The 144179-nt window shown below is 36.2% G+C and overlaps 10 protein-coding genes across 16 annotated transcripts; 6 read left to right on the forward strand and 4 right to left on the reverse strand.

The window, feature by feature from the left end:
* Nucleotides 1-13662: 13662 nt before the first annotated feature.
* On the forward strand, nt 13663-30231 carry LOC105220709 (mucin-2). 3 transcript variants are annotated; one of them, XM_011197165.3, is made up of 6 exons: nt 13663-13807; nt 14509-14817; nt 23356-23552; nt 27047-27272; nt 27432-27734; nt 27851-30231. In XM_011197165.3, the coding sequence occupies exons 2-6, from the start codon at nt 14778-14780 to the stop codon at nt 29908-29910; spliced, it is 2826 nt and encodes a 941-aa protein (XP_011195467.1). In that variant the 5' UTR covers nt 13663-13807; nt 14509-14777; the 3' UTR covers nt 29911-30231. The 3 variants fall into 3 exon arrangements, with proteins under 3 accessions (XP_011195467.1, XP_054090891.1, XP_011195469.1); XM_054234916.1 differs by having other exon boundaries at nt 27056-27272; XM_011197167.3 differs by having other exon boundaries at nt 13677-13807; nt 14652-14817.
* A 2197-nt stretch (nt 30232-32428) lies between these two features.
* On the reverse strand, nt 32429-35895 carry LOC105220708 (ATP-binding cassette sub-family G member 5). The gene is made up of 11 exons (XM_011197160.3): nt 35532-35895; nt 35224-35332; nt 34977-35167; nt 34750-34894; nt 33941-34238; nt 33706-33873; nt 33529-33646; nt 33372-33465; nt 33170-33308; nt 32724-33102; nt 32429-32650 (listed from the first exon to the last, which is right to left on the reverse strand). The coding sequence occupies exons 1-11, from the start codon at nt 35598-35600 to the stop codon at nt 32537-32539; spliced, it is 1824 nt and encodes a 607-aa protein (XP_011195462.1). The 5' UTR covers nt 35601-35895; the 3' UTR covers nt 32429-32536.
* A 617-nt stretch (nt 35896-36512) lies between these two features.
* Nucleotides 36513-78435, forward strand: LOC105220707 (ATP-binding cassette sub-family G member 8). Its single transcript, XM_011197159.3, has 11 exons — nt 36513-37400; nt 72476-72609; nt 74020-74151; nt 74219-74452; nt 74517-74641; nt 74741-75300; nt 75368-75755; nt 75817-76286; nt 76350-76470; nt 76538-76818; nt 76890-78435. The coding sequence occupies exons 2-11, from the start codon at nt 72479-72481 to the stop codon at nt 77121-77123; spliced, it is 2676 nt and encodes an 891-aa protein (XP_011195461.2). The 5' UTR covers nt 36513-37400; nt 72476-72478; the 3' UTR covers nt 77124-78435.
* On the reverse strand, nt 77575-80744 carry LOC105220706 (bifunctional purine biosynthesis protein ATIC). Its single transcript, XM_011197157.3, has 6 exons — nt 80687-80744; nt 79788-79870; nt 79216-79702; nt 78081-79100; nt 77886-78012; nt 77575-77817 (listed from the first exon to the last, which is right to left on the reverse strand). The coding sequence occupies exons 2-6, from the start codon at nt 79804-79806 to the stop codon at nt 77698-77700; spliced, it is 1773 nt and encodes a 590-aa protein (XP_011195459.1). The 5' UTR covers nt 79807-79870; nt 80687-80744; the 3' UTR covers nt 77575-77697.
* A 481-nt stretch (nt 80745-81225) lies between these two features.
* On the forward strand, nt 81226-83505 carry LOC105220705 (protein YIF1B-B). 2 transcript variants are annotated; one of them, XM_011197156.3, is made up of 4 exons: nt 81226-81368; nt 81728-82293; nt 82354-82740; nt 82816-83505. In XM_011197156.3, the coding sequence occupies exons 1-4, from the start codon at nt 81335-81337 to the stop codon at nt 83047-83049; spliced, it is 1221 nt and encodes a 406-aa protein (XP_011195458.1). In that variant the 5' UTR covers nt 81226-81334; the 3' UTR covers nt 83050-83505. The 2 variants fall into 2 exon arrangements, with proteins under 2 accessions (XP_011195458.1, XP_011195457.1); XM_011197155.3 differs by having other exon boundaries at nt 81241-81383.
* Nucleotides 83506-86788: 3283 nt separating this feature from the next.
* On the reverse strand, nt 86789-96047 carry LOC105220703 (WD repeat-containing protein 20). 2 transcript variants are annotated; one of them, XM_011197154.3, is made up of 5 exons: nt 94715-96047; nt 89345-89533; nt 88078-89278; nt 87353-88020; nt 86789-87282 (listed from the first exon to the last, which is right to left on the reverse strand). In XM_011197154.3, exons 1-5 carry the CDS (start codon nt 95246-95248, stop codon nt 87220-87222), a joined length of 2655 nt encoding a protein of 884 aa, XP_011195456.1. In that variant the 5' UTR covers nt 95249-96047; the 3' UTR covers nt 86789-87219. The 2 variants fall into 2 exon arrangements, with proteins under 2 accessions (XP_011195456.1, XP_011195455.1); XM_011197153.3 differs by having other exon boundaries at nt 87353-89278.
* Nucleotides 96048-97621: 1574 nt separating this feature from the next.
* Nucleotides 97622-98674, forward strand: LOC105220702 (uncharacterized). The gene is made up of 2 exons (XM_011197151.3): nt 97622-97772; nt 97829-98674. Exons 1-2 carry the CDS (start codon nt 97760-97762, stop codon nt 98566-98568), a joined length of 753 nt encoding a protein of 250 aa, XP_011195453.2. The 5' UTR covers nt 97622-97759; the 3' UTR covers nt 98569-98674.
* Nucleotides 98675-99970: 1296 nt separating this feature from the next.
* LOC105220701 (uncharacterized) lies at nt 99971-112413 on the forward strand. Of its 3 annotated transcripts, none has more exons than XM_054229929.1 (2): nt 99971-100089; nt 111956-112413. In XM_054229929.1, the coding sequence occupies exon 2, from the start codon at nt 111977-111979 to the stop codon at nt 112223-112225; it is 249 nt and encodes an 82-aa protein (XP_054085904.1). In that variant the 5' UTR covers nt 99971-100089; nt 111956-111976; the 3' UTR covers nt 112226-112413. The 3 variants fall into 3 exon arrangements, with proteins under 3 accessions (XP_054085904.1, XP_011195452.1, XP_054085911.1); XM_011197150.3 differs by lacking the exon at nt 99971-100089 and adding an exon at nt 103342-103530; XM_054229936.1 differs by lacking the exon at nt 99971-100089 and adding an exon at nt 103644-103662.
* Nucleotides 112414-122643: 10230 nt separating this feature from the next.
* On the reverse strand, nt 122644-124379 carry LOC105220700 (uncharacterized). The gene is made up of 2 exons (XM_011197149.3): nt 124219-124379; nt 122644-123165 (listed from the first exon to the last, which is right to left on the reverse strand). The coding sequence occupies exons 1-2, from the start codon at nt 124226-124228 to the stop codon at nt 122699-122701; spliced, it is 477 nt and encodes a 158-aa protein (XP_011195451.2). The 5' UTR covers nt 124229-124379; the 3' UTR covers nt 122644-122698.
* Nucleotides 124380-133490: 9111 nt separating this feature from the next.
* Nucleotides 133491-134132, forward strand: LOC114804792 (uncharacterized). Its single transcript, XM_029044603.2, has one exon. The coding sequence runs from the start codon at nt 133491-133493 to the stop codon at nt 134130-134132; it is 642 nt and encodes a 213-aa protein (XP_028900436.2).
* The last annotated feature ends 10047 nt before the right edge of the window (nt 134133-144179 follow it).

Consider the following 144179-nt stretch of genomic DNA (forward strand, 5'->3'; position numbering starts at 1 on the left):
ATAATAATAAAATAAGAAAAAAATTTGAAAATTGAATTTTTGGACAATTTGAATTTTGAAATTCCCGTTATTTTTTGAACACAAGTTTGTAGAACAATTGATGCTTTAGTGTACTTCTAAGAATAATAAAAGCGTTTAGAAGTCTTTGGAAGTACAAACAGTACCATCAATGCCAGCCACTTTGCTCGCTATAAATACCAAAAATTAATAAACACTTCGACTTCAATGCACCGAAAAATGCAACAGTTATGCGTAGAAATAGTCAAAGAAGTCTTAAAAAATTTAAAAAAATACGCGCTTAAACATTCAACAACTGCATTTGAAAGTACAAAAATTGAAGCTGTCAAAGCGCATGCGCAGCGCTATTAGCCGCTTGCAAAACTTGTCTAAGGTAAAATATGTTTTAATTTCCATATTTTGTTATTTTTTCTTTTCATTTTGCGCTGAGTAGGACATGTAAATTATTTATAACCACATAATATATGCACTTACCAACAATAATGTTGCACATTTGGCAAGCAGTATCAAGAAATATGTGAGCAAAAACGCGAATTTGCCTGCGATTGCCACATGGCAGAGGCGAAGCAGAAGCCACCGCCGCGACTACTAACATACACACACACAGAAATATATATATTTATTTCGGCACTGTGATTTTTTTTGGTTTTCTTTGGTACTCCACGTGGTATGAGTAACATTCAACGTAATCGTTGTTATCAGCGCGCATAAATCTGCAGGGATTTTCACCAACATTTACCATTTACTTCTATTGTAATTTATTATTTTTTCAACTCATTCGGCAGCGAGCTGCCTGCTTATTACATGGCACCGCATAACACAGAGCAGAAATGTGCCACTATGTCATGCGGTGACTGTGCCGCGTCACTGGATTGCGCAGGCAGGCAGCCGGTTGTGCGGTAGGCAGCGCCGAATGTAGCTAATTTTTCAAAATGTTGGCGGTGCATATTACAACGCGGCCTGCCAGCCTGTCTGCGTGGCTCACTGCTTGCTAGCGCGTCAGATTTGTTGCACATCTCCCAGCCGCCAGCCGTCGTCGTGCGGCACGTTGGCATTTTTCTTCACATTAATTTGGCAAATGCTCAGTGAGGCGGCGCGGCGGCTCAACGGCGAGCGAGTCTTCGCATTCTGGCGTTTTGCGTTGTGCAGTTTCCATGCACACATTTCAGAAATTGATTTTCCACTTGGTTGGTTGTTCGGCTGGTTGGCTTGGCTTGCCAGCTGCCTTCAACTGATGGCGTCACCTTTTGCTTTGTGACTTGTTGTGGTTTGTTGAGGCGCATCTTCAAATTCCTGGCATTTGTCGCGCGCTGCATTGAGGTGCCGAAAATAAAAGGAAAATTTATTGCGTTTCTTGTTTGTTTGCTTGTTCGTTTACGATCTGTGGATTATTGGCTGTGGCTTTGTGTCTTGTGTGGAGTGCGGTTGCGGTTGTTTGGCTGTCTAAATGACGTTTAACCCGTCTAGCATTGGGGCATTCGCTATCGCGGCGCACAATGACTATGCCTCCGCTAAATGAATGTGGCTTTTAATTTCCTTTATGCATTCGTTATGTAATTCTTGTTTTTGTCGCAATCGAAAGGCGATTTACAAATAACTATGTGGAAATATTGCGTGCCATCGGTGGCAAGCTGGTAAATATTATTATTTTTTCCTTCTGTAATTATGAGATAATTGGATAATACTTGTAGTGTTGAATAGCATTCTAATTCGAATTGGAAGAGGCAGCTGGTTGTATTTGAGATTTCTTAAGTACAGAACTTTCTTATCTCTATCCAGTATTCTAACTACCCATATAGTGATTGTGACCCCAGGATTGCGGCTATTAATTATTCTTATTTTTGAAAATTTAATTATTTATGGCATCGTTAGGGCAATATGATAACTTCCTTTATACCAAATTGGTACCAAGACCTTTCATTTCCCCGTTCGATGTTATTTTATAAAATGAAGGTTTCTGTAGGTATGAAGAATATTTTTGAGAAGCATTGTCATGACATTTATGTAGAGAAAATACATGTAACTGGACAGTAGTCATCGATAAGAGGCCTTCTTTCAAAAATTCAAAACATACAAAACATTCAAAACATTGGAGGGTTTAAGACCTTCGCAACTTCTACAGGCTCGGAAATTATAAGAATCGTTTATTTTTAGAGTTTCTTCTATATGTGACTGCGCTTAGAGAGAACACGAGAGAAAGAGATTTCTATTCGTCTTGACTAGCGTAGACACCGCTTACGCGGTTATAGCCGAGTCCACAACAGCGCGCCACGCATATCTCCTTTTGACAGTTTGGCGCCAATTGGTAATACCAAGTGAAGACAGGTCCTTCTCCACCTGGTACTTCCATCGGAGTGGAGGCCTCAGCTTCCACCAGCGGGTGGAAACATTTTCAGAGCTGGAGCACTTTCGTCCATTCGAACAACATGACCTAGCCAGCGTAGCCGCTGTCTTTTTCTGCTGCACTATGTCTATGTCGTCGAATAACACATAAAGCTCACCATTCCATTTTCGGTATTCGCCGTTGCCAATGTTTAAGGGAATATAAATCTTCCGCAAAACCTTTCTCTCGAAAACTCCTAGTGCAGTCTCATCGGATGTTGACACCGTCCACCGTCCGCTTCTGCACCATAAAGTAGGACGGGAATGATGAGGGACTTGTAGAGTTTAGTTTTTGTTCGTCGAGAAAGGACTTTACTTTTCAATTGCCTACTCAGTCCATAGTAGCACCTGTTGGCAAGACTGAATCCGAGGCTGTTACTTCCTGTTCATTGGTTATTCGTTTATATTTGGTGAGTTCCAAACCCTACGCACAACCGCATAAGCGGGATTCGCCTTCTCACTTTAGCTCTCTCCAAACGGATGTCTGCTGGCTACCCAGAGGATACTTGGTCTAAGACCGGAAGTTGTGAGTGGCTTGAGCCACATGCAAACGAAGCGTTCCTGACCAGTCACAAGTGAATCTCAGTCATAAACTTTCTTCACTTACGTGAACTTCTACAAATGACTCCATCCTCGGAAGATGTTTGTGTAGCCAAATTAACCCACAAAGACTTATGAAGATCTGAACTACTTTCAAGTAGAGTCTATGATATAAAATATCAGGTTCTTAAAAATTATCCTGCCTGCTTTATTTAGATTGGATTTAAAAGCGACCAAAGACGATTCGTGATGATGGAAACCAACTTCGTTTCATCAAACCACTGGACACCCACTAGCATTCTAACAATCCATTTCGAAGCCAGCATTGATGCTCCTATCAGCATGCACATATAATTCACTTATTTTAGAATTTAATAAAATCACCAAAATTATTGACAAACCCAAATGCTATAAATCACCTATGTGAACATTAATATTTCTGCTTGGGTGTATCGCTAATTTGACGTTAATAAGATGGGGGCACATCAACGCGCACAGGCGCGAGCTGGCAAGCATTTTTGTAAAACCAATAAAAACATAAAAAAAACATGTAAAAGATCGTGATAAGTTGGCGAAAATCATGCGCTGCTTGAGGGCTTGGAAACGAATAACAGCAATAAAAATGATGATAAAAACTACACGCCACATTTTTTGGCACTTTCAATTTCAACGGCTCCAAAGCATCGGGATGCTCCTCGAGATGTGCTGTGATACTAAGGGGACAAACGGGTCTGCAACCTAAATGATGGTTGTAAGTTTAGTGTGGGTAGGCCACAACATTAACAGCGCCACAAACGCTGTTGTAAGTAACAGAAAAACAACAACAGCAATAAACAGTAAACAATAACAACGGAAAAATTCACCAGCAATGTGGTAATTGTTAACTGATAAAGTGCACATTATTTATTTTCAAAATTTTATTTCTACCGCTTTGAGGCGATTATTTTTATTGTTCACTTTTGGATTTGTTTTTGTTTTCTTTTTGTTTGGCATTACAACGAATTCGTGCACACTCACTGCTTATATTTATTTATTGTGGCAACACTTCCATTTTCGGCTGCCGCATTCAATTAATCAATGTCTCTCGCCTTCCTATGACATGCGTACAAACTTACAGGCAATCATCGAGATCTTTAAAAAATATTGCACTCACGGGTACTTTTAATATGGTCGTGTTTATATTTTCTCACATAACCGAATGTGTATTTGTATATATCTACTTGCTATATCAATCCTCTGGCAGTTCCTTCATTAGATGTTATTGTTCGACGGCGTTAATTTGTGATCGCCTTAATTGAGTAATTGATCATATATTATTTATAGTAAAAAGCATTATATAATTGTCTCCCATAAAACAACCGAGGAGTGTATGAATAGACGAATAGATGGACAGACTGACTGATGAACGGATGGACATATAGTATATAGACTGATGGACAGAGAACGGAAGAACAGACGGACGGATGGACAGATGAACGGATGGAAAGACCAACGTGGACAGATGGACAGTTGAACAGATGCACATACGGAGTGATGTACAGAGGGACGGAAAGACAGACGAACGGATGGACAGATAAACGGAAGAACAGACGGACGGATATAAAGATGAACGGATGGACAAATGAACGGAAGAACAGACGGACGGATGGACAGTTGAACAGATGGACATACGAAGTGATGTACAGAGGGACGGATAGACAGACGAACGGATGGACAGATGAATGGAAGAACAGACGGACGGATAGACAGATGAACGAAAGAACAGACGGACGGATGGACAGAACAACGTGGACAGAACAACGTGGACAGATGACCAGATGGACAGACAGACGGAAAGACAGATAAACGGATGGACAAAAGAACGGAAAGACAGATGAACGGACGGACAAAAGAACGGATGGACAGACAGACAGGGATGGAGGAATGGACAGATATAGACTGATTGACAGACAAACGGATGGACAGACAATGGATGGACAGATAAACAGATGTACAGACCAACGGATGGAAAAATAAACGGACGGACAAATAAACGGATGAACAGACGAACGGATGAACAGACGAACGGATGGACATACGAACGGACGGACAGATAAATTGAGGGATAGGCGACTGAGGGATAGACAAACGGATGAACATACCAACAATTGGCTTCAGTAGAATGAAATGAAAAGTGAAAGTAGTTTGAATTTTTTAGTGCCACAACAAATTAAAAAAAAAAATAAAAATTTCAATCTCTTTGACATTCATAAAATCCGCTTAATTTTATGCGAATAATTTAATTGTCTCTACAAACAATAAGAGATGTATTAGGAAATCAAAGAGAAAGATCTCCCTTTTAGTTCATTAATAATTAGTAAAAGCGCAGTGATATTGCAAATTTTACGCTTAACCGGAAATCACGTTGAATTAACCGTACTAATTTGCATATTAAATAAGTGTATTAACATCAAGCAAATTATAAATCATCATTGCAAGAAAGCGCACACAATCATAATCCATTATAAGTGAAATGTTATTGTATTTAAATATGATGTTTGCTTTGAATAAGAAATGGGATTATCCAGAGCAACAAGTAAGATAATATTTTTTCTGCCGCGCAAACAGAGATTAATGACCGAGTTGTGGGGAAAATGCCAGAAAATACCCGCCGAGCGACAGAAATGAACCAAAGCGTGAGTTGCACTCTTCATCAAACCTCTTTGTATTCAACCAAAATCGATTGTTCGGCCAGCGGCAGTCAGTTGCACTTCTTCCCACGCAAGGTCTTCACAGCGCCACACATGTCTTCCGGTTGCTGCTGGAGACATCGCGCGCTACAACATTTACTACCATGTAATCGACACTCGGCGTTCGCGCATTCAAATGAGCGATTATTGCCAGTATTTTCATGACGCTAAAAGTGCCCACTACTGCCTGCCATCTTCAACAAAGTTGCATGTTCGGCGCGCTTGTAATGAAATTGAAAATGCGCGTCAAATATTTACAGCGCGTGGGACTGCAGGGTACGCCGGCCGAAGAAAATGCGCATGAGCCAATACGTGTGATTAAAAAGCCATATATCGAAGTTTGCTTCGAGATCCAGATATGTGATATTAGGGTGGAACTTTTTTTGTATTGAAAATTATTATATTTAATATAATATAAGAATTTTTATAAATCACATAAAATAAAGTAAGTTTTCTCAAATATGGTACTCTCTCAATAATGGATCTCATAAAAAAATTTTAGTTTGAACATCCCTAATGTATTTACCAACACTCCTATGCTGTTGTTTAAATGCATATGCAGAGGCATCATGCCCTCAGCCACTATTGGCAGTCTCAATTGGTCATGGCTATGCCATCATAACACTTGATTGTAATGAGAAAATCATCAAGCGGCGACTTTAGCAGTTTCTCCAGGAGTTGGAAGGCAGGAAAATTCGTATATTGAAAATCTTTAAAGCTTTAGGTAATGCTTGCCTCTTTTTGGTGGTTTGCAAACATCTTTCAGCGCACATAAGGAAGACATTTCTCATGCAAAAAATCACAATAACAATAACTATGTGGTAGACTAAGTTAGCAGAGAGAAGTGTAGAAGTGGAAAGGAGGGAGAAGAAAGCTGAATAGGCAAAGGTTCAAATGTGTGAAGTGCATGAATGCACACTATAGCCGGTAAAAAAATATATTCTAAATTTTTGTAAGTAAATATTATAAATTTTGTAATTAAGTGTTACAAACAGTTGGTAACCCTAGCCAACAATAGTTTTAAAATTAATAATCATTAAAATTTATGATTTTATTTATACAATTGTAATATTGTATTTATATATCAATTCAATTGCAAAAAAAAAAATTGTAAAAGGTGGCAACCCTTTCAAAAATATTTTCAATTGTAATCATTCTAAAAAGTATTAAGTTGCTTATCCATAATGACATAATTATTTCGTTTTTCAAATTAAAATAAATTCAATATTAAATTAGGTGGCAACCCTTCTAAAAATATTTTTCACAGTAAAACGTATTTTGTTTCATGTGTGCAATTTAATAATTCTTTAGCCTTTTAAATATTGTTTTATTCAAATTTTTAACATCTGGCAACCCCCTCAAAAAAAATTTCGGCAAAAAAAAATTTAACCTACTCTCTTCAGTTTAATAATGATAATTTGTTTTTTTTTTAACTTATGAATATTTTCATTTTAAATTATAAAACAGGTGGCAACCTTCTAGTCTTATTTTTTGAATAAAATAATTTATTTTGGAACGACTTTACCTCTATACTTAAAGCATCCTCATTACAAAAAAAAAATAAATTTCAAAGTCCTGTTTTCTAAAAATCAACCTCGACCAAGTGTAGAGTTCTATAGGTTCGTTGCATTTGCATTAATTGTTGTGCCCATATAAATGAAGCAACTAAAAAAGCAGCTGCAGCGCAGCAGGGATTGCCAAATCGTGTTTGACGCTGTGTTAAAACTAAATTTAAACTGATGCAACAGCCAAAGTAAGTTTTCCCCCACACACCAGCACACACACTCACCGATCGATCTTTGGCTCATTACGGCACGAAACACTAAACTGCTCATCTGCTGGTGCGATGTTGGCTCCTAGATATGATGGCAGCAGACTCTTTTAAAGCTGTCGATTATTTTGCATTTTGCACGCGACTGTCAAACCCGGCGACGGACTATTAAAAGTACTTTAAGGTGACGCTTGAAGACGCTACCTTCGACCACCTCGAACTTTAGCTTGACTGACATAATGCTCTCGCCCTCTCCCACTTGATGTGTTGCGACAAGCATAAATCATTTGAGGCTTCCCCATTTTCGTGGTTGCCTCAGCCCTCTGTCCACATGTTTTTGTTGTTGTTGGCTTTTCCGGCAACCTCAACTTTGAAATGCCAAAATCGCACTTACTTACCGCCTCAACATTTGCTTTGTGTCGCCTCTAAGAGTTGGCATGACGGACGGCCTTTAAGTTTTCTTCTTTAAGTTTTCAAAGATTTGCTGTCATTGTTATTGTTATTATTGCTTTTGTCATAATTCTTCACTGCGCTGTTTAGTCTTAGTTTTCGAGGTTTGGAACTTTTGTGTGCCGTTCGTTTGGCTGTCGAAGGTGCATGGACAAGCGATTGCAGCAATTTTCAACTTAACAGCCGTTTGAGCAATCAAAGTTGGAAACTTTATTAAAAAGTAGTCAAATGACGGAAGTAAATAATGGTTTATTAATATAATAATAATTGGAATTATGAATTTTTTTTCATACAATGTGTACATGTTTAAATTTGGAAAATTATACATCACCACATAGTGAGAGCTAATCCATAATTTGTATTTACTTTTAATATAGCTAATGTGGGAAAATTTTTGGATATAATTATGACAATAATTGTTTGGATTAGTTTGTGAAAACTTTTTTCATATAGAATTTGCTATATAATTACTAACAGAGTAAATGTATGAGAATTTTTGAAAAATATTTTTTTTTTTATATTTTCGAAGATCTCTCTATAGCATCTTACATATTAGCCTGACTGAAAAATGTTATACATGAATAACCCGAAAACATAAATGAAATACAAAATAAAAACACACAATTTCGAAATTCGAAGTGGATTGTTTTGATTGTGACTTACTTCGAAAAAAGAAGACATTTCACTTTTAATTATAGTTCAATTTGACGAAAAAATTGGTTTGACAGCAGTATATTTTTTCGAAGATTTGCCCTAAGGGATTTTTCAAATCAGTTCGATAAATATTATACTGAAATAAGAGACAAAATGGATGCTACCCATATTTTTACAGTTTTAGTAAATGAAATAAAAAAAGAAAAAGGGAAGAAATGAAGTTCTTAATAAAGAGTAAATTTCTCTAAAAATTTGGTTTGGAAAATATATATTTTTTAATTTTTCGAAAATTATCTCCATAGCTGAAAAAAGTTGTACACCCCTAATATAAGTGGAAAACTTAAATGAAAAAAAATTAAAAAACGCAGTTTCGAAATTCGAAATCGAATATTTCTATTGTGACTAACTTCGAAAAAGAGAAATTACTATTTTAACTATAGTTCAAGTCGAAAAAATTTGTAAATTTTTTTCGAAGATCCCCTTTAGGATTCGCCATATGTTGTTCATCCATACCCATATTTTTATTTTTTCCGTAAATAAAATTAAAAAAAAGCAATTTCGAAATTCGGAGTCGATAATTTTGATTATGACTAACTTTGAAAAAAGAAGAAATTATATTTTAATTTGTAGTTGGATTATTCGAAACAATTAGTTTGGACAACAAATTTTATTCAAAGATTTCTTCCATAGAATATATCAAATAAGATCGACCGAAAATAAAAAAAAAATCAATTTCGAAATTCGAAGTCAAATATTTCATCCCAATCGAAATATTTAACTATGAAAAAAAGAGGAAAATTATTAAAAATAAATTTGTTTTTTCCAATACCCAACCGAGTGCTGTACAATGTAATTACTCTACCCCTTTTCAACGGAAACTAGTAAATACGCCAAAAATATATACACAGTTCTGAAAAAAATATTTCATACCCGAAAATACGAAAAATGCTTTAAGAGCTTTAACAGTCATTATAATAAAACCCAAAATTTGCCTCGAAACGCAACTGTAAAAATTTCCTTCAACTAAATTGCTTCAAATATATTAAATCGAATTGAAACAATGACTTCATTACTCTAACTTATATTGCGCAGTGTCATTGAAGTAAGCAATTCGCCATTAACTCTTCGAATAATAAAAATTTGAGCAAATCCATTTGAAATCAAATTCATTCAAGCAACAACAACAACTGCAGCGAAAGCATTGAAATTGTCATTTGTATGCGACGAAATCTATGCTGTGTGTACAAACTGGCAAACTAACAATTGTTTAACTACTACAGCTCGCCAAACAGCGACAGAATGGAAGAGCAAATCCACGGATGAGCAACTAAAATAAATACAATTGTAATGATACCGCAACCGTCATAGCAATTCACATGGAATATTTGCCAAAAAATTTAAATAAATATTTGCCAAATGACACGAAAGCAACGCAAACACACACATGTTTGTATGAGTGTATGTTATATATGTATGCATGTTAATGTGTGTGAAGTTGTTGCAAGTTCCCACACTGCAGCAGACGTCAGCGGAGCCACCTCAAACGTTGACGCTGTCGTCTTTGGTGCAGCAAACGACAAATGTGGCAGCAGCGACAGCAATTGAGGTGAGGATGCTGCGGCGACGATGTTGCCACAACGGGCAAGTCGCTGCCACATGCCACAGCAAGCCATGTTTCGCTGTGGTGCGGCACAGTCACCTACATTTGTGTGACTATTGTATATATGTATGTATGTATTATAAGCAAGTTAGCAACAAATAAAATAGTTGTGACAGCATTTAAACAACTAAGCAAAACAGCGCGCTTGTTTCACTTGCTAGGTAAGCAGAGGGAGTAAGGCACGCATACTCAACTTGTTTGCATGCGGCGCGCAGTTGTTGTCAAGCGAAACGTATAATACTTTAGCAACAACAATGACATGCAACATGTGGCATTACATACATACATCTGTATATAACAATAAGTTGTGGCAACTTCCACCACCCCCTCCTCGAAGCTCTTGCTATTTGCATGTTTGCAACGACAAAGGCCTGCAACATAACAATTCTCGCTTGTTTGTCGCGCATTCGCATGCTACGCCAACAAGTCAAAGACATTTTCCATGGCCTCCAGCCGCAGTCACACAATCGACAGCACAGCCAGTCAGTCAGTGAGGCAAACAGACAAGCAAACAACAACAACATAAAATATACACGAGTGTGTATAGGCAATGTAGCAACAATCGCTGCCGTCGCATCTCCGCAATTCTCTCCATAGCATAACAATCACGCTAGAAAAAACTCCGAAAGTTGCAGGCGAAGCCACACAGTTGAGTCACACGCTCACTCCCCCAACGGCTTGGCGATTGGCGGTGCAGCCAAACCGCATTTGCAATTCGAACAGCAGCAGTCAACGAAAGAGCACACTTCCTCGGCGCATCTCCTATTCATAGTTCGTCGCTAACGCTGCCACAAGCAGCTACACACCTACAAGAACACACACAGCCATACATACACTCAAGCGCTTGTGTATATTTACATTTATGGATGATGTAAGCACCGAAAAGTGTGATGCATCACCCGCGCATTCGCCAGCCAGCCAACCAGCCATCCAATACAGTTGCGCTGTTGCATGCCTCAAAGACATTACCACTCTGCATAGAGTGCTTTGGTTGCAGTGCGAAGCTTCACACAGCGCCGCCACCACCGCTATTTGCCAAAGTTGCTGGCCAAGCGCTTTTGTGACTCTTCTTCTTCTTCTATTACTGCGATCACTTTAGTCTCATTGTACTAAGCTCAGCGCCTTTGTTATTGCTATTGTTGTTGTTGTCCGCTTAGTCGCCTTTGTCTGTTGTCTGTTGTCCGTTGTTTGTCTGCCTGCCTGCTGGCTGTCGTAAATGTTGTCCCATAGCCAGTGAGGCATCTTCACTAGATTAAAATCTCTGCGCCCATGCGCACAGTGGGTCGCAAGCGAATACTTGCGCTTATTATATAATTTCTATATTTATTGCGGAAAAGTGTGTTTTTGTAAAATTTCATGTATTTGGCGTAGTCGTCGTAAGCGCTTGGGGTGGGAAAATGATGCGTTAACCGTTGCTTAGGGCGTCATACAATTGAATGGTAGCCGCTGGTGTGGTGGTAATTAGTTGGGGCGTTAGATTGTTTGACAGCTGGGTTACTGTGTCAACGAATACTTACGGAAAGGTGTTTGTATAAATGGGTCACAAGTGAAAAGTGTTGGATGTTCACCGCATATTTTAAGGAAATCTCATTATAACTATTAAGGGTTCGAATGGAACTTTTTTTTGGATAAATTTACTTCTTCCATCCACTTAAAAGTTATTCTAGATCTTTGAGCGTAATAGGGAGACTCTACAGTTTTATATTGGGTTTTGACAAAAATAATGCTGTAGGTTTCTTCGGCTGTACCCTCTTAGCATCGACAGACTTATTACTACCGCTCTTTTTCAGGCCAGCTATCTATTTCATCACTTCAGATTTTACAATATTTTGAATAAGACAACAAGTTCGTCAGCGCAAAAGGTAAGATGATCCTTGGAACATTGTCAACTGCGGTATACGCGGACAATGGAACTATGAGCTGTATGAGTTATTCGACGATATTGACATAGTTTACCGAATAAAAAAACGGCGGCTACGCTGGTGAGCTCATGTTGTCCAAATGGACGAAAGCACCCCAGCTTTGAAAGAGTTCGAAGCAGTACCCGCTTTTGGAAACAGAAGAAGAGGAAGACCTCAACTCCAACTGGCGCCAAATTGCAAGAAAAGGAGACGAAAGGCGCGATTTAATGGGGAATGTTTATTATCATTCTTTGACATTTGACTCGTTCGAGCATTTCGAGTGGTAACTGTCACATGACACGCCTGATGCTTTGCTCCAAGGCATGAATCGAAGCGAGATTGTCCGCATAGACTTTAGACTTTAGATATCTCCACAGGAAAAAGCCTAACGGCGGCATATCACACGATCTTGGTGGCCAATCAACTGACCCAAAACGTGTGTCGAAGTGTTCTCTCCATAAATCATTGATTGAAGCGATGTGTGGGAAGTGGGGCCGTCTTGTTGAAACCAAATGTCGTCGAGATCACAAGTTTCAATTTCAGGCATCAAATAGTCGGTTATTATAGCGCGATAACGGTTGCTATAGACTGCTACGTTCCCACCGGGATTATTTTCGAATGATGATGATTCACCGGCCCACAAATCAAACCAAATTTCAATATTTTATTCGACTGCAGTTGAGACGAGTGGACCTCTCCCATTGTTGTTAACATGTTGATTCTAATTAGGACACTTTCGTGCAATCTTTCCATTACTTTGAATTGTTTTATCCGGGAACTCGACTATAGATCTAAGGAACAACTATAATTCCATAACTCGAACTCCACAAAATTCTAAAGCAGGCGACTTTAACTTCATGTTATGATTTCCGGAAAGTTATGTCTAGTATAGTAATACGACTACAGTCGACAATACTCGATTTTATTCCCATTTATGCATTGAGATCCGCGAATTCAAATCACTTCCTTGAGAATTTTTATATGCACCTCATTACACATTTGAGATCACGATGCATGATTCCATTTACAATTTACAATGCGCGTATAACTCAGCTTCCCTTTCACTTTTAGAACATTCTGCACAAAGTAAACCAATACTGGCGGCAGCAATTGTAATAAAATACAAGCGTTTACAGCCATTATGCACATACATCCATCCACACACACACACCTTCGCTGAAGCCACCGCAAGTTATTGAAAGTGAAGCTCCACCGACGACACACTCTGTGTGCTCGTGAGCCAACAACAAAAGCACCGCCAACAACAATAGTTAAACAACAAAACCATAAGCAGTCAGCAACAATTCAGAGTTGTGAAGAAGCAACAAGCTCACACAATGAGCACCGCACCGCACCGCGGCAGCAGAAGAAGCGTGTGTGGCAGCAAACGGTAAAGCTTCGAAGCCAAGCCAAGCCAACATTGTTGCCGCCACTGCGAGGCTTGCGCTGTCTACTGTTGTTTAAGCTGCGTCGCTGTCGACGTTGCTGTTGGCGGCGCTGAAGATGTTTCGTCGTAGCTCTTTGGCTTGCTTGGTCGCCGCGATTGCGCAGAGATGGGCCCAAAGTGGTTTTCCTTTCGTTTGCCACAGATCATTCCGCTTCGAATTCATAAACGATCAAGTCGTGCATCGCGCACCACCAACGAGTGGAGATTTTCTAGTATTTGTTTTGCCTTGTCTCAAAGGCACCGGTGAGACTTTTGGTACGCGCTGTAAAAAATCACAGTGGTTTTATTATTTTTTTTTTTGTGTTTCTTGTTGTTGTTCTTGTGTTAGTAAAGCTGTCAATTACAACAAGCGCTTTTGTGTATTTACATAGTTGGTTGGTTTGTTTTATTGTTGCAAAAACAAAAAATAAAATAGTTTTTGCTATACAAAACGCTTTTCTTCGCGTTTCGCTGCACATTTTAAACGCTCTGGAGCGCCAGACCCGCCAGTGGTCGCCTTCTAAAGCGCATAAACGCCTGACGCATGGACTTGAGACGAACATATGCGTATTTGCATTTGTTTTTCCGCTTGAGCGCCGTTGCGTCCAATCGCTAAAACCAACAAAAACGTTGCAAGCGAACGGCGAAGTAAAATAACCGTTAAACTCCCGCAACACCGATGACAATCAACAATTGCAGCAACAACAACAGCAAATCGTACTTGTGAAAATCTCAAAAATAAACCGTTTAAAACGCGTGTGTTTCATCTTTCTTTTTGTTGTTGTTGTTGTTTGTGAAACTACAACAATTAGAAAATCATTAACTGGAATTAAATTGCAACAGAGGTGACGAGCGGAAGCGCATTGTTGTTGTTGTTGTTGTCTGCTACGCGGTCGCGGTCTTTAGCGCTTGTGCAATTTGTGTTTTGTTAATAATTGTGTTATTATTATTATTGTTGTTGTTGTATGTAATTGAAGGTGCGGGCATCCTTGAAGTGCGCACAAGTGACAAGTGAAGTCAAGCGAATATAAATGTATACATATATATATATAAATCTTTGTACTTAAATACGCACATCCACCGGAAATTAACACAACAATTAAACGAATCGATTTTACAGTTTTAATTGCCTGTGAAAATCGTTTAAATCGTTTTGTGAAGTTTACTGCTGCCAACCAAAAATTTGGCAAGGACATCATTTAAAACTAATTATTTAGCATTTATTGGATATTACAACGGCAGCGCTATGTTGGGACTTAGGAGCTTAACTTGGATTTATATCGGTGGTGAGTTGGTGTTTATTTTGATTAATTTTGTCCAAATTGTTTGGATCTTAAAGATCTTAAATATTTTTTTTTAAATTTTGTATTGAAGTTTAGTAGTCCTTACAAGGATACCACCGAACATTTTATTTTCATAGTCTATAGACTATTGTTTAATAACCCAATGATAGTTTCAAGGTATGCATTTAAAATATGGCATCAAAAATTTTATGAACTGCTCACTAATTTAGAGAAAGAATAGTTCCTTTAATGAAACTAGCATGACTTAAAGGCTTTTATCCAGAAGTTAAGGATCAAATTCGGTTCTTAATAATATACAAAATTTGGAATAGCAAATCTTTTGATCACTTCAATGATTTTAATAAACCATTTATTCAATCTCAATAATATGTACCGTAGGTTTTGTAGAACAAGTTCAAAAAGCATTATTATTAATTCTTATAAAATATTATATACTATATAACTATATACTATATAACTTCCATAACTCAAACTTTCTTAAATCGAAATTGTCCATAAGTCGAACTCTTGAATTGGCAATAGAAGTCAAATTTCACACAAATTTCCTTCCAAAAAAAAAAAAACTTCTGTAAGATACATAAATCTGGAACTTTAAACTGGAATGCATTTAATAATCCAAACATATTTGTTAAAAAATTAGGAGACATTATTCTGTTCTATTGTTTCTGAATGCATCCATCAGACTTTTGAGCCGCCGCTGCCGCCTTAGGAAAACGTTGATTTTATATCACTGTCTATAGAGTTATGAGTTTAAGTTGATTGTTTTGTACTTGAAATAAAATCATAAATAAAAAACGAAAATCGCTCCAATTCATTAATCTTTCTAAAATCACCATTTATCTAGTCAGTTTTTTATCATTTATTTGGCGATCGCGACATATTTTTGAAATTTTTTACAGTTTTTATAAATAAGATCTCCCACAGTTTAAGGCAGATCTTATACGATAACTCGAAGTTTCCAGAAAAGGTATCGACGAGGAAATGGTAATGGCATGGTTTGGGATTCTTCTTTCATTCTTCTTTGGGTTCCTTCCCGTCTCAGCTCTTAAAAAAATATTGTACCAAATCGGTTGTCAACCGATAATATCCAACATGTCATAGAATATTCGTCGCTTCTAGAATCTATTAAAAATTTTTATGACATAATTTTCCATATAACAGTTTACTTGCTTCTTCATAATAAAAGCCACTACTGTCGGACATTTGCAATTCATATTTTTTAAATTTTGTTACTAAATTCAACGCAGAAATATTAAGATCATGTTTTTATCTAGAAATATATGAGTTTTGATGTTTAATTGTCAAGCCTCAAACGAATGTCCTGTATGTCCGAGTGGCTACCCCCAACTCGGTGGATTTTATTTGTGTTAATATTTGAATTTTTTTAGGGGCCATAGAAAATTTAAAATCGATTTTTTGGGCCAAATTTATAAGTTTATTCTTTCATAATTGTTCTGGAAAAGGCATATAAACATATGTAATTTTGTTTTTATTTATAAAGAAAAATTTGTTATTGCCCATTATCCGAAGATTATAAGAACATTATTTACTCGTCTAATAGTTAAAAATAAAAAGCCTTTAGTCTTTGTTTTGTATTAAATTCAATTATCAATCAATTCATTGAATTAATGAGTCTGGAAGTAGATTCAAACTAAACTCCTTTCAAGGTTATGCGCTTCAACGCTACTCCTACAAAGAATTGCAAATCCGATTTGACATTCGCTATGAAATTTTAATATCATTAGACTTTACTTGAACTGAAATGTCGGCACTGCTTTAAGCGACATCGCCCGAAAATGACACACCACAATGACCAGCACATTTTCCATCATTAAAAGAAGAAGTACTAATATCTAACGTTGATGTACTCGTACATAAGCCTGTATGTATGTATACATATATAAGTACCTCGATCTGGCATCAATTTGAGCAAAATTTCAAGGTTCATTCATTGATACTCTTCATTTAGATTTGGCACATTTGAAACCCCATTATGGCAATTTTATTGCGCAATGCATGATTCGCATAATTATCTCCCACAATTACGTATCAACTACACACTCATTCATACCTAAAGGCTACAAGCTTGACATTAGCGTTCAAAAATTTGATTTGATGAAGCGTCAAAAGCGTGAAAACTGTGAGACCAAAAATAAACAAGTACACAAAAGTCGAAGTAGTTGTAGTTTAAAAATAGTTTATTTGTTGAAATCGCAAACGAAATGTAAAATGAAAATAAAATGATGATAAATGCGTAAAAAATTGTTTCGTTCATTAGCATTTGTATTTGTTTTGGTGGTCAATCACAGTGGGCAACAGCGGCGTGCATTGCCATTGTTTGCATTTCGAATAACTTTGAACAAACAAATAAAAATATTTCTCGCCACAATTAATTACACATAGAAAATTGATTCTGAATGCATCCACCAGACTTTTGAGCCGCCGCTGCTGCCTTAAGAAAACGTTGACTGAAGGTCAGAAAACAGCTCAATCATTGTCTCATCATATTTAGACTGTTTTAATTTAAATGAAGTGAAGCATAATTAGATTAACGAGCATCAACAAAATTACAAAATTTATTTTATACGAGTATGTTTATTCTTGTATTTTGTGTCTCTTGTTTTTTTTGTTTCTTTTTAAGGTTAGTTTTTTTGTTTAAACAAGTGGTTATAATAATTAAAAAAAAAAATAATTTTTCCGTTTAATTTCAAATTACTTAAAGCTAAGCAATAATTACGTTTATTATTTGGTTTGTTAATGTTTAATTTTTCTTAATTATAATTTTTTAACTTCAATCGCAGACGATTTACCTCGTGCCTCGTGCAGCTGCCGACATAATTGCTAGTTGCATGCAATATCCGCGAAGCTGCGATACAAGCGTTATTAAAACAGTAGAATGAAGTAGAAGAAGATTAAACCAATTAGAAATATGAAATCTCAAATGAACTAAGAAAAGAAGAACTAAAATGTAGTGTTTGTATTTCCTAGTATTTGATGGAAGTTCGCTGTTGGAATTGGAATTCTGCAAATACAAATTGCGGAATGACTGCCTCGTGGACTTCCTCTTACAAGTTCTTTGTTGTTTTTTTCTTGTAGAGGTAAAAAAATTAGTTTTACTTTTGCGGCAAATTTTTCTCAAATTTCGAAAATAAGCGCTTCTTTATAATGAAACCAAATATCTATGAGTTTGGCTTTTCCAAAGTTCAGAATTTTTGTCCTTTTTTTGACTTGTGAGGATTTAATTGAATGAGATTCGCGAGTTATAGCCTTTTTTGGAAATTTTTGGCAAATTAATCAATTACAATTTTTGTAGAGAAACCCTTTTTTGCCTTTTGAACTGCCGGCTACTCGATAACCGATCAGCTGTTATTCATTTTTGTTTTTGCTTTTCATAAGAAGTTGTTAAGTTTCATCAGCTGATTGATATTTTTAGCAGTGACATCTACCGTAGCTTCTTTTTATCAAAAATTTCAGCCAATCGCAGAGCGCATTTGATTCTCAAGTCGATTACAAGTCAATAAAAATAAATGCAGTGTTTAATCGAAGACCAAGCAAATATCTTTATGATAAATATGGAGAAGAGATTCCTAAGGAATAACTTTTAGGCATCCTTCAGCATGTCAGAAGTCGATCCATAAGAATACTTAGAATCTCTGCTTTTGGATTAAAGCTGATAAAATAGTTGATTTCTTTCAACTCTCCAGGATAGTTTTAATTATCAAAGATGTATGACTCGCATAAGATAAATTAACGATTTTATAACCCACTCTAAATGCTTTTTTTGGTATTTTTTGAACACACCTAGTAAGCCCATATATTTAAGAAGCTTTGACCCGCATGTCAAATATGTTGTTCAAACAAAGAGAAAATTATAATGACTAATTACATAAAGCACACAGAGTAAATAGATCAGTTTAATGGGATTGTGATCACTAATTATTATTGACTGGCCTAGGTCGGATAGGATTTCATATATTACACTAAAATTATAGCTGGCTATAAAACCTAATAGACGATAGGGCAATTTATTTTTCTTGGTGTTATTAGGACGAGTATACTACAGGCGGACATATCTATTGCTAATTGACTAAATTAAACTGTTGTTCGAAAAAGTTATCGTAACCATTAAAGCAAAATGATCAAACATTATTAGATAATAATCAATATTGTTATAAAAACGTCTAATCTGGTAATAATTTCTATATTTTTCTCATTATTTCTACATACGAAAAAAGGGTTATGAAATCGGTATTATTTTCATTTCTTTAGCAATGATTAACTCATTACAAAACATAAACCGCTATTAATTCCCCAAAAATACTTGTATAACAGATTACATAAGCATGACATTGCGATAATAGCATGCCAATAATCTCAAAATTTCAAAATCATTAAAGTAAAACACTTCAGCGTCTCAAACCGTGAATAGTTTTGTGGACACATGTATTTGATGAATGCGATCGAATCGTCAATTTAATTGCCTTTATCGAATTGATCAGATCTTCGGACATACCCAAATCCATTAATGACGCGATATATTAAGAAATCACCGAAACAAAACAACAAAAATTTTAATTGATTTGGAGAGATGTGTGCTTGCAGCTTATACACCAAGCTTAGGCAGATGGAGCACATACTCAGCTTATAAGTACCGGCTTTGAAGGTGAGGCGTCACTAATCCGTTAAATAAACACATGCATCATAAGCCAAAAAAAAACTTATAGATATTCACACGCTTGTGAGTTATGGAAATGTTATGTGGCAACAACAATATGCCACATTACGCACTTGAAGCCAGCGCTGGGGTCAACAATTAAATAATGCATTAAAAGCAATTTTATTGTTGTTTATTGGTACACTCCAACACTTCAATGCGCTAATGCTGACAATTGGCGAATTCAAAATTTCCGAACAAACAATTCATCATTTTAAAATTTTAATTTCTTTTTCACGGGCGTGTTGGTGTGTGGCGTGGGTAATTGCGGCACATCAAGGTTGCGAAGAATTCGCAAACAAATTACATTCCCAGCACCTCAGCTTGATGGCGCTTAATATTTCCATACGAAATTCAAATTTTTATCAATTATGCAATAATATTACGTGTGTGTTCAATCAATTTCTTAATTATGTGAATCTTTTGCACATTTCCTTGATGTCTTCAGCGCTACTTGAGTTGGGCTTACGGATGGTCTCACACATACATATTTCTTTGAATTAATATTTGTTTTTAATTTTTTTTTTCAATTTTCTTTAATTTTTTGATTTTTATTTTTTTCCTGCCACTTAACTTAGCTAATGACCATCAAGGTACAGCGCCGCTGTTTCGGCATTAAGCTGTGTGGTAGATGTGAGTAAAACGGAAATTAACCAACTGACTGTTTGAGGCATTTTTGATGGTTTTTGTATCATCTTTATTTTTTTCAGTTTTTTTCTAATTCATTACTATTATGTATTAGTTAAACTTATTTGTTTTTTGTTTATTAGCTGAAAAGCTGTTAATATGGGAAGGTGGTCATTAATATTTTCGTGATTGAGTTATTTCCTCGAGTGTTTTTTCTTTCCTTTCAATTCATTATATACTTCTCAATGAAATTGTACGTCAAAGTCAGTATAATTTTTTTGTTGTTTTTCTTAATGAATAGTGATTAAGTCATTGTGTTTAAATCGGTTGAATGTTGTTGGGTGGTATTCTTCATGTGTTTGTGTATGTATTTTTAATATTTTTTACGCTAATATTTTAGACTCTATCGTGCCACACTTAAAGCATCAAGTAAATTATAAAAAATAATATTTTTTATTACAAAATAAAATTATAAGTTCATACAATAAGTGCCTTGGTAATTTAATAAAATATGCCACTTACATAACGCTGTGTTTCTTTGGGTTTATAATTAATTATAATTTAATTATGTTTATTATTAATTTAAAATATAATAATCTTTGTAGACTTAGTACTTAAATGTCCCGAAAAGTAAGATTACACATGAAATCGAATTAAGGATAGACCTTATCTTTCGGAACCCATGAAATACTTTTCTGAAACATTTTAACTCTTCATCCGTTTCTGAACTAATCAAATTATGAATGAACAATGATGGATTGTAATAATCTATTAAAATATTTTTCGTAATATCACCCTTTCGAGTTCGATGTGGAACTGCACTCATGCAATTTTTTGGCGGTTACAACCTTTTCCTAGCAAGATATGGTCATGGTTAAATAATCATAGACATGACTAATGGGGTGTGATAAAAACCATGCATGGAGAGACGTGAGATCATAGAAAAATTGCCTTGTACAGGACCCTTAATTACTCTAGGTACTACTATCTAAAAAGCAATGTAGGTTCACTATATTTATTATTAACCGCCATTAACTTCATAGTTTTCGTATGGATTGCTTCAATTCTAGACATATAAAGCCGTTTAAAAAGAACGGACCCATAAATAAACATTGGATAAGGTGGTTATCCATAATATGTAAAACCTTTGATTATCTGTTGTTTTAAAAATTACCATATTCTCTCCGAGGAAATTTGTCGAAGTTAGACCACCACTACAAAGACCTAAGCAATGGCGTATAATGGTTCAAAGAAACCCAGTATTCACCAAAGCAAATAGGCTGATTTGGACAAATCTTATCGTACAGTATTGCTCTAAGTCCAAAAGTATTGGGATATGAATTTTATTATACTCTCGCAACAAAAGTTGCTAAAGAGAGTATTATAGTTTTGTTCACATAACGGTTGTTTGTAATACCCAAAACTAAACGAGTTAGATATAGGGTTATATATACTAAAGTGATCAGGGTGAAGAGTGGAGTTCAAATCCGAATGTCTGTCTGTGCGTCCGCCCGTCTGTGCAAGCTGTAACTTGAGTAAAAATTAAGATATCTTAATGAAACTTGGCACACTTATTTCTTGGCACCATATGAAGGTTGCTTTCCAAAAATGAGCAAAATCGGACCACTGTCACGCCCACAAAATGGCGAAAACCGAAAACACATAAAGTGCCATAACTAAGCCATAAATAAAGCTATGGAAATAAAATTTGGTATGAAAGATCGCACTAGGAAGGGGCATAGTTGGATGTAATTTTTTTAGGGAGGTGGGCGTGGCACCGCCCCCTACTCAGTTTTTTGTACATATCTCGCAAACCAATAGAGCTATATAAACCAAACTTTCTGCAGTCGTTTTTTTAGCCACTTCCTAATGCAGTCCAAAAATGAAAGAAATCGGATCACAACCACGCCCACCTCCCATACAAAAGTTAGGTTGAAAATTACTAAAAGTGCGTTAACTCACTAACAAGAAACGTCAGAAACACCAAATTTTACATAAGAAATGGCAGATGAAAGCTGCACTCAGATTTTTTTACAAAATTGAAAATGGGCGTGGCGTCGCCCACTTATGGGTCAAAAACCATATCTCAGGAACTACTTGACCGATTTCAATGAAACTTCACAACCACGCCTACTTCCTATATACCAGAACTTTGAAGACAATCTGAATCGTTTACTTTACAATATATAAAGTAAGCACTAGTGAAGATATCGGTGCAGAACTTTGCACAAATACTTCGTTTATAGTGTGGCAGCCCCATTCTAAAAATCGCCGAAATCGGACCATAGGTTTTTAAGGCCCCATATACCGAACACGAGTACCTCGGTGCTTCTAACCTAATATTATGGTATCCAGCTTTCAATGGACTTTATACAATATATATGACGAATATGTGGGTCAAATTGTGTATTATAAAATAAAAATAAAGTTAAATAAATAAATTGCGAGAGTATAAAATGTTCGGTTACACCCGAACTTAGTACTTCCTTACTTGTTTTCTATAAGTATTTTTAGTAAGAGTAGTGGGAAAATGCAATTGGTTTGTATCCTCAAATATTTTAAATGATTAATGTAAAATTTCTTTAGTGAAATATAATATATATATATATCGATGTCTTCGATTTTTATGCATTGAAAAAGGCGCTAATTAAAACTACTGAAAATTTTAACACAATTACTGCCAACACTAATTTCGAAAACATAATTATATTATTTAAATAAATAATTAACTCTATACACAGCACTTTACAAATAATATTTTCACAACACATAATTAGCATGCTAAACAATAGGAGGATAACAGTAATTATATACAATTTTACACCTCAGCTCACCGCGAATTCTTAACACCAATCGCTTAGTAAATATTTTGACTCAGAAATTGTCTACATTAAATGGTCCAAATATGTTTGTATGTGCAGTCATAAATTACAGCATATAAAGGCATTAAACCAGTTTAATTGAGCAAAAACCAATTCTGCGCCAAGGCCATGCGCCGCGATGAGCGCCACAGCCGGCCACTGAAGCAAGCAAGCTTGGTCACTTTCAAAGCGCATTTTCCCAAAAGCTCACCACAAACTACTAACATACGCTATCACGAAAAATATGAAGCGAACATTAAATACAACAATAATAACAGCAAATAACAATATATTTTTTTTGTCATTTTGCCATTGCAGCAATACTCTTGGCGACGGCGGCCTGCATTCTGGGACAAGCGCAGCTGGACTATCGCAAGCCATGGCCAACGTACAGCCTGCAAAATATGCCGCAGACGCGTTTCACATGCCACGACAAGATACTCGGCGGCTACTATGCAGATGCGGAGACTCAATGTCAGATGTTCCATGTCTGCGTCAAAGTGTCCGGAGTGGGGGTAAGTACGAATCAATATACGTACTACTCTGTGTGTTAGTGTGTGTGTGAAGATCGTCAGCAGTTAAGTCAAGTGGCAATTGCGGCTTTTAACGGTAACAACGGTCACTATGCAACGCACGAACTGCTTAAGAGAATAAAAAATGTGAAATAATATTGCAAAAATGCAATCAAAGTGTTAGATGCAGGCCAATGCGAGTGCCTATAAAATCGAAATCACAATCGAAATGCCAATATATACGAATGTGATACACTTACGATTCGTTTGATATACAGCGGTGCCAGCTGCAAGTGCTGCGCAATGAAGGCATCAAATATGCGCATGCTCAATAAGTGCTCGTTGACGATATGGCGTTACTCACTTGGCGACGCAGTTGCCACTGAATATTGCTGATGTCGTGCATCTCCAGTTGCAAGTTAAACGAGATTCAGAGACGAAGTAGTAGCTACTTGCTTATAGTGTTTGTTTGAAAGGAGGAGGTTAATAATTCCAGTCAGATTATGTTAGCTGGCGAATGTGACTCAAACTTGAAAAAGTCAGACGTCATTTGCAACGAGCAGTTATATTAGGGTTCCCGTTCAGTTCAAAAATCTATCTTCACGGAGACCTCTACAGCACTTGAGTAAAATTTCCGCCAGCTCAGCCAGTCTGAGATTTTTGCTGAAATATATATGACTATTGCATTAAAATAAGAGGAGATAATGGCCAATTAAGATTCTCAGATTAACATTAAATACGTAATATATCCAATAACAGTAAATTTTTCGAATATAGTATCAGCATAATCTAAATAGTTATTAATGCCAGGGCTGATATTAACAGCTTAAAAGACCTAGGATATGACACTATCCCGAAACTCCCATCACCAACGACAAAAATGTCCATATTTTCGGAACTTAACATATCCAAAGAGATCTGTATGCTCAAGCTTAAAGCAAGAACAATACTTGAAGAAATCATGAATGCAGAAACTTACTTCAAGCATAACCATCTCTTAGAAGGACATACACAAACGGTACTCACCATTACACGTGAGATGCAACAGAGGCCTTAACCTGGAAACAAACTCAAATTCTTTAACCGAAAGAGAGAAGTCACTAACACCTTTATATTAATTGTTTTTAAACTTTTGCAGAGCTCGAGTTCCTTCGTACACCCGAGAATGTTTCACTTTTGGTTAAACTGTTTCTTACCTTTCCTCGATGTTGCTGAATCTTTAGATCACACGATGCTTTCAGTTAAAATTCACAAAAATTTTGATGCGATTAATTTCAAAATGACCTTCAAAGACCTTCTAGCTTAAATTTTTCTATTTCTACCTCCAATTAAAGCTCTACAGCCCAAGTACTCAAGAAAGATACGTCTCTATTTTTCTCACAAAAACAAAAATTTCAACCCATGCATCCCAGTCGTGACTACTGTATAGCAACTCAAGATTTGTCGTGCCATTTTACACGCAAGCAATAAAAAACAGTCACAGTCGAATCACATTTTCGAACGCTCCTACTGTTAGGCCAAATGAATTTAACAAGCGATATGTTTGCGAATGACCTTTGTAGTTAAATTAAATTTTATTTCTTCATAGTACTCGCATCTAACAGTTATCTTCGATTTTCGTTCAATTTTACGCCGTTAAATAAATAAGCAGGAAGAAGCAGCATGTGGGTTGCAAGACCGCGCTGCAAGCGTTCTTCTGCAGTTGGCAGTTGCCTTCATTGACAGTTTCACATTTCTGCTTTACGGTTTAGTTGCAGACTTGGCGGTTTTGGTTTTCCTACTCTTTTTGTCAACACAATTCGTATTTTCGGTCTCTATTGTATTGTAAATTAATTTAATGTGCACTCCGTTAGTGCTTGAGCCGGTTCAAAGCAAATCAGCGCAGCTGGTAATTCAAGTCGGTCGCATTTAGAGTGCTGAATTGTCACAAAAAAAATTCTGAATTTTATTGGCTTCCACAGCTAACGGTAGCTAACAGTAGACTTCTAAGCTTCTAAGTTTCTAAGCGGCTGACTGCTGAAGTTTGAATGTTTGTTTGTGCGAGTGTTCTTGCCATTCGTTTTCCATGTGTGTCACAACAACATTTATGGTATTGTATGGAAGAGTGTGTGTTTTCGCTCCCACAGCGCTTGCCGTTTCTCGAAATGGCAGAGTTCAACTTCAGCGATAATTATGTATTGCAGAATATGATTTTCCAGCGGTTTTTGCTGTTCGCGCTGATTATAAAATTTATGATGCGCTCCACTGCAATACAACGGCGATTTTTACGTGCATACATATAGATAACTATGTACTCGTATATGTATATACTGGATTAACTGTTTTCATACTTATTTTGTGTTTGGCCTAAGGGGTATGAGTAATCGTGTATTTATTTTTAAGTAGTCCACTGAGAATTCTCATAAAACTGCCAATTGAATAAATGTACGTTATTTTATGCATCTGTAAGCAATCTGTACACATTTAAAGTCATGCTTCATTAACTTTTTGCCAAAAAGGAAATATAGAATATTTCATGGTATTCTTGAAAAGAAGAGGTATCGATATTGCTGAGTATTTTTCGGAAATATTAGAAAAAGAATTTAATTTAATCCTTCAAACATAAATACATACAATGTAAAGGGTGTTTTTCAAGAGGTCGGGCAGCTAGCTCTAATAAATTCCAACCGAATTCCAGACCAATTATCGATCACTTTTTGCAGTAATTGCGGCTATATCTCAGCAATAAAATTTGTTGCTGAGTAAGTCTGTTTATTATGAAATGAGTATAGATCAAGTAACATCTGTCAGAACGACCAAGTCCGAAAAAACCTCTAAAAAACACCCTTTATAAAGGAAAATGTGGATACTTTGGCCTGATTTTTGTCTCTGATGTCATCTTTATGCATATCTCTCAAAATGTCGTATACATCAGAAAATACTTAAAAATCTCTAAGGAACACAACTATGGTACTAACGAGCTCTATTAAATAGCTTGGGTTTATACTAGATAGACAACTAAGCTAGAAGAAGGGGGTAATGAACTGAAATGGTATATTGGACCTCATCAACAGCATATCGAGCCTAATTATGGCCAAAGTGCGAGCATTTGGGGTCAGAAATACTTTCGAACTCTTCTTCGGAACAACTAACCTATAATAAATTTTCGAAATTCTCTTAAGTTCTATATTAGTATGTGTTTAAGGGTTAGGATAGTTTATAACCGTCAAACTTCGATAATTTATTTCGCAAGGAACGATAATGCAATCCGATTCCTCTCTCTCAGACTTCATTAAAGACATATTTAAGTATCATACACATTTCATATATATGGAGACATTTTGATACAAAATGGCGACTACTAATCCATTTTGTTACCAAAAAAAATATCGAATACTCGTATATGTACATAGATTTCATTTCAAATGCAAAATTTATGAACATCGCATACCGAACCGTATTTCCTGTAAATGATTGACACACATTTAATAACATTTAATTTACAATTAAACAAATAGCTTTTACAGGTGCAGGACTTCCGTTTCTTGTGTCCCAATGGCACCGCCTTCGATCAGGAAGCGCAAATTTGTGCCGATTGGGGAGATGTCGACTGTGAGTCATCCGTGCTCTACTATGGCAGTGATAACTTTGATCTATATCGTTTGGGTTCCGGATTTGAGAGTAAGCGTGCACCGTTAGCCGAAGAAGAGGAAGCAACGTTCCATTTGCAACGCGCTGAGAGTGGTGAGTGCAAAAATATAGAGGAAACTAAAGTTTAATCATCTTGAAGCACCCTGCACAATTCTTTATAATGCTAAGTCATGCACAAATTACTAATTAAACGTAATTATACAACAACTGTGATAAACATCTCATTATTTCGTGTCTTTCTTTGTCAAATAGGCGATATCCGACGCTCTAAAGAGACGCGTGTTGATCAAAAGTCACGCCCTGATCAACCGCCAAACTATTCGAAGCACTTTGGCGCAACACCGCAACGCAACACTTTTCATAATTACGCAAATTCAAATACGCAAAACAACAATAACAATGACAACGATGATTATGAGGCACCGCAAGCACGAAAAATCGAGACGACACCAGCGCGCCGGCCCATTGTTAATTATTATACACCAACAACATCAACTACCACCTCCACAACAACAACTACGACGACCACTGAGCGCAATTTTGATGAGTCGAAACGTAAGTTGTGCCGCATGAATTATTGAGTGACCCATTTCCTTGTTTTGTTTTGTTTTGTTTTTGTATTTTTATAAATTTTTTAACACACTTTTCTCACATTGTTAAACACATTGCAGAGGAGTACGATGACATCTTCAAGGGGTCACATAGTTCGCACTTCTTTGCGAATCGCAATGGTGGACGCGAGGACGATTTCATTGATCACCCGGTGAAGGCGAAATTCAACGACTTCAATGACTACAACAAGAAAACTACAGAGGGCGTCACAACCGGCAAAACGCGTGTACAACCAACACGTCCGAAGCGTATACAACAAACTAGCACAACGAAAACAACAACAACAACTGCAACTTCCACTTCTCTCGCAACAAATGCGCCGAAGATCGTAAAGAAGGTGACATTGCAGACCTACTATAACGCCAGCGCCTATGACTTTACGCCGCCGAAGCCTACTGCGACGTCGACCACCACAACAGCTGCTCCGTCTACTACACGCTCAAGTTATAGCGCCGCAAATCGTTTCAGCTTCAATTCGAATGACTATCAGACACAAGAGAAAATCGACCCCACCACTTACAACCCGACCAGCAGCGTTTATCGCATCAAAAGCACAACGCCGAAGTATACCGAGCTGACACGCGAGAATACCGTTGGAGCGCGAGGAAGAAGCACGAGCGGCAATTCGTATCTACCCAAGGAAACGACGCAAAGTCAAAGCAAACCGACCGCTTCGGCGCGAAAGGCGCAAAAACTGGAACGCACACAACAGAAATTGGCCATCGCGAATGAATTCGATGACTTTTCGAAAATCAAATTACAACCACCGCAACCTTTCCAACCCGCACAGAATACACAGTCGACGCAGTCAACTCAATCAACACAGTCTACAAAGTCGTCGCAGGCGTCACAGCCGTCTCAACGTCCAACAACAGCGAATCAGTATCAGGAACCGCAGTACTACCGTTCACGTGGCGCCAAAGGTGGTGATAAGTCACAACGACAGGGAAATCAAGAGCCAACACCATTCAGTGGGGCTCAGAAACAGCGTGGTACTACCACAACCGCAGCGGTTAGCACGACAAGAACCACAGTTAATCCGGAGTCACGTCCACGTGGTTTCGCCAGTCGCGGTAGCATCAATTACAAAGCCACCACACAACGCGAGACGGATTATTACGCGCCGACGACGAGCACCACTAAGAAATTCTCGACACTTGTGCCGAAAACACAACAACAACCAACTACATTCAAGCCGACTACTTATCAAAAATCATTGGATTCATTCGTCTATCAAACACCACAAACTGTGCGTCCCTCAAGTAAGTCGACCAAACAGCCAACTGTTGCAATCAACACGCTAACTCCAACCACCGCCAATCCCTACTATGATCCCGATGAGGATGATGGCCAATACCATCCGGAGTTGTATGAGGTTGATTTCCCACGCAATCGTTTCAATCTACAACGTTCCTCTACAACAAAGCCGCCCACTACAACAACAACCACCACACGTGCTTCTAATTACAACAATGAATTTCAGAATCCACAGAAACACTTGAAAACCCAGCAACAAACCGCATTCCGTAAACAGCAAGAAAAAACGGAGCCAACTGACTTGAGCGATGAAGATGAACTCTTCAATACGGCCCATTCGTTGAATTTCGGCGCTGCCAGTATCAATAAATTGCGCGCAGACATTTTCAAAGCCGAGAAGAACTCGCAGCAGTACAACTCACAATACAGTCCGAAATTGGAGGCATCATCGACGAGATCCCCTAGCACATCAACAGCCTACTCAACAACCACACCCAGCACAACCTACAATTACTTCGCCTACTCCACAACTCAGCCGACAACCAAGCTGTATGCCTCCAGCACCACCAGCGTACCGCCAACAACGGCATCCCCCACAACTACCACGAGACGTCCAACCACCTTCATTACAACACCATACAGTGCGCCAGTCTCGACAACCAAGGTCACCAAGGCGCCGAAGACCAGCAAATCCTCAGCGAAAAAGGGTAAGAAAGGCAAGGGTGCCTCCAAGCGTCCAGCACATGCTGATGAGGACACCAGTTACGATTATGCCTACTACGACACCGACACACTGAGCGAGTCGCCGCAGGAATATCCAGATTATGAGATCGCCGAGTTCGTAAAAACTCGCAGAAACTGAGGCAGTGAGAGCTGAGGGAATTCACACAAACACCTATACTTCATAGGCGCGACTACTCTTCTTACGGGAGAATACCAGAACTTCCTCTAAATCAGTATCGTTCTAGAAGAAAGAAAAGGGGTTGATATGACTCCCTACTTCTTCACTGCAATAAAATTAGCTCCTCTGAAAGTATTGTCAAAGCTTGAAGTCGGTGTCCGTGCCAGAGTTTTTAGTGTCACATTTACTTCATCCTCCCACTGCCACACTCTCTATAGCCGCAGCGTGTGTCGTCCGTCCAATTCATCAACCCTTTTTTTTTTTTACTTTTTATACCCCATCCAATATCTTGTAATTTAATATTATTATTTGCGTGTTTCTAGTTATTTGCGAAATAATTATAAAAATACGCGAAAAATGCCGCAGTTCATAGTCGTTAGACAAATACTCAACATTTTTAATTTAGACCTCGATTTTTTATGTATTCACTTTTGATGCTCTAATTGTCTCTCTTTAACCCTTTTTATACTTTGTATTATTTGTTGAAATTTTTTGAAAATATTATTTTTTAGTTTCTTTTTGTATTTATAAAGAAGACAAGTTGAGTTAAGTTACATAAGTTCGAAATGGCAATTTATTGTAACGACAAAGTGTATTTACTTTGTAAGTTTTTGCTGTAAATAAATTTTAATAAATATTTAAATAAAAACACTTTGTTTTTGTTTTATTTAATTCCTTAGATGCAAGAAAAAATAAATAACATAAAAATGTAAGAAAATAAAGTTTCGAAGTCTTCTAAACCCGGTCTAGAATTTCAGTTACGCAGAACCGATTTAAATATATTTTGGAACTATCAACATTGAAAATTTTAAAAGAAAATATTTAGATTACAAAGCATTACACTTAATATAGTTAAAAATATTTTTGAGAAGTGTTGCCATCTTTTTATTTTATTTGTTAATACAGTAATATAAGAGGGAACTTAATATGTTTAAAAAACCTATCTTCGGTATTTTTGAGAAGTGTTGCTACAAGAGTTAAAACTCCAATAAAAAAGGTTAGCCATCCGTTGAAAAATATTTAATTAATTACAGTAATATGATAATCAAGCTAAACTTTTTTACGAAAGATTTCTGTTCTATATATAAGGTTAGCAAATATCTCCCTTCCGCTTTTTTGCTCTTTATTCAATTCATTATAAAAAGTGTTGCAGTGATCGGATTTAGTTCAAATATGCGCCGTTTCGTTCGATAATCTGTTTTCATCTAGACGGAAACTTCATAATACCTCCCACGTGGAAGCCCCCTCCTTATTTGCGAAGAACTCGGACAGCCACTTTTGACAAGCCTCTTCTGAGTTCAACTTTCCACCAACAAGGGAGTTCGCTATGGACAGAAGCTGGTGGTAATCACTTGGCGCTATGTCCGGGCTATATGGTGGAGGCGAGCTCCCGTAGCTTCTGACGAGTCATCAACGAAGTGTGTGGTTTGGCGTTGTCCTGGTGGAACAGTACACCCTTCCTGTTGGCCAATTCTGAACGCTTCTGGTCGATATCGCAGGCGTTGATTCGGTCCAGAAGTTTCAAATGGCTTAAATTAAAAAAAAAAATGATAATTTAAATAAAACATATCTAAATAAATATTGGTTTAGAAGATATGGTATTTGAGAGGTCTTTGATTTAAATTGCACCATATTTACAATAATCTGTAGCTTATTATATTAACTTTAATTGTTCTTCATAGAAGATGATAATCGAAAAACTTTAAATGGGGATTTGTGGAATAAGAATCAACCAAGGTTTTACCGATAATTTTCATTCAGTCAATTGTTGTTTAAGCCAAAATTTCACCATTTTGAAATTTCCAAAAGGAACTTCAGTTTCACATTGCTTAATCCCTTTCTGAAGTTCTCTCAAACACTTAATAAAAACTGAAAACCCAATGAGATTTCTCACAGTGTATTGCTTTAAATGCGCCTAAAAGTATACTACACATTTATTATATTATGAGCATAGGACTGAAATCAAATCGAAATATTAAAAATAATAATATTTTTTTATCCTTTTAATTTTAATTAAAAATATAATTTTGCAAATTTTTGTTTTTTAATATCTTGTCTTCCAATAATCAATCATATCAGAGATATGACAAGATCTCCATGATGAAATTTGGTTGCCTACAGAAGAAGGAAAGTATTTTTTTTCCATACCTGTGCCAAGAAAGCTGATCAGGGTAATAACTTATTTATAAATTACTATTATAGATAAGGGCCTGAATTCCGAGTCATTCAATTTGTATTGTTTGTCGATATATTAGCAATAATAAACAAATATAACTGTATTTTAGATTGATATTCATACGGCTACAGAAAATATTAATTAAATAATCAGAATCCAGCGCAGGACGGCAGGATGGCAATCAATTTATTTTTTACTCATATAATTATATTTTCCTTTAATGTACACAGAATAACTCAATATTCATAATATAAGGTTCTACTAAATTTATGAGGGCTAATGTAATTAAGAATACACAAGAGATTACAGTCTTAAGTACGTTTATTGTTAATTAAAAGGTATAATATTATTGAGCTTAAACGAAAATAAATTGAAATGGAGCAAAATGTTTTCAGTTCTCCCGCCAATTACTCAGTCTTTAAACTTCTGTCTTACACATCTGGGCATTGGGAATAAATAGAGCAGCATATTGAAGGCAGCCAAGCCAACGGCGAAAGCGCACGAGGCAGCAACATCAATGGTTTCCTTTATGAAAAGAAAATTTTTAAAAATATATTTAAGAACACTCTCAACATTGATCTAACACAGTCCAACTTACATCAGGATCGGCCATGCCGAGTCGTTCGTGCAGGAAATCAGCCGGTTTGGGACATATAACAGACGCGGTGGGTGTGCAATTCATTTTGCGCGATTGAAAAGCAATGCTGTGCAACAATGAGGACACATAACGTGTGTGTGTGCCTTTGGTGTTTTCCTGCAACCACGGCTGGAGACCCTTGAACGAACGCACAGTACCGCTGGCCAAAGCAATGCTGATGACGAGTATGTAGGTGACGGCAATGGCGGCGTTGAAGGGCACCTTCACGACCAACAAGAAGGCAATGCTTAACTGCTCGGCGAGTACGAAACTGGACCACAAAGCTACCAATAAGTAGGCGAAAACGGTGCCATTCGGGAATTTCGGATCAAGTAGCAGGCTGGTGCGTGTTAAGAAATATATGTTAAATTTATTTGAGAGAAAAATTAAAATTTCATGGAGCTTACGGATAAATGACGCAACTGGCAAACACGGCTGATATCAATGAGAACGGTATTGCTATGGAATTATAGGCGATCAGTAGCGTAGCGCCCGAGTAGAGGCCTTCGGGTGTGTCCTGCGAGAAACGCTTGCGCCAAATTGGAACTGTGTGTATAGAGGGAAATGAAATGTTAATATTTTATTTATATCACAATCTAATATACATACATAGCGATATGGTGGTCAGAATGCCGCAGCCGTAAGCCAAACCAATAACATTGAGTATCATGCCATTCTTGCTGAAGAAGCCATGCGCATCGTCCTGTAAGTAAATATATTAGCAAAATAATTTTTGTATATTCCAGAAAGGGTTGTTCTGACTTACGCCCACATCGGTATAAAACAGCCACATGAGCGCCATCGCCATGGGTAGCAAGAGCAAACGCATGAAGAGTGCTTTCATCCCAGCAAGACCACAAGAGAAGGTTGAAGCAAGCAGTTTACTAAAATGTAAAATAAAAACATTAAAATAAATTCTTAATTATACTTAAGCAACACTCACAGATATAGCATAATCCAGACTTTCAATTCACCAGGTTTACCATACGCTAGCGGCACTTTACCACTACCCATTGTATTGAGCGGCGCATCAGACATGGGAGTTTCACGCGAAAAACGCTCGACTAATGCTTCAATCTGCTGGCTGGACTCCAAAAAACGATCGCGACTTCTACAAAAATCAACGGATATATTATTGATAATTTTTTTTAACTAAAGAATCCTATTGCTTCACTCACCTACGATCCACGGTGCTCAAGCAGAGATAGTACATCAATGGGTTTTCGAGTTGTGGACAGGGAAAACCAATACTATGGAAATATTCCAACATTGCGCGAGTGCCACCAGAGTACACTACACCACCGAGGCATAGGAACAATGCGCGATCGAGGAAGGGAAATACATCGGAGCGTGGTTTCTCCAAAGAGAGCAATATACCGCAGCCAGTTTTCTTGGCGCTGTTCGAAAGTATCGATATCAGTAAGTAAGCGCTGAGCGGATCTAAGCCTTGTGTGGGTTCGTCGAGTAAGAGCATAACTGAAATCAAAGAAAGATGATTACAACTTGGAAACAGAATAGAGGTTAGGTTGAAATTACTGTTCTGGTTATATCTGGGTATAATAAAAATGCAAAATTTGGAGGTTAGGAGAAGAATGGACCTATGTAATTTCTTATTGGATATTAAAATAAGAGAAATTAATGGTTATTGACCGATATATTCGGCATAAAATCAACTAGAAATGTATTAAATTTGGTAAATTGGGATGTGAAGAGGTGCAAAACCGATTTTATCCATATAAAAATAGAGTCAGAGGCAGCTGTTCACCTAATTTCAATAAGATATTTCACTAATTGGACGTTGGTTTTGATATAAAGACAGATTAGAGGCCGTCATACTCGGTATCTAGGGGCTTGAACAGTCATATTGCACTTTTGAGAGAGAGTTTTGGTCGTTCGAACAAATATGATCAGTAGATTAGTGGATTCAGTACATGAATGTCTAGTCAACCTAGCATAATTTAGTATCCTTAATTTAAAATTTTTCTACCTGGATCCCTGACCAGCTGTATACCAATAGCTAGTCTACGCGCCTCGCTCATATTCAAATATTCGACACGTTTGTGAGCCACTTGAGATAGTGCCAAGTCGGCGAGGACTTGACGCACTTTTGAGCTTTTCAAGTAGCCCGAGAGCTGGTATTAAAAATAAAAAAAAAATAAATAAATAAAAAATTTTAAAATTATTTAAAACACATTTTTAGATACATTCGCTTACAATAGTTGGCGTGTAATGCAACGTCTGCGCCACCGTTAGACCCGGTATGAAAGTGCACGACTGTGTCACATAGCCGCAGCGTTGCTGGAAGAGCGCCTTCGTTAGCGGTGAACCATTGAGTAGCACTTGACCACGCGTTGTGCCATCGGCGCGGCGTGCAATCACATCCAATAATGCGCGTTTGCCGCTACCTGCATGACAATAAAAAATAGTTAATGAAATTAACACTTCTTAACCGTTTTATTACCTTTGGAGCCCAAGATGGCCATCACTTCGCCACTGTGCACTGTCAAGTTCACGCCTTTGAGCACAAGCGCTGGCATGCCGCCGCCATTGAAACAACCGCCGCCATCCACCTGAAGTGATAAGGTAAGAAAAAAAATATTGTTAGAAAACTAAAGACTTAAGCAACGAACTTAGTTGAAAAATTGCCTTTATCTTCACTATTTTAGCATCTTTTAATATTTTTCTTGAATACATTATTTATTTTATTATTATTTTTATTTATTACAACTAAAATATTTTTTGATTCATCATAATTTTTGACTTATCTACCTCTGTGGTGTGGAAAATGTTGTGCGCCTCCAGTACGTAATCGCTTCCGATCATTTTCATATCATTCATACAGCCGCTACACTCTACTGTTACTGCTACTTGGCTGAGACGTCACGCACACGCACACGCACACGTACTCCCACAAATAAGACTCGTGCTACTCTTTTTTCGGTTTCTGTTTTGTTTACACTTTTCGTTTGCACACATACACGCACACCAAAGTGACACAGATGCGCTGTAATGTTTACTGAGTTCACTGAGAGCCTTTGTAAAATAACAAAAACAACAACAACGCTAGTCCGCGTTCAACTGCCACCACTGCACAATCCGTCAACACGTCCGCACACAAAAAACGCTCCGCAATAACTGAAACTGGAATGACCAATTGCCGCTTACCAAGCCACCACAACGCTTTGAGCCGTGTCACTGACTAGTTGGCAGCGCATTGCTCCAACTGGAAGGGAGCGGCTTGAGAGTGTTTGGAAATTAACATGTTTAGCATGAACTCATTTAGAGAGAGAGTGAATGAGGCTATGAGAGTAGTTGATAGAGCGTGTTCTAGCGGCAGGTGAGTGAGGTTAGTACACTGTTTCGATCAGGTGGAGAATATTATTGGAGTTGAGGCATTAAAATGAGGTGGTTATTGTATTTATTAAAGAAATTATTTTTATTTAATATTTTTTAGAGAGTCAGTTTTCTCAATCGACTTCATTTTACGAAAGGCCAAAATATAATAAACTCTTTCTCTTACTCTTACTACAATTTCCAATATTCCAATTTCATATATTTATTTCTCTCACTGTATTTATAATTCTTTAATTCTCACCTATTCTCACCTGCCACCGAGAGAGATAGCTTACGCTCTCTTTATCACAATTCGATCAATTGCAAGCCAACCAGTCAACTGGAAATGCCAACAATTTCCAGTCGAAATTTTCAAGTTGGACTTGGCGACTAAGATGGCGTCAGAGGCCAAGTTCAGTTCAGTTCAGTTAATCGAGAGAGTTTGCGCACGTCAGTTGGTCGGCGCGCGGCGCGTCGTGAGTTTCTTCAATATAAATATAAAAAAAATACATACAAACCACATAATTTATTTGCTGTATTAAAAACATGTCACAGAAGCGCTGAAAAAAAATAAAATCGAATATATACCGTTAAAAAATAAAAGTGTGAGAATTTTCGAAAAATAAATAGTTCTTTACAAAAGCGAGTTACTATAAGTAAAAATATATAATATAATATGCTAACTAGTTAAGTGTTTGCTGCAAAATAAGAAAATAATTACACACACACATACATACACACGCATGCACATGCATGTGGCCAACTAGAAGAGCGCGCTACATACAGGAGTCCCATACAATCCAACCAGAATTGAAGAATTGAAGTGAAAAGTGCTTAGCGGCGAGAATAACTCCGTAGCGAACGGTGTGTGATGCAAAGCGAAATTTTCGTCTAGCTGTGCAGATTTTCAAAAAGATAGATACACAAGTGGCTAGTGTTGTTGGCTGGCGTGTGTACACGTATGCAGCACTGTTCTATAGAGAAAAGCACGCACACACATACATACATAGTTGTTGTTGCTGTGTCGGAGTAGTAGTTTTTGTGCGCGTGTTCGTGTTGTTTAACGGCTATCCAACGCTGTAATAGTTAACCACACTACTCGTGGTATGCACTATTCATAGAGTTGTTGTTGTTGTTATTTTTTCGTATATTATTATTATTTTCGTTTGGTTCTTAATTCGCGCAAAATCAACAAACTAGCAGCGCAAGCAAACAGTAAAACAAGTAAACGAACGACTCTCTCACTTCGTGGAATTGTGGCAATAAAAGCAACAAAGGTGCATAAACAAAATCAAATAAATTTCGGTGAGTGAAACAGCTTTGTAAATACAGATAAGACTTAAATGGGGCTAAAACACAATAAATGCAAATATTTTTGTTTTGAAACGCAGGTTTGGAGGGGGTGGAATTTCGGTGAGATTAAAGGAAAGCCGAATGTAAAGTGTGTTATGTCTCATTAATGATGTTTTTCACAGTTTATTTAGACTTGTTTGTGTGTTTGTCTCTTTGTTAATGTGAAATTGTGTAGAATTACAGGTGAAAGAGATGTCTAAAATTTATAGCAACACTTACACATATGTATATATTCGGAAACCTTAGATTTCGTAGAATCGTTCAATGACTTTCTTGCCTGTCACCTGTTTAGCAATTGCAACCTCTCAGTCATGTTCTTATGACTTAAATAAAAATAAAAAAAAAATCTAATATAAAGTTAATATGATGTAGAAGAATATTTTTTAGAAATATTTTCAATATTGCTTTAAAAAATAGTATTTCTTAAAATTTTTTTTTTAATTTTTAATTTTTTTTTTTCATATTATGATATAAATTTTTAAAATTTAAAATATTTTTAAATTAAATTGTTTCTTAACGCTACTATTAATATTTGTTACTATTATGCTATTTATAAAATAATAATTTGAAATTTTAATTAAAACCCCAGCTTATGAAAGAACTTATCCCTTTAAATAAAGACATAAAGACATTTTATAATATCAATTTTTTCATAATAATCGCTAATTAATTTAATTTTACTTATTTTTTAATTCAATAATGACTATGATAATGACCTTGACTTTGTTTTGATCTCATCTAAAAATACCGTAAGACTCCTTCAACAGAAATGAGCAACAAAAAAAAATTCTTGAAGTTTTAAATAAAGTGCTAAAAGAGGTTTTTTAAGGTTATATTATAAAAGTGATTTTTTTCCAAAATAGTTACGAGTGTTTCGTGAAAGTCATACACAATGAGGAATCTAAACAGGACCTGAAAGAGTTTTAAACTTGCTTCTTCCTTTAAGACTTCCAAAAATGCTTCTAGTAGATTGTAAAAATCACAAGAAAAGTTTTTGAGACTCGAGACTTAGGTTCAAAGGTTGACCTTCGCGACAGGTGTCACAATGGATCCCACTTGAACAGCTAAAAGCATCCATTGGCTTCTCAGTATGGATCACAAAGCAGACCCTTATGTATCGCCGAAACGCGTTAAGCCTATAACAAATTCTATGAGACGGATAATGTCCGCTCCTGCAAGTTCGCTTGGTTCACTAAAGATTAAACTACCGAGAAGTTTCAATCTCAGCTTTTCGAACACTGGACACTGGAGGTGGAAATGACATGATGTTTCCATCTAAGATTCCTCGCCTCTTCGCATGTATGCATATTATGTAGCGGCCGGTGTTATTGCCGCATGTTAAATCTTTTTAAGTGCAAGCAATTCAACCGACTTCTTGCGTTCCTTTTTGGGCCGAAAGGATCTCGCAACCGTACAGGTTATGATTGTTAACCAGCGTTTACCGAGCTCGCAAGAGGTCCAATGTTCCAGCGCTAGGGCACGGAGCCCCGGGTCCTTCCCATATGGTGAAATAGAACGACGGGTGCCATTGCTTGTGAGCTCGTCCTTACCATAAGTCTTAAAGTAATATTTTACGATGAAATGAAAAATGTTACTTCCTCATAGCTATTTCTAAAAATCTTATTAGAAACTTATATTTCTTGTCCACGTATGTTTTAGAGCAAAATTCTAAAAATCAAAAAATATAAAACTCTTAATATTTATATTATATTTTATAATTAACGATTTATAAAACTTAGTACGTTAATTAAAAATAATAATAATAATATGTGTTTTTTTTTATTTGTTTTTTTTACAAAATTAAGATTTTTTAATAACGACCACTGTGCTTCATGTAGAAATATGCCATGTAGTAATTATCACCATTTTGTACAAACATGCCACCATTTATAAACTAAATAAAAAACAACGTTACACAATCTTAGAGTAACTGCTTTTAAATCTCGTTTTGCTTTATTTGCATCATAACTCCATTATATACATATATATTAGTATTATATATTATATATGTAGTTGTGTATGAACACTCACTTGCATTACATATTCATTACACTTGTAAGCGGTAAATCTAAATAGAAGTAGTTCTATATTAGAAGCGCTTAATGACTACTCCAACAACAATAACAGCAAACCAGCCCGCCTTCAAACTATATTCCGCTGGGCAGCGTTAATTTCTTATTTCCTCGCTTTAATTTCAGTCCATGCGTTGCGTTTATTATACACGTAATGCGCCCTAACAGTTAATTTCGTTACGCATTAGGTGCGCACCGGCACATAAGTTCCTACAAACACATAAGTGCAACCTACAACCTCCTCATACTCATTTGGTAAAGTCAAGAACAACTGCAACAACACAAACAACAAGTAATTGCACAATCACAAGTACACAAGTGTTACACGATCGCGAAGGGAGAACGAGTACTTTCAAACGGGAAAAGTGCGCGAGTAAAGCGAGTAATGTAATGAGAAAATTAAAGAAGTCTTTGTTGTTTTTGTGCTTGCTGTAACATCAGTCACTCATACACACACAGAGCTTTTGTGGCGGTTTAGTTGGGCAGAAGGTATGATTACCTTAAGCGGCAGCGTTGTTGTAACAGGTCAAAGATCTGGAAAAGCATTTAGCAAACAACTGAACAAACAACAACAAAGTGGGTATATTCGCTCAAGCAAATAGACGAACACTCACAAATGTAGGGCTAGAAAGAAGTTTTTATGCTGGGGATAGATATCTTCTAGATTAGTAAATGTTGGTAATATTTGTTTGAAACAATTGATTTAAAAGTAACTACGTTAAGACTAGTTTAAAAGTGGAGTAACGAAAATGACATATTACCCAAATATATTTTCCTCTCAGAAATGAAATAAATATCTCTTGTTCCAATTTCCAATAATTTTCCAACAAATTTTAGATCTTCTCCTTGACAAGGTGAGGGCATAAGAAAGACAAGTTTAACAAAGAGACCTATTCGGATTTCCGTATCACCTAAAATATAAAAATGTATACCATTACAAACTATCGAGGATACCCCTCCACCAATCTCTATATATATTTTTGACGTGGCAAAATCTCCAAAGACAGCTAATAAGTAGAAGCTTACCAAGGTAAAAATAAACAATAAAACCCAAATTAGTTATGATTTCAAAATCACTTCAAAAACACCAGTACAAAAACCAGTCTAATAGAATTTACGCCCATTTAAAGCACAACCAGAAATCAACGCCAACAGCACCCAAGTGTTCTATGTTTGTTGGCTATTCGCTTTTCTTGCATCCACCGCTATTCTTTCCAGCTCTCTTGAGAACGCATGCGCGCCGCTTATTTCTCCTACTTCTCTCCACAAAAAAAAAAGAAAAACTTTGTAAACTTGTTGTCTAGCATGTTGTTGTATTTGTTGTAGTGCTTATGTTGTAACTAGAATGCTGTTGAGTCTCGCTGTTGCTATTTATGCTGCGGTTGCTTTGTTGTATCTTTTTGTCGCCTATCATCATCTCCACCAACTATGATTGTTCTTTCCGTTTTCCGCTTGTGCTTGAAGAATCCAGTTTTTACTGTGATTTTGCTTTGGATTTTCTTCTATGGGTTTTCTCCACAGCATTGCATATTGATTTTGCTCTGAAACCAATATGCTCATGTATCACTGTCTTTATGTATTTATGTTTGTAGTTGTGTATGTTGTTGTAAGTGTCAGTTTAGTTGGTTTATTTCTAGTTGCCTTTAACTTGAGGGTATCAATTAACATTTTTGTGGTTGATTTGGAGGAAAATATGCTTGTAGACATTTATATTTATGCAATTGAATCACAACAATATTGCAATTGTTATGGGAGTAGGTAGAAATATTGCGCAATATTTTATAAATATTTTTATGGAATCCCACATTAATATATATAAAACAAATTATAAATATTTTGAGAAATTTTCAAAAAAATAATCAGGAGAAATTGAGATGAAATTAGTCTTTTATTTGACTAAGAACAGTCAGCACGCGGGATTCCGACAATTTTTTTTTGATTTTTTTCCAGATTTTTTTGGTAGAAAATTTCACCTAATTATAACTCCGAGACTTATAGTTGTTGAAGTGCAGAAATCTTAGTTCATATCAGTGGATAATTCAACTTTCAATATGCTTACAATTCAAAAAAAAAAAACTATAAATTTTTGGAGAGATTTTCAAAAAACAAAGATCAGTAGAAAATTGGAATGAATATAAACTTTTTTAACTAATCACAGCTAGCCAACAGGAATTCCAATATTTTTTCGATTTTTATCCGGAAATAATTTTGTTGAATAATTCACTTTACTATGACTGTAGAAGTTGTTGAAGTGCTTAAATCTTGGTTTTTCTCAATGGACACATCGTGGGTTAGGTTAGGTTAAGGGGTAGATCTCAGCAGATGCAGAGAATCTCACTTAGACAGCTTCGACTGTCCATTGTGACACCCGGTAAACTCCTAACGGATCACTAAGACCCTTATGATGAGAAAAAGCGCTTATGCTCTATAATAAAGTTCTTAAGTCGGCTTATGTCGATTCCAGTCACTTTGCTGGGTTCGCCGAAGATATGCCTACCAAGGTGCTTAACCTAAGTCTAGCGAATGGAGATATCGTTTCAAATTAATTTTAAGTGTATTTTCATTTGACCGATTTTTAATTAATCTCGACAACATCTATGATTTTCAATACATATGTATATTAACTCATCGCAGGGAATACATACTGTTTTTGTAGTTTTCTGTTTTTATAAATACTTCAAATAATTCCAATTATATTGTTATTGTATCGTTTGATTTTTAAGTTGATAAACCGATTATTTTTACAGCTTATTGCCACTTTAATTAGTCTCCAAGTATTTTTACCTGTTTCAAAGTGGTTAAACTTCCTCATTTGCAAATATGATTGATTACTTGAATAAACATAAACAAATAATAATTTGTCAATGTTGAGTCAAATACCATATGAATGGAAGTGAAATAACTTATTCGTCATCTTTTTTACTATGACAGTGTTCTTAAAAAAATAAGAAAATAAAGTTTTTAAACTTCGGAGCAGCAAAAACAGTTAAGTAGAGAAAAAATATTTTTTGTATTTTTTTAACATTATTTTTATACTTTTTCAAATACTTAATCCAGTTTTTAAATAGTTTAAATACCTCCACTTCTTAAGAATATTATAAGACGTGTAGAAAGTCTAAAAATTATTGTCATTTTCATGCAGAAATGAAAGTAAACACATACAATACCAAGTATATGCAAATCCGTTTTTAATTTCTTCATTTAGCTGCTGATAAAAGCAAAAAAAGAGCATGAAAAAGCGCACGTATCTCACTTTTTATTTACAAAAACTTTGAGCTTAATAAAATTTATTAGCTTGTTTTGCATTCCAAAGCGATTACTTTGCATATCTTCACACCGCTGATTTGCATATACATATGTATGTAACTATGTGAGTACACAAGCATTCATGCAAGCTTCCACTTTGATTTGTTTTATGACATTTGACAGCTTTCACTGCGCGCTTGGGCTGAAACCAGTATGAGCACGCATGAGATTTTACCTAAATTAAAATACATTAACGCAGATTATTCGCTTGACTATTTCTAATTGAAATTTCGTTGCATTCTTTTCTTTATATATTTGTTTTTTAAAACAAGCTAAATTCAATGGCGTTTCAATTTCAGCCTTGCCAGACTCACATATTCACATACATTACGCCGCTCCATTGCTGTTATGTCATGCGAGAAATAATAATATTTATTTCGTTTTGTATTGCAAATGGTATCAATTTCGTTTTCATTGATTTCCTGCTAAACAAAACCGCTTATAGACACACACAAGCGGTTATTTAATTACAGTCGGTGCCTATGAATGGTGTTCACCATTTTTGCGCTAACTGAAGTGTAAGTGGCTAATAATGATATAGCACAGTCACTCATTCTTTGTTGGCTGATTTAATTTGAAATTATTGAAAATTGATATATTAACCTATTAAGGGAGGATGTGGTTTACACACGCAAGGGCAAATAATTGAGCGATTTGTGGCAGTTAAGACACAAATTAGTAGAGTTAAGTACGCAAATTTATTTTTAAATTTAATTTTTAATAATTGTAATATATAGTGGTAACCTTGAATATTCTAACATTGACAAACAAAATATGTCGAAAAATATGAAATATGTGAAATTGAACAACCCTGTTGCCATACATCTTTATTTTTTCTTTTATAAAAATAGTAATGGACTTAAAAATTAATATTTTTAATATTAAATAATCATTGAAAATAATATTTACATTCAAATTAAATAAATTTTATTATTATAAGAAACTTTTAAGTTAGTTATCAAAGTGTTAATAAATTATTTGCTATATTATAAACTATTTAATAGAGTTTGAATACATCCGTCAAGTGCATTAAGTCATAACTAAAGAATTCTCAAATAATAATGCAAGTTGTAATTGCTGCAAATTATTGAAAAGTAAACTTGAAAAAATTAAAAATATTAAGTCATACAAAAATATTGTAAAAAGCTTACTCACGTTTTACACAGATCAAAATTGGCATAAAAAGTTATTACAATGCAGCAGTAGACAATAATGACAGTCATCAGTTCAATAAAGATGCGGAAAAAATCATCAATATTTAATGAATTTTCAATTTTTGTAGTGGAAAATGCAAAAAAATTAAAATTTGGATATTAACGGTACCTAAAATGATATCAGAAATTGTATGGAGTTATATAAGATATTCAAAAATTTTTTTAATCAAATATTAGGTCTAAACAAAGTCATAGATGGTTTTAAACTATAAACCTTTGCGCGCCAAAAACTATGCTTAATAAAAATTTAACGAAAGCTTCTGCTTTAGACACCTTTCCCGACATTTTATGTACCGTTCCAATCAAGAGTAGTGAATTATGTATATCTGAGTTTAGCATACCAAATGTGGCCAACATTAACATATATAATTATAACAAGCAAAAAAGAAGAAAAGTTATTATAAATGCACCTAATTGTATGCTAGGATTTACTACTTTTATATGTATCACAAGAACATGTTGCCTACATTTAGGAGCATATGAAGAGGGCGTCAGGAGAACTAACCCAACCAACCAGAATCATAAAACTTTATACTTTAGTGAAAAAAAAAAATTATGGTTGTCAAATTTCGGTTGAATTGTCGCTGATTGTAAAATTTTGACGAAAATATTTTTGATATGTATTGAAAAATATATATGTGTTGAAAAATATTTTACGATTTTTATAATATTTACATTTTTTGTTTTTAAATTCAAGGTTAAATGCACCTATAAGTACACTTAAAATTCATTACCATAAGTAAATATAAATAATATGAACTAACATACATTCCAAATTGAAATACTTGTATGGATCGTGTGATATTGAATTTGGTGCTCACGTAGCTACTTACGTAGATAGTTAGTTATACATACTCGTATAAAAGTAAGTAAATATGCAAAATCGTGCGCCCAATATGGTTACACAGTCGCACGCCAATGTCATGGACAAGGCGCATCACATTGTTTACGTTAGGTACCTTATATTGCCGATTTGGATTTACACAGCTCAGTGTGTCAGATCGCATTATATTATGGGAGGATTACGTACACTTGTAGCAAGTAGTCAGTTGAGGGAGAGAAGAGTAAATTTGCAAACAAAAACAACAAATTTTTGCACTGCTCACGCAATGGCATTCACCTAAATCTGCGCGGTGAAAAAAATATATATATAAACTAGTGTATATAGTCCACAGCTTAAAGCTTCCTCGAAACACAATTATGCTGTTGGCGAACGGGATTTGCAGTCTGTGTGTGTGAGTTTGGGTATTTGCATGACAGTACCACTTTCACAACTCAAATCCGACAGCACATCGAGTTCCACTTATCGCATGGCAGATACTTTCCATTCAACACTTGTTGCAAAATTCCATGAAGGTTTATGTAAAAAATTCCAAGCTTTGATGGCAGCGACATGACAAGTGTGGCATTTTGATAGTAATGATAATAATGTATTTGTTGTTGATGCTTTTTTATTAAGCGCCTTTAAAAGAGTCAAAATAGCTCTAGTTATAACGAAAAACTTCAAAAATTGTGAAAACAGTTTATTTTGTTCTAAAATTAATTATACCGCAATGTTTACACCTACTTTAACGGTGCTTAGAAACTAAAACTCTTAGTAAATATTATCTCAAAAATCGAAAAAAACAAAAGAGCAATAATTTAAAACCTCTTAATTTCCCTCAAGCTTGATGACTAGCTAAGAATTGGCTTCTAAATACATAAAACTAAAGACTTCCAGCACAAACTCGTTGCTGCCGTATCGCCTAACTGCCGCAATGAAATCAATCACAGCGATAGCAATAAAACATACATACTAGTTCCAAAGATTGTCTGCCACAGTAGTTAATGAAGCGTTTGTTCGTTTCGCATTGACAGCTGACGATACTCGTCTACTATTGGCGGCGTTTCTAGGAGCTTTTCTTAAGCACGTCGCTAGCTATTCTAGCGCACTTAACGGTTTAGCGGTGGCAGGAGGTGTGGCCACAGCTGTGTGTTGCTTTGATCGGACGCTGAGTGCTGATTGCTGATCGTTGATTACTGGTTATGGTTTGGCTCTTTGTTCCATTTTCGATTTATTTAATACTTCTTTTGTGACTTTTTTATTTAATTCTTTTTTTGCCAAGCATTCTTGCTTACATTGTAACCGTTATGCGGCTTGTCAACGGGATTTTGCGGTGTGTATTGTCTGTGAGAACAAATATTTATTGATCAATGGGCACTTAATGTTGCTATTTTTGGTATCATTACATAGCTATTATTGAATTATTATTTATGGTAGTAGTGTGCTTAAAAATTCGTAGGGAATTTTCATGCAAGAATTATATTCAAAAAAGTAAAATTTTAAAACTTTTTTTGTAGTATTTTTTTTAATATTATTAGGATTATTATGTACCTTTTTAATGGTAGTAACTCGATGAGTTTGTCATTTCTAACTACCGCAAATAATATTTCATACAGATCCACCTTGAAATATTCTTCCAAGTAGAGGTTAAATACACAGTTATTCCTTTGATACTAAAAAAGAAAATGAAACTTTTTTTCTAACTTATATGATATTAGTACTAAATTGGCATTATTGAATAGTAATTTCTAGAAAAAAAATTAAATATGCACCTAATTGTATGCTAAGTTTTAGTACATTTTATATGTACCAAAAGTATACGTTGCCTACATTTAGGAGTAAACGAATATAAAGTCAGAACAACTGACATCAATCAATCAATATTATATAACTGAAATTAAACTCTCAGTTAAAAAAAATATTTTTCTGTTTGTCGAATTCCGTCTCCTTCACATTTAACCGCATTCCAATATCTGTCAATACAAAATCTCTGATATTTTTTCAATTATTAAAATTAATTTCAATTACTTTTCGCTAATAATTACTAAATTTATTGCTGATGCCGATAAAAGTTAAGTCGTTGATAGCAAATAGTAAACAAATATGAACACCAACTCTTTCTGTTTCCATTTTTTCTTTTTCCAAAAATTACCCTTGTGCCTTTATGCTGCGGCACTTTAGTTTATCCAGACATGTTTACCTTGATTTTAATGCATATCAACGAAAAAATTTAACACCAAAGTAGTTGTAATGCAAGAAAATAATTACTTAAATGCAATTAACAAAAAAACGCCCATTTGCTATTTCATAACACCTCGATAAATATGACATTTTTCTAAGCAGCTGTGCAATAAACTTGTTACAAGCGCATACTTCAAGTATTTTATCACTCGCTTAATGATTGAAGGCAATTTTATGAAAGACACACGAGCAGAAAATATGAGCAATAGGAAATATTAAAATAAATTACGCTCAATAAGCGAAATTCAAAGCGCAGCTAATTTTCACAGTCATAGCTTAAGCTGAATCACACGCTCGTATACCTATATGTATGTATACAGAAATAATACCACTTAATGTGACCGGTTTGCATTTAATCAATGAGTGCGCCGGATATGTGATGCAAGTGAGCTACTATGGTCTTGGCGTATGGCAAAAAAAATTTACACACGTCATAAAACTGGGTATAGATTGAAAAAAAATAATAATAAAATTAGCAAATTGTTTTTTTTTTTTTTTTTGTTATTGGTTAAATTTTTGTATCGAGATATGTATTTTATGACAAATTTATTTTAATTTCATTTTTGAATATTCCAATTTTTTTTTAATTTTTTTTTTTGTGATTCGATAATTTATAAAAAATAGCTATATATCGCACGTGCACCCATTATTTGTGTGTTGTTAGCTGTCAACACTTTACAAATTTACTGGATACTTGATATATTTGACAGACATTCATAAGTATATTCAACCAAATATGAGTACAACTCTTGCTGACAACTGAGTAATTGCGCTCATGTGTAATTTTTTTATATGTTTTTTTTGGGTGAATATGTGTTTCATTTTGTTGAGTATGCACCTATACATATTTACATACTTGAAACTGCGCCTTCGCTTGCTTTGGCAACAATTCAGAAGACTTAAGCAGCGAACTCAATGAGCAGTGAAGTCATTCAATAACTCAATATTAAAGCAGCTTGCGAAGGAAAATATACAAAAAAAGTTGGAAATATTATTTTTTGGCAACAAGTTTCTTATGTAATAAAAGTATAATTTTTTTATCAATGAAAGCAAAAAATTCTAAGATGATTTTTTTTACGAATTTTTCGTTTCGAATTTCAAAACCTGATTTTAATATTTTTTTAATGTATAACACAGTAGTTAACAAATATAATTCGTGTTTTTAGGTTCTATTATAAGTTAGATATTTTCGTTAGTATTTTGATATTTGAAAACCATTCTTCTTTTGCTACTAAGAACTGTAGGTGGACTGTTGTTAATTTCCAATTATATTTATAATGAACTACTCGACCGATTTCAATGGAATGTTGTATAACTATATGATATATTTGAGATTACCGTCCATCTGATTCATTCACTTTACAATGGCCTTATTCATTGAATTCGATGGAAAAATTGTACGTCGGAATACGATCACATTCAGCTCACTTACCGACTCGAAAAAATACATTCCGCTGATAATAGATGTCGCTTATTACGAAGTAATTGAATCTCTTGAATGGGTATTTTAGAGAAAAGAGACGAAAAAAAACTAACAAAAATAAATAAAAGATGTTTAAAAGCGATATAAAGTTGCCTCTCGTCGAAATAGAGGAAGAATTTTCTCAAAGAACCTCAGGCGAATTAAATACTTTTAGGGTATAAATTTCATAATAGTTAAACGGTGATGGCTCTCCAATCCTGGACAAAACTGGATGAAAGAAATGAAAGAAAACTGATTTCAAGTTTGTAACCAAAAAAATAACAAAAACAACGCATTTAACAAACATTTAAGTAAATTTAAGTTCACTCAATGAGGAGATCAGTTTTAATTTTTTATAAATGAAGTAAAAGGCACAGACAATTTCATTTAGACGCTTTTATCGATAAAGTTCGATAAAACTGTTATGCGTACATACGTTCCCACTTTGTAGTAAAGCAGTTTATCGACGGAATCAATGATTGCATGAAAATTTTCAATCGGAAATCTTTATCGTATCGAAATCGAATTGGCTGCGGATTTAATGGTTAGGCCCAATATATATGTACATAAATTAAGCGAAGATATTGGAAAAAACTTTGCTTAAATACCACAACTCATCGTTCGTCTAAAAATCGCCGAAATTGGACTATAACTTTTCATGGTCCCAGATATGGAACATTAGGACTCAGTGCTTGTAGATAACTTTTTGTGGAAAATTTCGATAAATTTCTCAGATATTCTTAAAAAAAAAATTCAAAAGAGATGAGTTTCTTAAAATAGTGTGTATCAGTGCCAAAAATAGATGAAATCGGGTCATAATTTCCTCAAGCCTATATGGGGGCTCATACATGGATTTTTTTTTCTTAAAAAAATTCAAAAGAGTTATGTTTCTTAAAATACTGTGAATCTGTGCAAAAAATTCTTCTTCTAATACCGAATATGGGGGTCAAATTGTGTGTTATCTTCATAAAATTAAAGAAATAAATTATGAGAGTACACCCGAACTTAGCCCCTCCTTACTTCTTTAACATCGAATAGTTAAACCCATATTAATTCACAGTTTAAAGGGGTTTTCATCACTAAACAGACTCGGAATACTTTCTTTCTCTTTAACAAATCAGTCAAAACAAAGGCGACTCAAACAAAATTTTCTCCATGATTTACAAAATGCATGACAATTAGCTCGAAATAAACATAACAAAAAACACGAAATTCATACACAATCTACAACAACGCGTGATCGTCTTTTACGCACCCAAAATGCGTGTGCCAAACGACTTTTCATATGAAATGGTGCATTGTCGCAGTGCGTGCACACAATCGGCTGTTCATTGCCATTAAAGTTATTTTTTACATTTGACTTCAATTGAATTAGCATAACGCGTGAAAGCAAATGCACAAAGAAAGTAGCAAAAAAATGCCTAAATATGTAACCTACAATGGCTGTGAGACGTGAGCGCATGCGTCAAAGTCGCGTGCGTGATATCAGACATACACAAACGAACACGCATGTGGAAGTAGACTAGTAAAAATTGAAATTCATTTGAGAAATAAGTGCAAACAAACATTGCTACAAATACAAGCTTTGACACAATGACAGCATTGACGAGTATCAGACATACAGATATACACACACACTCACGCGCTCCAGCTTGAATGTTAATTTAAGAATGGCTCAAGAATTGTCTGCACGAAGCGCAAACTCTTATATACTACCTTACAGCTATCTCCAACACTTTCATGCCATTCAGCACGCATTGTTATAGTTCGCGCGCCGCCACACTACCAACAACAACAACAATCTCTTTTGGTAGCCTCTTAGCAAACTTCTCTGCGCCATGCTTTTCTCAACAGCGCAAGCACCTTCGACGGGTTGCCACTTTGACGCGCCGCGCATAAATTTACCGTTAAATTTATGTCATTCAACTTGTGAATTAGCAACATTCCGCGACCGCCCCTCTCCCCATGCTTCGGTCACAAGCTCTGGCACTCATGTTGTGACCGCATGGCAGCTGACGGGCCATTGAGTGAGCCCGAATGAATGAGTGCTTGGAAATGTGTGTACATTTGCAATTACATAGTTGGACACATTTATCCATGTGTGTGTGTTGCTGCCACACACAATCGAGCGCTCATGCCGCCGCAGCCATTACTTCTTTCATTATCTTTCGGTCAAACGGCCGTGGGTGGGAACCCGGCAAGGAGTGAGCCGCAAAATGAATACTTTCGTGATCATGCAAGTACTCAAGCACATACCTACATATGAGTATGTGTATAATCGTAAAAGCGAGTTCACCGCCGCCATGACTGTCAATAGATAATGCCAAATTCTTGCTCATTGTTGTTGTTATTGCTACTCAATTGACGTCGTGGTAGCCGACTCAGTGCCAAAACAAAGCCAAATGCTTGAAGTCCCCGCAAAAATTAACAAAAAATTCTCTGCCAACAAAGCACAAAGAACGGTTGTTGAAATTCGCTAAGCATATGAATAGGCAATTTTCGCTATTGTTGTTGCTGATTTTTCTTATTTTTTGTTTTCAACTATCTTGGTTGAAATTTATGTGCGCTTTGTGGAATTTGTGTCACTCGGATTTTGCCAATTTGCTTTTTCTATTTTTTTCTGCAGTCTGGCAACGCGCAGTAGTTGTTTTTCTAATGTATGCACGTATTATGCATAAGTGCCTTCATATAACCCTTGCAACCATGTAAATACGTGCCGCCTGAATTACATGAGGAAAGCGTTAGTTTCCATGGAAAATGACTTGGCTGCTGCGACTGCTGGCCCTTTAAGTGGCAAAAAAATTTCAAGAATTTGCATGTGAAAATATTTAAACGCATTATTTTAGGTATGACATATTAATACGGGTCTACCCGCATATACATCTGAATATGGAAATTTGTGAGACAATAAAATATTGCGAGCTGGAGTTATTATTGCAGTCATATTGTTTCAATGTCAGCAATTTCGTATAGTGTGATGTAGAATTTTATGAAAAATTTATGAAAGTGTATTATCTTTTCATATTTAAATTTTTAATTAGCAATCGTAGCAATGGATTTCCATTATATACAAGGTGTGAGTAATGTTTCGAAAATTGGAAGAAGCGCTGGTAAAAGTGCTTAATATCGAATGGGGTTATTTTGAAGACACACAATATTGATGTAGACGAATGAATAAATATTCTTTTCGAAAAAACCAAAATTCCCGTTATTTTTTTAACACACCTGTTATGAAAAAAACTATAAATCTACATATGTATATAAAAATAACAAAAGTTATAGAAATTTCAATCTCTCAATTTGTAAAATAATAACTGAATCTACATATAAAACCTTAAAATTCAAATACAGTGGAACTTCCATAACTGGAACTTCTATTACTCGAAGTTCCCATAACTCGAACTTTTGGAGTGGCAATAGCGTTTAGAAGCCAAATTTCATACAAATTTCCTTCCCTAACTCGAATTTCTATAACTCGAAGTTCTCCATAACTCGAACTCTTGAAGAGGTAAGAGGTTCCATAAATCGAACTTTTCGATCAGGGCATAATACAAAATTAAAAATTTTACTATCGAGGCAGAATTATAAAATTGTCCCTCTATATTGTACGGAGGCAAACAAAAACTATAATATTACACATATGGATTGCATAAATCAGACTTCAAGAGCCAACAAACAAAATTACAGAAAACTTCTTTTATCGTATGTCCATCAAAATTGTTGCGAAGTAAATAATTAAAATAGTGTATAAATTCTATAACTCGAAGTCTCTAACTCGAAGTTTTTTTATGGATTATGGTGCTCCGAGTTAGAGTAGTTCCACTGTATAAGGCCTAGTAAAACGAAATCCCTTATTTTTGCATTTCCTTGAAGATTTTTTTAGAATAGATAGAATGATACTAGATCTAATATACACCGTTTTGTTCGATAACTCGATAATGGCACTCTCATAGGCCCCCTAGTTTATGTTGATAAAAAATATACAGTCGTTTTTCACAAGCTTCTCTTGAAGCGAATTTTTCATCAGCAAAATCATTCGTCATAGACAGGAACAGGTAATAATTCATTGGTGCCAAGCTCGGACTATGCATTAGAACCTCCCAACCAAACTCTTCAGCAATTGGCCAAAGATAGACGCGATAGTTGCATTCAGATGGTCGAATTATTGACAGCGTCTTTCAGAATTAAAAGCAATTCATAGTACATGATTCCTTGTCGATCTCAACAAAGACGTAGTGACCCACTTTTATTTATATTTAGTACTAACGGATATTTCATAGTTCTCTGAAAAATAATTACTAGTTGTAATACCCTTCATTGTAGCGAAATCATCGAGGTTACGTGTTGTCTGTGAAGTAGCGAAAAAAACCCATTGTCAATGAAATATAATAATTTCCTGTGAACTCATACGGGATAATGTTTAATGCAGTATGTCTCATAAAGAGGTGCAAATTCTATGTAAAACCTCAAATTATTATTTTTCAATTAATTTAAATGCACCGTGAAGCAGCTAATGGTATTAGTCATAGAATTGTGAATTGCATGCAAATTCAAAAATAAATTATTAAACACGTAAGATAGCACGCCAATACATACCGAAGTGTTTAAACAGTGAAACTGTAAATTGTAATGCCACACACTCAAAAACAAAATGGCAGGCGACAATTCTGAAAGTGAGACCGCACCTAAAACATGCAAATATGACAAATATGTGAGAGAAACCCCAACAGTTGGATGAAATCAATCTAATATTAAAATTACACACGCAACACAATTTTTTTTATTATTTTTATGAATTACAACAAAATAAACAAATAATAACAACAACATAATACAACAACAAATAGACAATAAAACACTTAATTAGTGAATTATAATTACAGCTATAAATAAATATTTGCATAAATATTTAAGGTCTGCCGCTTTCCGATTTCGAAATGCCATCAAACAAATTAGTGGTTTGTAAATGAAAAAATATTAAAAAAAAATATTTATAAAATATTAAAAAATATATGCAAATCTACTTACTAATGTAAATAGCAGCTAAATAGTCAAGGTAATTTCCCGTTAAGTGCCATTACCATTACAAACATATACATGTATATGTAAACACTTGTTTGTTTATATTTGTTTGCATTTATGCTTGGTTTGGGTGCTTATTAAAGCATTTAAAACATCGCGGTACTGTAACAAAGTCATTTAATTGCGCAAAGCCCAGCTCAGCGACACATATCACAGATCAAATTTGATACTTTGTTAAACACATGTGCGCGACCTTCAGCGTGTTGAACTAGAGCGGTGTTGAAATGATATTTCAACACATTTTTCATGCTACTGACATGTGCTCATATATGAGTATATACTTGAGTACATACAATAGTATACTCATCATTCATACATTTATTGTGTGTTTATGCTCTATATTTGGCTAATTAAATTGAAATTGAACTAAAAACGCATTTAAAATATTTGTGTTTGTTATTTGTGCTTTCAAGTGTATAAATTTTATGAAACATTTCTTTCAGCCATACGCACTTGCGAACACGTACGGCTTTGTTGTTAATTTTGTACGATTTTTTGTAGTATCTTATGGGGCTCATGACATTGACTTTGTGTTCTTTTAATGTATTTTTTATTAAAAAACTTAAATGTATATAATGTATTAAAGTTTTTTTTAAGACTTAAGCAAAAAGCTTGAAAAAGCTCATAAAACCTTATGATAATAATTTAATTTTAATAAATAATTTTTATTCTGTTATTAAGTGATTACACGGGTTTCGTGGGTTCAAAAAATCGATTTTTTGTTTTTTGGCTTATTAATTTCTACAACATATCAAAAATATTATCCTAAATTTTCGATCCGAATAGTAGTTTTGGAAGGTATGCGCTCTAAGTCAGGTATTACTGTTACTCAAAACTTTAAACGCGTTTTTCTCGGAACCGTGTTTTCAAAGTCACTTGTCAAATTTTCTCGAAACCTACCCAACCTCAAGATCGGTTTTAAAGAAGTTTTGCACAGGTGTTCGAGATACAATTTAATCATGCTTGAACGAAGGATTTTATTTTTTTTTTCAATTACCACTATTTTAAAAATACAAAATGTCAAGTAAATTTGATCAAAATTTTTAATTTTTTGGAAAAATGTCTGCCAAAATTCTAATTTTTATTTATTTTTGTCTTTCCTTCGTTCAAGCACGAGTTTATGGTCTTACCTAAAACACTTATTTCTGTTTTTTTTTTCCTTATTGATGATTCTGTCGGGAGTTACCGGAGGGGTCACCGGAAATGACGTCACAATGGAGGAGTTTTAAATTTTTTTTTTTTGAAAATTTCAGAAATTATTCTTTAAATATGTATCTATAATACAGAAAAAAGTTTGAATTAAGTAAATATTTTTTTACATAGAAAAAAATATATTGAAAATAGACCTTTTTTACCCGACAAAACCCATGTAACCCCTTAAATGACATCACCTCACCCTTATCTAAAACCTCGGTACGAGGTGTGTTTAAAAAATTGGGAATTTTGAAAAAAATCTTCAAAATAGTCCCCAATCGATATTATGCAATCGTCGAAACCACTTCTAAAAATTTGAAATTTTGAAATTCCCGTTATTTTTTGAACACTTCTCGTATTTTATATGGAAAATGGTTAAAATATTACTTTGCTGAGCGGGATATAAAGTATTTTAGCCACAAGCCATACAAGTAACCAACAGTTTACTTATAAAATACAAGCCTTAAATATATACAGGCTCATAAGCTCCGCATTATAAATATGTAAATGACTGTATTGGAGAACGCGTTCCCGCATGTTTACTCTCTATAGCTAACTTTACTCAAAATGATGACAGCGCGCTTTCGAGCATGTAAGGCGCCAAGCTGTGCTCACCACGCGGTGTTGATGTGCTCGTAAATGGATTGCAATTGTCTTAAATTGAATACAAATGCAATTTCCAAGCGGCTTTGAAATTTTTTAAAATGGAAATATTAATTGTTTTTGTTTAAAACATGGAGAGAAAATGCTAATAAATTACTGTTACCTAACAATTTTTGGAGAAGTATTATGTGAAAAGTTGTGTCTTAAGAAGGCGTTGATGGATGCTTATTTTTAATGCTTTTCATGAACCATTAAGACGCTTTGAATGGTGTTCTTTGCATAATGTATATGTGTGGTCTGTTTATAAAAAAATGTTTTAGTGCTATTACTTAACTTTGTTTTCTGTAGATTAAGAATGAGTTATGTAATGATGCAGCGCCACCCGTCAATTGCTTATATATAGGTTCAATAGCCTTTGCATTCCTTCATATTATTCTCCCCTGATTTTTTTTATACTTAAAATAATTTATAACGACTCTTTTTAGAAAGAAATGAATTTCGAACAGCATTGTGTGGTGTTTTATTTAAAAAAGATTAAAATGGATAGAAGTAAAACTGATACACGTATAATTAAGTCTACCGGTGTTGGTTGTGAAAGGACAAGTCACCAGAATCCCTCACACAAGTTTTTTTATTTTTTTTTTTCAAGTATTCAATACTAACAACAATTCAATTCTAATAAGTTAAAAAATATTATAATTAAAAGCTAAATGCTGCTACAGTTGCCTTGCTAAGTCTGAAGGCTTCTTACGTTTCAGTCGGTTTTCTCTTTCAGCAGTTTCGATGATGCCTGTTCATTTACATGCTGTCTAAGCCTCATTTCGTGTGACTTTGCAAGTTTGGTCATTTTGTTTACTATTGCATCCACACCAAGATCACGGTGAAGGTCAGCAGATCTAACATACCAAGGAGCATTAATTATACTTCTTAGTACCTTATTTTGGAAGCGCTCAATGCAGGCAATACAGCTTTGACTTGAGCAACCCCATAGTTGAGCTCCATAGGTCCAAATGGGCTTTAGTACTTGATTATATATAAAAAGCTTGTTTTCGATTGAAAACGTGGATCTCCTACCGACTAGATGGTAAAGATGGTAAAACTTAGCAAATTCACACATAATTTGACGAATAATTTCATTATTGCCCACCAAAATTATTTTAATCCCTTCTGAAATCTAATATCTGAGTTTTTTTGGGTGAACAGCTTCACTAAAGAAACAACATTCGATAAATTTAAAGCTGTGAAAGACTTCTAGAACCCCCTCACTGCCAATTGATGGAAAGAAAAAGTGTTTTAAATACTTGATCCGGTCCTTTCGAGTTATAGAATGTGATTGTCTTCCAACATTTAGCACCCGAAAGGCAATGTCAAATATTCAACTGTATTTTCCATCAAACTAGAGCTTTTCAAAGCTTTCGAAAGCATATTTATAACTCTTTATTGCATAAAATAGAGACGCATGCCAAAAATAGAAGAAGAAGCTGTGCAAAATACTTAACCAAGATATAAATTAAAATTATTTTTTTATTATTATCTCATCATTTAATAGGATAAGTTTAATACCCTTTCAAGCAGTCAAAAGAAACTTTCGTTTACACCTGAAGCGCTTACTTTCACTTAAAATTTAACAGGAGCATAAACTCTCCTTCATATTTTTGGCGAAACTCTTTAATAGGAGAAATTATTTTTATTTAAGACAAAACTTAATTGTCACAGCGCTGTCATGCAAAAAATATATTAAAACAATAAAAACAAAAAAGTAATTTTATTAATTTACTTCCCACGTTGGCGCAACCTTTTTCGAACTCTTCGAAAGTATGCCTTTTGTAATGATTCAATCATGTGCCATGAAAAATCCTGACTGATCACTTTTAGCGCACTCAAGGCTAAATTGTAAATGCACGTTTAAGGAAATAAAAAAAAACAACAACGTGGCAACAACAACTTGCTTTCTTTGGTCATCAAAAATTTGACACGAATTTAACCGGACTGAGCTGCGACGGCGCGCCATACACTTGCCACAAACTGCGTATTGCAATTGCAAATTGCTGTAGGAAGGTAAAATGTGCAACAACAAATTGTATTTACAACAACAACAACAACAAAGCAAGCTATATATATATGATACCGACATAAAAGTGCATTATAAACTTGCATTACAACATTCCATGGCAGCCAACGGTACAACAACAGTACAGCAACACTAACAATGCAGATTGCTGATTTCGTTGATGTTGTTGTTGTAGTAAATACCAATTATTGAAAGTGATTGTTGCAACAAGAGCTGAGTTCCACCAGTCTAAAAGATATCAGCAATGGCGTCTCACATATTCGCATGGAGAGGCTGGAGGCTAAAAAGCGCGTAATGCAAAAAATACAATAAAAATTCAGAAAAAATACAAACAACAACAAACACACGCAAAAATAAAGCAGAATTTCCAGCGAGAAAGTGAAACTTTTCACATCAAAAAAACATGAAAAATACGACGTTTCTGGGAAACAAAAAAGGGATGAGCACAAAATGAATGCAATGATTAACTGGCGCAGCCGCAAAACGTAACAATAACAAAGAGCGAAAAGGCACAAAGGGTGTAGCAAAAATGAAAAAAAAACATTGTGATAACTGTAACCAACATTTAACAATTCGGACTTTTTGCAACAAGCAACAAATGGTGGTCTCTATGGTGGATATATATGTATGTGAGTGTGTGTGTGCTGCTTTGGCATTTGTTTGAACTCGTTGGGGCGCTGCTGCGCGGCTTTATGACTTGCCTTGTACGCAACGATGCCTGACGTTATAAATTTAGCAAATAAATAACATGCTGGCAGCAACAACAACAATAACAATAAATTAGAAAATACAAAAACAAAAGCACACGTGAGTCACATACATATGTACATTTAGAGGTGTGCATAACATAAATATGTGGGCTCGACAATGGAGCAGGCGACTTCTTAACCCGCTTAAAATGTTTCTCCAAAACTATATGCAAAAAAAAGATTAAAAAAAGATATTATTTGAAACATAAAAGGTGTGTTCAAAAAATAACGGGAATTTTACAATTTTCATTTTTTTTCAACATTTTTTTATAAATTTTATTTTTTTATTATTATGTTGCTTAGACATGCCCCTGAAGTACGATAAAATTTTCAACTGTATTCATTGCTTACTTTATCTATGACAGTAGCTAAGGTTAGACGTGTATCTATGACCTCTTCGAATTTCGTTTGTTAAAAGCTGTTCGATCGTTGCTTGTTCATGAATTCTTGACCAAAATAGGCCATATCCTTCATATTCGGTAGACAGGACTCTCTCGTGTGGATTTTTCCTATTTCCTAAAATTAAGAGAACCTTCGTTTTAACGGGTGATTTTTTTGAGGTTAGGATTTTCATGCATTAGTATTTGACAGATCACGTGGGATTTCAGACATGGTGTCAAAGAGAAAGATGCTCAGTATGCTTTGACATTTCATCATGAATAGACTTACTAACGAGCAACGCTTGCAAATCATTGAATTTTATTACCAAAATCAGTGTTCGGTTCGAAATGTTTTTATCGACAAATTTTGTTCAGCGATGAGGCTCATTTCTGGTTGAATGGCTACGTAAATAAGCAAAATTGCCGCATTTGGGGTGAAGAGCAACCAGAAGCCGTTCAAGAACTGCCCATGCATCCCGAAAAATGCACTGTTTGGTGTGGTTTGTACGCTGGTGGAATCATTGGACCGTATTTTTTAAAGATGCTGTTGGACGCAACGTTACGGTGAATGGCGATCGCTATCGTTCGATGCTAACAAACTTTTTGTTGCCAAAAATGGAAGAACTGAACTTGGTTGACATGTGGTTTCAACAAGATGGCGCTACATGCCACACAGCTCGCGATTCTATGGCCATTTTGAGGGAAAACTTCGGAGAACAATTCATCTCAAGAAATGGACCCGTAAGTTGGCCACCAAGATCATGCGATTTAACGCCTTTAGACTATTTTTTGTGGGGCTACGTCAAGTCTAAAGTCTACAGAAATAAGCCAGCAACTATTCCAGCTTTGGAAGACAACATTTCCGAAGAAATTCGGGCTATTCCGGCCGAAATGCTCGAAAAAGTTGCCCAAAATTGGACTTTCCGAATGGACCACCTAAGACGCAGCCGCGGTCAACATTTAAATGAAATTATCTTCAAAAAGTAAATGTCATGAACCAATCTAACGTTTCAAATAAAGAACCGATGAGATTTTGCAAATTTTATGCGTTTTTTTTTTTTAAAAAGTTATCAAGCTCTTAAAAAATCACCCTTTATAAGCATACTCTCTCTCGCTGAAAGAGCCAAAGGTTATCCCATAAGTCGAGTTTTAGAAGTGTTTCGACGATTGGAAGAAGTGATAGGATAAGTGCTTATAATCGAAGGTGGACTATTTTAAAGGCGACAACATTAAACGACAACGAATGAATAAATATATTTTTCAAAAAAAAATTAAAATTCCCGTTATTTTTTGAGCACACCTTGTATATAATTTTTTTGGTTTTTAATTTTAAGTAAACAATTTTTTTTTTAACCTCAACTTTTTACTATCTATTAACTAATTTCATTTATAAATGCTCCAATTTAACGTCTCGCAATTTTCGTTTTCTCAGACAGACAGCAACAACGTCAATAAACTAAAAAATAATAATTAACCTCATGTCTCATTTTTTAATGTTTATTGTTTATTCTTTTAGAACACATAAAGTCTGTCGTTAGGAATTTCACTTAATTGCGCGATGACATACTTAAATCGAGCGCATAAATGCCCGACATTTACATATAGACATATGTAGTCACGTTCAAGACGCACTAATCTACATTTCTGCATACCAAAAAAAAAAATTGGTCCAGCTGACGAGCAATTATTTGGCCACACTTACCGCGCCTTTCACCTTTCCAACAATGCAGCCAGCCTCTCAAAGCAAATTTTCACACATATCCGAAAGTGAGGCAGCAAAACATTCACTAAATCTCAACTTTCATTTATGAATTTTCACAATTCCGCGCTTTCGGACTTTCGGTATAAAGCAGACGCACGCATAAACATACATACTCATTCATATATTATATGATATATACATATATATGTATATGCATGTGAATGGTGGCTGCTGCGGCTGCGCGTTGTCAGAATATCTATATACTCGCAGCAAACATTAAATCAATTCATAAAATCAAGTTTGACCGACATTCCAATGCGACGCGTTAGACAAGATTTCTTGTTTGCTCACAACCTCAGCTGCCGTCAATATGTATGTTTTTGTTGTTTTTGGTTTTTTATTTTTTTGTTGACCGCGCAGGTGCCAATGAGTTATGCTTACGCTCGTCCACTCAGCCAACAAGCATGCGCAGTTATTCGCGCGTTTACTCGCTCGGCTACGCGCCAGAAGTTAGTGGACGCTAATCTCTTCACAGCTTCATGGCGCGCTGTTGGGGAGGGGGTCGTCAGGTCGACGCGCGGCGTTAAATGCTTCTTGTCATAGACAAATTGCTTCGCATTTCGTCAAAAGTTGAGTTTAATGGTTACATTTTTAACCAATTCATCATCATCAGCCGCTTTATTCAATTTGAGAAGAAGATTCTTTTGCTTTGACAGCGCTTTCTAATGTTGTTTAGTGAAGACATGCGTATATGCTGGGCATACAGGTGTACATGTAACTAATTATTTTGTATTTTCTTATTTTAATAAGAATATTGCTTAAAAGAAATATGTTCAAAGAAATTGAGATCTTTAGAAAACTGGTTATGACTGGTGCATTTATGTAGGCAATTTAAACAAACTGCTTTATTATTCCAATGACATTAGGAAAATATGATTTTGATATTCAAAATTTATTAAATATATAATTTATTTAAGCTTCGATATAATTTAGCCTATTAGAAAAATAAATTAAAGAAAAATATCTATTACATATGTAGCTTCCAAAGTTCCAATGTGCTTCTTCGAAAGGATAATTTCTATAATGTTAAATATTTACTTGATTTTATAGTTCTTAATAAATTTTATCATTGACTATTTTCTGCGTTTTTCAAGCGGAAGTGACTGCTATTAAAGCAGGGCCGGATATATTGCTCTGTAGCGCAGCAACCTTTATGTAGGGAGGTGACGATTCGACGATACTAACCTTGAATTGACTGACTATCGCTCATGTTCAGTGACATCGTTCTACGATGAGCTTGCAAAATCAGGTACGTGTGTCTCAAGGGAACATGTGCTACTGCATAGGTGGGCTTTGACTGAGCTGGACAAGCGCTGGTCAGTCACTAGTAGGTGAATCGCAGCAGGTCTACCGAGCTCTTCGCTCTTATTAAAGTTCACCTCTCCTTAGTCGTAGGGGTTCTAACAGGCCATTGTTCTATCGGATGCTAGCTATAGAAGCCGTCTGGAATAGGACGATGTGAAATCATCTCATCACTTTCTACTTGAATGTCCCGCTTTTGCGAGATCAAGAGAAATATTTATCGGATCTCACTTTTTCGAACAATCCCGCGAAATAGCGGATATAGAAATGAAAAACCTCTGCAGATTATAGTAGGATCAGAGTGCTTATTCGAATGCTGGTATATTACTTTGACTCCTTGGCTCTAAAAGCATTTGAAATATGATATCTTTCATGAGAGCGCACTCTGTCGACTTCTCTGGGTATAAACTATAGTGTACTGCTTTGAAGCTTTACACTCGAAAATTACCTAAAAACATCTTTAAATATTTAGCTAACTTGTGATAACTTTATAAACCACACTCACTTAGAAAAACTTGAATTCATTAGCCCCCCAGCGGTCTGATTTTGTAATTAAATAAAAGCAGCAAAAATTTTCGTAAATATTAAGAAGATTCAGTTCCATGGTCAAGCTGGAAGCTTTTAAAATAAATTAAAAACCTTTTAATTTAAATTAAATTTTAACTTTAATAATCAGTAATAAGTTTTATAATTGTTTGGATATTTTTTAGTTATTCTCAAAAGAATTTATTCAATGATAAAAAAATATAAGTATATCTATTTATTAGAAAGAAATATTAATTCAAGAATTCTAAAGAGCACCACAATAAACTCATCACGCGGAAAAAGTATGTAAATAGAGCACGAAATGCATTTCACCAAGAGAATCACAGTTAGTCAAATGAACAGCTAAGCCATGACCTATGTGATATAGCTACAATAAATAAAACTTTGAACAAAAACCACAAATCACAAAGACAGTCATAAAAGTATGGCAAAACAACATTTGGGGGCAGCGAATGCAGCAATGTGACATTAACTGGTCGGCACAGTTAGTGATGCGCGCCAAAGCTTACATTTGAACACCACAACTCACAACTCTTTGTTAGACTTTAAGGAAGCCACACACTCTACCAACCACTTAAAGCCTAACATAATAGACATTACATGATAAGCGCTGCATTACCGCAATTATAAATGACAATTGCAAACTATTGGTGCAGAGAGAAATAAAAATCGCAAATATTGCAAACATTCAAACTTATATACTGATGTGTATATATCTGCATTTGTTTGCGAGGCAAGTCTGCGGCTTTTGCCAGTTTGCTGAGTGCGGTAACAACAGTGTATAATCACACAAAACGGTTTATTTGCAAACGGGTTTGTTAGCCACACCGCCATCAACATTGCAACACAAAAACAAAGAGTGCAAAATCCAAATTGACGGCCAATCGAACGCTGGCACGGTCACCAGCCGTGCTCTGTTTAACTTTAGGCGTTGTTGTTGTTTGTTGTGGGGTGACATACATGCATCCATACATATATTTCAACATATAAACATTGACTTCGATGACTTTATTCCCATTGACTTTGCCACAGCCGGTTGTTGATGATTTCTTCTTTATGGCTAATTAATTGGTTTGCATTACTAAGCCATTACATATACCGTAATACTGTGTGTACAGTAATGATTATAGACTGTCAATATGAATGCCACTTGTTGCAGCAAACTTTTGACAGCAGCCACTGAATCACTGACCCATAGGCAACTACTTTCGAGTGGTTGAGTCCTCCTTATTCTATATAAATCTGTATGTGTATGTATATATACATATATATATATATATCTGTTTCCATTTAAATAGAACACTCAACTCGATTAATGGCTTTTATTTATAGCATCAACTTCATATTTTGTAATTTATATGTTCTCTTTGTCGAATGGGGTTACTTTTTCTGCTGAGGCTATGTTCGATTGTCAGCTCAGTTGATATAATACTGTAAATATTTGTTTTCAGCCGACTCGGTATATATTTCCTCTAAACACAAAAAATATTTTTTTTTATAATAAGTAGAAAATTGTCTGTATATATGTATAAAAGAAATTAGGAACACTGAAGATTATAACTCAAAAACTACTCGACCGATTTTGATGATTTGTTGATTTTCTCTCCACCTCGAATCGCGGATTAACTAAGAAAATAACTAAAAATAATATAGAAATTAAAATTCTTAAATAATACACTTTCTCGAGAAGGTCCACTGAACTACTTTCTCTCAGCAAAGTTCATCTCGACGCAATGGTAGGGGTTCTTACTGGACACTATCTAATGGGCTCATATGCCGTGAGGTTAAACATCCTTCTGGAGTAAAGTTACCGATGTTGCATGGAGGAAGACGAGATTGAAACATTTAAACATCTGCGTTTAGATATTAACCGCCTTAAAAATTTGTAACAGGTACAAAGCGCTTTAACAACGTTTCAAGGTCTGTGGTATCCATATTTAGGAGTTCACAGCATCATAAAGTACTGGCGATTTTAGCTGTCTAAGGGTGATCAATTGGATGAGTCCATTAACCTAACCTATATTGAGATGAAAATTCAAATATGAAGAAGTTCGCGTTCCGATTATCCTAAACGATATTAATTTACTATATTATTTAAGTATTTAAACACATAAATAGATATCAGGTATATTAAAAATAAATGAATCTGACTTAATATGAAATTTTAAGGAAGTCTTTCATTATACTCACACAAGTCAATTAGCTGGGGCAATTAAGACGTTAATTGACTCAGCTTTTAACGTTTAAATACAAGCAAATTAGCTAAAATCTATTAGTATTGTTTGACAGCTGTCTGAAAACTATTTGAAAATTATTTGTGAAACTTTCTGCTTAAATAAAATGAATAACAACTTAACCTTGAAATAAACTTAATTAATTTATAAGAGAAATATTGAAATTGTCATATAAATTGCATAGATTTTTGACATAGATCTTTCGCTATAATTTTTCTTGATAACATTATGTTTGCTCTTTAAATAAACACTTTTTCTCTCCTTGAATATACTTTACAGTGGTATTTAATTAATTAAATAAATTCTCAATTATATACTAATTGCATAATTACACAATTTTGTGGAAAATTAGTAGAATTAGGGCTTAATTTCTTAATTGCCTTAGTAGAAGTGTGCTTAAAATTTACAAAATAAAACTAATTTCAATTATATTTTTGGGAAAAAATAGATTTGTTTATTTTATCTAGACAAAGCTATTTAATTAAAAATATTTAAAATTTGGCAAATTTAAAAGATTATAAGGATATTTAATTATAAGCTCGCAAGTGACGGCACACATTAAAAATTTAAGCACACACTTCTCTAAAAAATCACGTAAAACTTTCTAAGCTTTAGTACTTCAAAAACTTCAACTGCCTGCTTTCAGCGCTTACGTAAGTTAATAATAAGTTAAGTGATATGCAATTAATGGCTTAAAAAATTTATAATGCCATTATTTTTGTACGAAATTATGAAATAGCTAAGATTCGCCACTTTCGCTTTCTTTTGCTGCCACGCCGAAAGCAAAAACAAAGTGTGGACGAAAACTCATAATTAATGAGACTTTATAGTCGATTTTGACCTGTGGTCACTGCGTATCAGCGCGCAAGCAAACGAACACTCGTCAACACTTAAGTATCGCTCTTTACACGTGCTTATTTGCATGTGAACACACTATTTAAACAGTCTTTAGACAGTCTTTTTATGGCCCAACATATAGGCAAGGCAGCCAGCCATTTATTTACACGCAAATAAATGTCAGAAAACAGCCACTTTTAATAAAATTTATTTTATTTGTTTGTTTAGGGAACGGATGGAAATTTTGGCAGTACTTTTTTCTTCTTCTTTTCTCTTCGAAGTTGTTGGCACTTTCATTGCGTGCATGAAATGCTGTAACAGCCACGCGTGTATTTTGTTTTTGCAATTTGTAAAGTTAATGCAAAATGCATAAAAAGCTAAAAATTAAAACAAAATAGCGGTTATAAAAAAAAATTACAATTAGAGGGCAACATTTTGTATACAAATAACAGGTTTTAGCGCATTAAACAGCAGCTCCATTACACGCACGCACCAGCTAACTGCGCTTAACTGCATTAATGTGAAGAAAAATGAAAATTTGTTTAGTAATAAATGTGCTTGTATGTAAAAAAATGCGCTAATAGCAAAACAAAGTGAAACGCACATTGCAATTATTGTATTTGAAAACAAAAATGTTTGGTCAGTGGCTGCAACTACAAAAACTTAGGGTGTGTTCATCATGCATCATGCAAGTACGCACAGTGGTGTTGCGAAGTGTGGCAGCGAACATTTAGCTCAAGTTAGGATAGGACAACAGTTTGTGGATTTTCAAAATAATATTAATTCGGTAGAAATGAAGCCTTTGGTCATTTAAACAGCCGAAATGTTTGTTTGATTTTTTACAAATATTTTAAATTTTTATATTTTTTTAATGGATCTCGTAATTGAGATATTGAATAATTTGTGTATTATTCTTAACTATATAAATTCTTTCTACACACACGTTTTGTATTAAAAATTTGCATTTATTTATTTTTGTTTATTTTAATAAATAGTGCTTACTTTACATATTGTAAAGTAAACGATTCAGATCGACTTCAAAGTGCTGGTATATAGGAAGTAGGCGTGGTTGTGAACCGATTTGGCCAATTTTCACAACATAACATTGGAATGTAAGGAAACAATTACAAACCAAGTTTCATTGAAATCGGTCGAGTAGTTCCTGAGATATGGTTTTTGACCCATAAGTGGGCGGAGCCACAGCCACTTAAAATTTAGTATACCAATTTGGATGGAGCCCTTTTTTATAATGAAATTGAAGGTTTCTTGTGTTTTCCCTTACTGAATTAAAGCATTTTTAGTAGTTTTCAACGTAACCTTTGTATGAAAGGTGGGCGTGGTCAAAATCCGATTTCCTCCATTATTGGACTATATGAGGAAATGCCTGAAAAAAAACGATTCTAGAAAGTTTGGTTGATATAGCTCAAGTAGTTTACGAGATATGTACAAAAAACTTAGTGGGGGCAAATATTTCCCTTCCTAGAAGAATCGTTTGTACCAAATTTTACTTTCATAGCAATTTATGGCTTAGTTATAGCTCTTAGGTGATTTTGGTTATCGCCATTTTGTGGGCGTGGCAATGGTCCGATTCCGCCCATCGAACTTAACCTTCTTATAGTGCCAAGGAACATGTGTTCCAAGTTTCATTAAGATATCTCAGTTTTTACTCAAGTTACAGTTTGCTCGGACGGACAGACAGACATCCGGATTTGAACTTTACTCGTCACCCTGATCACTTTGGTATATATAACCTTATATCTAACTCTTTTAGTTTTAGGACTTACAAACAACCGTTATGTGGATAAAACTAATATACTCTCTTTAGCAACTTTGTTGCGAGAGTATAAAAACAGAGTCGTAATTTTGTATGAAATAAAAATAAATTGTTGCCTACATTTGGGCGCATTGCTAAAATTGCAGTACTTTTATTTAGCGAAGGCGCATAACCACTATTACATAGTACAATAAAGTGCTCAAGTTCAAGGAAATGAAAAAAGTATAAACTTTGAAATATTAAAAATAAAGAATTATTAAATTAAAAGAAAAATGAAAGCTTTTTTATTTGTTAACAAATAATTTCAAATTCAACTTTGATACACGATGTCCACTACTATTTTCCTCCACACCATTGTATATCCACTGCTGAAGCAGGAAAGATTAAGACAGAAAACTCGATAACTTTAAAAAAAAGTATGGTAAAATCAACTCACTGCCTGCCGCTGAAATTAGCTGAAATCGCCGCTATTATGCCGACACATAAATTTACAAACATTAACTGTAAATATGCATGTATATGTATATATGTAAAACTCGCATGTACTCATACTTCCATATGCGATTAAAAGGTAATTCACATTGTTGCTTTGTGGTCATAGCTATTTAACAACTGGCCTACTATGCCGGCGTGATCATAAATAAAAATCACAACAAGAACAACAATAGCAATAACAATAAACACAATTAACAAAACATTAACAAAGTGTTGTGTTGTGTGCTGTGTGCATTGAACCCGGCCATTCAATGTAGAAAGTAAAAGTGTTTTATGTATATGTAAATATACACAAGCATATAAGCAAACAACTGCAACTACATACATACATATGTGCAAAGGTGTATATATCAAAGCTGCGTCAGCGATTTCATTCGCGTCATATTCGCCGGCTATCAGCTAATCAATACAAGAAATGCATACACCTCTTCATACAAATATATGAAAAAAAAAAAAATATAAAAGCTAAAATATATTTACAAAAACAATATTTATATGCATGCATTGTTATTATTGTTGCAAATTGTTGCTAATTTTCATCTAATATTTTTGCGGTTCATTCATAGCGAGCGTTTATGTACCTTTCTCGGGGCGCTTAAATAATTTTCAACATTTTACAACAACAAAAACTCATGCGCACAACAAAACGGAAATTCATACGCCTCGTTGCACCGGCGCGCCAGCATAAACAGTAGCTGCTGCGGTGGTGGCGCCGACTGCGCCTAGCCTCTCAACAATGCCAATTTATTTGGCGCTTTGTTGTCATTGTTGCATTTACTTATTTACTGTAACTTGTTGTTGTGGTTACTTTAAGCTTGTTTACGCTTGCTGGTTAGCGTCTATCTAACTATTAGCCAAGCCATTGCCACTGTGGCTGCCACATATGGTCCACGTTGGCTGCACAGCGTCTACTTGTCTTCGCCATCCATAGGCCACCAACCGAAGCTAAGCAGGCGCGCAATCGTCATCCATATTGGTCCGGCTGGTTGTGCTTACGTAATCCATGTAACCATATTCGCACGCTTATGCGTCTTTTGTGTTCGCTTGACTCCGATTGCTTGAGTTGCAACTTTAATTAAAAGCTCATTTGCATGCGCATGCCGCGCCATCCGCGCCATGACCCATAAGTACCAAGTAACCAGCATGGCAGTAGAAAACTCCAACAGTAATTAACGAGGAATAAAGCATTAACTAGAACTAGTCGATGGCGTAATATTCGGTTCTTATTGTTTGCGCTGCTCAATGCGCAAATTTGCACATTTGCACAGGGTTGTATTTTAGTGGTACATGTGGTTATACAAAAATGTAATTAACTTCAATGTAATTGCAGTCATAAATAATCAGCATTCACTTGTCCAATGAGTTTCCTGTGAAAATTGCGCGAATCTAATTTCCGCCAAGCCATTCAGTATGCAGACAGTCTTGACAGCTGTTGTGAAACTTGTGAATTTTCCGAACTAAATTTGAAGTCAAGTGATTTCGAATTCTACTTTTAACAGCTAATTAAGACTAATGCACTTGAAATTAAATTACTCAATTTGAATATTTATTTATGACTTTACATCTTTGAAAGGTCTTGACATAACCTACAAAACGACGCTATACATGATTAGTTTCAACAGCTGAAACGTAACGAACTCGACCCATTTTTGAAACGGATGGTGACTGGCGACGAAAAATGGATCACATCCGACAATATCAAACGAAATAGGTCGTGGTCAAAGGCCGGTGAATCGTCCCAAATAGTGACCAAGCCGGTATTGACGGCCAGGAAGGTTTTGCTGTGTGTTCGGTGGGATTGGAAGGGGATCATCCACTATGAGCTGCTCCCATATGGCCAGACGCTTAATTCTACCATCTATTGCGAACAACTGGACCGCTTGAAGCAGGCGATCGTACAGAATTGGCCAACAGGAAGGATGTAGTGTTCCAACAGGACAACGTCAGACCACACACATCGTCAGAAGCTACGGGAGCTCAGGCAGCCCGTATATATCGCCAAGTGATTACCACCTGTTCCTGTTCCATGGCGAACGCCCTTGGTGGTGTAAAGCTGACCACAAAAGAGGCTTGTAAAAAGTGGCTGTCCGAGTTCTTCGCAAATAAGGAGGTGGGTTTCTACGAGGGGGTATTGTGAAGTTGCAGTCTAGATGGAAACATATTATCGAACGAAACGATGCATATTTCAACTAAATCCGATCACTGTAACACTTTTTATAAAGCATTGAATAAAGAGAAAAACGCGGAAGGGAGATATTTACCAACTTACTATATAACTAAATCTGACTCGTTTAGTTTTAGAACTTTCAAACAACCGTTAGGTTAACAAAACTAGTATACTCTGTATAACTATAAAAAAAATATATTTCCAATCGAAGTATATCTTATAAAAATAAACCTGTAATAATACCTCCTATCAGTATCTCATCTTCATGATCAGGATTTGTCTTGCTAATGATTCCGATAAAACAAGTTATAAAACTATTGCCTGTCAGACTTCGGACTATTTGATTTCCACAATACTCTAATAAATCTTGTTACGGAGGATAATATAAATAATATATATACCCAAGAGCTTTTTGTATAATCCCAACAGGACCTCAAAAGCTATAAAACAGATGCTTAAAAGCGAATTAATGATTGTGCTCACTGATATACCGTAAAAAGATACTTCAGTACCCATATCCACAAGTGTAAAAGTGTTTATGACATTTTTAATTTCCTTTCAATGGATGTAAGATCATTTCATCTCTGATCAAGTCGCTATTAAAATTGAGCTTTTATATGTATAGTATATCTCTGAGTGTACACAAGATATTAAAAATAACCAAGCGAATAATACGGCTCAAAACTTAATTGCTACAAAAAACCCGCTGAGGTAAATATCAGACATTTTTGTGTCATGATTCTTCCGCCGTTGCTTGAACAATTTTATGAATCATTTGAAAATTTAATGACTCTGACCGCCACAGCAATTTCGATGTATAAATGTATAGGTGTTATTGTTAAAAGAGAGAATGTGTGAATGTTAAAGCAAACACGATAGCATTAGATTGGGACGTTTATTCAATAAGAAATGTGTTCTTAATTTTGTAAGGGTGAATATAGAGAAGGAAGAATATAAGGAAAAAAACGAGAAAACGAAAGAATAATATTGACAGTAAGTCACTCTGAGTAGCCATTTGTATAAATAAATTTTTTGTATAAATAAAACTTGATTGCGGTTTTTGAAGCTTTTATTCTAGAGCTAGCTAACTTTAATCTCAAGATTTTTGGCGCAGTGTTATTCCAATTTCATTGTTTCCAATGTTTCATTGACATTCTTAAAGAACTGATTTTTCCAAAAGACTTGGTTTTCATACTTATTTGTCATTTCTTGAGAATTAGCAAGAACGAACAATCAAAAATGGAGAATATCTTAGATAAAGAAGCCGGATAAATAAGATAAGATTTGGTACAACAAAAGCAAACATAAAAGACTTCATTAATCTTTTCTGCAAATATGACCAATTTTGTTGTTGTTGCTGTGTACACTAATACACAAGTAAATACTATTATAAATATGTATATACGATTATTGAGGTTTTCTCCAAGCAAAAAACTATAAATAAGAAAACAAATACTAACTGGTAAGGAATGTTGCTGACCGAACAACAGAGTTCAGGTAAAAACCTCAAAAAACAACAACAACAACATTTAGTGAATAAGCTAACACAAATACACCAGTTAGTCAATAATACCTTATTGGCGGATAAAGCGCGTGCGCAACAGCAGCGCAGCGCCATAAGCGTGTATTTCATATAAAGACTGGTAAATATATATGTATGTATGCATGTGAGTACAACCAATTACCATAAATGTGAATTTCGAAGCAAAGAAAGCTTGAAAGCTAAAAAAATCAAAAAACGCTTAAACTCTGCAAATTCTAACTGGGTTTCATGTTAAAACGCCAAAATTACCGTGTCACGTGTTTTTTTACCGCGTTCAACGAAGTGGAAGCTGGGCGCCAAGCGCACACCGCGCTCTATGGCTACTATGGCGTCTATAGCTCTTGAGTGAATGCCCGCGCGGCCAGATGCTTGACCTAATTCAACTTTATTGTTGTTGCTTTCCGTTGAAAAAAACCGTTAACGGAAAGTAAAATTAGATGCAGAACGGCGCAGCAGAGTTGCTAATTTGTAATGCTACTGGCGCATTGCCACTTGCCTTCGCGCTCCGCTTCTTTGTTCGGCTTTCGTGGAAGGAAAGTAATAAATAATATTTGCTAGGGTTCATTACAGCGGCTAGTTGTAAGCATTCATATAACTGATGATGTGTTGAGTGCGTATTAAAATGACAAAGTAGGCTTGAGAGGCCCTACAATACTTCTTTTGCTACGTCTTCTGTGGAAATAATGTGTGCTTTTTTGCTATGAGTGCCACCTATGAGAGACACCACCGTGAAGTGGTACCTGCCACCAAAGTCATAATTATAATTATAACGCAACAAAAAAAAACTTGTAAAACCGTTGTTAAAACCGCTTCTAGCCCCAAGCGGCGGTTAATGGGAAAAATGCTAACAACAGTTAACAACAAAGTGCTTTAAAGTGTTCGTCTTCCACAAACGGTCAACTTTTTCCCAACCGTTTTTGTGTTTGAGTCGCTCTGTCCTTTTTTTGGGTTTACGCGGTATTACTTAAGACACTTTTTGCAGTGTGTGAAAATGTTTGTGAAGGTTCTTTTTGTGCTTGGACAATATTAATGTCTTTGATAATGCTTTTTTTATAATTCCTTTTCTTTTTTTATTTTTACCCCGATTTTTTGTGCGAATATTTTTATGTTGCGTTTTATATGAGATTTCATAATACAAATTATATTTGAAAATTTTCTTTATCTTTGCAGACAATGGAGTTAAGCAATTTCAATGCATCGAAAAAGATATCGCGCGAAGAGCGCCGTTATTCAGTACCTCACGGTCCCCATACACCACAGCCGCCTGCGGCCTCAGAGGACTTACATGCATGGTCGATATATAGGTATGTTATTTTAAGGGCTAAACTTTAGAGACCTGAAAGGATGAGCTATGATTTTAGACCAACATCATAAGTTATTAAAGATAATCGAAGAATATACAATTAGGAAAGAGAGTTTGTTATAGAGTGGTTATAAAAGTGATATCAATTCAGAGGATTCTGTTCCCAAGACAGTGGGTTTCTAAGTGTGATCCATTCGAAGTTCCCTCGAGTGTTTATAAAAGTCGAAGCGGGATTATCTGCATAGACTTTATATTTTACATATACAGCAAAAATTCCAATAGTGTGTTATCACCCTATCTTGGTAGCCAATCGACCGGCCCAAAACGTAAAATTATCTGCTCATCGTGATGTTCTGTCAATAAATCCATGGACTTATACAATGTGTGGGAAGTGGCGCCGTATTGTTGAAACCAAATGTCGCCGGGATCATGAGCTTTCAGACATTAAACGTTAACGGTCGCCACCGACGATTCAGATCTCACCGACATTACTTTTGAGGAAATATGATGATTTCGCCGTTCGGTTTTTTCTGGATGAAATGGCAGCTTTTGAATCTCTTCAGGTTGCTCTTCGTCTCAAACTCGGCATTTTTGTATGTTTACAATGGGTATGAAACAGAAATGGGCCAAAATCTGGTAACACCAAGAATCAGTGGACACGTTTCTTTGGTATCGATTTTCCACTTTTTGTATTCTGTTTTTGCCAGATTTTGCTCTTTGCGACCATCCAAGGTCTCGATCACTGTATTACCTCATCTTCGCATCACTTATACTTATCGCTCTTCTCTAACATTGCTATCAATCCCTACTTATACTCTGTCAAATAAGGTGCCTTCATTTGATCAATTCGACCTCCAAACGTTTGACATTAATGCTCGATGAGAAATCGTAAAGTGGACACTTTACGCACGAAGCGCACCTGTCACTCATACATCTATTTTAGGTTTTATTCTATTACCAGTTTCCGCTTGTGTGCGTACAAATGTAATTAGGACTGTGTGGTCTCATAGTTATGTGGGTTGCAACGCCCGCAAACGAAGCTACGGCGTTGCATTCTGCGGTTGAGTAGTTGCGCACTGGCGGAAGTGCTCATAAATTAACAATGATTGATTTTTGACGTTAATCAAAATCGTTGAGTCGCAAGAGCCAATGTCAGGTAGCGTTCCAAACACAATACACCACACCTTGCATGATGGGCCGTGTAAGCATTGCGTTGAATGCCAAGCCCCTGCAACCAACCTCAATACATTTCTCTTTTGTTGTTATTGCACATCAGTCCCTCTGCATTTACGGTTATAATAAAAGAAATTCATAATGTCATAGATAGAAAACCGCACACCGGAGCTTGAATTAAATGTAATTTTCCTGCTCATTGTTACGCTCTTCTCCTTCTGCTTCTCCCCATTTGTAGACAAAATCTCAACTCCGACTTCACCGACTCCGCTTTGGGCTCATCGGACAAATCACCGCTGCCATATGGAAATTTCCAGTTACGCGACACCACAGTGCAATCAATTCTCAATCATCCGCGCTACGGACCGAAGTAAGTGCTCGCTGCGGTGACAGTCAGAAGCTATTCTTAACAACTATTTGTATTTTCTTTCGCTTAGGTCCCCCTTGGGCTCGAATATGTATACATATTTGAAATTCGGACTGCCGCGCGTATTTCCACCCAATGCCGGTTCGCAACGTTCACACCGACCGCCGGGTCCAGGACCGGGTGGTGTGCGCGGTCGTGTCAATCGTGGTTTCCGCGATAGTTCAGGTGTGCCGCCAGCAGGTTCATCGGGCTACGATAGCAGTGACAACGAAACAACGCGCAGTCGTGTGCCGCCCAACTTGAGGTGAGTTTGCTGTGGAAATATATATGTATAATACACAATCTAAAATATGTGTTACCTCTTATAGAAAATACCGCAGTGAGTCGGACTTCCGTGCCATTGGCGGCATACCAAGCTCACGTCCCGAATCGCGCGCTCAAGGCGTACCCATGACGGCGCTGCGACAGGCAAACAGCCGCGCAAGCATTGCTGGTAAGTGTTTGTTTACTTTATTCGTCAGCCTTTTTTGGCATACTCGTGTTAATTTTGCTATAATGACTCCAACCTTCCGCTGACACCCGCCCCACACAGTTGGCACCCACATTAATACTCATCACTATATGCCGAATGGCAAGCATTACGGCCATCGTTCGCACAGCGAAGCCGATTTGCTGGCCGGCGGTGCTGACGTCATCGGTTATGATTACGGCGAGTCACGTATTTACGGCACATCACGCAATCGCAGTTCAGACCATCCGAACGGCGGACACGCCAGCTACATTATGTCCAGTCGGAAGCATTCGAGCATCGGCCTTGTCTATCCCAATATACAGGTGCATTGCCTGGATGTGAATCCATGTCTACGTGGTGTTTCGCTGCAAGCAAAGGCAGGCGATTTATTCGCCATCATGGCAACGTCACAACGTGAAGGCACCGCGTTGACAGAGTGCTTGGCGGGTTTGCACGAGCGCATGGGTGGTGAAATTCTCATCAATGGCCAACAAATCAATAGACGCGGCTTGCGTGAGTTGTGCAGTTATGTGCCGGCGCTAAAAGTATCCTCGCTGGATCCGCGTATGAGTGTGCAATGTACTTTGAATTTCCATGCCGCGTTGAGAGGTCCACTGGATCGAACGGACCTCAAGGAAAGGGTAAGTGTTTGACAGTGAAACCTTTTAAGAATATGTTAATAAAAAAAGTGAAATCTTCTCGCAATAGATGGATGTGCTAATCGAGGATCTGGGCTTAACTACGGTGCGCGCTTCGAATGTGTCCTCGCTCACACACTCCGAGAAACAACGTCTGAGTGTCGCTTGTCAATTGCTCGCACAATCGTCGTTGCTCATACTCGATCAGATCACTAGCAATATGGATATCTTCGACACATTCTTTTTGGTAGAGTATCTGCGGCAGTGGGCTAGCGGTGGACGCATAGTGATCATGACACTACAGCCACCCACATTCGAAATACTCTCAATGTGTTCAAGTGTACTGCTTTTATCGGGCGGCCGTACTGTCTTCTCCGGCAGCCGTTCCGATTTGCCGCGTCACATGGGCGAGTTGGGCTATCCGTGTCCGCCCTTCAAGAACCCAGCCGACTACTATTGTAAGTGCAGTTTTAAAGCAAATATTTAAACAACTATTAAACACTTTAACTCTCCTTGCAGTGGATTTAGTTACACTGGATGACTTGTCAGCCGCCGCCATGCTGGAGTCATCAGCACGCATCGAATCACTGGCAAATTCGTGGGATCAAATGAACTCCGAACCGCCGCTGGCTGCACCACCGGCATCATTGCCGAACTTTACAAGAAAAGCCGGCTTCTGGGGACAGACGAAAGCTTTGATAAAACGCTTTGCCGCCTACAAACAACCGGGTTCGCTGCTCACCTGGATCAGTAAACTGATTGCAGCAGCGGTGCTTTCCCTCTGCATCGGTTGCATATTCTGGGATGTGCCCGCGTCCGATCCACAACTCACCTACAACGATCGCTTTGGTTATCACCACTGCGTTATGGCGGTGGCTTACTGGCCCCTGCTACTGCTGACCATACGCGATGCGCAAGAGGACCGACGACATGCCGAGCGCGACATACGCTTGGGGCTATACTCGCGCGGACTCTACTTTACCATACAGGTAAGTGTTATTTTTACTTGCTGTTGTAGAGTGTCTTCTATAAAAGTGTTCTTACATTTCTAGTGCCTTTTGGGACTCTTTCCGAGCCTCTGTATCTGGCTGGCCTACTTGCTGCCGGCACACAGCATGGCAGGGCTGTACACCTATTCGACCAGCAGCGATGCCGGCATCTATCTCTATATGGGTAAGCGTCAACTTAGTCTTTATTATTACAAATCTATATGTAAGCTAATCTAATTTTCAATCCACAGGCTACATGCTGCTCTATCTCACCGTAATACAAACCCTTGGGCTCTTCTGCGCGCACCTCATGCCCTGCAAGGTGTCCGCTACTATTTTCAATACACTCATCACTTTGGGTCTGACTGCTGTGGGCGGTTATGCCGTGCATCCGCGTAATCTCTCCAAATTGTGGTCCTGGTCACAGCTCATATCACCGGAGAAGTGGTTGCTGCCGGTTTTGGTGCAAGACGAATACAGCGCAGACACGCTAGCCAACTCGGCGGGCCTACAGCTCTGTCGCAACAAGCAGGTTTGTATTCAGCTCAGAGCCGACCTAAGCAACAAGCTTGTACTATCATTAAACTGTTTTCTTTTCTACAGGTGCAACACCAAGAGATCATTGTGCAGCAGCCGTGCCCACCACCGAACGGCACGCATGTGCTAGTCGACTTTCAGCTGCTGCCGCTCAATCACATACTCGACCCCAGCGAGACGTACGAGCAGACTACAACCGTGGCTTTGGTGCTGGCCTCCGTCATACTCTTCGTGGTGACATTCTTCATTTTCGTGTGCAATTGTCGCAATACGTTCCGCAAGAAGCAGAAGCGTATGTAAAACAAGAGTTTTTTTAGAAAAAAAAAACAAAAAATAAATAGTTTAAAAATGTAGTGTTAATGAACGTGCGCTCAAGTGTCGCAGAACGCAGAAAGAAAAAAAAATAAATATTTACGCTGACTTCCATAGTTTGTAGCCGAAAAATCGCACATTTTAACAACGCATTTACCGACGTAATTATTATACATAGATATACATATATACTATATAACATATAATTTTTATAAAATACTAAAATAACTGTAGCCAACACGTTCCAGATTGAAAATTTGTATACAACATGTTTGTATGTATGCATGACTACAATATTTTCATGATTGAAATTTTTTTTTAGAGATAAGCGCTTAAGTTTTATGTATAAATAGCGTCAAACACTGAAAATATATATTTTAAATTTAGAATAAACGAAAGTGGTGTTGTCAATTAGGGGCGAAATGATAAGCCGTCTGTCTGGTTTAGAAAAAATAGGTTTGTATATTTGTATATAGAATTTCCGTTGCTTACTGTCACTAAGAGGATTATGTTTAACAATATGTGGGGGCACAATTGGCTTAATAAAATTGCTTATTGCTTATCAATGATGGAATAGACGCAAATTCGTGTGAGCCAACACAATGCCGTGCTCATTGCAGGCGGCAATAACGCCGGCATCATTGGTGGAACCAGCCGGACTGCCGATATATGACACACCGCTCTGCAGAGACGAGAGAGAAGAGAAGCATAATAACAATTCTATGAAGTCAAAAAATTACGAAAACTTACCAATTTAGCGCGATCGATATTATCACGGAATGGGAAGAAGGCATCGGAACCCAAAGAGACGCCATCCAATTGTTGCAGCCAATCGGCTTTCTCTTGAACCGACAATTGTGCGGGCACCTCCTCGAACCTGCAGCATCAATACAAAAATAATAATAAATTAAACAGTAATTTTTGATATAATTCAATCCAACTCACATCGCTTCGAACTGGCTGAGCGGCATGTCCTTGCCCACAGTGCCGTTCACATAGTTATCGATGGCATTCGAGATTTCCGCACGCTTGACGCCCGCCTTGAATTTCATTCCGGCAACACGTGGGTGCTGACGCAGCCACCAATTGTCGGCCTTCTCGCCGGCCAAACGTGTGCAGTGTATGCGCGATTGTTGGCCCGCACCAATGCCGATGACTTGGCCATCGCGTGCATAGCAAACGGAATTACTTTGTGTGAACTTCAGCGCAATGGTGGCCACAATCAAATCGCGTATGGCATGCTCCGGCAGTGTGTTGTTCTCCGTAACCACATTCGAGAATAATGCGGCATCAATAACGGCGTCATTACGTTTCTGTTCCAAAGTTAAACCGAAAATGGTTTTGCGTTCTAGCGCGCTGGGCTCATAATCGGGATCCATTTGCAGTATGCAATAGGCGCCGTTCTTCTTCTTCTTCAATATCTCCAATGCAGCGGGCTCATAACCGGGCGCAATAATACCATCGGACACCTCGCGTGAGATGATTCTTGCAGTCACGGCGTCACAAACGTCGGACAACGCCACAAAGTCGCCGAATGAGGACATGCGATCGGCACCACGTGCACGCGCATACGCGGTGGCCAACGGTGTCAAGCTGTCGTACAGATCCTCTACCATGCACAGCTTGGCTTGCTCACGACTCAATGGTATGCCGACGGCTGCGCCAGCCGGTGAGACGTGCTTGAAACTGGTTGCGGCGGGCAAGTTGAGTGCACTCTTCAGTTCGCGCACAAGTTGCCAGCCGTTAAGCGCATCACATAAATTGATGAATCCCGGCGAAGCGTTGACCACCTTTAGTGGAAGTGACTCTAGTTGTGTGAAGAGCTGTGCGGGTTTCTGTTGTGGATTCATGCCATAACGTAAGTTGAGCTGCGACACGCCGGAAGAGTATTGCTTACGGAAGTAATCGGAAATTGCATCGTCGTAAGTGGCGGTGTGTGTGAAGGCTTTGAGCGCCAAAACTTTTCTGAAATGGTAATACATACATACAAACATTATTTACATGAGATTAACAAACAGAATGCGGCTACTTGAAAGTACACTCCCAGAGATAGTCACATTATACTTAAGATGTAACTTACCTAGTCTCCAAGGAGGTATCGCCATGCTCCTTGATCTCGCCAAGCACCTTCGCATAGTCGCTAGCCTCACAGATCACCGTGACACGTGCGTGATTTTTAGCTGCAGCACGTAGCAAAGTGACACCGCCAATATCAATATTCTCAACAGCATCGGCCACTGTTACATCAGGTTTGGAGACAGTGTTCACAAATGGATACAGATTGCACACAACCACGCTGACCAAATCGAAGTTTTGCTTCTTCATATCAGCAAGATCGCTTTCGGTGGTGCGTGACAGTATGCCAGCATGCACGGCAGGATGCAAGGTCTTAACGCGTCCTCCCAGCATTTCTGGTGCGCCAGTTATGTCGGAGACATCATCCACAGCCAGACCAACATTGCGCAAAGCAGTGGCAGTGCCACCACTGGCGACCAATCTGAAACCAAGCGCGGCAAGACTCTGCCCCAAATCAATTAGACCGGTTTTGTCGGAGACACTTAGGAGAGCTGGAAACAAATTTCGAAATTTACAGATTTGTTTGAATAATTTTGTTTAAATGTGGTTATTAGCAATAATTCGAAGGGTACTCACCAATACGTTTCGCTGCCATTTTCCTTTATGAAGACTGGACAAAATGTGGAAGAGAATCTGGACCGTTTGCGTACACAGTTCAACTGTAAATGAAATTTGCATGAATTCGGTCGCATTATTATCAATGTTAGGAGTAAAGATTTTCGAAAACATGTCCGTTATTTTCAGTTGTTATTTTGAATTATTGCAAACAATGACCTGCTTTTAATACCCCTCATTGCAATTGGTAGCGATAAGCAGAGCATTGCTTTCGGCTAACAGGCGATAATTATGATCGCTGTAATTGTTGACCTCAGATTTGAACCATATGTTTGTTATCAGTAATAAGCAACATACGTTATTACATCCTCAAGCATGACGCTACTTGGTGACGGTAAAGATTTGAGTAAAGAAATCACAACCATAGCTTATCTACTACTTTCGTCAGCACTCGGCAACCCCATAACCTATCAAGCACGTTCGCAACCACCCAGACATATGTAAACAGCTACACACGTGCGGGTCTATATATCTATCTATGTATATATGTATATATTTATATAAATGAGTCTGGCTGCGCACTTGTTTTTCTGCCTTCGCATGCGGCTCGAATTGCTTTGCATCAATGTAAACATGTGGGTTTTTAAAACTTGTTGAATGCCGGCCTACAAAAAGCTATAGTTTACAAAAATTACTGATTATGTACTGAGGCCAATACAACATCGAGTTTAGTTAAGGCCTGTTGGTAAAAATCGTGTTTATTCGATTTTGGGTATAAGCATACAAACTTTTTAAATTTTAACTTTAAATATTGGTTTTATGTTTGCTAATCTTCAATACCGACACTTCGAACACAATAAATTATAGTAGTAAAAGAACTACTATTAATTTAATATAAAATATTTAAAACTTGTTATTACCACTGTCAGCCAAATACACGTTATGACTGAATTATATTACTTCTAATTAGATTTTAATAAGTTGATATTAGTTAGACCCTTCAAGAGCTGCCAGATTCAACGAACGTGCAAAACAATTAATTTTAGAAGAATATGGCGTGAATCGATTATTATTTTTTGACTAAACTCTTGTCTCTAAATTGTTTATTTAAAATGTTAAAGTTATAGTAAAAAAAGGTGCTAACTAATATACCAAAATGTCAAAACACAAAAATAAATAAATGCCAAAAAAATTATTGAAATCTCTCTAATACATTCATTACTAAAAAAAAATCATTTAAAACTTGTAGTATATGTTTTTCTTATATGCAACATGTACATATTTATTTAGAGTAAACAAATATATAAATTAAATAAGTTTTGATATTTTTTGGGTTTAATATTACTTGATTTCATATAACATATCTGCCTTCCCAACAGCAAATTGAACTCATCTGGTCACAATCGGTGCTTCTAATAGGAAACGTCATCGCGAGCATCAGCTGTCAGCGGTACTGTCAAATTGATCTGATTGGTGATGTGTACTAGCAGTTAAAATACTTACTAAATTTACAATAAATATTTTGAAATTCTCGAAACGCAGCACTGTGCATTTATTAAAAGAACACAATGAACTACAATCCAAATGCTGGGATCCGGAATCGTAAGTGGGAAAACTGTAAGGATGAAGACAGCGCAAGTACAATTCGGTGCAAACACTTGGTTCAACTGGTGGTGATTGGCTGCCGCAAGCATAAATCCACAATCCAAGTGGTTGAGTGTTCTAGCAGTTGTTTTGTTTGGCCTTTAAAAAAATTTAATCTGTACTAACAGTAGTTATATAGTTTATCGCTAAATTCTTTGCTTGTTCGTTTTATTTGTTTTAATGCTAACATAGAATACAAAACTTAATCTGTTTGTTGCGTATTTGTGCTGCGCGTTTTCGTCTTGCAGTTTTTGTTAACCGAATAGAGTAAAACTATATTTGCTAATATTAATCTTCTGCTTCTCTTGCAACAAAAGCTCAAGGACCATCCCGCAAGCCTAAGCGTGTGAGTGACATAAACGCAATGGGCCCCGCACCACCAATGAACGCACCGCTGGCTTATATGCAGCCAAATGTTGGCGCACCCATGCCAGATCCCACAGCAGCAGTGAATGTAGGTTATGGTATGGCGCCTCAACCAGCGCCCACTAGCATTGGTGGTTTCAACACTGGACCGGCACCAGTGCAAAATCAAAGTTACAGCTATGCTGCGCCACCAACTTCGCAGCCAACAGCATTTGCTGCAGCGCCACCAGCACAGCCACAGTATGGTGGTAATATGTCAATGGGTGGTGCAGCAGGTATGGGTGCACCGGGTCAATTTCAAACAGGTGTGCCACCACAGTTCGCTATGTTCCAGCAGCCAATTGTGCAAGATATGGCTATGCAATATGGTCAGCGTTTGGCCGATCAAGGCAAACAGTTGGTGGAGAATCAATTTGAAAAGTGGGTATCCGTTGCCAAATTGAAGTACTATTTCGCTGTGGACAACAAATACGTTATAAATAAATTACGTTTACTGCTCTTCCCATTCACACATAAGGTAGGATAGGTATATATTTAGTTTAAATTAAAAAATATTAAATAATTTAATTTGTTTTAGGACTGGTCACTGAAGTATGATCAAGAGAATCCCGTACAGCCACGCTACGACATCAATGCACCCGATCTCTACATACCCACAATGGCCTACATAACGTATGTGGTGGTAGCTGGTCTCATGTTGGGCCTGCAGAATCGCTTCTCACCCGAACAACTCGGCATACAAGCGTCCAGCGCTTTGGCTTACAGCATCTTCGAATTGGTTGTCTACTCGATCACACTGTATGTGGTGAATATAAAAACAAGTCTGAAAACATTGGATTTACTCTCATTCGCCGGTTACAAATTCGTCATAATAGTAACGTGCTTGCTGGTTAGCACACTATTCCATGGCGTTGGCTATTACGTGGCATTGCTTTACACAAGTCTTACGCTGGGCTTCTTTCTGGTATGCTGATTATAATTTACAGCATTTGTGTAACTAATAAACAACTCTCTCTCTCTCTCTCTCTCGATTTCACAGTTACGCACATTAAAGACTAAAGTACTGCACGATGCTGCACCAGTCAGCAGCGGCGCTATCAACTATGATCCATACGGCAATCCACAGCAACTCGATTACACCGGCGGTCGTAAGCGTAAACTGTATTTTCTCTTTCTCATTGTCGGCGGCCAAGCGTTCTTATCATTTCTGCTGTCGAAACACTTGTACTTTCCGGATGCTGCAGCACTAGCGGTTAAAAATGAGCAATTTTAATGCTTAAGCGTGCTTATTTCAGTATGACCAGTGTGTGTACTTTTATAACGAATTGTGTTTTGTTGTAAGCTGCTTTAAGGAAGGAAAAAAACTATGAATTTTCGTATAAATTATATGTGTAACTAAAAACAAGAAAAAAAACTATTCTAATTTTGTTTAACAAAGTTAACCTAAAAAGTAGCCTGAATTGGAGGTGAAAGTAAACATAGTGGAAACTTTTCAACGAAGCGGTTTGAACAAGCGATATTGATAGTTTTATAAAAACAAATAAAGAAATCGGCTTTTCGGCACTATTGTGACAAACAAAAATAGAGATTACTAATTAGAATGCTTTGTCATACGAATATACATACATACATACATACAAACAAATATTAAATTCGATTCCATACTCTAAGCATATTTTTGTTAGCGAATGACTAAAATAAAAATAAAAAAATAACGAAAGAAAAAACACATTAAGCGAATGATATTAATCAGATTTCGGAAAATAAAGTTTTTGAATTTAAATTTTTAAATTCAATTATAGTTTTTTTATAAAATTTTCTTTGTAACCTTTGACCTTAATATTCTACAATTTTCGCTAACATCATTAAATGTAATCTACTACCGTTTCTCTCACTATACTCACCTCATAGAACAACTATCCATTTGAAACACCGAGCATTTTTTGTAATAATAATATTTATTGAATTCTTTAGTCTCTTTAATTATATGAAAACTCTCCACAGTTGTTCTGCAAACGCACATTTGTAGATTGCATCATCAACAACTCACACATATGACTATTGAATTTCATCATCGTCTTCAACAGCATCATCATCAAAACGCGCACATCATTGTATCATTGTCAGTACTATTTTAATTATGTTTTCTTAATAACTTATGCTCTAGAAAATATATGTACTCGTCGTACGCATTCGTATTTGAATTGTACTACTACAACACACTCGTACACTACATATACATATATGTATGTATGTACATAGCATGTATTTGTCGTTTTATCGTTTATGCATTTCGCCAAAATGCTTTCAAATTGTCTATAACAAATTAGCTTGTTAATAGTTGCTAGCGTGTTCTGCTTTATTTGCTAAGTTTCTTTTTTATATAAATTTTTATTTAGTTTATGTTTAAAGAGTTTCGTAGTTTGTTCATGCATTTAAATGTTAATTACATTACAAAATACATTAAATATGTGTGTGTATGTATGTATGTTTGAGGATGTGTGTGTGTGATATTTCAACAAAAATTTTATTTTTTTTAATAAGAGTCTAAGATTTCTAACACTACTACTCAACTTAACAGCAAAACAAAAACAAAAAAAAACAATTTAAACAAACACTTTCTCTTAATTTATCAAATTTTTGATTTTAATAAATTAATTTTAAGTTTTATACAATATAGAAAGAAAGCTCTCTAAAGTATTTAATATTAATTAATTACAAAAAAAAATATTATTTTTTTTTTTAATTTTTTCCAACATTGAAATTGTTTTCGAATTTTCGTTTTTTTTTTTGTTGTAACATACCGTTAGTGATTTTCAAAATGTTTACCAATTTGAAACTGTTAATCTACTAATTTATTATAAATGTCGTTTTTTAATGTTTGTTTTTTGGTTTTTGTTTTAAATAATCATAACTTTGTACACTTTTTACATTAAATTTTTGTTATATTTTACATACATCATCTATCCAAACGAAATATACATACAAGTATTAAGGCAAATTATTATGTATTTAGGAAGGATTGTTATGGCTCAAGATTTTTTTTTTTATTTTTTCGAAAGAGACTCACTTCTGTGTTTTTTTGTCGCATAATAAAATATTACAAAAATATGACATATACACTTGAACTTTCCTCACTCGAATCGCTATAATCCACAAAAAAACCTCGAGTTAGATTGAGTTTATCGAGTTACGGAAGGCAATTTGTATGAATTTGGACCTCTATTGCCAATTCAAGAGTTCGAGTTCAACTGTATTTACTGATTTCACGTTAGCTGAGTCGAAGTTTATGTTACGAACCGAGTTTAGGTTATTCCAGGAAGCATTAACTTAGTAGCTTTCTTTTGAAAGATGTTTGTTTGACAACAACAACAATATGTCGAAAGGAAAACGTTGCTTGTAAAAAATGAAATCGAAAATTAATTACTAAAAATATACTTCGGAAGTCGGATATAGTCGTAACGGGGTCGGTTTGAAATAACGTTATCAATAATCAACTTTGCAACTTATTTCGAATACATCAACACAAGAATATGTACGCCGTTACAAAAACAACAACTCAAGAAAGCTTTAAATTACCTCCAAACAACTAAAACAGAACACTTGTTGTTGTTGCAAACATTGAAAAACCAACTATAAACGCCAATAAAACAAAAACACAATCCCTACCGCGACAGGGCACACGAAGTAAGTTAGTTAAATACACATTTTGAAGTCACCATAGTCGATAATGTATATTTGCTATAATTTCTTTTTTATTTAATTAATTATATATGTAAATACACTTAAGTTAAGCAAAAAACTTAAATATTAAAAAAAAACACAGCGTTTAACAATTTTTTTATCCGCGCACTCTCTCCCTTTTGCACTCTCTCAACTCCCTGTATTTAACGCGCTTTCTTCACATACTAACAGTATATCCAAAAAAACAATCACTCTAAGCGATCGTCACGTCACGTTACGAATTGTACGAGCTTGACAAGTCACCTACACAACGTTTAACGCACTACTACAACTAATCAATAAATTTGCAATTTTTAATGATATGACTTTAATACATACATACATACATATATAAATAATAGCATAAAATCAGAGGTTTATATACTATATAGCATATTTATATAGTATACAAGACAAGTTAGATGAATTTATTATTTATACTATATGTACATATGTATATTTATAACACATTATTAACATAGCGTTGCCCAACATAAACTACTAGTAATGCACATTTTATAATTAAAGCGATTTCTCTAGGATACTACAACATTGGAAATGAAAAATATAATATTCATTTAAATTAGTTTAGCAAAAAACGTAGCGAGAAATGATTTGAAACAAACTTGTGGAAACAACAACAACTTAAAGGTGGCGAGGCGACAACAATTTAGCTGCGTTTCGTTGACTTGCAAATGCGTGCGAGAGGACACGGCAACAATAACTTTAACAATTTAGCTGCATGTGATACATTTCTGTGAGGTCCATTGTGTCAACTAAACGATATTCATAACCGATTTAATAACCATTTGTTTGGTCTATTGTGTCAACTAAACGATGTTCATAACCGATTTAATAACCGTTTAAATTTTCAGTTCTATTGCATTTCACTTATATGCTTGTAACATAACAAAAATTAAACACACACAAAACACAAATACACTACAAAATTTTGTAAACAAATATTTGACGCTGGCGTGTGTGCTGCATTCTGGTGCACTCACAATTGTTTAACTTTTGTTAAGCTTTTCTCGTTACGCTGCAGTTGGTTGTTTATTTAGTTAGTGTCTTTGTTTCTAATGTACGCTCGTTTGCATTGCGTTGTTGTTGTGTGTGCTCACTATTACATACCTTAGTATTAAATAAATGTATTATTTGTTTTTATTTTTGTATTCCCAGTTTTGTTTTTTGCTGTTTCCTTTCATTTCATTTCATTTTCGTTATTTTTGTTTTTAATTTTTTTGTATCTTTGTTTTTGCTTTCAACAAGTTGACTTAAACATTACTAAAAATATTTAATATATATATGTATTTATATGCATAATAGTATTGTTTTACATACTTTGCTTGTATATATTTATGCTAATTACAGTGGAATATTTGAAAATAGGTTTATAGTTTTATTTGACGTCATTTTAAATGACGTTTAAATGGTATTTTTGTTTTTCTTTTGCATGTTTTGTTTATATAAATTTTGCTGCTGATTTGCTTTTTTTATGCACTTTCGCAAGTGTAAATTTTAAGTGTAATTTGCATGCACATACATCTGTATTTCACAACAGTTCAACAGTTTCCACTAAAACACACACACACCCACTCGCAACGTGCACTACACTGGCTCACGCGCGAGTTTGTTTATTCACTCATTCTGGTGTTTCCAACGACAAGCGTTTGCTCTTTATCCGATTCTGTGCATAGTTGTTCATATTTATTTTATCGAACTATATTACCGTACCGCCGGGAGGCGCCGCTTGACTTGGTGATAAATGCTGTGGTACATTTTGCTGTGGAAAAACAACAACAAAAAACAAGATAAGCACATCATTTAAAAGCGCACGCTTTGTTTACACTTACGGTTGCATAGCCGGGTCGCGCCCATGTGTAGATGAAGCCATCTTGGCACGCGGTTAGGAAGCAATCTTCGCGAAATATCAACGCCGAGAGTCGTTCGTGCGCGATCTTCTTGCATATCAGCGGCTCGAGCAGTGGACATTCGTCGAAGCGTGGACACGAGGGTGTGCCGATCAGCTTCATGGGGTCGTAGGAAGTCACCACTGCATTGGAGGCTGCACTCAGCGATGAGCTGTGTGAATGTGTATTGGATTTACCCAGTTTGAGTGAACCGAAACTATGCGCCGTCGTGCTGCTGCTGCTGCCAATGCCGCCGCCGCCACTGCTGCTGTTGTGTTCGCCGGCTGTCGTGCTGCCGCCTCCGCCGCCGCCGCTCGCACCATACGTTTGGTGGTTGTGATTGCTGTTATTCGTTTGATTGTTGGACTTGAGCAGACTCATGCCCTTGCGATGTGTGCGATGCGTCGCCGCTATTTGCGATGCATCAAAGGAACCAGTTACTGAGGAGGAGGTCTTCTTGTCCGAGTTGCTGAGAAAGCTGAAATTCGAAAAGCGCTGTGTGAGGCTGTTGAATGCCGACACGCTCGAATCCGAAGACTTGGTGGAACTATTCGAGTTCTTGCTGTTGTAGCCGGACGTGGAGACTGTGGAGACGCTGTCCTTGTTGTTGCCTTCAATTGAGTCCGATTTGGTGGCACTTATGCAGTTGGGAAATTTTATTGAGTTACCTGTTGCATTCGCCTTGTTGTTTGTGTTGTTCGCTTTGCTGTTGCTGCTATTCTCTGTTGCATTGCTGCCGGCTGGCAGTGCCTCATCCGGTGGCGTATTGGCGTTCGACGATTGCGATGATATGGTGCAGTTCGCTGTTGAGAATTTACTTGAGCTGCTGTTGCTGTTGTTCTCAGGTGCTACGGTCTCTTTCGTTGGACTGCTGGTGTGTTGTGGTGGCGAGAACGGTCCCGTTATATTACCTATGGCTATTGGCCGTATCACTTTGATGCCATCCGCATCGATACCGCCGTTCATATAACTAGTGTCGTTCAAATTAACGCTATTGACTCGTTGACGCAGCGACAATGGATGTCGCAGCACATCCTCCGTTATGTCCCACAGACAGATTTGTGTATCCTGACTGACCGAACCCAGGCGATAGCTAATAGCCAATTTATCCGGTGCCAGCGCAGCCGACGAGGATGCATCCGAACGAAACGATGCTGAGTGTGGCCGTTGTCGTGTGTGATTCGGTGTGGAGTTTTTGTCGTGCGCCATACCGCTGACACCCGGTATGTAATCGAAGCCGTTGGCCGTTGAATCGGCCGAGAAACGCGCCTCACGCCCCATACCGTATTCGTTCATTTGATTTTCGTCGTCTGAAAAGTCACCGCCATCCCAGTTAGTGTACGAAGTGGTATACGGATCAAATGCTACCACCGACACCCACGAACGGTGTCCTTGCCCACGCGCCACTACACGTCGTTCGTGCAGCGACCACACCGTCACCAGGTCATCTTCGCCGCCCACAACAATATATTTGCCATCGGGCGACCAACACACACACAAAAAGCCACCAAAATAGGAACGCGCTATGCCCAGCAACTCCATGGTGTCATAGTGAAAGACACGCAGAAAACCATCTTGTGAGACGATGGCCAAATTGGAGCCGCATGGCGAAAAGCAAAATTCGTTGATGCAGCAATTCTCTGTGGTGAATATCCACTTGTAGAGTGGATTACGCGTCGATTTCGATTTGCAGGTGAGTATTGTATAGCCGTCGCCCATTTTGAAGGGCTGGTAATTGGGCGCAGTCGGTGTGCAGGGGAGGTCCTCGTTGTATAAATACAGATTGCCTGATGCGTGCGAAGCCAAAAATAGATTCGGTGAATTCGGTAGCCATTTCAAGCATGTCACTTTGGTCTTGTCAATCAGACGCTAAAAAGTGAAAGTTAAATTTTGATTTTTTCCGATTTTTAATTTATTATATGTGTGTATATGTACCTCTTCATTGTATAGCTTGCGCAGCTCACGCGGTCCTGGCTGGGGCGAAACGAGCTGTATTTGCCCGGTGGTAAAGCCGACGAGCAGCGGCGCGCCGGTCGACGTGGCTGTGGTCGCATTGAAGTCGTGACAACTCGGATTGGTGCCTTTGTAGAATTTCTTGTCGATCGGTTTGGTCATCTCTGCGCCCTGTAATGAAGTAAACGATTTTGAATTAATATTTTTTTTTATGACTAAGACGGAGTTAATATTACAATAAATTTGTTAAAAATTAAATTTTCAATTATTTAAATATTTTTTTCAATTAAACCAAAAATAAATAAAATTTTGCCGAGCTTTTCTTATTAACGGAAGACATACATAAGAAATTGGAATGTTGATAAGAAATTGACGTCATTATTTTTTTCAAGTGTTAACGAAAGCAATTGACCTATTTTTGGGAAACTTAAAAACATATATTATGGATAGTTACGGATAAGGAGAAATAAAAATCTTTCCAAAAACAATAACAAAAATAATTATTATCTCGTGCCACGACAAGCTATCGCTTAATTCGCCGAAATGTATGCTTTTTTTATTCAAATTCTGAAATTCGAAGGAAAATAATTATTTCATAAAAAAAATTTTAAAATATTTTTTTAAATATTTTTTTTTATTAATTACTAAAATCAAAGATATTTATTTGACAACTATACACTGCTTAGACCGATGTTCTTAATCAAATTATATTTTAGCGACTTCATTCTTAAAACTAAAATCAACAAGATCTGCACGATCATTGAAATATTATAGTAGTAAATTATTAAAAAAATTTATAATTTATAATTTATAATTTTTATAATTTATGATATAAAAAAAATATTGTTGTTGTTGTCTTACGTTTTCAATGAGGTAATATAGAATAACATGAGCTGTAAATGATAACCAATTAAAACTAATTCATCACAGTACGAGTGATCATGCAGTCAATGAAAGTGAAGTCTATAATTGATTTGATGCCTCATTTTGCTAATTACATTTGAAAGAGTAGGTAATTAGTGAGACTGAACTTCGTAGAATACATACATACATATGGCAAAAATAAAATTTTTCGCTATACATAAATATTTGTTTATGAACAAATTGTTTGACATTATTTTTCAATTGATAAATTAGAAAAAGCTAAAAAATATATTGTTGTCACTGGGATAGGCATTTGGCATGAGTTAAGGAAAAATTAAAAAAATAAATAAAAATTTAAAAAAGGATAATTTTTTTTTTAAATTAAATTAAAAAGTTTTGAAAATATAATGCACGTACTTAAAAAAGCTGGAAAATTCTGAAAATAATTACAAGTATGGACCGGATCAAGGCATCATATTATAAAGCTTATTAAGTAGCTCATTATTCTTAAGAAATACCATTAAGACCATGAAGAAGGTGCTTTTTATATTAGAAAGTCTCTTATAATTTCCGTAAGGCGGAAGAGAGAGAGTATCTTAACTGAAGAGAAACACATAAAACCACTTTTTTCTGGAACTATTTTTGTATGCCATAAAAAATATTTTTTTGACCGTCAGGTAATAGTTACACATTTTAATATATTAATTTTTTTTATTGAAAATATTTTAAAGTTTTATTTATAGTGATTTGTATATAAATAACTAACTCTTCTATAAAAAAATAAAAAAATAATAATAATAAATACACACAAAACAAACAAAATATTCCACATAATGGCAATAGCACAAAAACCAGCTGTGCGTCTGTCCTACCCACAAGCCCGCTATCCCGAAAACACCCAAATATAAAAAAGAGAAATGCTTAGCTTACTTCCACAGCTGTGTAGAATAGGACGGTCGTAAGCACGCAAACTTAAATTCATTAATCTTTGACGTAGTCATGATATATCTACTGGTATTAGCGCTACAGAAATAGACAAATGTGCTATAATATAATACAAACATACAGATTTTGTTGTGTTTCAACTGTAATTATGATATGCGAATATGGGCATAACGACGAAAGTGGATACATGCAGAGCATACGAAGAGATTATACACTAATAATATTAGATTAAATAAAATATATATGCATGTTTGTCGCACAATACTTCATTAGTTCGCATACATAATTAGTTTAGAAATTTTACAAAGTAAAGAAGTAACTAAGGTTGTGTGAACGAAAGACGTTCATAGGAATATGAACACATTAGGGTACGCCCATGGACATTTCGACAGAACCTGGAAGATTGGTAAAGCTAAATAAATTTTGTAAAATAAAATATTTTTTAAATTTATTTTTAGGAAATCAAAAAAACAAAAATGTCTTAAAACAGAAAAATTAGATATATTATAAAAAATATATTAGATTAGATTTTGTGCACTTTTTCTAAAGAAAATTTTTTGGTATAAGAATTTAATTTTCGTTTGTAAAAAAATTCTGAAAATTCGTTCAGAATCTGACTTGGATCATTCCTAAGAAAATATGTCTCCATCAATTGACTCCTATTTCCAATAATTTATTTCGATGAGTGGAGAAATTATACACTCTAAAGCTTGTAGTTACAATCCACCTTAGTATTTGAAATTGAACTACCGCAAGGCGAATTTCATGTGATTAGCTTTAGATCGAACTAAAAAAAACGCAACTTTTATATAAAATACAAAACCACAAGTGAAATTGTAAACAAACAAACACACACACATACCAAGACTCGCTTGTTTGAAAGCAACAACATGTGCGTTCATATTAATGACGATTGCGAATACTCGAAGAATTATATAATTAAAAATTATATTTCATTTTCCTCACTTGTCGCTGACATCATTACCAAAAGTTTGTGATATCACGCTTGAAGACGCTATGATTATCATAAACGTCAAGAACTTCATGATCATCATTAGCGACACTCAACAGTAGCACCCACCATCACCACCAACGTCGTCGTCGTCGTCATCGTCATCAATACACGCGATCATAAGAACTGTCAAGTTTAAATTTGATTCGTGGCGATTATCTTTATAATTGTTGCGTAAGAGTTCAGTGTGACACAGCAATGTGTTGTCACTGCTGATTTGTGTATCATTGTTGCTACTGTTGATAGTTACTGGCGGAGTGTAAGTGCAAGTGTGTATTTACGCCTACCGACGACTGGCATGTTTACATTTACACAAGTGCATACTGTCAATGTAGTTGCTTCAACTGGCATTTCTGCAGTCGCAGCTAAGTAAATGTACCTACTCGGGTATACATGTGTATGTATGTACATATGTAGTTGCACTGCTACACTTGCTACTTTTATTGTTACAATTCGGAATTGAATTGTTGTTGATGGCAACGGCAAGCGCGCTATGGACACCAGGCTTGACAAAGTCTCAAACACGCGCCAGTTGCTCATAAGTATATATGAGCAAATATATACATATACATATGTTTCAGTATGTTTGTAGCCCCTTCGAAGTGGCAGTGTCACTATATATGGGACATCGTACTTCACTGCAATTGCAACATGCTAACCTCAACTGTCAAATGTTTTTTAAATACTAGGAAACTATTTTTACTTCACTTATATAACTCTTTACCGTTACAATGTTTATATTTACTTCACAGTTTAATTGGAACATTGTTATTGTAAACTTTGGTGCCACTTCTTCGAAAAACAATATTTCTTGGACTCCACATTAGCTGACAGCAATAAAAATATTTAATTCTAACCTCTAAAAGGCTCGAAGTAACCGTTATAACAATAACAACAACTATTTTTTTAATTAAAGATCCGAGACAGAGGCTTCTCTTGTAGCTTAAAAGCTATCGCAAACGACAAAGCACAAATTATAACAGACGTCCAATAAGCAATGATGTAGTCAGTGATATACATGTTTATATGTGTGTACAGAAACTGAATTGAATAAAATTTACTACAATAAAAAAGTAAATGCTTCAGTATCAATTAAGTATATCTAATTGAAAAGTTTGCCAAAGTAAAACTCAGCTGTTAGATATTTCCGAATTTAGTATTATCAGAATGTTGTCGTTGTAACGGCATAAAAATATTCCCCAAATAATTTTGAGGAAGGCTGTCCATTTGACGGCCTTTGGGTGGATAAATATTCGGCTCCGTTCAGGTTAGGTAGAACCGACTGTCGTGGGAAGGGTATTGAAAGTGTTCATTTTGGTTTTATATATAACAATAATAATAATATATTGCTCTTGCTCTTGTTGAAAAGCTTTACTTTCTTTTATCAGACTGACTCATAAATAAAATAGTCATTATCGTTATAGACCTTATATATAATGAGGTTCGTGAGAGAATTGAACAACACAATTCCCTAAAACTTTTAATATATCTTTGTAAAGAGGTTGAGATCTGTGCAATAAGCACAAACAAGCATATCATATGTAAAGTATACATATTTCAATTAGTAATGTAGCGATCACCAAAACTGTGCCACTATTGGACGCCGCATTATTGCACCGTTTGCAAACGACTAATCGAGTGCGCTGGTCAGCTGCTGCTGATGCTGATGCTGGACACTGCCACCGACAGTCGCACAACAATTGCTCGACAAATTAACCGATTGTTTGCAAATCATTTGAATGCATTTTTATACACATACACAAATAATATACACACACACACACTCACACATGCACATTGCAATGAGTAAACAAACTCGTTATATTTCAATTTTCATTTGCCACAAGCATTGCAGTTGTTTTGCTTTTGCAATTTTATGCCAAGCCAATTCATTTAATTTCATATTACAGCAGTTTGTTTTGCTTATACATACATATTTATTTATGGCAATTTGACTGAATCTAAGGCATAAGTATTGTTGTTGGTTTGTACTGTCACTATTTTACTTAATATTTGCATAATACACTGGTAATTCCATGTTATCAATGGCAGACAGTACTAGAGACAATTGGTTGCAACTTGCAGCAAATAGCAAGTATCAGCAACAACAACAATAATAACAGCAATTTGGCAGTGTCTTAAGTGTCGCAGCCGTCGTGCATGGAGTGATTGTGGGAGTTGTGTGAAAGTGGCTACAACTGCTGCCATGTGGATGAAATGTCGGTATGCAGCTGCGTCAGACGCGCATTAGATAAGATAAGAAGCGTGTTTGTTATTTATTTAAATTCATTTTAAATTTATTCTTAGAATTCAAGTAGAAGTAGAGTGTAATGGCGGTGTTACTTTTAAAATTAAAGGGAAACGAAAAAGGTGGTACATATGATTGTGTAATCGCATTTTGAAACCAAAACTCAGTTATGGCATTATAAAAAGAGTCTACAAATAATTATTTTCTTTAACAAAGTACGCACAACAAACATAAGGTTTGTGATATAATACCTTTCATTGTTCCACAGTTACAAGTTACTTACCTTTTTCACTCCTCGAAATGCATAGACATATAGTTCCCTGCCAAAATTGAAACAAATCCTATCGCCACCATAGATTTGACTAGCCAGACCATTTTGTCCATCTGAGCCACCGTTGATCATTGTATGCATCGATATGCCAGCACCCAGACGCGCATCCATTGTAGCTGGCACGCCGTAAGCCGCCTGTTGTTGCCCATTAACTAAAGAACCAGTGGCGGAGGCATTACTGCCATTCGCAGAACCATCACCACTACCTTTGGAATTGTTTGTCGCCGAACCATTGACATTGCCATTTATTGGACCACCAACAGTATTGCCGCCACTACTGTTGGCACTTATGGCATTTGGACCGGGGTTATTATTAGGTAGTGACACAATGGAAACACGCACTTGCGGTGAACTTTGATTTGTGTTGTAACCAACACGATTTGGACGGGAGTACTCAGACAGCGTGAGTAACCGGTAGGTGCCTTCACGCGTCACGAATTGAGTCTTCAAGTCGTCCTTGACATTCGGATCGAGTTGTGCGGCCATTACTCTGTCTCTATTATTTGTTTTGACTTGCTGAACGTTGTATTGGCCGACTACGCAAGCGGCTGATTGTTTTAGGTAAACGTACTACCTGTCAAAAGTAGGTAAGTGGGTTTGGCGAAAAATTGTTCGAATATCTTTTTGCAACCACCCCCCCCTCCTTAACCCATCGACCGACTGGTTGTCGTCAGAGCTTTTGTGGCAATCGCCACTGACTTGTTATCCACTAATCGTTTGATCACACAACCAACCACCCGACGAAACAATATATAAAGGAATGCTAATACACTTGCACGTTATCTCTTTGCTTTGCTTGTAAAATTTATAACTTTTACTATAACTAACTTGTTTCTTTTTATACGATTTATATACACAGCGATAAAAGAATTTTCTCTTGCAAGGGAATCACTATGACCACCACTGCTATGCTTCCTGGCAGCAAGTGGGCTTGGGGGCGCGGCCGTATGCGCTGCTTTGCCACTGCTGCATTTGTTGTTGGGAGGAATTTTCTTTTCGCTTTTCACACACTATGCATTTTCATTCTTGTAACTTCAAAATCGACCACACGACGAGATTTCATTTTATTACACACACATGTGACGTAAATTTTCCGTTTCCAATTGGATTATTTAATTTATTGTAATCACTTCTGACCACCGCTATTTGTAAGTAGAACTTTTTGCACTTTTTCACAATTTTCCGTCGATTTCTTGCGTTTTTACTTTCATTCTAATTTTTTCTTATTTTCTAATTGACATTTCTTGCTAATTTGACAGTTTTGGTTAATTTTGACAGCTGAGCCAGAGAGAATGTCAAGTGTAGAGAAGGTGCAGAACGTGGTGAATATGTTTGACGTTCTTTGCTGAATTCAACATTCTTTGCAGTTGATAGAAAATGTTGCTAAGCGATGAGAGCTATGCTACGCGCAAATAGGTGGCGCTAAATGCTCTTGGTTTCACAGCAGGTGGCGCGATTTCGTTAAACATATTAGGTTTTTAGTTTTGAATTATGTTAAATTAGCTGTTTGTAGATATATCAATAAACAATAATCTAACCTAAAAATTATTATCTAAAATTTTTTAATTCACCACGAAGGGGTTTCGATCTCAGGTTCCACTAAATTCAAAATTTATTCAAATATTTAATTAATTCGGGTACGGTAGTCACGGCTCACCTTATATTTCCTTATATACATATATAAAGGGTGAATTTTTAAGAGCTTGATAACTTTAAAAAAAAAAAAAAAACGCATAAAATTTGCAAAATCTCATCGGTTCTTTATTTGAAACGTTAGATTGGTTCATGACATTTACTTTTTGAAGATAATTTCATTTAAATGTTGACCGCGGCTGCGTCTTAGGTGGTCCATTCGGAAAGTCCAATTTTGGGCAACTTTTTCGAGCATTTCGGCCGGAATAGCCCGAATTTCTTCGGAAATGTTGTCTTCCAAAGCTGGAATAGTTGCTGGCTTATTTCTGTAGACTTTAGACTTAACGTAGCCCCACAAAAAATAGTCTAAAGGCGTTAAATCGCATGATCTTGGTGGCCAACTTACGGGTCCATTTCTTGAGATGAATTGTTCTCCGAAGTTTTCCCTCAAAATGGCCATAGAATCGCGAGCTGTGTGGCATGTAGCGCCATCTTGTTGAAACCACATGTCAACCAAGTTCAGTTCTTCCATTTTTGGCAACAAAAAGTTTGTTAGCATCGAACGATAGCGATCGCCATTCACCGTAACGTTGCGTCCAACAGCATCTTTGAAAAAATACGGTCCAATGATTCCACCAGCGTACAAACCACACCAAACAGTGCATTTTTCGGGATGCATGGGCAGTTCTTGAACGGCTTCTGGTTGCTCTTCACCCCAAATGCGGCAATTTTGCTTATTTACGTAGCCATTCAACCAGAAATGAGCCTCATCGCTGAACAAAATTTGTCGATAAAAAAGCGGATTTTCTGCCAACTTTTCTAGGGCCCATTCACTGAAAATTCGACGTTAGCTCGTTAGTAAGTCTATTCATGATGAAATGTCAAAGCATACTGAGCATCTTTCTCTTTGACACCATGTCTGAAATCCCACGTGATCTGTCAAATACTAATGCATGAAAATCCTAACCTCAAAAAAATCACCCGTTATGTATAAATATGACTGAAGAATTCTACTTATTTATAGGAAAGTGCTATATCGATCCCCTTGACTTAATATAAACAAATAATGAAGAGACAATGCTTCAATGGCATTGACGGGGCTAATCAGTCAGTGTAACAAGGTTGCTGTTACAACAGACATACATACATACATATATGTTTCTGCATACCATTCCCACATATTTGTTTTGAATAACAGTAAACACAAGTGGTGAATTACAACGATCATGGGAAAAAATGTTATAAAAAATAAAAATAAAAATTTCTTCAGTGAAAAGTCCTCAGCATATAAAAGCGCTGCAAGTGTGCCCCTGTGGTCATTCAAAGCACGCTACATATCGGATCTAACGGATTTTGTAGCCAACGATGCAGTTTAAAAGTAAGTTGTTTTTGTTGCACATACATTTCAATTAAAGAAAATCTCCACTTTTGCAGTCTACATACCATTTCTACTCGCCCTCAGTGCCAGCCTCTGCTATGCGTCGACCAGCACATACGATGGCAAACCGGGTTGCAAGACACCCGGCGAAATCGGTCGTTTGTATAGAAACTTTTGGGATCCAATGCGTTATTGGCGTTGCTATAGTTTAAACACGGAGGCATTGTCGGAGTCGTGTCCCGATCTTACTGGCTTTCAACAGAGTTTGGGTCGTTGTGTGCCTTGGCGAATTTGGAAATGGGAGATACCGGTGTATCCACCAAGTTGTCCCACTGGTGTTATGTGCATACACATGGAATCCACACCTTCAGCATTATACCCGCAGCCGTTATATCCACAAGCACCGCCCCAAGCATTGGTACCAACAGTGCCGTTTCCACAACAGCAGCCACACTTTATAGGTCCATTGCCACCGCAGTCTTATTTGCCGTCACAATCTTCGCCGATTTTGAATCCAACACAAGAATTTGTGCCGTTGCAGTCTCCTGAGATTGAATATCCATCATATCCTTTGATTCCGCCGCAATCCTCCCCAATTTCGCATCCATCTCTACCTCCACAAACCTTTGTGCCGCCACAGTCTCCACAGATATTGAGCCCTCCATATGTTTTGGTCCCAGCACAGATTTTGAATCCATCACAATCTGCACAACCGTCGCAGTCTCCACAGATATTGAACCCATCATATCCTCTGATTCCGTCGTTGCCACAATACCCCGGGGGACCCATCTGTTAAACTGAATCGAGAGTATAGATTAGAGTTTTTGAGCACAGGCTTTCATATGCATATGTATGTATAATATAATTATAAATAAAGTGACTTAAATATGGTGTTGGTTAAAGATAGACATTTAATGTTATTTCCACAAATTCATAAAACATTACTCTGAGGTTGAGAATCGAGAGTTCTTGGTATTCGAAGCTAAGGAAAAAATATTCTGACATGAATTCAAATTGAATTGGACTGTTGGGTTAGGTTTCAAGAATTTCCATTTATCTTTAAATCGATGGAGAGCCCAATGTGAAAGCCTTCCACAACAGCAGAGAAGAGCTCCCTAGAATACCAAAAATCTTCCGTTTATTTGAAACTTTGAACTATAAGAGCTTTGTGGTTTAAAAGTCTACTCAAGGAGGAATGAGGTTTCTAAAGAACATGTATCATTCATCCGGAACTTTTATTTTAGAAATTCTGTTCATATTTGGAATTTAATGAATCTGTCTTGAAGTCCGATTTCATATCTTCTTCTTCTTCTTGACAGACGTAGACAACGCTTACGCGGTTATAGCCCAGTCCACAACAGCGCGCAACGCATCTCTCCTTTTGACAGTTTGGCGCTAATTGGTAATACCAAGCGAAGAAAGGTCCTTCTCCTCCTGGTCCTTCCACCAGTGGAGGCCTCCCTCTTCCTCGGCTTTCAGCAGCGGGTACTGCATCGAACATTTTCAGAGCCGGAGCACTTTCGTCCATTCGAACAACATGACCTGACCAGCGTAGCCGCTGTCTTTTTATTCGCTGAACTATGTCAATGTCGTCGAGTAACACATACAGTTAATCGTCCCATCTTCTGCGGTATTCGCCGTTGTCAATGTTTAAATCTTCCGAAAAATCTTTTTCTTGAAAACTCCTAGTGCCGTCTCAACGGATGTTGACATCGTCCACGCTTCTGCACCATAAAGTAGGACGGCAATGATGAGGGACTTGTAGAGTTTAGTTTTTGTTCGTCGGGAGAGGATTTCGATATCGGTCTCCACTAATCAAATAAAGTTACCCCAGATAAGCTTCTCGTAATCTGAAAAAGCTCTTCTTTGATTTTCTGATAAACCTATGGATATTGCCCGGTGAGACCAGTTTTTTTTTGGAAAATTCGAAAATTTAAGCTCCATTTCCTTTTGATCTAAAAAAGCTCTTCATTTTAGATGAATAACCAGTTGTTTTCAACAAAGTTCAATTTTTATTCTCTTTCTTGAACTTCAAGGCGGTAACATTTAGCCATAGCGTGCTTTAGCTGTTTACTAACATTTTCCAGCGAGTGTAGCAAGCAACAAATGCATTCGCAAAAGCTCACCAAAGCTTTCGATAGCTCCAAACGAATGTACAAGGCACTTGTTCACTGTTTCCTTAGGCCTCCTACACTGAATCAAATATTTTTCGTAAACCTTAGCTGCTTACAGCTCGTGTAAATTTACAATTAATGCATTCACCAACAAAAAATATAAACAAAATAAATTTGATCAAATAAAAATAATAAAGAAAAAGGTAAATATTGCTTGGAAATATTAAATCAAACTCTTAAGTAAACATTACGTCAAAATGAACAAATGTTTGGCAAGTGAAATAAATATGTGTAATTGAGTAAGCATACATACATATATAAGTATAACTGTAAATTTGTGTGTCTGTGCATGTAATCCAACTGCAAGTGTTTGCGTAAATTTTAACGCAATTTTTGCCGAGGTCAAGTGCATATTTTATATACTCAAACGCATTTATATGTGTTTATACTTATGAGTACACGAACACGAAACGCGCCTAATTGTATGCTCTGCATTTTTGCCTGCAGTTGTATTTGTAATTAAGTATAGAGCTGCTTGTTTCCGGTAGCTTTGCTTAGAAGTAGGTCAGTGGGGCGTGCCACAAGTACCACAATGCAAACAAACAACAGCTGTCGCTAGACCCGCTCACCCTGCACGGCACACACACCTTCGACATGCTCTAAAATCGCACTAGTTGTTTGGTCGTTACGAATGACTGTGCATCTGTGAATTTAATGCCGTTTTCGATGTGTGTGTGTGCGTTGCATAGTACCCAGTAGGAAAAGTAAAATGGACGATTTTTGGTTTTTTCGGTTGAAGTGTTGAGGTGTTAATACTACAAATGTTGAAGTTGAGTTCTTTTAAGTTCTGAATCTTTACTGTTTAGATTACATAAATAGCAGGTGTGTTCAAAAAATAACGGGAATCAAAAAATAACGGGAATAATCACGAGTTTGGAGAGTCCAATTGTCACACTACGTTGCTTCTTTGTAAATTCTAGGCCCAAAAATCATACCCCAGACTCCATATTCAACTCAGAAATGACTTCGTCTAACTTTCTCCTATTTCCGAAAATAAAGAGAACCCAAAAGGGTCGTCATATGCCAAACTATGAGAAATCTCTGAAAGAGCAAAAATCGAGTTTGAGAAGGGTTTCGATGATTGGAAGAAGTGCTAGCGTAAGTGCATATTATCGAATAGGGACTATTTTAAAGGCGACAACATTAATGTAATCAAATGAATAATTTTTGTTTCAAAAAACTAAAATTCCCGTTATTTTTTGAACACTGATTTTCTGATTTATAATCTTTAGAATTGTGCTAATTGCTGATAAAAAAAAAATATTTTTAAGATTTTTCCTCTCCTTCTTTCAAAAAATTAAGCATAAGGCTTTATTCATTGCATTTCCTATAGGCCACACGCCGCACTGAGCTTCGCAAATGGCCTTGCTCGCATAAGGGTACTCAAGGTCATACATTTCACATTGCCGTTCGGTTGAGAGACTTTCAAAATATTTTCTATTTACAAGCGAGCATTTCTTACAAATCTACGAATATAAAGTAATTAAACAAGCGTGCATCTTTTTCTGTTGACCTCTAAACAGCAATTAGGACCTGCCGGGCAAGGTGAGATTTCACAGCATTGTCTCGCACTAAAAGCGCATGAATTTTTGCACCTGTTTGAGATTGTTTTTTTTTTCTCACAATTAAGTAATTACACTTTCTATGCATTCGGCACCACTTGAAAATTACGTATAAGCCAACAAATAACTGTATATATATATATATGTGAAACATTTTTAGTTGTGATAAAACTCGCCACTTAATTATGATAAGAGCATTCCAAGTGACAATTGGTGGTTAACATGCAATTCTGAAGTATTATACCGTTATCTATATACTTATATGTAATATGTAATTACATAAATAATTTAGGAAATATATAGCTTGTATATATGTATGTATGTATGTAAGCTGGTGAGTAAGTTGTGTAAACGCCCTGTAATTGCTTGTCTTGTTGTAGTAGTGATAAGATAAGTTGAAACGAAGGCGCAAAAAATAAAAATAATAAAAAAATAAAAAAATCAAAAAAAAAAATCGAAAAATATCCACACCTTCATTGACACCGTAACCAGTGTCAATGTGAAGGTGACTCCTAAATTATCAAGAGAATGTCGATTATTACAAAAATTCGCCGGAAGAAACGCGTGACAACCTTCGTGCTGACTAAGCGATTTCGATGGTGCATGAAGCACGTTCGCTTCTAAGTACAGATATATGTATGTACATAACGGCAATTACGAAGATACAAAAATATTTTAAATAAAGATTTCTTGAAGACTTCAGGAACCTATGGAGCGAAACTCTTTGATAAGATCGATTATTTTGACAACTCTCTCTCTCTCTCTACTCTAAGAGTTCTGGAAGACTTTAAGAACTTATGGATAGTAATTTATGAATTCTGAGGTCCGAGTGTTTATTTTGAGACTGACTAACTCGTCGACGGAAATTTAAAACTTCTTCTGAGAACGAGCTTATGGGACAAGTGTTCTTAAATTACATTACAATTAGTATTGCTTACATTGTCTTGAAATATACTCACAGCTAAATCAGTCGAAGTACCCAGAACTGATTGACTTCGTCAGTATGAATTATGTCCAGTGCTTGCATAACTCCAAAGACTACTCAAGATGCAATCTTTAGAGATATATGACTGAGATATATGTATCTAGAAATATATAAATAACCAGTTATAATTAGCCTTTAGATGGAAAGTTTATAATTAACACAATTACCTGGGGAAATCACCAAGATATGGTTATTAAAAAGCGGCACTTAAAGCTTTCACGGCTTTTCGCGCTGCACAGTGATGTAGATTGAGCGAAATGTTGGCAAAAATAATTAAATGAAAATCATTATTCGATATTTGTATGAATGGAAAAAATAAATTTCAATGGAGCTTTGAAAAAAGCTTCGAGCTTTAGGGCGAAATAAAAACATGTCTTGTTTTCAGGAGCTATTTGACAAAAATGTTCAATATTTCGAGAAAAAGTAATGAAAATACGAAAATAACGGAGTTTTCTGTAGTAATTAAGCAAAAAAGCTTACGTCGGCTGAAGCTTAAACTGAGTTATGACTTTTCGATATTCAATTTCTATAAATGATGACAAAATTACAATTTTTAAGTTCTTGCGAAATTATACGCTTTTTCATGATATTTATTTATAATTAAATTTTAATTACTGTTTATTGACTAAATTCTCACTTTCAAATAGAAAGCTTTGCACTAAAAATAATTGATTTAATTAAAATTTATAATTTTATTAAATTTTCTCAGGCTTAATACCACTGTGCCTGCGCCTAATACTAACGGATTAGTTCAAGATTACGAAACTTGTACACATACTCGTACAGCACCAAAAAATTATGAATGTCTTTCAGCGTACGCTTGTGAAAAGCTCGTGTTGCGAAAGCTCCCCAGCTCGGCCAGTCAATAGTAGTTAGCGCTAATGAAGTGTTTGGCACGCAACAAGTTGGCAATTGACTTTAGTTATTTATTTGCATGCGCTCCAAGCGCCGAGAAACAGCTGTTTAGTGAATAGTTTACAAATTTTTCATTTTATTTACACGGAACATTGTGTTTTTCCACGCGGCGCGTGCATATTGTAAGTGTTAAGCTGTGCTGCAAATAAAGTAGAATCATAAATGCTTAATTAAGTGTTTAAGTTGTCAATTAAGTGTTGCTTGTTAACATAATGTTGTATTTGTATACCATCGGAGTGTAACATACGTTTGCTGTACGTGGGAAAATTTGGTGGAATAGTGCTTTCAGTTGGTGTATATACTATATTACTATACTAAATATATATCAACAAATTCTGATTTTTGACTAGAGTGAAATCGCGTGTGAATGTTTTGGTGTTTTAATAAACAATTTAAAATAAGTAAATGTGATTAAAAAGAGAGGAATAAGAGAACAATAATGATGCGTTCAAGATTAGGGTCAGTTTTGTCGTAAAGACTCCATTCTTAAAGTATTCGACACTGCTTTAGGTGGGTTCTCCTTTCTTTAGAGAGAAGCAAGCTAAGTTTCAACTAAAGATTTTTAAAGTAAGGGAAACCAAATTTCACCGGAATTATCTTAATACTCTCTTCTCGATTGTCCTGTTAGTGAGACTAAGATCGAATCTTTGGAACCAGGCAGAGTTTTCAAAACTATGAAGATCTTAAACCTTAAATTTTAAGAGTGTTTTGTCTTTAGTTTTCTCGTCTTTAGCTATCAAAATGTGATTGACATTATCAGGAAACAGTTAGAACCTTTTCTAACCTCACTTCTAAATATTTTCATTTTCCATAATTTTATTCAGATGCGTTTAGTGATATGCCTTAAAACCAAATATTTGTATTTACTTGCTTTAAATCAAGATCCAGTCATTCTAGTCATTTATGTTATATACATATCAGTCTACGAGGTGTGTTCAAAAAATAACGGGAATTTTAAAATTTCTCGGGAATGGAGAGTCCAATTGAAATTTTTTTTTTATTTTCTCGAAGTACGGTACAATTTTCAGCTGTATTCATTGCTTACTTGTTCTGTATCAGCCACTTAGATTAAACGTGTTTCTCTGGGCTTGACGATTTTCGCTCACACTGCGTTGATTGTGAATTCTTGGCCAAAAATAATACTATAATGATGCCCTAGTCTTCATATTCGTCAGACTGTGTGACTCTGTGTGACCTTTTCCAATTTCAAAAAATAAAAAGAATCTTAAAGGTCGCTGAAAGAGCCAAGGGCTATCCCAAAAATCGAGTTTGAGACGTGTTTTGACGATTGGATGAAGCGCGGGCATAAGTGCGTTCGAATAATATCGTATGGGGACTATTATAAAGGCGACAATAATTTTTTTTTCAAAAAACAAAAATTCCCGTTATTTTTTGAACACACCTCGTATAGACATATACGACCTCATGAACCTCAAATTGTAGAATAAAGCTTCAAATGAAAGTAATATTGAATTCCAGTGAAAAAATTTGAAGACAAAATTTAACTCAATACAAAGTATGCCCAGTACTTTGGTATTTATACCGTTTATCTGCTCAACAAACTCGAATTTCTCGAGAAAATACCACAATTCTAACTAGTAGTCATATGGTATGAGTGCTGGCAAGTTTAATCTGAATTATTAAGATGATTCCGGCAAACGAATGAAGAGACAGTGATACAACAGAGCTTTGTGGCATGAGTGTCTGTCTGCAGTTTGCTGAATATAAACATGTTTATGCATGTAGATTTCTAGGAAATACACCTATTTATGTATGTGCAGAACATACAAATGCATATATTAGCATAAAATATTGCTTACGCATACACACACATACACTTATATGCATACACACTAAAATGTTTGCTAGCAATTTGAGATACTGTGTAAGCAATTTATTTTCGGCACACATTCATTAAGACACACACATAAACACTTACAGGCGCATAATACACAAATAAACTATGAGCTAAGCAGACAGTCAGCCGGCCAACCAGGTCGTATACGCAACTTAGACAACAGCAGGCAGCTCTCCTTACGCATATTCATATGAGTGCTCTGATCCTACTCATATATGGTTGCATGTATGCATGTGTGTGTGTGTGTGTGTACGTCGACATTTGCTGAGCTTGGCAAAACCGCAAATAGCTACAAACAATGCTAATTAATTCAAAGTACACAGCTCAAAGAAATTTTCGGGCAACAAATATTTTTTAGCATCTCCGTCCAGTGAGCGGGGAGTCTCTGAGAGGCTCAGCCATCAACCTTTGCCAAAATGGCCACAAATTCATTCAACTGCTTGGATAATAGAGGTGTTATTGCCTCTGTTAGTGTTGTTGTTGTTGTTTTATGGTTGTTCTGGTTGATATTGAAATTGCTAAGGTCTCTAGCAGTATGCAATATTAAATTGCTTAGCAAGATATCGTGCGGGAAATTGCAATCAAAATGTTCTTATATATGTGTATGTGTGTTGTTGTTGGTAGTGGTTGCAGTGATCTTAACAGTTGGGTAATGCATTCATTAATTTTGTGTATTTTAATGTTGATACATGGTTACTTTAGTAACTAGACTATGAACAAGTGAACCGGGAACTAGTTTGTAACTACTGATTTTTCGAATTTCATTGCAATCTAGCTAATGAAGTCCGATATTAATAAGGCTCCGGGACTACTCTTGATATTCTAAGAGAGAACTTGAGACATCTACGCTAATTAAGTGGTTATCATCTCAAGAATAGATATATCTCTCATTGAATGACTGATCTTAGGCCAAGTAAGACCTTCAATAGCCTTTGTTTGAAGTTTGGGAAGATGAAATAGCAACTGGAGAAACTATTCATGAAATAATTAGGGATGATTGAAGAACTGAAGAATTAATGAGAGCGTATCTCTTTAAAAGAAAATCCAGTTATTTATAATACTTTCTCTAAAGTGGAGTCAAAGTGAGAACGAACTCTCAATTATGTAATCTTAACTCTGAAAACACTCAAAGAAATATACAAATTTAATGTCTCTACTACATACGAGCTAGTTACAAAACTAGTTACATTCGCACTACATGAAATTTTAACACAATGTTGACAAATCTGAGAGCTTTTGCAGGCGCATGACTCCCAAAGGAACACCGTAAACCTCGCGTCACCAGCATAAATGTGTCACGCTTCGCATATGCGTTAAGCAGCTGTAACCGAAGCCGAAACTTCAAGGCGACATTATGAGCCTTTATACATGAATATGTGCCTGTCGTGTGTGCGCTCGTGTGCTTGTCACAGCCGTTGAAACGCTCAACAATGTGGGTGCATAATTTAGGCTTTATCACACACACAGATCACAGAGCGGCCCATTTCTCAACAACATTTGTTGTCATTGCGGTTGTTGTTGACGTCGCCATCTCGCCAGCGCCGTTCGCTTTGCGCTCCTGCCATTTGCCATTGCCATTGTCGTAACACCATCATCAATCCGAGCCGTAGAGCCGACTATAGTAGTGGTTTAGTGCCTTAAGCCATACCGTAACATGGCAAATAGTTTGCACACTTGAGTAATTGCATGTGCGCGAGCGGTGCTCTGCTCTGCTCTCGAAAGTAGATGAAATGTAGCTGCCACTCGTCTGGGCTGGTTGGCGGTTTTCAGCCACTGTAGCAACATACAACAACAGCAACAACAACAATTTGACAAATAATTATTTCGGCAACTAGATAGGTGAAGTGTGACTGAGGTATGAGCGGTGCGCCTATGTGAGTCTATGGGTCTATATGGGCACATATGCTTAACTAGCTGTGTGTGCTCTGTGTGTGTTAGGTAAGGTTAAAGTGGGATACGCAGTTCTCGCCTTGCACCCTTTGTGTTGTGCGTGTGCCATGTGTTGTGGGCAAAGCTAATGGTTTTGCTTGGATTTAATGTTGGTTGTGTTGCTCGTGTGCATTGTTTTTGCTTTTAAATTCCTCATAAATTAATTTGAATGCTTAATGGCATGCAAAGTGGCTGGCTACTGGGCCGTGATTGCAGGCATTTCATGTAGAATTTATGGTTTAAGTGTCTTTTATATAATATATTCTGAATTTTATTATTAGGTGGTTATGTGAGTGTGTACGTAAGTATGTATGTATCTATATATATAATATATTCTCTATTCCATTTTCTAATTTTGTTTTAAGACAAAATCCCTTTGCTGCATTCCGTTCGCCTTGTTTCGTGCATAAAAGTGCCAGCAAATATTTATTTAGCTTCTAACACATAGCGGTTTTTTTATTTACAGTTGTTGTGTAGCAATGCAAGCATCCAAATGAAATGAAAAATCCATGTTTACTCGATTTGCAGCAGCAATCAATTGCGCTTTGATCTTGAGCTTCCTGAAACTCAACGCGTTTGAGGTGAAAACTATTTTGTATACCCTTCACGATATAAATGCATTCAAATTTTTTAAATTTATTGAAAAATAATTTCTCTGAGAACATAATGCATAATTTTTAGGGTTCATTGAGCGCTTAGAAAAAATTTTTCCAAAGAGAAAAGACTTTTTGTGAGACTTTTTTTGGTCGAAACTTTTATTTTGACTGGCTGGGTTATGTGGATTTGATAGAGAGAAGCTTTCTTGTTGACCAATGAACTATAATCATAACGAATTGTCACCAAGAAGAGTATTTACAAACTCTCCTTTTTCGAAATTGAGCTCTCTTAACAAATAAAAATTTAGGTTATATTCACGTGCAATCTAACCAACTGTGATTCGAAAGTCCTACTTAACATTTCAATGAATTTAAGTACGAATTGTAGAGATTTTTTTTACTCTAAAGTCAAAAATACGAGATGTGATCAAAGAAAACTGAAATTCTCGTTTAAAAAAAATATATTCGTTCGTCTACTTTATCGCCTTTAAAATAGCCCTTCTTCAAACCCGCGAATTTAAATTTTTTTATTTCAAATAATTCCCGCTATTTTTTGAACCCACTACGTATTTACATGAGAGAGTAAATGAGCGAGAGAGTTTTGTTTTTAATTATAATCAAAGAACTGTATTAAAACTAGGACAAAGTAATTCTTCCGAAAATTTCAGTTAAAAATGTGTTTCTGTCGTATGCGGTATATAATTTCCAATCGTCAGCAATCGAAGAGTGAATTTGAAATTTCTACCTATTTTTGGTTAGTTGGCAATTTGTCGCCTGTCACCATGTCAAACTGCAACACGAATTCACACTTATGTATATATATATATTATATATCACACTTCCCCAGAAATATTCACAACCAACCCCCTCCCACCCACTTAACTCTGAACACCAACAACACGTGCACATGGCTTTCGGCTAAAAGCTAAAGAAGCCACTGCATATACAAAGCAACCACTTGACTGCCAGACACCTGTAAATATAAATAAACATGCATGGCATGAACATCCATATACATATATATACATATATGCATTTATACAATATATATATATATATATATATATATATATATATATAGACACACGTCCAGATTTGTGTGTTTACTTTCGCTTTTGCGTCGAAGATCGTCGCCACTGAGCGTTACACACACATCCAACAACAAATGCTTGCTGGTATGTGGCAGTGATAAGGTTAAAGCGTTGTGATTGCTGCTACCACTATTGTTGTTGTTGTTGTTGCTGACAATGTATCGCTTTTGATTTGTAACGCTTGCAATAAACTAAAGTAAATACAATTTACAACTTGCAGCTTTTTAGCAAATATTTCACACTCTAGCGGGGAGCACTTGCTAAGCGTGTGTGTGTGTATGTGTTTGATGGCGGTGTGACATTGAGCATGTATTTGCTACACATGTAACTGATAACACCTCGAAAAAGGGAAATATTTCGCAGCGCTATTTTTTTAATTTATATTTTCAAATATAAATAAATGAAAGCGTTTTGTGTGGTTTCCAATACTCAGTACATTCTGTTCGCGTTCCTACATAGAGACAATACACATAAAAGTATATGAGTGGTGTACACTTAATCTATTTCACTTTTATTAATATTATTTTGTTTCGATATTTTCCACTTTGCATAGAAATTCGGTAAAAACGTTCATGTCTGTGTACTAAGCATTGCTTTTACATGGATTAACACATTTATGCAGCTTTATGCAGTTACCCACTAGGAAATTTTTGATCGCAATATTCTTTCTTTAGTTAATTCATATATTTATGTTGTTAATATAATAATTATTTAACCAACAACACGAGGTGTGTTCAAAAAATAACGGGCATTTTCGATTTTTGAAAAAATATTTATGCATCTGTCTACATTAATATTGTCGCCTTCAAAATAATCTCCATTCGATATTATTCGAATGCACTTATGCCAGCGCTTCTTCCAATCGTCAAAACACGTCTCAAACTCGATTTTTATACTAGAGAGTACGGTTGTTTGTAACACCCAAAATTAAACGAGTTAGATATAGGGTTATATATACCAAAGTGATCGGGGTGAAGAGTGGAGTTCAAATCAGAATGTCTGTCTGTCCGTCCGTCTGTGCAAGCTGTAACTTGAGTAAAAATTAAGATATCTTATTTCTTGGCACCATAGGAAGGTTGTTTTCGAAAATCAGCAAAGTCGGACCACTGCCACGCCCACAAAATGGCGAAAACCGAAAACACATAAAGTGCCATAACTAAGCCCTAAATAGAGCTATGGAAATAAAATTTGGTATGAAGGATCGCACTATGAAGGGGCATATTTGCATGTAATTTTTTTGGGAAGGTGGGCGTGGCCCCGCCCCCAACTAAGTTTTTTGCACATATCTCGCAAACCAGTAGAGCTATATAAACCAAACTTTCTGCAGTCGTTGTTTTTAGCCACTTCTTAATACAGTCCAAAAATGAAAGCAATCGGATTATAACCACGCCCACCTCCCATACAAAGGTTAGGTTGAAAATTACTAAAAGTGGGTTAACCCACTAACGAAAAACGTCAGAAACACTAAATTTCACATAAGAAATGGCAGATGAAGCTGCACACTTATGGGTCAAAAACCATATCTCAGGAACTACTCGACCGATTTCAATGAAACTTGGTTTGTAATAGTTTCCTTACATCCCAATGATATGTTGTGAAAATAGGCCAAATCGCTTCACAACCACGCCTACTTCCTATATGCCAGAACTTTGAAGACGATCTGAATCGCTTACTTTACAATATATAAAGTGAAGATATCGGTGAAGATATCGGTGCAGAACTTTGCACAAATACTATGTTAATAGTGTGGCAGCCCCATTCTAAAAATCGCCGAAATTGGACCATAGGTTTTTAAGGCCCCATATATCGAACACGAGGACCTCGGTGCTTCTAACCTAATATTATGGTTTCCAACTTTCAATGGACTTTATACAATATATATGACGAATATGTGGGTCAAATTGTGTATTATATAATATAAATAAAGTTAAATAAATAAATTGCGAGAGTATAAAATGTTCGGTTACACCCGAACTTAGCCCTTCCTTACTTGTTGGAATTTCGAGGCTGGGGTATCGTTCAAGTATTCGCCAAGTTAACATCTGATCTCAGAAAAAAGCTTAAAGCTTCCTTGTGGATAAAATATGCGATATCTTAGAAAGACATTCTCCAAACCGAAACAAATAAATCAATAGAGGAAATAAAATAGAGTTTTTAAAGTTAACGGCGATTTTTCAACTCTGATTATATGAAAGCTTTCAAAAAGCTTCCTTAGGAAGTCGGAGTTGAATCTAAACTGAAAGAATGTTTATGCACAAATTTGATATTTATTTTGAAATAGTGTTTAAAAATTAACTAATAAAATAGGTTTTAGTGGAAAAATTTATTTTCTGAAATTCTATAACCTTTTATTAAAACCGGACATAATAAAAAAAGTTTGTAGTAAAGGCAAAAAAAATTGTTAATGTTACCAGCTTTCATTATTCCTATTGACTCACCCTATATAATTTACATGCATATCTAATATCATACCTTCACTTCTTAGCAAAGAGAATGCCAGTTTATTTCCACATTTTTTCTACAATTTAGTATGCAATATGCGTTGAAAGCTTTCACTATTTGTTTGCATACTTTCAGGCGTGTAATCTACATACTCGTACGTATGCTGCTAGGTGTTTACAAAGGTGGTTTGCAAAGTATTTGCAATTTTTTCCGACACACCAATATTTGCACTGCTTGTGAGCTTTTATGCGCTGCTTTCTTGTAGGACAAAACAAAAACAAAAATAATGAAAATCTGAGAAATAGATAACCAAATTTAGTTTGTTTTTATTTGTATAGATATGTGTATGGTATAAATAAAATGTAGAGCTTACATGTAATAACTGCCATGCCTATGCCTCTGAACTATTAGACAATTATTACTGGAAATTGGAAAAATTGAAAAATAAAAAGTAAACATTATGTAAACACGTACGTTTATTGAAAAAGTTTGCTTCAAAATTATTAAATTTTTAGAGAATGTATTTGTAAATAAAAATATGAAATTTCGAATATATTTTTGGAATCAATATTTTTTTGAAATAATTTTTATATAAACCTCATTTCGTTTCGCATTTCCCTTATATTTCCAGTTGCATCACACTTGAAACACAATGGTCTACATCGAGGACAACGGTGAACCAGGCTGCAAAACAGCGCTGGAAGTAAATCAGCGATTTCGAAATTTCGAAGATCCCACCTCATATTGGCAATGCACTCTACAGGGTGAACCAGCCAAAACGGTGCGCTGTGAACCGAATAAACTCTACTCGGAAGAGCAGCAACAATGCATTGACTGGAAGAAATGGCATTGGACGGATCCCAAAGAGCCACCCAGTCGACCAACTAAAGCAAAAAAGTGAAGAGGGAGCAAAATATTGAAGAGTAGACTGTAAAAATGTAGCACGCACATCAAATTGAGTGTAGCAAGACAACTTAGCTGTAGTTTATGAATATATCTTAGTTAATATTAAAGAATTCCAAATCAAATGAGTTAATACAAAGAAACTGAAAAAAATATTTACAAATAAATTAAAAGTGTTCAATTTAAGACAAGCTTATTGTTTATTAAAGTGAAAGGAAATCAGTAAGTAAAGGCATCTCTCTCACCTTCATGCTCTCTTCCTCATCAAATATTTGGCCTTTGAACCCCAACGGCTATCGGCAAAGTTCTAATCAAAGTACTAATTATGATTCTCGCATCGCTGGGGCTTCTCTTCATCAATTCTCATCGTCAATTCATTGACAACTGCTCGCCGCCACCAACAGCAGTTTCCAAGCGCTTGACAATCACACTGTCAATCATAAATTCGCTGCTTATTGTATTTGTCAGGGTGGCATTTCAGCCACTCAACTGGTTCCACCCGCCATTTATCGACGGTCGTCGATTTTGATTGCCATAAGCGAGTAAAGCTCCCTTCTCCATGGTCGTCGCGTTGTTTGGGCTGTTGCCGACCGCTAACAGCGTAAATACGCCATTTTATGTACCTTTTGGACGTTTGGCGTTTCGTTTCGTTTCGTTATTTTGTTGTAAAGTGGCTTAACCGGTTCATTTGCTTTCCTTTGAAATTGTTGTTGCTTCTTCGCTTCAGCGGCTTTATTGCTTACGGCTCTTGCAGTGGTTGTTGTTGTTTTTCTTGTTGCTAATGCCGCCGTTGTGCAGGCTTTTGTTGAGTTCGCATTCAATGTTCCATATCCTGAGTATTCTAAGTGCTTGCGTTGCCTTTGTGATGCTTTTAAGTATCGCTGTTTGTTTTTTGTTGTTTTCCTATTGAACTCGTACGCTTTTAAGTGCTTGAAGCACATTACTCGCCTGCGCCACTGATCCAGCCGCGCCGCTGGTGCCGGAGCTTCAGACACTTCATTGCCTTTTGGCATTTGTCGTCTGCTCTCGAATGCATTTCACTTAAGCGCCTATGCCCAACAGTGGTTCAATATGTAAGTCTTCATTTCGACAAACATACCTACATTGGAAGCTTGAAATGTCCCTGTAGTCAATTCGTTTAGTATCGTAGGACCCAGAGGGGTTTTTATGGAACTTGCTGTCTTTTGAAGTTATGCTTTCTTTAAACATTTAGAGATCGCTTTGCATGGTGTCGGTCGATATCGGGGAGATGACATTATCCTCCTTTTCCTCTTGACTTCATTTGCTCTGTAAAATACTTTCTTTCCAATATAATTTACTTAAGTTAAGGTTAAGGTAAGGTTCCCCTGAAGGTCAATGGGAAGGATGTACAGGAACACTACATAATACTTAATAAGAAAAGGAGTTAGAACCTCGGATTTGCAGGAATCCTTTATTTTACCGTGATCTGGAAGACTGTTAAGGTTAAAAGCCCAACCGAAAGCTGAGAGCTGGAAATCAATATCAACAAATCTGGATTATGATGAGCTTTAGAACAGATCTTCGGTCCCTCGTAAATTTTAAAGAGTAAAATGGAGTGCGTTCCTTTAATATGGAGTTTTGATACCATAATCAAAGACTACCATTATTCATAAAACTTAGTTATAAGAGAAGCCGTTGTTTCACCTAATCTCAAAAAGTCATTGGGACCACTGAGTTTATAACCAAAACATAGTTTTTCGATCCAAAAGATCAGAAAATGTCGTCGTAGACGTCCAAAAATTGATATATTAATGGATTGATGATTTAATGGAATCGGATCGAGGTATGCATTACTATAATTGACCAGTATCGGCTCTCAGAGAACCTGCCTGGTACCATAGTCGCCCTGCAACAAAAGATTTCTCTACTTCTCGATTAATATTCCTGGTCATATGTTTTTCTTTGTCTAAATTAGTGTTCTGAGCTCAACAAATTATAGATTTAAACTCCAGAAGGGGGTGTGTGTTTAGTTAGAAGAATAACAACGATTATTAAATGAGACCAGTTCAGTATGTTACCAGTCGTGCTGCGTTGTGGTCACAAATTTTGAGGTTACACAGCAAATGAAATAAGGCGTTAACGTTATCAACAACAACAACAGTAGCAATGGATGTTACAAAAATGAAAAGCAAAAGTATAACAAATTGAAAGCTGCGGTTGGAAAACAACGCAAACCAACGGAGCTAATGAAACGCTGTGTCAATTTGAGCTAAAACGAAATTCTAGTTAGGGACATGGATGTGTAGGTCGCGCCCACATATGGTGGCTGTGTGATATTTTTGGGTTACTGAACTAATAGGTTACCGTGTACGCACACGAGTAAACACATGCGGCAGAAGAATGTGAAAAGAAATTGAAACAGCGCCCCAGAATACACACTAAACTGGGGATCTGCAAATGAATGTGACGCATGCCCGACTGCGTTCACGTGAGACGCTTTGACGGTTCGCTGCTTGACTGCTTGACTCGTCTGCTGCTGCCATTTGACGTTTGAAACGCATAGCTGGCGGTGATATTGGCAACGCGTTTTTCAGCGTGTGCCTTATGCTTGCACATTCGCAGACTCGTATGTGTGTCCGTGGACCCATCCTGAGGCCGAGCGCGGTGCACTCGCGCACATCCGGTTAAACGAAATTGCCGCGCACACAGCCAATGTAGGGTACAATTCACAAAAAAAGAGGCACCCCAACGAACAGGCGTACACAGTTAGTTTGCTGACTGAGCGGCTTATGACTGCGGCGAGTGGTATTCGCTGGTGCCACTCGAGTGTCACTTACACGAAATTCTGGCAGGTTAACGCACTTTGCTGACGGCCTGACTGGCTGATTGGTCGTCAAGTGAGAGCGTAGCTTTGTTTCTTTTGCATTTACAGCCGTTGACTGGACCGGTTGTTGTTGTTGTTAAAACTGCTCCTTGTCGCGGTTGTTGTTGTGTAACGCATTCGTTTGAAGACTGCTTTGTTAGTCTGCAGTATTGTGTTGCAATTTTAGCTGCCAGTTGATGAAGGCAATCTGCTGCGTAGCGTTTCTGCTGTTGTCCTTGCTGTAGCCGATGGCGCAGGTCAACATAATTGCGTGCTCATAATTTTGTTGGTGCTTTGATAATTGCAGAACTTGGCTCATTTTTTTCGGAGGCCCTTGCGGTCTGTTTATAGGTAATATACGAAGTTCATTTGGTGTGTCTTTAGAGATGAGGACTATCACTATGCAGGATTCGGGTTAGGTCCTTGTAATGACCAACATCAAAATGGACTAACTCGGCTTTTCTACCATGAATAAGTGGCAGTTGTTTTGGATTGAGTTTAAAGCTGGCAAACCTCGGGTCAGTTTTTTGGAAGACCTTGCACTAACGGACTCTAGTTCGACCCTAGTGCAGGAAATCCAAAAGAGTATCTCCTATTCAGGTAATGATCAATGTAAATGACCATTTCATTTTAACGAGTTGACGTAAGAACCGCTTTAAGCGATTATAGCCGAATCCAATAGAGCGCGCCACTCGTTTCTCCTATTCCATCGGAGTGGAGGTCATCCTCTTCCGCGGCTTCCTCCAGCGCGTACTGCATCGAACCCTTTCAGAGCTGGAGTGTTTTCATCCATCCGTACAACATGACCTAGCCAGCGTAGCCGCTGTCTTTTTATTCGCTGGACTATGTCAATGTCGTCGTATAAATCGTACAGCTCATCGTTCCATCGTCTGCGGTATTCGACGTTGCCAATGCTAAGAGGACCATAAATCTTACGCAGAACCTTTCTCTCGAAAACCCCAAGAGTCGTCTCATCGGATGCTGTCATTGTCCACGCTTCAGCGCCATTTCATTCTATCATGAAAAATTAGTCATAAATATACAGTGGCCCTTCGGTTTGGGCTTCTGGCTTACAGATCGGAAGAAATTATGAAGCGCACTGCAAATCTGAGGAGATATTAATAATATGCAGCGCTCCATTCAAAAATTCATGCGGATTTATTACGGTTCTAGAGATCGGTAATATAAGAACAACACCGAGAGTAAAAGATCTTGTCCAGAAATATATTCGGATCCGTTTCGTTTCCGAAAAACTCGGTATTTGGTGAATAGATAATGACAAAACTACTATCCATTTAAGAACGAAATCGCAACTGATCTCCAGTATGAATTATGGTACCCGAAGTACCTTGGAACGATCGGAATTATTTGCAGACTGACAATTGGAAATCCAAAAACTTCGAATTTTTCGAAAATGTAAAACAGATAACTGTTTTTTATAACTGTTGAGATCATAAAAACTATATGCTTCAATTAACAGTGAATAGGAATTTAAAATTGAGTTATCGGATATATGAAACCAACAGTCTTCGGGACATTTTGGTTCTGAATGATAGTCACTTTGCCTATTATTGATGTTAGTTCAGGTGGTGGAGTACGGTGTGCTTCGTTTCGTATTTGTGGTTGGCCGTGGGGAAATAGAGGGCGCAATTGATTCCACACAAAGTAATCCAAAAAAGAAGATCAAATATTCTTATAATAATTATAATTTTATTAAATTAATTGGAATTACACTTACCACGTCTGGATCGGTTGAGATGTCGCAAAAGAAGCAGGAGTAAGAAGAAGCAAAGCAAGAGCGCAACTTCAAATATTCGAATTAAGACTTCGAAAAAGCTTCGAAGTAGTGACCGCTCTTCCGACACAGACGTGGCAGTGAAATTAGGCGGGGGCGGCATCAACAATTGATATGATATATCCTTACCGAAACCTTACATGCTTTTGGATTCTCAGTCTAAAGTCTCCATATCCATGTCCTAGAAAAGTTGGAGGTGTTTGATTAAAAAATATCCAACAATTAAAAAAAGAAAAATTCTGTAAGAAAACTAAAGCTCTACAAAATTACAGACTTAAAATGTGTTGTTTTCGACTTGGCAATTTCTACGTTCTACACAGAGGAGGACAGCTTCCAACAAATCGCAAGCGTTGCTCTAATGACCGCACGTAGCTGGTCAACATCCTTTGCGTATAGCAACTCACGCTTCAGCAGCAGCTGCTTGAGGCGTTTTCCAGCACGATGTCAACGACTTACAAGTAAATACAAACATACATACATACATACATACATACAAACAAGTAGAAGTATGTGTGAGTGAGTTCGTGATTCCCAGCGCGTTGCGAGATTCCCAGTTCTCATATATTGGCAAATGAATAACTTCCGCTGTGGTCGTCTACATTTCAGCAACAACAATTCATACAAACAACGTGTTTTCGTTGTTGTCAGCACCATTTTTGTTGTTGCTGTGGAGTGTAAAACGACGAACAGAAAAGCACAAAAAAAAAACTCGTAGAAAAATATGTGAAAATAGAAAAAAGCTGGAAAAGGGAATAGGGGCCGTCGGGTGGGTTTAATTACGTTATTTCATTACACAAGGCAGCGCAGAAGTGGCGGTTGAGTGCGCCGAGTGGCAGAGCACGCCGATGTGGTAAATAGCAACGCATAACGGCGACCGCAAGCAGCGTGAGTGGCAAGTGGTGAGCAAGCAGTGTGTTAAGCAAAGCAAAGCGGCGAAGGAGAGTCAGGGCAAATGCCAAAGCGGTGGCGTGGCAAGGATCGACAGGCGTGAGTCGCAAGTGTTTCAGTGTGTGTGTGTGTGCGTGCCGGGGAGTGGGTGCTCCAGTTCGGTGGCAGCTAGCGCGAAGTGGCAATTTAGCAAATCATTGTGGCGAAAAGGAACGTGCAAAGTGGCCACTTAAAGTCGGCTGCGAAAGTTTGTCGTTGTTGTCGTCACCAACGTTGCTATCGTCATTGGCGTTTTCGCCTTGTTTTTGTTTTTTTCCGCATTTTTTCGTTTCATTTTCCGCTTGGCGTCAGTGTAAATGACATTTTTAATTAATACTTTAAACAATAATTAGGAATTTTTAATGTTTTGCACACGTTTTTAATGCGTTTAATTCATTTCAGCGTAAATTGTATTTACACGAATTTATGCCAGAGACTGGTGTTTTTGAAGGCGTGAACGCTATAGAAGCACACATACACACACTTACATAGGAATATGTGTTGTTAAGTAGTACGCCGAGTAGATATTGGGCGGAAGTTAATTAGCAAATGTGCTGGCATTGTGGGACAAGGGAGGTTAAGACCTGCAGGTCCTTATCATTGTGTTAATTTGTAGCTTATGGTGATGACGCCTGCAGCAATATGTTTTACGGTTTACTGACGTATTTTAATAAAATTTAGAAAGTATTGTCTATTGCTGGTTGTTACTGGTTACTAAATTCGAAATTTTAAGCTTTTCTTCATAACGGTTTTAATAAAGTTTTCAAATGGATATATTCGATATACAGTTGAGCTTCCATAACTCGAACTACTATAACTCGAACTAATGAATTGGCAATAGAAGTAAAATTGCATATAAATTGCCTTCCTTAACTCGGAAGTCTCTCTAACTCGAAGTTTTTTCTTGGATTATGGTGATTAAGGCTAGGGAAGTTCTACTGTATTTGATTCTAAATAATATGTAGTGAAGGGCCTTCTATGGTTTCTGGCCTTCTTTAGTAGAATGTTGCCTGTTGCCAAAGCTGCTTTGTGAAAGGCGAAGAGGAATTATCCAAATACTTCCTCCTTTAATATCTAAAATTCGTCAGACTGAGGTTAAAACACCTTCGGCGAACCCAGCGAAGCGACTAGAATTGACATTTGCTGACTTAAGAACTTTGTAATAGAGTCCTTTCGTTGAATCATGAGGGCCTGGCGATCCGTTTTGAGTATTTAAAGCATAGTCGAAGCTGTTCACGGGAGACTCTCTGCAGTTGCAGGGATCTATTCCTTGACCTAATCTAACATAACCTAGTAGAAGGTTGCCTTTGAACGCTTTAGTTATAGGTAAATCTCCTTGTGGTTCCCATGGTGGGAGGTTCAGTTCGAAACTAATTTGAATTTAATAATCTAAAGTTCTGTAACAATTCCAATATAAAGGGGTTTTCAATAGGGTAACATCAAAAGTAGACCAATATTAACCAACAAATGATGCCATATTTTTCCCGCTTATTTCTCATCAGTAAGGCTTGCCAATTCATTATAAAAAGATATACGATCCAACAACTAGTCGAATTTATTAAAATTTACTACCGCAATTCGGAGTCAGTGGCCTAATGGCTTGGACGTGGACAAGTGGACAATATGTGTGTTCCAACAGGATGGCGCCACAAGCCACACATCGAATGTCACGAAATGGCCCAGTCAATTGGCCGACTAAGACTATTTCCTGTGGGGCTACATCAAGGTTATGGTATATGTCAAGCCAGTGACAATTTATTGATTGATAAAGAATTTCATTGATATACCAAAACGTTTTTGTTTGGTTTAAAAAAACTCTCGCTCTTATTTAAAAACCATTTATATTTCATTTATATTATATGAGGACTATTTTTCTTAATTTTTTTTTATTCTGAGTTCTACTTTTGGCAAAACCGGGCAATTAATCTAACCATTTGCATTTCAATTATAGCACTTCACCTTACTGCACTAAAGAGAGATACTTGTCACTTTTTCTCAAAAAATCATACAGTTAATCGCCACGAAAACAGTTACATAGAAGAGTACATTCACAGTTGCCTATTTGTTATTTGAAACCAAATGAAAATTGCCGTTGATGGAAATAGGAAAATGTAGATTGGTCTTCTTAATTTATGTTTTTTTGAAACTTAGAACTGGAATATTCATCTGAAGGGTGGTTGTCTCAATGTGTTACCTTAAACTTCAGATATATTGTAAAATTTTTTTGTGAGTAGACAAAAGTAACGGTACCGGATATGTACCGGATAGAAACTTTTGAATACTTAAGGACTACTACTCGAGTGACATTCATGCATCTCCAGCCAAATCTATTACATTTGCACTACTTGTAGATCTACTTATGTGTAATTGGCCTGCAAGCACCTCACTGCTATGCCATATCCAACGGCCGCATGACATAATTGGCGACGCCGTTAAGTGAAATCTTATGCTCAACCACCGTTCGTGGTGAGTGGTGCTTGAGCGCATTTGCAGCTGCAATTTTGAGAGGATGAAGGTAAAAAAGCAAAAAAATAATATATATATAATAACCCAACTGTTGTTGTAGTGGCAAATAGTGTCATTCTCGTTGTTTTTGTTGCTGTTGCACTTGAAGTCAACTCGTTAAAGGTAATTGCTGCTGACTCTGCACTTTTCCCGGTGCATGTCAAACGATCTTCCTGTCGGTCTGTTCAAGTTTTCTTTGCACTTTCTTTATTTTGCACAGCTTCACCTTCATCGCCGGTCCTCCTGTTTCTCCTTGCACCGATGCTTAGGCAAGAGTATCATTCTCTCTCGAGTTTAATAGGATTTTTTCTAAAGGCGTGCATTTTCTTTGCTAACATTAAAAGCTCTTCGTTGCTTTTCTTTCGCATTTTCTTACTTAATTCGCTCATACTAACTATAACACCTTCTCTTATGTCCTGTTAATGCACACAAACATATGCTTGCGTTATATGGGAATTTATGCTGATTAAAATTTAAATGGCCCATGAAAATGTACGCTTTTACGAGTTAACTAAGCAAGAGCTTTTGAACTTTGTGCTGTGCTACTGAGGAACTGAGACAGTTTACAATAGATATATCCACGAGGGAAAATCTAATATATAATTTGTTTTGTGAGCAGTTAACTGATTGGTCTATTTTGTGTACTATTAAGAGAAGTTTGGTTTAGCTTCTTTTCCAATTTCAGAGTCTAGAAGTTATATTAGAAAAGGCAAGTATATCATATTTTCATAATTATCACAATTTTCTAGACGCACACGAAGTTTTCCAAGACTGGAAGAGAAGGATGATATAGTTGTCTTATACCTAAGACAGACATTTTGTTTCCATACTATTATATGTACTACAATAAAAGCTCTAGAAACCATGAACCAGCATAGTGACACACATGTAGTATATTGTACTATGTTTACATTCATCAGCTGATACAAATAAATTCAAGCAAAATGTAATTATGAATAACAGGCAGGAAAATTGATCCTGACTTAGTTATGTTTTGTGGTGGAGAAGCGTGGACGATGTCGGTACCCGATGAGGAAGGGTTTTACGGAAGATGTATGATCCTTTGAACACTGGCTACGGCGAATACTGCAAAGGATGTAACGGTGAGCTGTACGAGATATACGGCGACATTGACATAGTCCAGCGAATCCTGAAACAGCTGCTACGTTGACTAGATGAGAATCCTCTAGCTTTGGGTATACGATGCCGTACCGCCAGGTGAAGCAGAGAAAGAGGAAGACCTGCAATCTGCTGGAATCCAGGTGGAGAAGGTTCTTGCTGCATTTGGTATCACCAGTTTTCACCAAATAGCGAATATAAAAAGGACTAGAGCACTGTTGTTAACTCTGAAGAAAAAGTGATCATCAAAGATATTGTGTGACGAATGCCAGACCGAAAAACCATTCCAACAATAATTCGTCTATAGCATCACCTATCGATATTTATATTAGAACCTTCTTCCAGCAAGCAAGAACCTTTAAGTCTTCAAAATTATAGGTTTTTCAGCTCAAAGTACTCTCATACAAAACAACAATTTTACGCATTATTTATTTGGATTTTAATTAGGTATCGGCTTTTTTCTTTGTTGTTGTTTATGCGTGTAGTTTAAAATGCTCATTTGATTACAGATTTATAGAAATCAAAGCGAATGTCAGATAATTAGCTGAAAATTGATAAGAGGAGCAGCATAAACAAACTATAACTACACACACCTGTGAATATTTGTAGCTTAATTTGTGTGCGTGTGTTTATGCTCATACATACTCGAACTGTAGTGATTTGCAACGCAATTAATTAGTTTCCGCTAATAACAACAACAACAAAAACCATATTTTATCTCAATTCAAAGCGAGCGATTGTACGAGTACGAGCACTCTACAATGGGCAATCAATCAGTCAACGCTGCTGGCGCCGAGTGCCAGATAAGAAACTCATTAGCGAAAGCAAATGCAAGAATGCTGAATGGCTGAATGGCAAAAGCTAATTATGATTTTTCGATTGATCTGCTGAAAATGCTCAATGGCTCATTGAGACCGCTGGCACTCGACGTCAAGTGCTTAAATGAGCGGCAATCGCATAATTTAATCATAATTAATTAGTTTCAAGTTATTGTATTTATATGGTGAAGGGAATATATTTTTTTTAATTTAAAGCAGACAGTTTCAGAGATTTAGATATTAGATAGACATTAGATTTATGAGTTTAAAATAAAATATTTCGAGTACAACTATTTTTTTTTTATTGCTGGAAAAGCTACAAGAAAGAATGTTTCGAGGATATTTTTACAAATTACTGTTATTTTCTATATATAGTATGTATGTATGTATAAAAATCCATATTGCTACAAAATAAATATATGCCAGTATTTACAGAATGACCAGTATATTTTCAAATATTTTGAATTTCATTAAATTTTCAACTCAAATCTGATTGGTCAGCGTATAGCAATTGCGTATCGCACGCCATTCGGTCCAATCGAAGCAACCCAAATAACCGTCCTGCTTAACGAACGCCTTGCCCTCTGGACAATCCAACAACAATGGCGTGGCACCTTCACTGGTGCAGAGATAGAACTTGGTCGGCTCCGAACTGGATTGTGGTTGTTTGAGGTTAATGCCGCTGCAGGGACCCACTTCAATAGTGGATACACAATTGGGATCCATCAGCGCATTTGGTATGCAACCGGTGAGCGTCGCATTGCGTACGAAGAATGTTTCCTCGGGGCAAGTTTGTAAAACTGCGCTGTTGGTGTCCTTTTCGCAGAAATAAAATGTCGTGCCATCTTCAGCGCCCCACAATTCGTCTTGGTACTTGCAGGCAACTTCATCGCCGGTTGTTGTAATGGCGGCAATGGTGAGGCCGAAAAGGCATGTCAATAGAATGCCAACTGTAAGTAAATAAATGGTGGATGTTGATGAGTCTTATAGATCTGGTTGTTTAAGTTGTTTCTAGTTAAGGTTGTTTCTTTGCTTTTAGAATATATTCTATGTGTAGCTATATTAGATTATTGATCTGAATTTATTATACAAAACTTTAACACGCATTTCACGGTATCTTCATCCTAAGAACGACGTTCTCACGTAATTTTTTTGTCATCGGTTAGTTTGAAACGAAATCTATATGAATTACTCTATTGAGTACTACCAGCGCCAGATTAATGTTATTTTATTTTTGAGGTTTTTTCTTGACTCTTTTTGGGTCTTGTTTTTTTAGGATTAAAATTTGATTCACAGTCAAATTATATATAATTATTAGATCACTCGGGGCTGGAGTCTCAATAGCAGAGGAACTTTATATCAAGATGGATTATTCCGACGTCGAGTCTCCTTCCAATTTATAGTTTAGAATCACTGAATTCAAAATTGCCGTCGGATAACTGCATCTCTTCATAGTGAATTATAAGAATTATTCCGATATTTTGATATTTTGTTTGAGGTCTTTCGTTGAAATATATGCCCGAAAGCAACCCATTATTTTTGAATTCGAATAAATAAAATATTTTCCAAAATATTTTTGCATCGTCATTTATATGACGGATGGAGGTTTGAAAAATGGATTTTTAGCGTCATCTGTTCTAATTTTTTTGTAATAGAATTGCTGACCAGGAATTGTACGGGTATGTAGCACTAAGGAATAGGCGTCGACTTCAGGTTTATAGTTCAAAAATAATTTTTTGAATAATTTAAAATAAATTTTTTTTACTGAAAATTTATGAATCAAAGGGTTTTCCGTCAAGATTTAAGCTGTATAAACTTTTTAAAATTCATTTTATTATTGTGGGTTTTTATATGTTTCTGATTTCTCTTTCTCATTTCTACTTAAATTTCGTAAATTATAAATTTCGCGAAAAATCCTTTAATGTTCTTTTCTGATCGCCTTTATATTTGTTTTAAAATAATTTTTTTTTTAATTTTTACACTTAACAATAATATTTCCACACCTTTATTCATGTTGATACACGAAATTCACTTCACTTTATGTTTTTTCGTATTTTTACTCTTTCGCGTTGTCTTTCACGTTGCTCGCGTTGATCCGTGATAAACCGAAATTGAACGTTAACTGTTTTGAATACTTTTGAAATTTGCCATTTTATTACCTCATTGGCGTAACCCAATCGCCAATTAATTTGACTTATCGTGGCACTGTGATTTCCGCAGGCGTTTAATTTCGCTTTTCGTTATCTTCGAATTTGTAGATATAATTTTATTTTGAGCACTAGCGATCGTTGTGCGGGCTTACTCATGCAGATGCCATAAATATTTACATGCTTTGAGCATAGAATAGAATGCAAACACACTGAAGCCTATATACAAAATAATAGTGCGAATGGTTCAAAGTCGTATGCCAAATATAGATTGTCTCGCGTGATAAAATTTGTATTTTTTAATTAATCACAACACAAGTTCAGCGGCAAGTGCCAGCATTATTGAGTTGGAAATCACTGCCATAATTTATAGGTTAACACTTTTTAAGTCAATAAATATTGGCATATTGTAGGTCACACTGCATATAAATATCAATAAATGATCTCATTGACTTCTGTTGAAGTCACTCTCCATATTATTGCTTTATTTAGAAAAGCACTCATCTCTCAAACAGTATCAGAAACTGCATGAGCAGATAATATTGACGATTTATGGTGAATGAAATGCGGTATAACGGTATATTATAAATTATATTAAATCTAATCGATTTTTAGAAGAAACTTAAGTCATCATCAAATTTATTTTATAATCTTTAGTAGAAAGTTAGAAAGTGTTATGCTTAGGCTATGTTCACAGCATGCAATATAAGTGCTAAATATTAATTATCTCAATAATATATTTCAGTGAGAAGCAATGTTAAGACCAATTTCTTTTTAATTTATTAATATTTATTTCGTATACTTTAAGAGAATGCCAGAAAATTTTTTACTGTTCAGACTGATCGGGTTGAATATGCAAAGTGGAGGTGTTTATAAACTGCTGGGTCTACCTCAATCGAACGTGGGGTCCTATATAATGGTATTCGCATTATGTAGCGTGAATAGTTTCTGAATTAGTTAAACAAGAGTGCTGAGACTGTCGACTGCCGATATTATACCGCTCTTAGATTTTATAATAAACTAGCAGACCCGGCCACACGTTTTGGTGGCTAAGGTATAGTATACATTAAATTAGTAAATCTTTCAATGCAGAGAAAAAATTCTTACGCATAAAGACGAAAACGTTATAGCCGATAAATTTTAAAATGATTGATAGACATCATTGAGGATCTGTGTTAAGCGTAAATCATCATAAGTTGTAAAACTTTGATTTTTTTAATCGAATATTGGAGAAAGTAACAAATGACTAACTTTCATAGTTGGCTTTTTCTTGGCTTTGGTGACGATATTGATTACCTTCTTCACAGCCAGTCTTGTTCTTTTGAAAAGTTTGATGTTGATTTATGTTACGCAGCATGAAGACAACTCACACTACTTTTAATTGCAAGTGAGTGGGGATAGTCCAGCAATTTTAAATAGTCTGTGGGATAATTTAATATGTCATCCTAGTTTAGAGTTGTGTCAACTCTCCTGTAACGAAATTCTAAATTGTCGCATGAAGATCAAAGAGATCCTTGTTTTTTTACCACCAATATAGGTCATTCAATCAGCCATTTATGTTTATTATATTATGGTTTCATGTCTGGAAAAATACGATGAATAAGCTCCTCTTTCGAGGCCATGAAGTGACAGAAACCCGTTAAAAATGTTATTAATCCATCGAGGTGTCAACTGCGTTGCTACCATTTTCAACTATTTCTACAATCGCAGTATGATATTGTTGGAAAAACAATCGTATGTTATTTGTTAAATTAGATGATTTTAGGAATGTCATTAGTTCATCAGCAATAGTTGATCCAGGAATAGTTTGGCGAAAATCACCTGCCAACAGAATTATGGCTTCACCAAAAATAATGGCTTCACCAAAATAATGTCAAGGCCGATTTGCCGTTTGTCTACCTACTAACAGGTGCCAAGTTGGCCCTATTCCCATTATAACTGTGCGTTGAAAATGAGTGAAATCGGTTCAGGAATTTCCTCAACCCTCATGTAATATATATGCTGATTTTTGTTATTCTATTGGACTTTATTTCAAATTGTGTGTAATAAAATTACATTAATAAATTGCGAGAGTATAAAATGTTCGGTTGCTTTTTCCTACTTGTTACAAATTGTTTTGGGCTATCGACACAGCCTTATACAATTGAACAATGATAAAAATATTTTAACAAAGCAACAATGACAACTTTCAAAATATTATTATTATTATTATTTTTTATAATATTGTTGTCAATTTAAATAAAATCATCTTCTTGTTATCTTCCTCACAATTTTTCGATATATACTTACTTTCTAATCCTTCCCTGACCTTCCATAATTATTTCAAAACTAAAATTAGCCAGATCGGTATGGCCCTTTCGAGACTAACGACACAAATTGTTTGTATGGGTGATTAGAAAATTGTGGATTTAAGACTTTTTCAGGCAATTTTTCTAATTTTCTCTCCGTAAGAACCATCCCGGTACCTCTAAAACAATTCTAAACAAAGAATTTGCGAAATCGGTTCAGCGGTTCTCGAGTTATGCGCTTAGCAACACATTTTGCGATTCATTTTTATATTATAGATAGATTATTTAAAATTGCAAGGGTTTGGAGTGTCCAATTGTCAAACTTTTTTTTTGTCTTTTATTATATTGATATAAGAAGTAGGATAAGGTTAGACGTGTTTTGAAAGACTTGGCATTTTCGTTTGTTAAAAGCTCACACTTCGTTGATTGTTCGTAAATTCCTTGGTCAAACACAGTACTGTAACGATGCCCCTGCCTCCATATTCGTCAGGCATGAGCCTGTGTGAACTTTTTAATTTTTCCACACATAAAGAGGACCTTAAAGGCGCGTCATTTTACAAGCATATGCTGAAATAGATCGCTGAAAGAATCAAAGGACATTCCAAAAATCGAGTTTGAGAAATGATTCGATGATTGAAAGAAGCGCTGACCTAAGTGCATAATATCGAATGGGGCTGTTTTGAGGGTGAGAACATTAATGTAGACGAAAGAATAGATATTTTTTTTTAACTAAAATTACCGTTATTTTTTGAAAACACATCGTATCTCAGATAACTACAGAGAAATTAGCGGATTTCATATTAATTTATTTAAGACCTCTCGTTAAAATAAGAATGACACGCGTGATGTTCTGCTCCAAGGCCTAAATCTAAGCGAGATTGACCACAGGAAAAAGTTTAACGGTGTGATATCAAACGATTTTGGTGGCTTTGGGGATCTTCTTGGAACTTTTCAAGAGCCTTCAGTTCTTGCACAAACTGTATTTTGTGCGCTTTCAATTCAAGATCTCGACGTAAAATGCGCCAAGTCGTTCCACATGTCAATCTGAGTTGCTGCGAACAGCGCCGAATCGACTCTCCACGATCTTCGTGTATACTCTCAGACACGGCTGCTATATTTTTTTCACTGCGAGCTGGCCGTAGTCTTTTCGGTCGAATATTATCCAATAATGAATGCTTTTTCAAACTAGAAGGAAAAATAGCGGTAATTGTGATGATCTGCCGAAAGCCCAAAAAGGCTTCTCATGAATTTTGAAAGCGTAAATGAAATACGTCAAACAGTCAGCGCATTCGCGTCTTGGCTCCCACGTCACTGTTGACAGTCATAACTTAGCCATCAACACCGATAATAATGTCAGCCTTGAAATCCAACGCAGAATCACTCTTGCCAACAGGTGCTACTATGGACTGAGTAGGCAATTGAAAAGTAAAGTCCTCTCTCGACGAACAAAAACCAAAATCCACAAGTCCCTCATCATTCCCGTCCTACTTTATGGTGCAGAAGCGGACGGTGTCCACATCCGATGAGACGGCACTAGGAGTTTTCGAGAGAAAGGTTTTGCGGACGATTTATGGTCCCTTAAACATTGGCAACGGCGAATACCGCAGACGATGGAGCGATGAACTGTATGTGTTATTCGATGACATAGACATAGTCAGTCCAGCGAATAAAAAGACAACGGCTACGCTGGCTGGGTCATGTTGTTCGAATGGTCGAAAGTGCCCCAGCTCTGAAAGTTTTTGATGCAGTACCCGCTGGTGGAAGCCGAGGAAGAGGGAGACCTCCACTCCGATGGAAGGACCAGGTGGAGAAGGACCTGTCTTCACTTGGTATTAGCAATTGGCGCCAAATTGCCAAAAGGAGAGATGCGTGGCGCGCTGTTGTGGACTCCACTAAAACCGCGTAAGCGGTGTCTACGCCAATCCAGAAGAAGAAGAAATGAAATACGTATTCATCATAAGATCCAGTCATCAAAATTCAGAGCGCCAAGCATACATACTGTACGATATGTCTATTACAACAGATATCTTGCTTTATTTTATAAAAGTCACAACAATTTCTTAACAACAATTCTTTAGCAATGCACAGAGTTATAAACCTCAAGCTTAAAGCTTTCCTTCGGCTATAAAAAGCTGGTTGACCTGCCCAACGCCGGGTTCATTAAACTTTTACACATTGAATGGCTTACCAAACTCCATGTATCCCGTTCTACAACTGTGTCAACAACAACAACAAATGTGTGCGTTATTCAGCGCAGAGTTGCAGTAGCTGTCAACATGCAATTTTTTTGTTGTTTTCTCAACAAAACTTTCACAACAAAACGGTAGCAAAGTTTTGACAGTCTCACACACACAGATGCCGTTGAAAGAGTTTTCCAATACTATTGTTGACTATTTGAAATGGCGGAAACGTCAATGCTGCACTACACACACTATAAAACAACTACAGTAAGCGGCAAGTAGCAACAACACTAACCAGCTAGCAGTAACAACTCTAACAAGTGTTAACATAAACAAATCGGATTTGTTAGAATTTAGCTGAGCCTAAACACAAGTCAATTCGTATCGACTGGCACATAGAGGGCTGCAGATGTAATAGATGGAGGTCCTGTGTGTGTGTATTTGAACAACAACAACAACAACGACTCTGTATTTATGCATTTCATTTGGCTGTAACTCCATATAGTACAACAAAACCAACAACATCGAACTGCCGCACCAAAACTTAAGCCCACCAACAACAACAAAATCGAATGGAACGGTTGAAAAAAAATGCTACAGCAACAAAGCAATCAACAATCAGCAATGAACATCCGAATGGCAATCAACGCTGGTTGCGTTTCCAATTGATGTTTCAGCTCGCGACCGCCTGTTAGCGACTGCCGCGTTGCCCGCTGCGCCATGCCACATGCTGGTGCGGCTTGTCAAAACGTTTGAACATGTCAAATTGTTGTTGGGTATTTTTGGCATTTTAGCATTTCTGTATTTTTGGCCAACTCTCCAAAATGGCGCAAGCCCTTGCAAATGGGGATTTGCCTTTGTTGCTTGCTACACGCACCAAATCCAGGCAAACCACTTTGACTCGTGAAACACGCGAGTGTGTGTGTGTATTGGTGAGTGCGGCTCTGTTGCCCTCAGGCATGCTTGTAACCGAGCCACGCCGTTGAATGTGCAATTAATTTGAGGGCTTAGCTTTTAATCCCGTGTAACAAAAATGTGCCAATTAAGTTAGTCAAAAGCGTTAAATTGTTGCAGCGGTTGTGCGTTGGTCTAGTGGGGAGGTACAGCATCCGGCGGTGGCAAATGTAGCGGTAAAATGCAATGTGAAAACTTCAATGAGAATTGTTTAATTGTGGCGATTTATAATCTGCAAAAACGGTTCAAAGCTCGGCTTGAAAATAAATGGGATGTGGGTTCTGTGGGATGTGAGATTTAGGCTGACGCTTCATATATTCAAGATCGTTGGAATTTTTTTTTTATAGATAATGAAACTTGTATCATAACTTTTTGATCAAAATGGGTAATTCCTTGGTCAGGCTTTATCTGTTTATGGGAACTAAAACCCTCCCCTAATCAATATTGATCCGGATTTTTAAAATCCGCAATAGTCAGTTCTGATATAGAGTGGTTCCAATCATTATTGATGTTAATACTGTCAAAAGTGAAGTAGGAATAGATGACCCTTATATTAAACTTTAGTAAAAATTTTCAAGAAATACTCCTCTCAAGAGAGAAATTAGGAGAGGACTGAGAGCAGGGAGCCTTGCTGCAATCTATGCCTCCAAATTCTAATTAAAGAAGCATCATAGGTGTTCCTCTGCTATTCCAGTGTCGAATACAGCAAATAACTTCCGCGGCGAAGTTCGAAACATCTTCGAAGCCAAGAAAAGCAGTAGCTAAATTTAAAAAAAGAAAGATAATAGTTGAAAATCAATAGAAAATCAACTCTTCTTAACTATATATCGTTATCTTAGGTTAGGTTCAAAGCCTAACTCTCACGACAGGTGTCATACTGGATTCCACTTGGACAGTTAAAGCCGCAGGTACATTGTGATGCGAAAAGACTTCTGAGTATGGATCGCTAAGAATACCCTTATGTATCGCCGAAGCGCTTTAAGCCTATTACACATTCTGTGAGACGGCTAATATCCGTTCCAAGTTTGCAAGTTCGCTTGGTTCCCCAAAGGTATAGCTATCGAGATGTTTAAACCTTAGTCTTGGTAACGCTGGACAGTGGCGGAGGAAATGACTTGATGTTTTAAGCTCGCCTTCCTCCGTACAGCTATAGCAGTTTGCTGCCGGCAGGATTCTTAGTCTCATCGCTTATATGCCTATTCCGCAGTGTCCGGTGAGAACTCCCATTATTGCGGCAAGGTGTTCCTTTTAAGTGCAAGTAGTTCACCCGACTTCTTGCGTTCCACTCTGGGCCAAAAGGATCTTGCAACCGAGCAGGTTCTGATTGTTACCAGCGTTTATCGAGCTCGCGAGAGGTCCAGTGTTCTAACAATAAAATAAAAGAGAGCCGAGGCTCCGTCTATATACGTACCTGTATATCAAAATCGAAACAATAAGGAACCAAGAAGAACTAAACCACGCTAAAATGTAAAAAGAAACTCGTGAACGTACTTGAAAAATTCGGCACTTGAATCAACCTATGTATTGGTTCACCCAAAACTCGCACAAGGGCACTCGCGAAGCTCACGTCTCTTGGCTTCAAAAAAGATCAATGAAAGTTTTAAACTTCAGAACAAGGCAATGTAAGACGCTGGACTCCAGGATTTAATTATTATGGAAGCTCTTGACAATAAGTTTTGTATCTTCCCAGTTAGAATCTTTACTGAATAAGTTCCAAACAAGCCAGAACCTTTGTCTTCAGTATGAAAATTCTAGTATATGTCTTCAATAAATAAGATTTCTAAGTGTCAACAAGCAAAAAATACATGACTACATTTCTTAAAGTCTAATTAGTGCTTTGTAAACCATTGAATTCTAGAATATTCCGGATTTCCCACGATGATGTAATCTTATCATCTTGAAGTGAGAAACTTGAATGAATCTGGTATTGTCATTCTTATAGAAACATGTCGGATGGTCTGCTTAGTGATATGTTAAGTGCCTTGGAGACGATCAAATAATTGCGTCAAACACTTTAAGTGTGTTGGTGTCGTCGGCTCTCGTCGGCTACACGTACGCTACACCGACCTGTTGTCGGCTCTGTTTGATGAAAATCAAAAATTTTTGATATTTCTATTTGACGGACGATAATTTGATCGTCTCCACTCATGTTTGACAAGCATGAGCTCATTTGCAGGGAAGATTTCAAGCTGAGAGGGCATAGATATGTGAAGTAAAGCGAAGCGGAAAAAATAAAATAAAATAAAAAAATAATATAAAATAAAATAAAATAAAAAAAAAAAATAATAAAATAAAATAATATAAAATAAAATAAAATAAAAAAATAAAATAAAAAAAAAAATAAAATAAAAAATAAAATAAAAAAATTAAATAAAATAAAATAAAATAAAATAATATAAAATAAAATAAATTAATTAAATAAAAAAATAAAATAAAATAAAAAAATAAAAAAAATAATAAAATAAAATAAAAAAATTAAATTAAATTAAATTAAATTAAGTTAAATTAAATTAAATTAAATTAAATTAAAATAAATAAATTAAATTAAATTAAATTAAGTTAAATTAAATTAAATTAAATTAAATAAAATTAAATTAAAAAAATAAAATAAATAAATAAAATAAAATAAAATAAATAAATAAATAAAATTAAATTAAATTAAATTAAATTAAATTAAATTAAATTAAGTTAAATTAAATAAAATAAAATAAAATAAATTAAAATAAATAAATTAAATTAAATTAAATAAAAAAAAAATAAAATAAAAAAAATAATAATAAAATAAAATAAATAAATAAAATAAAATAAAATAAAATAAAATAAAATAAAATAAAATAAAATAAAATAAAATAAAATAATAAAATAAATTAAAATAATAAAATAAAATAAAGTAAAATCAAATATAATAAAATAAACTAAATAATATAAAATAATACAAAAATTGAGAAATTTTTTTTCATAAGAATTGCAGCACATGCCAATAATAGATCATCATCATCCGACGATGACATGATGACCGTTCGTTACGAGCTCAAAACTAAACTGATGTTTGACGTGTTAATTTGAACGTTTGCGGGCAACACATGATTGAACATCACTAACACATATGTGTTGTTTGACGCAATTATTTGATCGTCTCCAAGGCACTTTAGTCATTGCAGAGCTATGTACACATCTAACGGTATGCTGAATGTCAAATAACTTATTTTACCAGTTGGTAACCATATCTTATACAACAACGAATATTCTTATCTCCGAACAAGGTCGACATTGCCAATTACCTATAATTCTGAGTACATACTACAGAAACATCTCTTCATATACCGTACCGTTGTGTCTTTATATCTAAATAAACTTTTTTTCGTCTGAAACACTAATGACACACAGCTGTTACCAATATCACTGACTTCGCTGCCAATTTACTCAGTCGTAAGCCTCACCCACAACAGCCACAACGTCGCAGCGCGAACTGCCATTGCGCCAAACGACATTGTCATAAGCGAAAATTTGCCGCAATTTCCATAAAAGTAAATGAGAATGACACAGCATCAATCAGTCAATTTGTGAGAGTGCGCGCAAACGACGCCAATAAATTCATTATTCACTGTTTATGAGGAAAACGCAAAAATCGCGAATCTAACCATAAACAAGGCGGGTACCTTCTAGAGTGAGCGCGAACAGCTGTGAAGTTGAGCAAATAAATAAAATGTTATGGGCGATGGAGCCGAACTTCGCGACAGCGCCAATTGCACTGATCTCCTTGCTGGTCGTCATGTTGTCCAGTGTCAAAGCGAATGCCAGCATCGCTGCTGCCAATCAACCTGCAGCCCCCAATGGGTTAAAGAGCTGTAACAGCACAAGGCAAGCCCGCATGTGGGGCGATGTCGATCCGAATGTATTCCACGTCTGCGACGAGGCGACCAACGCAACGCGCCAAATGCGTTGTCCAGCGGGACGTGGCTTCTTCAATGGGCGCGGCTATTTCGGTTGCATACCGTATCCCGAGTGGCCGGCCTGCATCGACCGACGCAGTCTCATACACAGTCAGAAACACAGCCATAATAGTACTAGCAGCGCCAATGCAACCCTGGCGCTGTGCAAGGACGAACTGCATCTGCAGCAAACCTGGGCGGCTGTGGACCCGAATAAATTTTACATGTGCCAAAATGCGGAGTCGGCATCGCTACTGCTGAACTGTGAGGCGGGCAAAGGTTATGTCAGCGCCTGGGTTGGCGATGGACATCATGGCGGGCATGCCGGGGGACATGGTGGCGAGGCCACACACATTGTGGGCTGTACCACATGGGCCAAGTGGCGCATGTACATGCAATGTACGGACTTTTATTGAGATCTCCGCTAATTGAGGTTAAAAAAATTTTAAAATTTCCAACGTAAAATATAACTAACGTAGTCAAATATTCATATATGTACCAGTATGAGCGGCAGTTCTACAGTGAGGCAGAGGGGTTAAGTGAGTGGATACATGTGTCGCTGTTGTTCAAAATATTCCACGAACTGTTGTTGTTGCAAGTGTATGCACTTTTTATGCAATAAGCTTGTTTTGGTTTTTGTTTGGCGTTTTTTATACAAGCATCCAGTGACAACACGGCGCTGTTTTTGTGTTGGTAAAAGTAAAAAATGTAATTAAGTAAAAATAGGTATGATAAGTGCCAAAATTGTTTTTCGACTGATATTGTTGATAAGATAGCGTGCGTGGCAGTAAATTGAGTTGGCGAAAAATCTCAGCATGGTTTCGGTTTAATAAAATAAATTGATTGAAATTGCTGCGGGGCATGAAATTGAAATGCGATAAACACAACGTAAAACTGCTCGCAGCAGTTTCTCAGAAAATAAGACGAGTGAAATGATGTTGATATAATGATAAAGAAATATATAATGTTTGGATGTATATATGTGAACAAAGGTTTAGTAGATTTTACTGAATTTTATAAAATGAACTCATATAATTATGCAAATATTTACTCAACGATTTTAATATAATTTTATAAATTTTATGTCAATAAAATAATAATATTTAATAAATTATTATTGCATGAAATAAAATTATAGTATTTAATAAATATAAATATTATTGTGTAATTGCGTTTTTATTTTATTAAAATTTGTTTCAGTGAATAATAAATACATATGTAATTTTGTTAAATTTTGTGAAAATACTTCGCTGGAAAATTTTTATTTTTTGCTTCAGAAAAATTCTTAATTTCTTCAAAATATCGACACTTTTTCTACAAAATGTACTAATAATAGCACAACTGAGCTGAGTTCCCCTTTAAGTTTTTGTACTCTATATCATAAAATAGTATTTTTAACCTCATTTTCTTAAAGCTAATTCAAGTAACAGTTATGAAAACTCCTCTTGGTCACATGGTCATATTGTCTCAGTGTTAACCAATATATTTTTTGTAGATCTGAGTTTTGAAAATTATTTAATATTGCATGTATGCCTCTGTGCTTGGCGATTCCCGTTTATTAAAACCTCACTCTTCGTTGCTTGTTCGTGAATTATTGACCAACACCAATATCCCCATACTCGCCAGACATGACTCCATGAGGCTTTTTCATAATTCTAAAAATAAATATCACCTTAAAGGCTATATCGAAAATCAAGTTTGAAAGGTGTTTCATTGATTGCAAGAAGCGCTGACATAAGTGTCTAATACCGTTTTTGAAGGCGGCAAAATTAATATAGACGAATAAATAATAATAAAAAAAAAAACGAAAATTCCCGTTATTTTTTGCACCATACACCGATAACACCAAATAACTCCAAGTTACTAGGATTACTTTCCAATAATCCGAATTTGTACTGAGAACTGAGAGACTTATCTATATTTTCGGTAAAAAATTAGAAGCACTGAGGTCCTCATGTTCGATATATGGGGCCTTGAAAACTTGTGTTCCGATTTCGACGATTTTTAGAAGAGCGATGCCACATTATAACTGCACTTATTTATTTATGCAAAGTTCTGTTCCGATATGTTCATTAGTGCCTATAGCATGTAAAGTAAACGATTCAGATCGTCTTCAAAGCTCTGGTATATAGGAAGTTTGTCGTGGTTGTGAACCGATGGACTATTTTCACAACATATGGTATAATTAGGATGCAAGAAAAATATCACAAACCAAATTTCATTGATATTGGTCGAGTGGTTTCGGAGATATAGTTTTTGACCAATAAGTGGGCGGAGCCATGCCCATTTAAAATTTTGTATTTGAGTGGAGCTCTTCCATACCTTCTTTATAATGAAATTTAAGGTATCTAGTGTTTTCCCTTACTGAATTAAAGCATTTTTAGTAGTTTTCAACATAACCTTTGTATGGGAGGGGGCGTGGTTATAATCAATTTTTGGACTGTATAAGGTAGTACCTAAAAGAAACGACTCTAGAAAGTTTGGTTGATATAGCTTAAGTAGTTTACGAGATATGTACAAAAAACTTGGTAGGGGGCGGGCCACGCCCACTTCTCCAAAAAAATTACATCCAAATATGCCCCTTCATAGTGCGATCATTTGTACCAAATTTTATTTCTATAGCTTTATTGCGTGACAGTGGTCCGATTTTGCCCATCTTCTAAAGCATTGGATATCTTAATTTTTACTCAAGTTACAGCTTGCACAGACGGACGGACGGACAGGATTTGGACTCCACTCTTCACCCTGATCACTTTGGTATATATAACCCTATATCTAACTCGTTTAGATTTCGGTGTTTTGGGTGAGAGTATAAAAAGTTGGTAGTAAATACATATCTTCATCAAAATTCTCTGTAGTTATTAAATAAAATATTTTACATTAAATAAATGAATATAAAAGGTTGGGATAGACGTGATCCGACTGAAAAATTCGCATTTTTGTAGATTATTGACAAGTTGACAGTTGAGGTGGGATTAGCAGTGGACCATCCACTATGAACTGCTTTTCTATAGTCAAACTCTTAATTCGGATCTTTTTGTCAACAATTGGACTGTCTGTAGATAGCAATCGCCTAGAAGCGGTCAGCTTTGGCGAATCGGACCAATACTGGTTTATAAGAAGCCTCTCGAGCGTGGTTGGCAGCTTTATCCACTTTATGGGCTGGACCGCGCACCAAAACAGGTTCCTATAATCAAGTTTTTTTTGTTGAAAAATTCGCCTTAAGAGAAACAGCCAGATACATTTCTTAACTTTTTAAGTTATTAACGGTTACATATTATTTATCATCATCTCTTATAATAATAAAAATGTCGCACTGGCGCAATCAAAAAAGGAATTAATGAACTTTTCATATACTATATACACAATGAATTAGGTTACTTATACGCCAGCGCGGCAATCGTGAATGCGCAGATTGATTACTCATATCTATTTTGAACAATTTCCACTGAAATTTCCATACAGTAACATCGCAGAATGAAGTTTTTCCGCTTCCATGTGCACCTTGTAAATTTCTCTGATTTGTGGTTATGTAATGGTAATATATTGTAGATGTGGCAATACCGCTGCACACGAGTGTCGTTGTAGGTGACGTGGCACATGACAAATAAAAGCATGTTGCTGCTGCATATACTCGCATATTGATTGTAATTTGAAAATATTTGTCAACTATGTGTTTTTCATTTGAAATTCATTTATGTAGATTTGTGTGCCAGCGGATGTATGTGAGCAATAGATGACAAACAATCACGAAAGTCAACTTCGATGAGCGTCAGCGAAATTGAAAAATCCATGCGGTTTCATGCTTGTAAACTAAATTCAACAACCACTTTGGCCAACTTTGGCAGGAACACACACCAACACATGTATATATATATATATATATATATATATATATATGTATATATATGTAAACAGTTAGTTTGTGTATTGCCACAGTGAAATAAAAATGATGTTGAAAATGGTTAAAAAAAGGAAATGGAAAATATTTCTGAAATAAATAGCATGCGGATGTAGCAGTACTAGTTCATCCATATGCGACAAATGGCGAAGCAGGCAGGTAGGTGACAGTCAATGGATCCTCAACAACATTATACTCGAGTGCAATTGTTTGTATGTCTTGTTCGTTGTTTGCATGTCACAGCGCTGTTGTAGGTGAGATAGCGCGCATTAGCAATGCCGCTTGCTGGCATTATCCAGCTGACATTCTGCCATTGGTGACTTGCTCATCGTATGGTCGTATGGTTGGACTGCGGGTGGAGCAGCAGAATGACTGCACACGACTGTCGCAATGCATCATGCAACTTTTCAATTAAGAAATATTGCCATATTGATGTGTTATTGGCGCATGTTGGGCGAAATGTGAAATAAAATCCATGCGCTGGCAAAGTTTCGAAGGATTGTGGTGTGGTTTAGAAAATAAATTACAAACGTGATGGTGAACGTGCTATTATTTTCATTTTCATTTGTTTCTTGCTTTGTTATTCCTGACAGGTTCTAACTTGAGTGAGGTTAGGTTTGTGTCTTGACTAGCGGTTTGCGTTGGTTTGGAGATCCAAATAAATGTGTGTCGCGAATTGTAATTGGTCTAAGATTTGTATTGATTTCAGATATTAGTGGAAATTATTTTTTTATGGATTCTTGAAAGATCTAGGAAGATCTACAGCATTGATTATACTCTGAAAGAAATAATTAGAAACAAATGATGTCATGGAAACTAATCTAAAAGCTTCGAAACTTATCGAACCGTATTCGAATCACAAAAGAACGTTCCCAAACAGTTAAATTCTTCATCCACCCAACATCAGCTTGCTTCCACATAAAACTGTACTCAACAATTTTGCCCTCAATATTTCCTCTAACAACATCTAACTCTTCCAAAAGCTACAAAATTAATCGAACCGACTTATAGACAAAAAACAACCTTAGATTCTCCATGCAATAGAGTTATTTTGACATAAGAAAATTTTTTATAAAAAAAGGTATGCGACTTTGCTAAAATATTTTTTATGAGCGCGCCTACATGTAGGCAACGATTTTTATTATTTTACTCTCTCCTGATCAGATAACCAAAATATAATATTTATATGTTTTCTGCCCTCATGTCATAAAAAACACAGCAGTTAATACGCATTGGATAACTTCAAACCAAACTACACAAAATAAATTTTTATTTGTTTAGACTCGTATATCCACTTTCAATTCTATTCACTCAACCGGATGACATTTGGATTTGTTATATCAACGAGAGAGCATTTGATGCGCGCGGAATTTTTATTGATATTTGGTTTCAATTTATACACTCTTCTATTTGCAGATATATTTTTCAATTTGAAATCCGCTGTCATCAACAATGCTATCAGCATTTGAGCGCGTGATACAGGTGTAATGAAAGCTGTGCAGAAGTAGAATGAAAGCAGAGATGGATGAAATGATGATTGTTTAACATTTGTTTGTTGTTTCTTTTTTTTTGTTGTTGTTTGGTTATCTAAAATTGGCAAAATCAGGCTGATTGGTGTCATAAGTTTTAATTGAAATGGAAACAGATAAGTTACTGAGTCAGGTGTTCTGATGAGTTGATTGCAGGTAGAAAGTTCATAGGAAAATGATTTGATAAGGAAGTGAGTTTCTGTTGGGTTAATGGACTGTTATTAGAAAATGTAAACTCTATGTAAAGAGATACCATCGAATTTTGGTTGTAAACTTGAGATGTAATATTTTATCTCTCTGTAAAATATATCGACAAGTCTCTAGTGAGACTCAAAGTCGGTGTCAATAAGGTGATGCCAACTGCAGGAATAAGTTGAAAATTTTGCCAACCGTTGAATGGCCTTTGTTGGATAAAGGAACTTGATCTTCTATGTCAAATAATTCGTAGTTTTTGTAGTTAAATATTGTATAATATCCAATAAAAACGATGCCTACATTTAGGATCTCATTTTAGTAAAGTCATACACCTAATATATAAAAGCGGTAAACTTCATTTTCACTCTTTCTGAGATGACTTTGTATAGGCTTTATCACTCAATATACATTTATAACCATATAGACTCAATCTCTGCAATTTCCCTGATATATGCCTACACCAAGCCCATAAAAAACTAAATCAAAACATCAACAAAAAAAAGAAGTAAAAAATGAGAAAAAAAAACATTATCGCATGTATCATTTGTTTTCCTTGTGGTTACTTTTATTGCCACAATTTCACGATTGAGCAAATATGTATGAAGTGGCAGTGGCACATTCCTCATAGCTCATAGGCAAGACGTTTATAGTAATGGCGCATAAAAGCTTACAAACGCCTAAACGCCGAAAATCTGAAATGACAACAAATTCTTGTTTTTCTCCCCACCGTCGCACCTTAAACAGCAACCGAGGCTTGTGTGTGAAATGGGCGAAAATGATTTATTAAAGCAAATCGCATTGCAGCGGTTGGCAGCCAACCACAGAAAGTACAGGCAGAAATGTATTGTGAGTGGTGTGGGAATGGAGACAAAGTTTAAATGGCGTTGTTTGCGGAAATTTGTCATGAGAATACTATTTTTATACCCAATATTCCCACAGGTGTGTTGCCACAAATGAAAAAAATGCGATAAAATACCCTGTTGGAGAGAAAAATTTAAACAAGTTTCAAGCAGAAATTTGTATCGGATTCCAAGCGTTTTGCTGAATCCTAAAGGTCTTTGATTCACAGGGAGTTTTATTGGTACCACAATGGACAGCGCCAAGGCTGTCTAAGTGAGATCTTCTGTTTTTACAGAGATCTGCCTACTAACCTAACCTAACCTAACCTAAACAGGAAGTGAAAGTTCTTTCGAACTCAAAAGCTTTTGAATGATTTCACCAAAATTTAAAAAAAATATATATATATAAGCAAAAAAGAGAGATGGATAACCAGTTTTTAAGCTAAAAATGAAAGTTCAAATAAGCTTTTAAAGCTTCTAGCAGAAATTAAAAAATAAAATAAAAAGGAAAAAAGCGTAACTGATTTTCAAGAAATAGATAGAAAGTGAAATGGATTAAGCTTTGAAGCTTTTAAAAGCTTTCATCAAACATTTTAAAAATCTATGTTATATACAACATGTTATATGTAAGCAAAATAGAGAAAAGCATAACCGATTTAAAGTCGAAACAGAAGTTCAATTAAGCTTTTAAAAGCTCTGAGCACAAGTTAAAAAATTTTATATGTTAAGAAAAAAGCGAAAAACTTAACACATTTTGAAGAAATTAGGGAAATAAGCTTTTAAAAGCTTACAATAAAAATTTAAAAAATGTAAAAGAAAAAAACCTCATCGATTTTCAAGTAGTAAATGAACGTTGAATTAAGCTTAACAGCCTTTAAAAGCTTTTATCATAAAATAAAAATTTTATATAAACCAAAAAGAGAGGAACATAACCGACTTTAAAGGAGTTGGTGAAAATTGAATTGAACTTAAAAGCTTTCATTATTATGAAAATACAGTATACGGAGCTTTTTCTTTAAATTCTCAACACTGAGAGATAGTAGCGTCGATAAAGATACATATAGTTTGCCTCGAAAAAATACTAAATCAATTTTAATACTTGTAGATAATATAGAAAGTCTGATAAAAGTTTAAACTTTAGGTCCATAAGATTCTCCGTAGATAACATCTTATCGAAATTACCAAAAATGGAAGGTGATTATATGCTATAATATTGATTTATTGAAGTTCCATCGGCTGATGATCGAATAACGGAATATTTTCGAATTTCGAATTATAGCTATTCCGAAAAATTGTAGTTAGTGAGCAAACAATTCAATGGAAATTTTTAAAATAAATAGGGGGCCGATAACCTCCTCTCTTTTGTAGCCAACGAAAAAAGAATAAATGCAAGTTCCTCTACGGAAATTATTCTTTTTAAAGGTTTTATTGATACTTGCGTGCAAGCCGTTTTCATTATTCAACAGCGGAAGTACTACAGCATAGATAAAGTGGACAAAGAACGCGCACTTCCGGTTGAGTTGAAGCAGTGGGGGAAAGCTCTGCTTATTGTGGCAGGGCAATGTGAAGAGAATGAGAAAGCAAAGCTTTAGCAACAATGTGCTAAGTTTTTCTTGCACCTTTTGAGCGTGGGGAGGCAATAATTCTACAACTTTTTTTCTCGTTCTCGTTCTTTCCCGCGAACATTTCATTGTTTTCGCTCGGAACTGACACATTAATTACACCAATAAAATTCCAGTGAAATTCCATTTAATTAGTTGGCTGCAATTTTATTTAGCTGGCGCCCAATGCCCCATTTCACTTGAAAAATGGTTGAATTTGCGAAATTAGTTTGGAATGCAGCTATTAAATTACCTTAAAGAGGGTTAAACTTGTTTTATTGGTTTGCAGTTGCCCAGCACACACCTCGAGCAATTGTTGCGCATTTGGTGTGGCGGGGAGTGAGGATGAAAGCAAAAGCGCAAACAAGTGCAAGGGGGTGACATGCAAATGTACTCACCCACTTCACCTTTCACGTTCGCCAACCTCGTCTGCTGGTCGCGTAAAACGAGCATTAACGGCGAAACAATAAATTTTAAATGTAAACGTGGCGACCAATGTGGCCTTCGGCGCCCCTAAGGGACAGGAGGAGGAAACTATAAGTAAGTGAAGTGAAATGTTGGAGACAGAAAAAATGCCAGAAAGGAAGTCATCGGAAATGAATACAGCCAATTGTAAGGTGAATACATAAATTAGGAGAAAAGGAGTGTGTAATGCCATCTAAGCCCCTCGAGCTGATAACACGTTTTATTTAGAATGGTATTTGGAGACACAGGGATGGATCAATATAGCTGGGCGCTTAATTAGGCTTATATTGGTTATAATATTGAATACGATTTCTATAACCGTCCCCATTTTAGTCACAAACAATTAAATTTTAACATTTATAATAAAATGTTGCCTACCTTTAGGCGCATTTTTGATAAAACATACTTCTTTTCTGAGATAGAAATTATTATATCAAGAGATATTGAGTCACTTTTACACTCGCTGCTGGGTCTTTAGATTTAGACTAAAATCTTCCACCAAAGGTTTCCGAAAGTTTGCGGCCCTTGACAGTTACCCATTTTGATACTACTACTGAACCGTCCCTGTACCAAACTGTGATTGTATGCGTTGGAGGTTTGGATCGCCATTTTTACAGCTTGAATAGGATACGAATGCACATAAATTATGCATATTTAGTGGAGAAAATTGAAAACTAATTAATTACATTTGTTGCACGTGCCACAGACAGCAGACGACGACTACGTGTAAGGCCACAGCTGTAGTATACCATTCGAGCGCATTCATTGAATCGCCCTGGAAGATGAATGCGAGGCGACCAAAGTAGGCCACATTCGTGAGGGCTTTTTGGTGAAGTGTTAACACAATCGGACGATAAAATGCCGATGGCAATGTAAGGGATTTGCATATAAGCGCTAAAATGCAAGAAAAGCAGGGAGATTTTAGGTGAGCATCAATGAAGAAAATGTCCGCAAAATGAGTTAGCCCACTTGAGTAGAGGAATTATGAGGTAGAGAGAGGCTATAAATTTTTATTGAACAATGTGGGTGATCATGGTTTTGAAAGCTTCGAAGATTGAGAATCTAAGGTAGAGTATTGTAGGAGTAGGATAAAATAGAGTTAAGAAGGGTACTGTAGAGTAGAGTTAGAGTTAGAGTTTAGAGTTTAGAGGAGTTTAGAGTTAAGAGTTTTGAGTTTTGAGTTAGAGTTAGAGTTAGAGTTAGAGTTAGAGTTAGAGTTAGAGTTAGAGTTAGAGTTAGAGTTAGAGTTAGAGTTAGAGTTAGAGTTAGAGTTAGAGTTAGAGTTAGAATTAGAGTTAGAATTAGAATTAGAGTTAGAGTTAGATCCAATTAAATTTAAATTTCTTAACTTTTTTGGTGTAGCTTTACTTATGGTTCTAGAAATTTCACTAAGCATTGTAAAAGTCATTTATCTTTCTAAAATGTCACAGGTGATATCTATAATTACCACAGGGCAAATTGTAAATCTAAAGCGCCCAAAAGTGAGCAACATATTATTAATATTATTCACTCTACGTATATCTATGGTCGAAGCAAAGATGGTGTGGCAGAATCTACAAAACAGTGAGGTCTTACTAGATTTATATACACATTCTTATATAAATACATATATTCTTTGTTTTTGTTGTTTGTGCTTGAGATACCTGTCACTGATATCTATGTGCATTTAATTGTCAAATACCTTAACCACTTTTCCACTTGAGATGCTTTAAACTGATTTGCTCACAGCGCTTTTGATTAAAGTAAATCGGTTGAAAAATTATTGTATCCACAGACAGACGCACACACATATTCACACATATATGTATTTAAAGCTTTTGTTTGTAGTTATATGTGGCATTATATGTAGGTGCATGTGTACTAAAGTGTTTGTACTTACACAAGTCTGCAATACATATGTATTGGAGTAATTGTAAGTATGTGAGTGCGCTCA

This window comes from Zeugodacus cucurbitae, chromosome 2, assembly GCF_028554725.1.
Source record: "Zeugodacus cucurbitae isolate PBARC_wt_2022May chromosome 2, idZeuCucr1.2, whole genome shotgun sequence".
Lineage (NCBI taxonomy): Eukaryota > Metazoa > Arthropoda > Insecta > Diptera > Tephritidae > Zeugodacus > Zeugodacus cucurbitae.

Bases quoted from the DNA above. Each gene is read 5' to 3' on its own strand.
- LOC105220709 (XM_011197165.3), top strand. From the start codon at position 14,778: ATGTTGGGACTTAGGAGCTTAACTTGGATTTATATCGGTG. The intron at 27,273-27,431 runs GTGAGTGCAAAA...TTTGTCAAATAG, and splicing joins TTTGCAACGCGCTGAGAGTG to GCGATATCCGACGCTCTAAA. The intron at 27,735-27,850 runs GTAAGTTGTGCC...AACACATTGCAG, and splicing joins CAATTTTGATGAGTCGAAAC to AGGAGTACGATGACATCTTC.
- LOC105220708 (XM_011197160.3), bottom strand. From the start codon at position 35,600: ATGAATGATATGAAAATGATCGGAAGCGATTACGTACTGGAGGCGCAC. The intron at 35,168-35,223 runs GTAATAAAACGG...ATTGTCATGCAG, and splicing joins GGCCATCTTGGGCTCCAAAG to GTAGCGGCAAACGCGCATTA. The intron at 33,874-33,940 runs GTGAGTGAAGCA...TGATTTTTGTAG, and splicing joins TTGAGCACCGTGGATCGTAG to AAGTCGCGATCGTTTTTTGG.
- LOC105220707 (XM_011197159.3), top strand. From the start codon at position 72,479: ATGGAGTTAAGCAATTTCAATGCATCGAAAAAGATATCGCGCGAAGAG. The intron at 76,471-76,537 runs GTAAGCGTCAAC...TTCAATCCACAG, and splicing joins CGGCATCTATCTCTATATGG to GCTACATGCTGCTCTATCTC. The intron at 76,819-76,889 runs GTTTGTATTCAG...TCTTTTCTACAG, and splicing joins AGCTCTGTCGCAACAAGCAG to GTGCAACACCAAGAGATCAT.
- LOC105220706 (XM_011197157.3), bottom strand. The intron at 79,101-79,215 runs GTAAGTTACATC...TTACCATTTCAG, and splicing joins GATACCTCCTTGGAGACTAG to AAAAGTTTTGGCGCTCAAAG. The intron at 78,013-78,080 runs GTGAGTTGGATT...TTGATGCTGCAG, and splicing joins CTCAGCCAGTTCGAAGCGAT to GTTCGAGGAGGTGCCCGCAC.
- LOC105220705 (XM_011197155.3), top strand. From the start codon at position 81,335: ATGAACTACAATCCAAATGCTGGGATCCGGAATCGTAAGTGGGAAAAC. The intron at 82,294-82,353 runs GTAGGATAGGTA...AATTTGTTTTAG, and splicing joins TCTTCCCATTCACACATAAG to GACTGGTCACTGAAGTATGA. The intron at 82,741-82,815 runs GTATGCTGATTA...TCGATTTCACAG, and splicing joins TTACGCTGGGCTTCTTTCTG to TTACGCACATTAAAGACTAA.
- LOC105220703 (XM_011197153.3), bottom strand. From the start codon at position 95,248: ATGGCCGCACAACTCGATCCGAATGTCAAGGACGACTTGAAGACTCAA. The intron at 89,534-94,714 runs GTAAGTAACTTG...ACTTCATTACAG, and splicing joins CATTTCGAGGAGTGAAAAAG to GGCGCAGAGATGACCAAACC. The intron at 87,283-87,352 runs GTAAGTGTAAAC...GTTTTTCCACAG, and splicing joins CGCGACCCGGCTATGCAACC to CAAAATGTACCACAGCATTT.
- LOC105220701 (XM_054229929.1), top strand. From the start codon at position 111,977: ATGGTCTACATCGAGGACAACGGTGAACCAGGCTGCAAAACAGCGCTG.
- LOC114804792 (XM_029044603.2), top strand. From the start codon at position 133,491: ATGTTATGGGCGATGGAGCCGAACTTCGCGACAGCGCCAATTGCACTG.